Source organism: Phocoena phocoena, chromosome 6, assembly GCF_963924675.1.
Source record: "Phocoena phocoena chromosome 6, mPhoPho1.1, whole genome shotgun sequence".
In the NCBI taxonomy this organism is placed as follows: Eukaryota; Metazoa; Chordata; class Mammalia; order Artiodactyla; family Phocoenidae; genus Phocoena; species Phocoena phocoena.
Window position 1 is genome coordinate 23,689,548 of NC_089224.1, and position 144,179 is coordinate 23,833,726.

Genomic DNA, 144,179 nt, shown 5'->3' on the forward strand with positions numbered 1-144,179 from the left:
TTGTTTTTATAAGCTTCATTCTCCCATTCTTCCCTCATCTCATAATTTGTGGGAGAGGTTCTAGCTGTCCTCTATCATTCCATTCTGCATTAGTGATATAGAACCCCTGATCCAGGTGAACACATCCAGCCCTGAAGGAAGACTACATTTTCCAGATGCCCTTGCAGCTGCGTGGGGGTCACGTGATCTCATTCTACACAATAGGCTATGTGTATGAACAATTAGTTCCTCCCCAAGGGCAGGGTGTGCCCTTCACTTCCTCTTCATCCTCCTGTTACCTGGAACATAGGTGAGATTGTGAACCACATTTGACCATGCAGTTGGGGCAAGACCCTGAGGATGGCAATCTCATGATCTGCAGGTTTTAGAGGGGGAGGGAGGGAAGAAGCAAGGGATGATCACATACATTTTCTGCTTGAGGAAATCACCTTATCTGTCATTGTATTAATCAGACCCTTTTATTTTTTGTATTTCTGATGTTTTGACATCTGAGGTCTTGCCGATCCTGGAGACACTGCTCCTCCCAGGGCTAGCCAATTCCTAAATAGCTAAGAAGTCACAAGGAGCATGCTTTTCATACACAAACCAACCCAGCAGAGCTCACACCTCAACCACCTCCTCTACTGGGTTTCACACTCTGAGTCACTATCCCCCTGGCCTGATCAGCCCAGGGCCAGATACCAGACAACCAAGGACAGCCCCTGTGCCTCAGAGCCTGCTGAAATTATTAACTAGTTAATTCTAAACCTACTTATCCTGTATTGCTTGTTCCTTCCTGCAGAAACCACAAAAAAAGGCTTTTGTCCACATTTCCTCCTTTTCTTCTGCCTCCTGGCTGATCCTGGTGCTTCCCTGAGTGGCCCTGCATGGCATGCTCCCACCTCTTGGAAACTGTGGGTAACAAACTGTCTTTTCAATGACAACCATCTGATCTGTTGTCCTCACCATACCTGGATAATAATAAAATCTACATTTTTCAACAGTCCTGAGTTGGTTGCACTTGTATCATCACATGAGAGAAATGAACTTCTATGTTTTTTAAGACCCTGTTGCTTTCAGAGTAAACTGCTATTTTATTTTTATAACTATATAAATAAAATATTTACAAATATTATTCCCCTTTTAAATCTGTATAGATTGTTGCTATCTTATAACTATTTTTCAGATTTCAAAAATAATACCTATTTTTTATAAAAATTCAAATTAACAGTAGTCCTTCATGTTACACATTTGGTTTTTCTTTTGATTACAATATTTCCTGATCTCACGCCCATGCTTAGAAAATGGCTCTTCTGGTGCTCAGCTCAGATCCCTGTGCCTTATTCCTGAAAGCATGAAAAGAACAAGATGAAACACACACTCATTGTTAGGCTCCTCCTGTGTGCTGTTCTGTAGGAGTTAGAATACAGGTCAGGTGCCACAGGAAAAATTCCTTCCTGTGAACTGGCTAATTTGTCTTACTTGTCATTGGCACTGGGGCTCAGAATGCTGCCCATGCCAAGGACTGGAGCCTCCAGCAATCTGAAATCCCATGAGTAGCTCTAATTAGAATGACGACCAGTCTGCAGAGGACAGAGGCACTCAGCTCACCTGACTGCTCGCATATCTGGAAAATGAAACACGATCTTCATCCTTCCCTGTACATCCAAAACACAGCTGGGGATGAGGCAATCCTTGGCTGAGAATTAATCAACTCCTAACACACAATCATTTTAAAGATTTCACTAGAGTTTGTGTCACCATCAGAGGTGGCCCTGGCAAAATAATGTTTACTATATATTTTCTTTCTTTTTAAAAAATTTTTATTGGAGTATAGTTGATTTACAACGTTGTGTTAGTTTCAGCTGTACCGCAAAGTGAATCAGTTATACATATAGCCACTCTTTTTTTAGATTCTTTTCCCATATAGGCCATTACAGAGTATTGAGTAGAGTTCCCTGTGCTATACAGTAGGTCCTTGTTAGTTATCTATTTTATATAGAGTAGTGCATATATGTCAATCCAAATCTCTATATTTTTCCCCTTAAGAATTAACATTTGTCTTTAGTATGTATGTGGCTGTGTAAATGTGTGTGTGCACTACTTAAACGTGGCCCACTGGACAATCAAGTGAATAAAGCGAGTATGTGGCAACTAAACCGAGTTTGGAGATTCTAAAGGGCCCATGCCTCCTGGGAGGGTTCTGTGAGGTGGAGTGCCCCAGGCCAGCTCCTTCCTGCACCTCCACCTGGGGGAGCGAGGGGGTCCAGGGAGTAGAAACTCCTATGGGTGGAGGTGGGTTTTTTTGAAATGTGAGTGGAGGGGTGGAAGCAGGAAGTTCTTTTGTGGATATGCACAGACTGAGGGCATGTGTGTAATTCCTTGGGTGTTTTTCACTAAACTAAGGGGGAGATCATGTTTGGCCCATCGTTTAAACATTTCGCTCTTCCATGTTAAACTTTCCTTTAGAGAACTTGCCAAGGGCACCCGCTAGATTTATTAGCTTTTTACTGCAAGGGGAGGAAACGCCCCAGAGGAGCGAGAGAGAGGCTCAGCAAGGGGGAGACTTGGAAGCGCAGAGTTCTAACCACTGGACTTCCAGGGAAGTCCCTTGGGTGGGCTTTTATGGGGCTGAGCCTGCGCTGGGTGACAAGGGAGGTTACCACCAGCTCTGGGCTGGACGTTGCCCACCAGGAAGCAGGATCCTCCAATGGAGCTCTCAAACGCATTGTGGAGGAGTGAGGTGAACGGCCTTGGGAGGTCATTGATAAGCACAGAGTTGTCACTGGGTAATGGGCTGCTGGTCATTTTGGCAGCTACCTTGTTTGTGCTCTATTAGAAAAATTGTCTACATTCTGTTGGTATTATCTATATTCCTCTGTAAACATGGTGTTTCTTGTGCTGGGAAAATTTCAGGCTGGTTGTCAGCAGAACAGAGAATCACTTTCTAAAACCCATGCAGCCTGTCAGTGTGGTCAGGCTGTGCAGCCTTGGGTTCTATGGGATGTGCAGAATGAATGCAGGGCATGGGCTGTTGCAGGGCTGATGTGAGCGGGTGGGCTGAAATGCAGCCTGCTCGGCTTGCCATGCTGTGGGCCCTGGGATGGGAGCCAGGGCAAGCAAAGGCTTCTTCAGTTTGCCTTCCTAGTTCACGCAAAGATCCTGTGTGAACTAGCTGAGGCCCTGGGGACACAGGGTCAGGAGCAGAGGAGGGAAGCGTGGCCAGCCCTGCTCTGGGTCTCCGCCACATGGACGGCCAACAGTACTGTGCTTGGGACTGTGGTGCAAAAAAAAAATATCTGGTCTTTGTCCCTGGTTCCTGGCACAGAGCTCCTAAAATCCTTGGGGTTTCCTGAGGATAGAAGGGTCTTGCTCTTCATAAGGAGCCCCTTTCCACCAGATATGAGTTCGCGCTAATGAAGTGACTCAGGGTGGGGCCCCTCAGTAGCCTCAGGATGGGGCTGGTATGTATGGCCGTTGGGACTGGCACTTGAGGTGGGGGGTGGTCTCCTGGGACTGAGCCTTTCAACTTGTGGGATTTAACTCCATCTCTGAATAGATGGTGGAATTGAATTGAATTGGACACCAGCTGGTGTTGGAGAATCAGAGGGCCATACCCAGGGGTGGGGAGGGGTCAGCATCATGAAGGCACCTGCCAGGGAATAACTCAAGAGTAAACGAAGGCATAGGATCCTCTTACCCAACATACACAGGTGCAAGATCCCTTCACTGAGACCTGTAGGGGTTAGAAACATCTCACTGACGGAGAGCTTTCAGATTTTAGAAAAGTGATAGGGAGCATGTTCTCTAATATAAAACACCTCTGTCAGGGCTGGGCAGCAGCCCCAAATCAAACATATTAATATTTTGTGCAATGAATCGTATGATTATTCATACTAAGTGAAATAAATGAAGAATATAAGAAACCTCAGGTTGGGCTTTGGTGCCTTGAACTCAGGCAAAGATTTGACTTTGAAAATGTCTGGATTTTGGAATTGCTGGTGAGGACTGTGGACCTTTGTCAGCTGAGAAAGCCCCTCCTAGGCAGGTGGAGGCTTGAATCTTGCTCAGGAAAGGGTGATCAGCTGAGGTGGGATGCAGAGGTTGCCTGGGGAGCAAAGTGGAACGCTTGATGAAAAAGGGCATGCCCAGCAGAGGCTGAACAGCTAAATACGTTAACAACCTGTATATTTTTGTGAATTGCATAGACAGCGTCATCAAGCAATTCTACTTCCCATCATTGAAATGTTTTTTTGGTTCATTTTGTTTTATTCTTACAACTCTCCACAAAATAAACATGCTTCGAAACCAAAGAGAAATCATGCTTGACCCACAGATCTTCAGCAAAAAGTTTCTCTGTTGTATAATATTTCAGAGTGTTTATTAACGACACTTTTCCTTGTTCATGATGGTCACTGTTTTTCAGGCATTTTATTTACCACTGTAGATATTCATAATGTAGAGCAGCAGTCCACAAGCTTCTTGGCACCAGCAACCAGTTTTGTGGAAGACAATTTTTCTATGGGCCAACGGCCGGGATGCGGGAGGAGTGGGGGGAATGGTTTAGGCGGTGATGCGAGCGATGGGGAGAGGTAGATGAAGTTCTGCTCGCTTGCTGCTTGCCTCCTGCTGTGCAACTCAGTTCCTAACACACCGAGGACCAGTACCGGTCCACGGCCTGGGGGTTGGAGACCCCTGATGTACAGCACAAGTCAGAAAGTGTAGATTTGTATAATCTGAATACACTGTATTAGAGTGACGTGATCCACTTTGGTTAGGAAAAGCTAAAATTCTATACTTCTGGTTAGAATGTTTACACAGTTTTATTTTATGAATGTGAAGTCTGAAAAAAAATTATTTGTCTGGCAAGACAGGACTGAGTAATTTGTCACAGCTGCTATATTACTGTAACTATTCAGGTTTGGGGAATTTAGTTCACCAAGTGATATTCTATTAATCACATAAGTACATGAGAAACAAACTGAGAAATGTCAGGGAGAAACAAAGGGCAAATCGGAGTTTCTAGGCCACTTTTGTAGAGTCTTAGCTTAGAAATTACTGCTATAGTGATAACCTCTGGATACACCTACTGCAAAATCTAATGGCAGTTAATATTTTAAGTGAAAAGACTCTCGAATAAAGCAGTGAATCTGTCTTCAAACTAATTATGAAAATATGTCATAACCGTGAAGCCTGGAAGGTGTGCAGGTGGACGAGAATTTTTCAGAACTTGAATGAAGGCAGGAAGGAGGCTGACACTTACTAAGAGTCTCCAATGCTAGGCTCTGTGAGGTTGGAATTAATTAGCCCAGGATCTGGAAATGCTGAAATGTAGTTTAGGTCTTCTAGATGCCCACTGATTTCTCTTCCTTAAAATTGCACATTTCCTTTTCCATCTGTACAGCACCTTCTTCCTATAATAAATACTTAGGTTAGTCCCCAGGCTGAATCATTTCAGAGGGGGCACTCTGGCCTTGTACATGACCCAACCCTTTCTCACATCAGCCCCAGATGGGATATGAAAATTGGGCAGAGACTTGGGGAACTGAAGACCTAAGGCAATTGGAGCTCCAGGATCCCTAGAGTGTGGTCCCACCGCCCTTCCAGACTTCTCTGGTTCCCTGCCCATGCGCACACCACCAACTTGGCCTGGGATGTTTTCTTCACTTTACTTTTGAATTTGACAGCCTAACCATCAAGGGTTTAATTGACAAAAAAGAAAAAAGAACTTTCCTTAGGGCTTCTCAAATTGATACTCAAATCATTCTCATTGACAGCACTGATCTTTATTTTCTTCTCTTTAACCATTACATAATCCTTTTTAGGGGGACAAATCTTTTCGCAGCAGATTTAACCTGATCTGAGCAGTGTTTCCCTAAGATTTTCATCAACCTCATGAAGCTCTGCATTATTTTCAAGATTTCAAATTTTAACTTAGTTAATGCACATTATATTTACCTTGTGTTCTTGGACGCCTAACACCCTGTGGACCAGTGAGAGATGGGTTGACTAGATGGGTGTGGCCTGGGGTAAAACAACAGGTTTCAGAAGGAAGGATGCTGAATGGACTGGGTTTGAATGTGGCCAATAACAAATATTTATGATGCTAAAATATTAAAACCTCATTTGTGACCTGTAGAGTTACCAGGAATTATAAATATTTGATACTTAGAGAAGGAATAAACTCTATGTTTCTTTCTGGTTGTTTATATATCTTTCTGTTTCTTTTTAGTACATTTCTATGTATGCCTACATGAATGTATCCTCTCATATCATTCCTTTTTTCCTTTACATTATGTCACAGGAATTTTCTCAAGCCATTACACAGGTTTTGTAAACATTTTAGTGGCCTTATTATAGTTTTTCACATGAATGAGCTACATTTTACTTAACTTTTACTCAAATAATAATATCCTAAATTGTTTCAAAGATACATTTTTAATTAAGTAACATAAAATTTTGTGCATAAATCTTTTCTGCCTTTTCTGGTTATTTCTTTAAGGATAATTTCAGAGAAGTGGGATTACTGGGTTAGTGTTCATAAAATCATTTTAAGGCATTTTTTAAAAATCACAAAATTATACCAAATTATTTTCCCATCAGCTGTTTCATTACAGTTTTGCCATTGAAACCTTTTGCTAATTTGAGAGGCAAAAGTGGATATCTTATTGTTTTAATTTGCATTTTTGATTTCTAGTAAGGTGGAATATACTTTCTCTTCTTTTAATCCTCTTTAATAAATAGTTTACTATTTATTAAACACAGAGAATAGTGTTCTCTGTCCTCACTAAACTCTAGGGGTCATGTTTTCTCTAATCACTATGTACAAATCAGGAATAAGAGTACTAAGCTCATCATGTTTGTTACACACTCCTTCTCTCTTTGTGGTATGTAATTTTAAATGTAAAAATTGTTTTACATTTTTTACATTTTCAATGCAATCCATGACATCAAATTTTTACTTTGTAATTTCTTCCATTTATATTAAGTGTACACATATCTTCCCATACAGAAAATGGATAAATGTTTACCTTTACTTTCTTCTGCTCTTTGGAAATTTATATTCAAATATTTTATTTTTTAATTCATATATCCTGAACTGATGGTTAACAGAGCCCTGTTCCAGGACATGTGATTTACTCATTTATTTGTACATGCGGTCATCTATTATTATACAGAAATGATTATTGTGTGTGTATTATTGTAAGGCTCTGTGCTTGGGATTGGAAAAATAGCATTTACTCTCATGAAAGCATACAGTGTTGAGAAGCAACATGCCAGGTTCAAGAAGTTCTGCCACAGCAGAGAGAGGAAAGTTGTCAAGTTGAAGGAGATATTTGCAGGAAGAAATAAAACAATTAGCACTCAGGTAAACAGGATAATTCAAGTTTTCATACCTGCTTGTAGTTTTAAGGATGGTCGGGAAGGCCTTGTGGAGGAGGGGGCATGGAAGCTGGGTTTTAAGGATGCTAAGATCAGAGGAGAAGGAAGCTGCCCAGGCAAATGCCTCCAGGTAGGATCGCAGAATGTGATGAAGTGACAGATTGTCCACAGTCTGACTGGAACTCAGAGAAAGAGAAAAGTGGAAGAGGCAAGCAGACTCCTGAAATCAAGGATGGATTTTATTCCAGTGGGCAGAGCTGTAAGCAGGGGAGAGAGATGAGTCTTCGTATTACAAATGCTTGTTCAGCTTCCTGGTCTGAACACTGCCAAGGGGCAAAAGTGTAGAGAAGGACACATGTGGCCATCAGATGAGAAGTGATGGTGGCTGGACGGGCAGTGGGCACTATATGGAAAGGAGGATTCAGCGGCTACTTGGAGATACCTTGAAGGGCATATACAAATTGGATGTGGCACATGAATGGAAGGAGGAGTTAAGGATAAATTCTAGGGTTTTGGCTTGAAACTGGGTAAATGTGCTGTTTAATTGGGATGGAGGGAAAGGACAAGTGAAGAATTCTGTTTTCTAAAAAAAATTTTAGTGGAATATATTTGATTTACAATGTGTTAGTTTCAGGTGTACAGCAAAGGGAATCAGTTATACATATACATATATCCACTCTTTTTTAGATTCTTTTCCCATATAGACCATTACAGAATATTGAGTAGAGTTCCATTTGCTATACAGTAGGTCCTTATTAGTTATCTATTTTATATATAGTAGTGTGTATATGTTGATCCCAATCTCCTAATTTATACCTCTCCCCACTTTCCACACTGGTAACCATAAGTTTATTTACTACATCTGTGACTCTATTTCTGTTTTGTAAATAAGTTCATTTGTACCATTTTTTAAAATTCCACATATAAGTAATATATGATATTTGTCTTTCTCTGACTTACTTCACTCAAAATTTTTAGGTCCATCCATGTTGCTGCAAATGGCATTATTTCATTCTTTTTTATGGCTGAGTAGTATTCCATTGTATATATATACCACATCTTCTTTATCCACTCATCTGTCAATGAATATTTAGGTTCCTTCCATGTCCTGGCTATTGTAAATAGTGCTGCAATGAACATTGGGGTGCATGTATCTTTTCAAATTATAGTTTTCTCCAGATATATGCCCAGGAGTGGGATTGCTGGATCATATGGTAGCTCTATTTTTAGTTTTTTAAGGAACCTCCATACTGTTCTCCATAGTGGCTGTACCAATTTACATTCCCACTGACAGTGTAGGAGGGTTCCCTTTTCTCCACATCCTCTCCAGCGTTTATTGTTTGTAGACTGGTGTGAGGTGATACCTCATTGTAGTTTTGATTTGCATTTCTCTAATAATTACCAATGTTGAGCATCTTTTCATGTGCTTTTTGGCCATCTGTATATCTTTTTTGGAGGAATATCTTCTTAGATCTTCTGCCCATTTTTGGATTGGGTTGTTTGTTTTTTTGATATTGAGCTGCATGAGCTGTTTGTATATTTTGGAGATTAATCCCTTGTTGGTTGCTTCATTTGCAAATATTTTCTCCCATTCTGAGGGTTGTCTTTTCATTTTGTTTATGGTTTCCTTTGCTGTGCAAAAGCTTTTAAGTTTAATTAGGTCTGATTTGTTTATTTTTGTTTTCATTTTCATTACTTTAGGAGGTGGATCAAAAAAGATCTTGCTGCAATTTATGTCAGAGAGTGTTCTGCCTATGTTTTCCTCCAAGAGTTTTATAAGGTCTGGCCTTACATTTAGGGCTTTAATCCATTTTGAATTTATTTTTGTGTTTAGTGTTAGGGAGTGTTCTAATTTCATTCTTTTACATGTATCTGTACAGTTTTCACAGCACCACTTATTGAAGAGACTGTCTTTTCTCCATTGTATATTCTTGATTCCTTTGTCATAGATTAGGTGATCATAGGTGCATGGGTTTATCTCTGAACTTTCTGTCCTGTTCCACTGATCTATAGTTCTGTTTTTGTGCCATAGTCTGAAGTCAGGGTGCCTGATTCCTCCAGCTCTGTTTTTCTTTCTCAGGATTGCTTTAGCTCTTCAGGGTTTTTGTGTTTCCATACAAATTATAAGATTTTTTTGTTCTCATTCTGTGAAAAATGCCATTGGTAATTTGATAGGGATTGCAATAAATTTGTAGATTGCTTTGGATAGTATAGTTATTTTGACAGTATTCATTCTTCTAATTCAAGAACATGGTATACCTCTCCATCTGTGTCACCTTTGATTTCTTTCATCAGTACCTTATAGTTTTCTGAGTACAGGTCTTTTGCCCCCTTTACTAGATTTATTCCTAAGTATTTTATTCTTTTTAATGTGATGGTGAATGGAATTGTTTCCTTAATTTCTCTTTCTGATCTTTCGTTGTTAGTGTATAGGAATGCAAGAGATTTCTGTGTGTTTATTCTGTATCCTGCAACTTTGCCAAATTCATTGATTAGCTCTAGTAGTTTTTGGTGACATATTTAGGGTTTTCTATGTATAGTATCCTGACTTCTGCAAACAGTTACAGTTTTACTTCTTCTTTTCCAATTTGTATTCCTTTTATTTCTTTTTCTTCTCTGATTGCCTTGGCTAGGACTTCCAAATAATAGTGGAAGTTGAATAGTTGAATAGTAGTGGTGAGAGTGGACATCCTTGTCTTGTTCCTGATCTTAGAGGAAATGGTTTCAGTTTTTCACCAGTGAGAAGGATGTTTGCTATGTGTTTGTCATATATGGTCCTTATTATGTTGAAGTAGCCTCCCTCTATGCCCACTTTCTGGAGAGTTTTTTTCATAAATGGGTGTTGACTTTTGTCAAAAGCTTTTTCTGCATCTATTGAAATGGGTTTTATTCTTCAGTTCGTAAATGTAGTATATCACATTGATTGATTTGTGGATATTGAAGAATCCTTGCATCCCTGGGATAAATCCCACTTGATCATGATGTATGATGATTTTAATGTGTTGTTGTTGAAGAATTCTGTTTAAATTTAAACTTGGAGATATTGAAGTAGTAACTAAGGAGTAGAAATTTGAGTCTGGAGTTCAGGGGAGAGTTCTGGGCTCTCTATTATTTGGGCAGCATCTAGATGTTATTTAAAGCCATGGGACTGGATAACGTTAGCAAAGGTGTGAGTATAACTAGAAAAGAGGAGTCAGTGACTGTTCCTGCAAAACTGGAGAGACACCCTCGCCCCACATAATTTAGGTTCTGATGTCAAGACTGATAAAGCCACATACACAGCAAAATGATATGAAGAGGTTTATTACTTAACATCAGGGAGGAAAAACTTCTCCTCTATGCTCTTATATTCTGTAAAGAGGGGCTGTGAATTAAGCTAACAAATGGCAGATTAACAGGAGAAAATGCACACAATTTTTATTAATATTTATGTGCATGAGAGTTCACGGAAAAGAAAACTCAAAGAAGTGGTTAGACTCAGAGACTTATATACCATTTTAACAAAGGGAAGGGGAATTGGGCTTCAAGGGACAATAAATTGTGGGTAAGTGATGAGGAAATACATAGTAGAACTAACGGGAGATAAGGGTAATTTTAGTAAGGTCTGTTTATGTAAGTGCAAGTCTGTGTTGACTCCTTGTCTCAGGTGATAAGAGTGCTCTTCTCTCCCTGATATGAGGGAGGGATCACCTTTCTCAAGTGAAATTGGTGCCCTGCTTTCAGGTAGATAGGGAAGGGCATCTGTTGTATCTCAAATGCCTTTAGCTTAAAATAATCTCTATGCCAAAGGAGCATACTTGGGGTGGCATATCTTGATCCCCTTCACTTACATAAATGAGGTCTCTGGGAGAGCAGGGCAGCCTTCGCAAGCAGGTGCAAAAGGCTTGAGAGCACAATGAAGGGAGACTGGCTCGGGGTTTCATCATGGTTAGCGGGTGGGCCAAGCTGTAGGTTGCCACACAGGCAGGGGCTCATTCAGTTTGAGTCTCCTGATGGTGCCAAAGGAAGGAGCACCAAATTTCTTACCAGTGTGTCCAGATGTGCACCAGCAGGGAAGGGAGGCGAGGGGGCTTAAAGGCAGTCATCAAACATCGAAAAGTAGAGTCAGATCTTCATTCCACATGCCAACCCCAGGGTGCTGGAAGAGAGAAGTATAAGCCAGCAAAGTGGTGAAGCTGGGACCTCCAGGGCTATGGCAAAGCCAGGAGAGGGAATGAGAGGGAAGTTCAATTAGGAGGAGATTTCAAAATGGGGGACTGGCCTTCTGGGTTGAATGAGATGAACACACTGGGCGTTCACTGGATTTGCCAAGAGGCAGACCATTGGTGGCCAGGAGAAAAGTAATCTCAGTGGAGTGGCTGAGCTGGAAGTCTAATTGAAGAGGCTGGAGTTCATGGAAGGAGTGAAGACACAAGCAAGGTGTGCCGGAAGTAGGGTGGGTTCAGGGAAAGCTGTTAAGTAACAGGAGAGGCCAGAACATGTTAGGATGCCAAAGGGAATGGCTGCATGTTCTTGGCCGTAGTCAGATTGTGCCTGTTCCATGTCAGTGTAGATCGGAAGGAGGGAGGAGGCATTTCCTCTGGTGGATTCTGTTTTCCCACTGAGTGTGAGGTGGCTCATCAGCTGTGAGTGGAAGAGGAGGAAGTTTGCATCTCGTGTGTGTGTCTGTGTAATCCCTTTTCCACCCCACCTCTCTTGGCTACAGAGAGACCCCCGACCTCATGCTGAGTTGGGCATTCTATGGACTCCCTCCAGGGAAGCTACAGAAAGAAAATTCAACCAAGTTGAGGGCATACCTACCTTACAAAATTATTCCACCTCAGCAGGCTGCAGTCAGACCCAGCAGTCCTAGCCTTCTGTTGGTCTTAGATTCCTTTGAGATTCTGATGAAAGCTACAGACTCACTCCCCAGAAAAATTTGCATATCATTTTGGGGAAATTCAAAAGAACCCCTCAAAGCTCTAGATCTCCTGAACCTGATGTTGGAAGATACACTGAGGAGTGGAAGGAGCATGCTGTCAATGCAGCCCTGACCTCTTCTTGGAAGAGTGGAAGATGTCACATCCATAGAACTCAACCCTGCCCCATCCCTGAGCATCTGGTTCACATGGGAGACTTGTCTGTGGCTTTGTGAGATCCTGGATTCCTACCCTCAGTCCCTTCCCACCCCCACAACGATTATAATTTACAATCTCCTAATACAAACAGTGGCTCTCTTACTCATCACTGACTAAACCCTGGATGAAATTCAAATTCTCAGAACAATCCACTTGCTACTAACGGAATTGTGTCCCCCCAGGATTCACATGTTGAAGCCTCCACCCCCAGTGGGATGGTATTTGGAGGTGGGGTCTTTGGGAGGTGATTAGGCTTAGATGAGTTCATGAGGGTGGAGCCCCAAGATAGGATTAGTGCCTTTAAAAGAAGAGGAAGAGACACCAGAGCCCTCTCTCTGCCATGTTAGGACAGTGAGAATGCAGCCGGCTGTCTACAAACCAGAAAGAGAGCCCTCACCAGAACCAAGCCATGCTGGCACCCTGATCTCAGACTCCCAGGTTCCAGAAATGTGAGAAAGTATCTGTAGTTCAAGCCACCTGGTCTGTGGTATTTTGTTATGGTAGCTGGAGCTGACAAAGATACCACAATTTTTCCTTAGTGGTCCTTTTTGTGAGCAAATGTAATTCGTTTCCAAAGGGTGTAAAGCCTTCATTTGACTTACTTAGGAAATATGTTTAGAGGGCTGGAATGCCTCAGGCTCTGTCCCAGGAGTTGAGGAGACCTAGAAGCTCCAGATAAAAAGGTTGCCTTCATTGTGGGGAGGGGACAGAAAGAGATCAGTAAATACATTTTAAAATGATAACTTGAAACAGACATAACTGCTATGAATAAAATGAACCTAACATCAAAAAATAGTGGCTTTTAATAAGAATAAAAAGTAAGGGGGAGGGACAAAATAGGGGTAGGAGATTAAGAGGTACCAACCACTGTGTAAAAAATACAGGGATATATTATACAGCATAGGGAATATAGTCAATATTTTATAATAAATATAAGTGGAGTATAACCTTTTTTTTAAAGATTTTTTTGATATGGACCATTTTTAAAGTCTTTATTGAATTTGTTACAACATTGCTTCTGGTCTATGTTTTGGTGTTTTTAGCCACGAGGCATTTGGGATCTTAGCTCCCCGACCAGGGATCAAACCTTCACTCCCTGCATTGGAAGGTGAAGTCTTAACCACTGGACCACCAGGGAAGTCCCTGGAGTATAACCTTTAAAAATTGTGAATCCCTATACTGTACACCTGAAACATATATAATATTGTAAATCAACTATACCTCAATTTTTAAAAATGAAAAAAAATGTAATGTCAAAAAGATTTTCCTCTTCTCCACAGTGTGAAGCAGGACATTTAGGGCCTGTCAGGTCTTCCTTTGCTATGAAGGTGAGAACAACATTATTCTCCTGGTTTCTCATCTTTGGTTCAATTCTAAGCACATTTTTTCAACCACATTCCCAGCCAGTGGGGGTGGATTCCTCAGTTCTATCTGTTCCCAGTTGATACAGGTCTATTTTTTCCTGTATTTAAAAACAGTAGTTTCTTACCTAATGGTGGGATGAACCCTAGTTGGAAATCTGCTTTTCAAATAAACTGAGTGTAGAGAGAGAACCCCAAATACTTGTTTATCACAGCTACAGATGGGCAAAGAAAGAAACCATTCCTGCTATTCTAACCTGGGGCTTCTCAAACTCTAGTGAGCATCAGAGCTACCAGCAGGCTTGGGGAGACAGGCTTGGGGAGACAGGGCTGTGATTTCACAGGACTGGGGGTGGGTCTGAGAATTTTGCATCTCTAACTGGTTCACAAGGCTGCAGGGGCTTGTCTGGGGGCAGCACTCAGAACCCCCAGTGTATACTGAGCTTAGCCTGTCCATTGTGTTTGATGGTTTAGTTGCAGTTTCATGGCGAGTGAATTCACACTGAATTCAAACATTCAGAAACCTAGAGGATGAGAAAGGAATTATGTCTGCTAGAGACCATGAAAGGCAGTTTGGGGGCGTATCGACCCTCACTACTTTTAATATTAATAACAGTGGTGATAAAGACAAAACATCTTAGACAAATTGATCATATGTCATGGTTTATCAACCAGATTATCATCAGGGAACCAGCAAGGTAATGAAGAGGTGACCTGCAGCAGAGTGTGTTTGCAAATCTTGGGGGTTTGTACTCGGGAAATCAAGTTTGCAGATTTTAATCTGTGAGCAGCTAACTAGGTAATGATTTCAGTTTTGTTTCATGAAGTCGTGAACAGGTGTTCCCATCACTCTTTACAGAGGAAGCCCCACACTGAAACTGTACTCCTCAGATGGGACTCGAACCCACAGTCTCTGACTCAGGAGGGGACTCGAATCCACAGTCATTTGATTGAAGCTGCACACCTGGCCTCAGGACTTACTGAAGAAAGAATTCAGTGAGAGGCAAAGTGACAGGCAAAGAGTGAGTTTATTAGCATAGGACGCTTGTGAGAGATACACGCTGGCAGGCAAGGGAGTGCAGCCCTGAGAACAAAGAGGGCTGTGTTTTTATAATCAGAGAAAAATTAGAGCGGGAAGAAGACTACCTTCTTCTTCATTCTTGGGTAGACATAAAGGCTTACATCATCATTTCCTCCTTTGACCCTATACAGTCTAACTGGGACTGTCATGGCGCTTTTAAAATCATATGTATATTAACGAAAGGGTGGTAACATATACTAAAATATGGTAATTCATCTCAGGTTTCGCTATAATGTCCCCTTTCACCTAGTTTCTTTCCCCTTTCACCTATGTTTCTGCCTTGGCTACATGCAGGAATGCAGTTTTTTCAGGTTCCATTATCTTATTGACCTCCCAAGGCCAAATTCAGGTCTTGTATCCATTTTTCTATGGTAGTGGCCTAAGTCTGTTTAGTTTCAAAATGTTATGATTATTGCTTAGCTGCCAGATGTTCTGGGCATTTTCTGGTTGGTGTCTAGCTTATGGTGATCTCCTAAAGTCTCTCTCTATCTAGCTTCCCCTAGTGGGATTTCTAGCTGTGTAACTATCTTATTCTATCCCTATCAACTGGATGATGGGAGGCACCAAGCAAGGCAACTATTGATCAGAAATCACCGAATCTCAGAAGCAAGGGACTGATGATAGGGACCCTAAGGCCATAGGATGGATTCACACAGAAGCCTCAGGGATGTTAGACAGAGGCCAGGACCCCACCACACAGTCTGCTCTTAAATAGGTGCCACTCGTGAATATCTCAGGCCAGTGAGGAAGACCCAGAACATGGTTTGTCTGTTCTCAGTGTGGGACACTTTTTTTTCTTTGACAGTGTTTAAAATAATTATAATTTGTGTCTTGCTTTACAGTTTATAAAAAGTTCTCTGTGCTCTATTTCCTCACAATTGCTCTGAACGTGCTATGATCCTTTAGGACAAATGAGAAAACCAGACTCTAACAGTTTAAGTAAATTATTCAGGGCTCTGCAGCTGACCAGCACTAGAGCAGAGCTTGGAACGTGCTTCCTGATGTAGCTAGTGTTGCTGCTACATGAAGTTCAGATAACAGCTTTTTAAAAATTTTTATTTATTTATTTATTTATTTATTTTCGGCTGCGTTGGGTCTTTGTTGCTACGTGTGGGCTTTCTCTAACTGCAGCGAGTGGGGGTTACTCTTCATTGCGATGCACGAGCTTCTCATTGCAGTGGCTTCTCTTGCTGCAGAGCACGGGCTCTAGGTGTGCAGGCTTCAATAGTTGTTGCGCATGGGCTTAGTCGCTCCGTGGCATGTTAAGCCAGATAAGGTTAATACATAGCCAAGTAGACTATAAATCCCTTAAGGACAAGACTCACATTGTCCTCTCACACTGTAAAATATTCAGATAATTATATTTAAGTATAATTGGTTTCCTTTGCAATTTTATACATTTAAAAACTTTATTTGGAGACATCGAAAAGATACATGCTCACAGTCAACCTCCCGCCCCCAGGTGCCAGTGGTTTTTTTTTTTTTTTTTTTAACATCTTTATTGGGATATAATTGCTTTACAATGGTGTGTTAGTTTCTGCTTTATAACAAAGTGAATCAGTTATACATATACATATGTTCCCATATGTCCTCCCTCTTGCGTCTCCCTCCCTCCCACTCTCCCTATCCCACCCCTCCAGGCTGTCACAAAGCACCGAGCTAATATTCCTGTGCCATGCGGCTGCTTCCCACTAGCTACCTACCTTACTACGTTTGCTAGTGTGTATATGTCCATGACTCTCTCTCGCCCTGTCAAAGCTCACCCTTCCCCCTCCCCATATCCTCAAGTCCGTTCTCCAGTAGGTCTGCGTCTTTATTCCTGTCTTACCCCTAGGTTCTTCATGACATTTTTTTCCCTTAAATTCCATATATATGTGTTAGCATTCGGTATTTGTCTTTTTCTTTCTGACTTACTTCACTTTGTATGACAGACTCTAGGTCTATCCACCTCATTACAAATAGCTCAATTTCGTTTCTTTTTAAGGCTGAGTAATATTCCATGGTATATATGTGCCACATCTTCTTTATCCATTCCTCCGATGACGGGCACTTAGGTTGTTTCCATCTCCTGGCTATTGTAAATAGAGCTGCAATGAACATTTTGGTACATTAGTCTTTTTGAATTTTGGTTTTCTCGGGGTATATGCCCAGGAGTGGGATTGCTGGGTCATATGGTAATTCTATTTGTAGTTTTTTAAGGAACTTCCATACTGTTCTCCATAGTGGCTGAACCAATTCACATTCCCACCAGCAGTGCAAGAGTGTTCCCTTTTCTCCACACCCTCTCCAGCATTTATTGTTTCTAGATTTTTTGATGATGGCCATTCTGACTGGTGTGAGATGATATCTCATTGTAGTTTTGATTTGCATTTCTCTAATGATTAATGATGTTGAGCATTCTTTCATGTGTTTGTTGGCATTCTGTATATCTTCTTTGGAGAAATGTCTATTTAGGTCTTCTGCCCATTTTTGGATTGGGTTGTTTGTTTTTTTGTTATTGAGCTGCATGAGCTGCTTGTAAATTTTGGAGATTAATCCTTTGTCATTTGCTTCATTTGCAAATATTTTCTCCCATTCTGAGGGTTGTCTTTTGGTCTTGTTTATGGTTTCCTTTGCTGTGCAAAAGCTTTGAAGTTTCATTAGGTCCCATTTGTTTATTTTTGTTTTTATTTCCATTACTCTAGGAGATGGGTCAGAAAGGATCTTGCTGTGATTTATGTCATAGAGTGTTCTGCCTATGTTTTCCTCTAAGAGTTTGATAGTTTCTGGCCTTACACTTAGGTCTTTAATCCATTTTGAGCTTATTTTTGTGTATGGTGTTAGGGAGTGATCTAATCTCATACTTTTACATGTACCTGTCCAGTTTTACCAGCACCATTTATTGAAGAGGCTGTCCTTTCTCCACTGTACTTTCCTGCCACCTTTATCAAAGATAAGGTGTCCATATGTGCATGGGTTTATCTCTGGGCTTTCTATCCTGTTCCGTTAATCTATCTTTCTGTTTTTGTGCCAGTACCATAGTGTCTTGATTACTGTAGCTTTGTAGTATAGGCTGAAGTCATGGAGCCTGATTCCTCCAGCTCCTTTTTTCGTTCTCAAGATTGCTTTGGCTATTCGGGGTCTTTTGTGTTTCCATACAAATTGCGAAATTTTTTGTTCTAGTTCTGTGAAAAATGTCACTGGTAGTTTGATAGGGATTGCATTGAATCTGTAGATTGCTTTGGATAGTAGAGTCATTTTCACAATGTTGATTCTTCCAATCCAAGAACATGGTATATCTCTCCATCTATTTATATCATCTTTAATTTCTTCCATCAGTGTCTTATAATTTTCTGCGTACAGGTCTTTCATCTCCTTAGGTAGGTTTATTCCTAGATATTTTATTCTTTTTGTTGCAATGGTAAATGGGAGTGTTTTCTTGATTTCACTTTCAGATTTTTCATCATTAGTATATAGGAATGCCAGAGATTTCTGTGCATTAATTTTGTATCCTGCTACTTTACCAAATTCATTGATTAGCTCTAGTAGTTTTCTGGTAGCATCTTTAGGATTCTCTATGTATAGTATCATGTCATCTGCAAACAGTGACAGCTTTACTTCTTCTTTTCCAATTTGGATTCCTTTTATTTCCTTTTCTTCTCTGATTGCTGTGGCTAAAACTTCCAAAACTATGTTGAATAAGAGTGGTGAGAGTGGGCAACCTTGTCTTGTTCCTGATCTTAGTGGAAATGCTTTCAGTTTTTCACCATTCAGGATGATGTTTGCTGTGGGCTTGTCATATATGGCCTTTATTATGTTGAGGAAAGTTCCCTCTATGCCTACTTTCTGCAGGCTTTTTATCATAAATGGGTGTTGAATTTTGTCAAAAGCTTTCTCTGCATCTATTGAGATGATTATATGGTTATTCTCCTTCAGTTTGTTAATATGGTTTATCACATTGATAGATTTGCATATATTGAAGAATCCTTGCATTCCTGGAATAAACCCCACTTGATCATGGTGTATGATCCTTTTAATGTGCTGTTGGATTCTGTTAGCGAGTATTTTATTGAGGATTTTTGCATTTATGTTCATCAGTGATATTGGCCTGTAGTTTTCTTTCTTTGTGACATCCTTGTCTGGTTTTGGTATCAAGGTGGTGGTGGCCTCTTAGAAGGAATTTGGGAGTGTTCCTCCCTCTGCTATATTTTGGAAGAGTTTGAGAAGGTTAGGTGTTAGCTCTTCTCTAAACGTTTGACAGAATTCACCTGTGAAGCCATCTGGTCCTGGGCTTTTGTTTGTTGGAAGATTTCTAATCACAGTTTCAATTTCAGTGCTTGTGATTGGTCTGTTCATATTTTCTATTTCTTCCTGATTCAGTCTTGGCAGGTTGTGCATTTCTAAGAATTTGTCCATTTCTTCCAGATTGTCCATTTTATTGGCACAGAGTTGCTTGTAGTAATCTCTCATGATTTTTTTAATTTCTGCAGTGTCAGTTGTTACTTCTCCTTTTCCATTTCTAATTCTATTGATTTGAGTCTTCTCCCTTTTTTTCTTGATGAGTCTGGCTAGTGGTTTATCTATTTTGTTTATCTTCTCAAAGAACCAGCTTTTAGTTTTATTGATCTTTGCTATCGTTTCCTTCATTTCTTTTTCATTTATTTCTGATCTGATTTTTATGATTTCTTTCCTTCTGCTAGCTTTGGGGTTTTTTTGTTCTTCTTTCTCTAATTGCTTGAGGTGCAATGTTAGGTTGTTTATTCGAGATGTTTCCTGCTTCTGAAGGTGGGCTTGTATTGCTATAAACTTCCCCCTTAGAACTACTTTTGCTGCATCCCATCGGTTTTGGGTCGTTGTGTCTCCATTGTCATTTGTTTCTAGGTATTTTTTTATTTCCTCTTTGATTTCTTCAGTGATCACTTCATTATTAAGTAGTGTATTGTTTAGCCTCCATGTGTTTGTGTTTTTTACAGATCTTTTCCTGTAATTGATATCTAATCTCATGGCGTTGTGGTCAGAAAAGATACTTGATACAATTTCAATTTTCTTAAATTTACCAAGGCTTGATTTGTGACCCAAGATATGATCTATCCTGGAGAATGTTCCATGAGCACTTGAGAAAAATGTGTATTCTGTTGTTTTTGGATGGAGTGTCCTATAAATATCAATTAAGTCCATCTTGTTTAATGTATCATTTAAAGCTTGTGTTTCCTTATTTATTTTCATTTTGGATGATCTGTCCATGGGTGAAAGTGGGGTGTTAAAGTCCCCTACTATGAATGTGTTACTGTCGATTTCCCCTTTTATGGCTGTTAGTATTTGCCTTATGTATTGAGGTGGTCCTATGTTGGGTGCATAAATATTTACAATTGTTATATCTTCTTCTTGGATCGATCCCTTGATCATTATGTAGTGTCCTTCTTTGTCCCTTTTAATAGTCCTTATTTTAAAGTCTATTTTGTCTGATATGAGAATTGCTACTCCAGCTTTCTTTTGGTTTCCATTTGCATGGAATATCTTTTTCCATCCCCTTACTTTCAGTCTGTATGTGTCTCTAGGTCTGAAGTGGGTCTCTTGTAGACAGCATATATAAGGGTCTTGTTTTTGTATCCATTCAGCCAATCTGTGTCTTTTGGTGGGAGCATTTAGTCCATTTACATTTAAGGTAATTATCGATATGTATGTTCCTATTCCCATTTTCTATATGGTTTTGGGTTCGTTATTATAGGTCGTTTCCTTCTCTTGTGTTTCTTGTCTAGAGAAGTTCCTTTAGCATTTGTTGTAAAGCTGGTTTGGTGGTGCTGAACTCTCTCAGCTTTTGCTTGTCTGTAAAGGTTTTAATTTCTCCATCAAATCTGAATGAGATCCTTGCTGGGTATAGTAGTCTTGGTTGCAGGTTTTTCTCCTTCATCACTTTCAGTATGTCCTGCCACTCCCTTCTGGCTTGTAGGGTTTCTGCTGAGAGATCAGCTGTTAACCTTATGGGGATTCCCTTGTCTGTTATTTGTTGTTTTTCCCTTGCTGCTTTTAATATGTTTGCTTTGTATTTAATTTTTGACAGTTTGATTAATATGTGTATTGGCATATTTCTCCTTGTATTTATCCTGTGTGGGACTCTCTGTGCTTCCTGGACTTGATTAACTATTTCCTTTCCCATATTAGGGAAGTTTTCAACTATAATCTCTTCAAACATTTTCTGAGTCCCTTTCTTTTTCTCTTCTTCTTCTGGAACCCCTATAATTCGAATGTTTGTGTGTTTAATGTTGTCCCAGAGGTCTCTGAGACTGTCCTCAGTTCTTTTCATTCTTTTTTCTTTATTCTGCTCTGCAGTAGTTATTTCCACTATTTTATCTTCCAGGTCACTTATCCGTTCTTCTGCCTCAGTTATTCTGCTATTGATCCCATCTAGAGTACTTTTAATTTCATTTATTGCATTGTTCATCATTGCTTGTTTCATCTTTATTTCTTCTAGGTCCTTATTAAATGTTTCTTGCATTTTGTCCATTCTATTTCCAAGATTTTGGATCATCCTTACTATCATTATTCTGAATTCTTTTTCAGGTAGACTGCCTATTTCCCCTTCATTTGTTAGGTCTGGTGCATTTTTATCTTGCTCCTTCATCTGCTGTGTGTTTTTCTGTCTTCTCATTTTGCTTATCTTACTTTGTTTGGGGTCTCCTTTTTGCCGGCTGCACGTTCGTAGTTCCCGTTGTTTTTGATGTCTGTCTCCAGTGGCTAAGGTTGTTTCAGTGGGTTGTGTAGGCTTCCTGGTGGAGGGGACTAGTGCCTGTGTTGTGGTGGATGAGGCTGGATCTTGTCTCTCTAGTGGGCAGGGTCACATCTGATGGTGTGTTTTGGGGTGTCTGTGGCCTTATTATGATTTTAGGCAGCCTCTCTGCTAATGGGTGGGGTTGTGTTCCTGTTTTGCTAGTTGCTTGGCATAGGTTGTCCAGCACTGTGGCTTGCTGGTCGTTGAGTGAAGCTGGGTGCTGGTGTTAAGATGGAGGTCTCTGGGAGATTTCCGCCGTTTAATATTATGTGGAGCTGGGAGGTCTCTTGTTGACCAGTGTCCTGAAGTTGGCTTTCCTACCTCAGAGGCAGAGCCCTGACTCCTGGCTGGAGCACCAAGAGCCTTTCATCCACACGGCTCAGAATAAAAGGGAGAAAAAGTAGAGAGAATTAGTAGAAGCATGAGGAAAGAAAGAAGGAAAGGAGGAAAGGAAGGAAGGAAGAAAGAAGCAAAGAAGGAAAGAAAGGAGGGAGGGAGGGAGGGAGGAAGGAAGGAGGGAGGGAAAGAAGGAAAAAAGACAGAAAGAAAGAAGATATAGTAAAAATAAAATAAAGTATAATATAGTTATTGAATTAAAAATATTTAGAAAAAAGAAAAAGGGACGGATAGAACCTTAGGACAAATTTTGGAAGCAAAGCTATACAGAGAAAATCTTACACAGAAGCATACACATACACCCTCACAAAAAGAGGTAAAAGGGCAAAAATCATAAATCTTGCTCTCAGAGACCACCTCCTCAATTTGGGGTGATTTGTTGTCTAAAGGAGGGAAGGAAGGAAGGACAGAAAGAAAGAACGAAGGTAAAGTATAATAAAGTTATTACAATTAAAATTAATTATTAAGAAAAAAAATTAAAAAAAAAAAAACCATGGAGGGATAGAGCCCTAGGACAAATGGTGGAAGCAAGACTATAAAGACAAGATCTCACACAGAAGCATACACGTACACATTCACAAAAAGAGGAAAAGGGAAAAAAATCATAGATCTCGCTCCTAAAGTCCACCTCTTCAATTTGGGATCATTCCTTGTCTATTCAGGTATTCCACAGATGCTGGGTATATCGAGTTGATTGTGGAGCTGTAATCCGCTGCTTCTGAGGCTGCTGGGAGAGATTTCCCTTTCTCTTCTTTGTTCTCACAGCTCACAGGAGCTCAGCTTCGGATTTGGCCCTGCCTCTGCGTGTAGGTCGCTGGAGGGTGTCTGTTTTTTGCTCAGACAGGACAGGGTTAAAGGAGCCGCTGATTCGGGGGCTCCAGCTCACTCAGGCCGGGGGTGGTGGTGGGGGGGAGGGAGGGGCACTGCGTGCGGGGCAGGCCTGCGGCGGCAGAGGCCAGCGTGACGTTGCTCCAGCCTGAGGCCTGCTGTGCGTTGTCCCGGGGAAGTTGTCCCTGGATCCCGGGAACCTGGCAGTGGCGGGCTGCACAAGCTCCGCGGAAGAGGGGTGTGGAGAATGACCTGTGTTTGCACACAGGCCCCTTGGTGGCGGCAGCAGCAGCGTTAGCGTCTCCCGCCCGTCTCTGGGGTCCGCGGTTTTAGCCGCGGCTCGCGCCCGTCTCTGGGGTTCGCGCTTTTAGCCGCGGCTCGCGCCCGTCTCTAGGGTTCGCGCTTTTAGCCGCGGCTCGCGCCCGTCTCTGGAGTTCCTTTAAGCAGCGCTCTTAAACCCCTCTTCTCGCGCACCAGGAAACAAAGAGAGAAGAAAAAGTCTCTTGCCTCTTCGGCAAGTGCAGACTTTTCCCCGGACTCTCTCCCGGCTAGCCGTGGTGCACTAACCCCTTCAGGCTATGTTCAAGCCGCCAACCCCAGTCCTCTCCCTGAGCTCCGTCCGAAACCGAAACCCGAGCCTCAGCTCGCAGCCCCGCCCGCCCCGGCGGGTGAGCAGACAAGCCTCTCAGGGCTGGTGAGTGCCAGTCGGCACCTATCCTCTGTGCGGGAATCTCCCTGCTTTGCCCTCCGCACCCGTCGCTGTGCACTCCTCCGCGGTCCCGAAGCTCCCCCTCCGCCTCCCGCAGTTTCCGCCCACGGAGGGGCTTCCTAATGTGTGGAAACTTTTCCTCCTTCACAGCTCCCTCCCACTGGTGCAGGTGCCGTCCTTATTCTTTTGTCTCTGTTTTTTCTTTTTTTCTTTTGCCCTACCCAGGTACGTGGGGAGTTTCTTGCCTTTTGGGAGGTCTGAGGTCTTCTGCCAGCCTTCAGTAGGTGTTCTGTAAGAGTTGTTCCCCGTGTAGATGTATTTCTGGTGTATCCGTGGGGAGGAAGGCGATCTCCGCGTCTTCCTCTTCCGCCATCTTCAAGGTCCCCCCGCCAGTGGTTTTATAGCTAGTCTTTCTCTGTCTCTTCCTGTGATGTCACTTTTAAGCTTTTGGCTTGTCAGCCTCTATTGGTATCAATAGATACCAGCTATTTGCCTTTGTTAATTAGCTGACTGCTGTATTGTTTTGAATGACACCCGGGGCATAAATTGCTCCCCAGTCTGATCCAATTAAAGCTGAACTTCTTAATGGGCATAGACTTTGGGGCCAATCTTTAAAGCTTGTTCAGAACCTGGACAGTTCTTAATTGTCTCTTTGCTTGGTTCTCTTTGTTAAACTTCAGTTTGTGTATTATTTCACTCATTGCTATCATAGAAGTTTCCAAGATTGCTCACCAACAAAATGTCCTTGGAGTACCCTTATGCTTGAACTTCCCCATGTACTTTTCTAAATAAAATCTGTCCCATTAGGGACAGTTACGGAGTCCTTCATTCCCCTGGCATGGCTTTGCTCCAGAAAGACCCTCTGTGTCTTTGTTCTGGGACCTGTAGCTGGAACAGTAGCCCGCTTCTCTCAGACCAACACCCTGCTCTGGATCAGGCATAGGGTTGGAGCAGTAGCGCCTGCAATTCTTGGTTTTTTCCTCCTAGTATAGAACCTCTGCTTTATCAGGGTACTGGGTGGAGGTGATGGGGGTCTAGAATTCTCAGCCTGCCCTACTTGCAGTGAAGCTTCTGCCCTAGAGTAGGGACTGAGTAGAGGAAGGAAGACTCAGATTCTTGGCCATGCTTGCCTGGAATAGAGTTTCTGCAACACAGAGCTGAGGGATGCAAGTGCTGGTGGTCTCCCCTTCCAAGAAGGTATTGTAGCTCTTGACTGGGAGGTAGGGAAGAGGGAGTCCCATCTTCTTGGCCACATCTGGGCAGAGTACAGCTTCAGTCACCCTGAGGTAAGGATAGAAGTGTGTCAATGCTCAAAAGGCATAGACTTTCTGTTATTACTGAGACAGTAGCTTTCTTGAATAAATATTTCTCCATTTGCTCTATGCTCATAGGACAACTTATTGAGAGTTTAAATAATTGGGTTTTTAAAAAATATATAATTTTTACTAGTTTTGACTCATTTGCTGGGGAGAGGGTCCATGGAGCTCCACACAGACAGTCCAGAAGTGCTTCTCATCTCATTTATTTTAATTACTCAGATGTTAGTTAAAGGTTTCTATTGACCACCACTTTCCCTTGTCAGAAGTCAGCCTTTCAGGGGTTTCCCTGGTGGTCCAGTGGTTAAGACTTCACCTCCCAATGCCAGGGGTGCGGGTTTGATCCCTGGTCAGGGAGCTGAGATCCCACATGCCTCATGGCCAAAAATCCAAAACATAAACAGAAGCAATATTGTAACAAATTCAATAAAGACTTTAAAAATGGTCCACATTAAAAAAAATCTGAAAAAAAGGCTATTAGTAATGTTAAAAAAAAGTAAGTTTTTCATTTTTCAGTGAATAAACTTCCAAACCTCTGTTCTATGCATGTGCATAGCTCTATATGGACCTATAAACATTTCCAATTGTAAATAGTGTTTTATTTACTTATTTTATAAGTGGAATCACAATGTGTGTTGCTATTCAGGAGTAAAGCTTGTTAAGGCAGCAGTTCTATCCCATTCTTTTTCATTGCTGTGTGGTTTTACATAGTGTAGATTGACATTGTTTTGAATGTTCCTTATTGATGGGAAGTTAAATGGCTTCCAATTTTTCAGGAGTACACACAATGCTGCACTGGAAATTCTGCTATGTGCTTCTCTGTGTCCCTCTGGACTATAAATGTTTTCCAGCACACACACATGTAGGAGGAACTGCTGGGTAAGAGGGTATTTGTAGCATTCAGGTTTGCTACAGTAACAAACAAGCCCACACTGCCAGTGATGCACATTTTTTCTCACATAAGGGCTGCACAGCACCAGCTCCTCTGCTCCTGGATGAGGCTCAGGTCTGTATTCTTCTCATCCCAGGTCCCTGTTGCTGAAGGTGGGATCCCTACCCTGAGTAGTATGAAGTGGCCAAACACACAGTGCTGATGCTGGACAGATGAGATGGACAGCAGTTTATTAGTCACAAGTTCTTCCAGCCTCAAGAAGGAGGACTCCACACACTGTGCAGGGTCACACAGGGGTGCACTTGGGAGTAGAGTAAAACAGCAGGGCTGTGGGAGGCAGGCTTTGGCATAACAAGGGGTTCCCCCTCATTCCCATAGGAGGATATGATTGGCTTGTTTAAATACTTCCACAGGCTGACAGGGAGGTGAAGCCCATTAAGTTGAGGACTGGGTGGAAGGGGAGTATTTCCTGCTGGCTGGGGGTCACAACTGTTGAGAGCAGGGGAACTCATTTAGAACTTTGGAGCCCTGTGAAGCTCAAAGATGTCAAGGCAGCTCTTAAAAATTTAGGTCTTACAATACAGGATGTACTCTTGGCCTAGGGGTAGGCCCTGGGAGTCTCATGGCAGTGGACAGACATGGAAACTCTTCTTACAGCAAAGTGGGGGTGAATGCTGACAAGTGACACTCATTCTACTCCAAGTATGCACGTTAAAAATAGCAATACATTCTTGCCAAAATGCCCTTCAAAAAAGGCTGTACCAATTTATTCTCTTTTCTATAGTGTATTACCAAAGAGAGAATGTCATTCTGAGAAAGATAACATAATACATAATAGATTTTTAAACTAATTTCCACAATCATTATAAAGGTGAAAATATTTCTATATGTCTATAGGCCATTTGTATGACTGTCTATATCCTTTGTCTAACTACCTATTGGGTTGTTTGTCTATTTTTAAAAATTGATTTATAAAAGTTAAAATAAATGTATACTCTAAATATAAACCCTTTATAGACATATATTTGTTCTCTCATCTTTTTTTTAATTAATTAATTTAATTTAATTATTTTTTGGCTGTGTTGGGTCTTTGTTGCTGTGCGCAGTCTTTCTCTAATTGCCACAAACAGGGGCTACTCTTCATTGCTGTGCACGGTCTTCTCATTGCGGTGGCTTCTCTTGTTGTGGAGCACGGGCTCTAGGCACGTGGGCTTCAGTAGTTGTAGCTCGTGGACTCTACAGAGCAAGCTCAGTAGTTGTGGTGCACGGACTTAGTTGCTCCATGGCATGTGGGATCTTCCCAGGCGAGGGCTTGAACCTGTGTGCCCTGCATTGGCAGGCGGATTCTTAACCACTGTACCACCAGGGAAGCTGGGTTCTCTCATCTTTTTACTTTGTTTATAATCTTTTGTTGTATAGAAGTTTTAAATTTTTATGTAGTCAAGTTATCACACGCTTATCATTTCCATGCTGTGTGTCTTTCTTAAGAAGGTCTTTTCTATACGGTTTTGTAAATTATGCTTCTATACTTTTATTTTTTAATATTTTTATTATTTATTTATTTGGTTGCGCCCGGTCTTAGCTGTAGCAGGCGGGCTCCTTAGTTGAGGCACACGAGTTCCTTAGTTGCGACACACAGGATCCTTAGTTGTGTCATTCTAACTCTTAGTTGCAACATGCATGTGGGATCTACTTCCCTGACCAGGGATCAAACCCAGGCTCTCTGCATTGGGAGCATGGAGTCTTAACCACTGTGCCACCAGGGAAGTCCCTCTATATTTTTAAAGTATTTTCTGTATGTTTATGCCTTAATTATGAATTTATTTTTGTACGACATGAGAAAAGGATCTAACTTTCCATTGTAACTGCTCCAGGAATCTCTATTTCATCCCATTGTTTCATGTGTCCAACTCCTTGCCAGTATTTGAATTGCTAGAATGTGTGTAATGTATCATGTAATATACATACGGTATTCATGCTTTTATATCTGGCAGGAACGTTCTCTCTTTCATTTCTTCTTTTGAAAAATTTCTTGGCTTCTTCCATGTGTTTTCTTTTCCTAATGAAGTTTAGAATTATCTTGTTGGGTTTCATAAAATATTCTGTGAGGTTGTATTAAATTTATAGATTAAGTTACACAGATGTGAAGTTGTTCAAGAGCAGGATTTTTTATTGTAGTTTTAAAAATCAGGAGGGAGAAATATCTAGATGTACTCTTCCTAATTATTAAGATAGTACATAATGTTTGTATATTGACAGAGTTAATGTTTATAAGATCAGAGAGGTCAGAGTTGGTGGGTAGTTATGATAATGTAGGTGAACAAATTCGAAATTTTATGGCAAACATTCTTTCTAAATTTCAATGAATAAATATAATTTTCTGTAACAAACATTCTAACATTCCAACAAATGCAGTTTATAGATCATCCTTGAGTTTTTTGATTAGCAACCTTCATAGTTATAAATTGACTATGACAGGGGCATCCTACTCTTACTTTCTAAACATTTAAGAAGAAACGTAGTTATGTATAAGTTTAAAATGAAGAATCTTGTCTCATTGGTCCATAATTATTTGTCAGTCTTTTGAGATCACCAAATAAAAGCATTCCTTAATCTCCCTTATCTCAGTTACTCGCTAAATATTGCCCTTTAGCTAGATGCACAAGAATGACAACAATCTTTCTCTCAAGGTTTCTCACTAAATACCCCTCTTACTTATGACTTAATGGTTTCAATAATTTTAAACAAAACTGAGTCTAAATTAGGGGGATTCTATTTCTACAACTTTGAGTCTTACTATGTGGCATTATTTATTCATTTATATAGGCCTTTTGTATTTTCAGTAAAATGTAAATTTTTTCATAAGGATCTTGCACATTTCTTGTTAGGCTCCTAGGATTGTATAATTTTTGTCATTATTGTTAATGGATCACTTTTTAAATTCAGTACATTTAAAAATGTATATACAGATATTAACTTTTATACATATGCATTATTTTGATCATCTTGCTGAATTCTGTTGCTATTTCTAACACTTTTTCAGTGGATTCTCTTGGGCTTTCTAGTTAAATGATCACACATCAGTAAATAAGTGATTCTTTCCCTCTTTCTTCCTAACTCAGATCCTCTGATTTTCTTATTACACTGGCCAGGACCTGAAATATCTTGTGGAATGGAAGTAATGACAGTAAGTGTTCCTGTCTTCCAGAATTTAATAGGAATTCTGATATTTCAACTTAAGGGTGTAATTTGCCAGATACATTTTTATCAATAAATAAGGTTTTATCTAATCCAAGTTTATTGAGTCTTTTTCCCCCCAAATCTCAGATGTGTGTTGAATTTTATTTTATTGTCACTAAGAGGGTCACCCTTCCCCCACCTTTAGTCCTTTGGTTTATTACATTAATGGAGTTCCTAATGTTAAAATAGCCTTGCATTCTTAGGATACACTCTACTTGTTGGTGATATTTTATTTTAGTACAGGTTGGATTTGATTTGATAATATTGTGAGGGCTGCAGAGTTGAGCACTGACAGTTAAAGGCTTCACAAATGTCACTTCTCACATTTTATTGACCAGAACTATTCTCACGGCCACACCTAATGTCAAGAGAGCAGAAATAGAGAACTTGTTATTATTGAACAATATGAAAGTCTGCCATTGGGGACCTTACCATTTATCATCCAAACTGGAACACTTTTTATTTATTTATTTTTTGCTGCATCAGGTCTTAGTTGCGGCATGCAGGATCTTTCCTTGCAGCAGGCAGGCTCTTTGTTGCGGCGTGAGGGCTTCTCTCTAGTTGTGGCGTGCAAGTTTTCTCTCTCTAGTTGTGGCGCACGGGCTCCAGAGTGTGTGGGCTCTCTAATTGAGGCACGCAGGCTCAGCAGTTGTGGCACGTGGGCTTAGTTGCCCCGTGGCATGTGGGATCTTAGTTTTCTGACCAGGGATTGAACTTGCATCCCCTGAATTGAAAGACGGATTCTTTACTACTGGACCACCAGGGAAGTCCCTGGAACACTTTTGAGAGTGAAAGGGGGAGCTATTAATAATTATGCTGAGGTGAAAAGTATGTTGGGTTTTTAATATTCATCTTTGTTAATTTTCTCCTGAATATGTATGTACCGGGATGAATAGTTTCTCCCCCAAATTCATGTCCACGTGGGATGTGTGAATATGACCATATTTGGAAATAGAATGTTTGTTTGCAGATGTAATCATGTTAAGACAAGGTCATACTGGAGTAGGGTGGACCCTAATCCAATGACTGGCATCCTTGTAAGAAGAGGGAAATTTGGACTCAGACACACACAGCAGAAAGACTGCCCTGTGAAGACGGAGGTAGAAAATGGAATTATTCTGCCATAAACCAAGGATCACCATGAATTTCTGGCCACCACCAAAAGCTGGAAGCGGAGGGAGGATTTCCCCCTAGAGCCCTTGGAGGCAGCTTGGCTTCAATAACACCTCGATTTCAGACTTCTGGCCTTCAGAACTGTGAAAGAATACATTTCTGTTATTTAAATCACCCAGTTTGTTCAACCTTGTTATGGCAGTTATGGGAAACAAACAGCATCAGAGACCAAGTTCTTAATGAAACCTCACAGACCATACAAGATGTTCAAGTGTGCTGGCACCCCTTTGGTCCAGGTCTTTAACCCTGGAGAGACAGGAGGCAAGCTCGGGAGGAATGTTTCTGATACGGGTGGCAGGATGAAGTGAGGGTTTGAGAGAAAAGGATTCTTCCCTGCACATAAAGGGAAGGAGGCAGCTGTTCTTGCTCCTTCTGAAAGGGTCTCTTTGGAAATATAATGGGCCTGAGTCCTTAATTCAACCTTTTGATACATAAATAAAGTCTCCAGGGGCCAGAGAGTCCTGTGTTTGTGTGTGTGTGTCTTGGCTTTTTAGACTTAGAGAGTTTTCCAAGTTCTGAGGCTCACTCTTCCTTGAAATGTCTATAACTAGGGAGAGAGTTGCTTCCCTTTTTGCCACCTTGGGGAGGTTGGTCTGTATTGTTTGGCCTTCTTGGGGAGACAAGAGAAGTTTTATTATTCTTATGGATCTAAGAAATTAACTAGACAAAAGAATGAGAATTAGTAACTACTATTAGTAGTTAGTATTAATTAGTAACTACTATTAGTAGAAATAGTAACTACTATTCCATCCTCCAGATGGAATTCTCATGGCATGTGAGGAATATCAGGAAGCAGGTCTTTTACAGGAGCACTGAGAAAACTGGGGAAGTTTTACTTCCCCACACAATGTAAGCTGAGAGTGTCCTGGGAAAACTGGGACACATGGCCATCCTATCTGTCACAGGGTGCAAAGTAATAAAGCTAGAAATTAACTACACTTATGTGTGCACGTGCATACACACACACACACACACACACACACACACACACACACACTGAAGATATGGGAATTTTTTTTTAACATCTTTATTGGAGTATAATTGCTTTACAATGGTATGTTAGTTTCTGCTTTATAACAAAGTGAATCAACTATACATATACATATATCCCCATGTCTGAAGATATGGGAATTTATAAAACACTCCAGTGGAAAAAAATGTGTCAAAGAGGAAAGTAAATCACTTTAGAAAACCTCACAATGAGAACCTGCAGAACAGTACTAATAACCTTCAATTATTATATTATAAAACAATAATAGTAAACAAGAATAATCTAAGCAAAGTTTACTTTACAAAACACCATCAACAATAAGCAAATCACCCTTATGAATAGAAGAAAACAGAATAGCAACTACTAGAAGATATTAGTAAATACTAAATTGATACATAAATTCAAGAGCTGCTACTTTCAGGGTCTCCCAACCATATACAAATAATACACGGATAGCCTAGAAAAAATGTAGTGAAAAAGAACATGAAATCAACAAAGTTAGAAATGCAAAAGGGGTTATAACCAGATTAATAAGAGGACAGATTAATAAGAGAATATCATATACATGTCCATGAATAAATTTGAAAAATCTTAATAAAACAAATGATTTTCTGGAAATAAATAATGACCCAAACTGACTCAAGAAAGGAAATATCTGAGTATATTAAGAACAGTGGAAAAGATTGAAGGAATTAATAAAGAGTTCTTCTAAAAACAAAAGTTTTGATTCCTAAATGATTTTACAAGTGCTCCTTTGAAAGTTAAAAGGAATAAATAATTTCGTCATAGAAAAAGATTTTAAAAACTTACCCCAATTCATTAAATATCATAAGATAGTTTCCCAACTCCAAAACCTAAAGATAATTTTAGTTAAGATTATTGTATTAATTATCTATTGCTGCCTAAAAAATTATCCCAAAACTTGGTGGCTTAAAACAACATGTATTTTTTATCCCACTGTCTCTGTGGGTGAGGAGTCTGGCTCGGCTCAGCTGTGTCCTCTGCAGGGCTGCACTCACCTTGCTGGTTGGGGCTGGGGTCACCTCATGGCTCGACAGGGGTTCGGTCTGCTTCGTGCTCACTCACGTGGCTGTCAGCCTCAGGTCCTCTCTGGCAGACAAAAGAGACAGCAGCCATCGGCCTCTCCCAAGGGCAGCTCAAACATGGCTGTGGGCTTCCTGCAGAGAGGGAGGGAGAAAGTCAGGAGGACACCCAAGAGGGAAGCCAGAGTCTTTTTATATGCAACCAACAGAGACAATGCCATCGCTTCTGCCTATTTGTTCCTTAAGAGCATGAGCCCCAGATTCAGTCCGCTTGGTGTGGGAAGAATGACACAAGGGTGTGAATACAGAGTGTGATCATCGGGGCATCCTGAAGGCTGCTGTCCACAAACTGGCTAAATTCTGACTACAAGACCAGTAAATCAAATTTATGTTACGGTAAAAAATAGTCCGACATAACCAAACAGAATTTGTGCCGGGAATGGCGTAAAATGAAGAAATCTCTTCACATGGCACACTACTTCATTAAGTCAAACCAAATACATGTGATGAGATTCAACATTCATCATAACTGTCAAAAATCTCCCCTAAGTAGCTAAGGGCCATCTACTGTGCCAGGTGCCCCTTCAGGGCTGATGCCTGTCTGACAAGGGAGTTTGATAAACCCTGCATCATCATGGGGCTCTGTAGGGCCGAGGCTTGCTGTTGGAAGGGAAACACAGGCTGGTGATGCACAGGATCCCCTGGTCTCCACCATCTCATCAAGAGGTCACCCAGGCATCTGCTGAATGTAGATGGTTGTTCTAGAGCATAGCCTCCCCCTGTGGGGTTTCCTTCTTATAAGGTAAGTGCAAATGGGGTGACAGATGTTTACAGGAGTTGCTTGGAGATCTTGGGGTCAATGGTGATGAGAAAAATATACACTCTGACTCAAGGTGAATTCCTGGTTGGGCAGGAAACAAACTAATTGAGGGATTAGACACTGCAGGATGGGCTTCAGATGATCTGTCAGGGAATAACCAAGAAACACGTAGGTTAAAGCACTGAGGATTCACCAGTATGTGTGTATTAGTCAGCTTGGGATGCTGTTAACAAATACCACAGACTGGGCAGCTTAAACAACAGAAATGTACTGTCCCACAGTTCTGTAGACTAGAAATCTGAGATCCAGGTGTCGGCACGGTTGGTTTCTTCTGAGAACTCTACTTGGCTTGTAGATGGCTGTGCCTTCTTCCTGTGTCCTTCATGGTCTTCCCTCTGTGCATGTCTGTGTCTCAATCTTCTCTTATAAGGACACAGTCATACTGGATTAGGGCTCACCCTAGTGACTACATTTAACCTTAACTACTTCTGTAAAGACCTTATGTCTTAATATACTCACATTCTGAGGTACTGGGGGTTAGGACTCAAACATATGAATTTGTGTGTTTCCCTGGGTGGGGGGACTACAATTTAACCCCTAGCAGCATGGGAAGGCAGCCCTTGGTAAGACCTGCTTTTAGACCAATAAAACCCAAATAGAGGATACTTCCTTAACATAAAATGTTTATCTATTGTGGAAATGAACCAAGGCCATCCAAATGAGAAGAAGCAAAGGCTATTTATTCAGAGCTTACAAGGGAGTCAGCTACCATCATTGCATTTGGAAGATCCTCGAAGGTAAGGAAAAGGGTGGAATATCAGTGGGAAAAGAGCAGGTTCAGGTGAGCACTTGTGGAGGCTATGGGGGCCTAGCTAGAAGGGGGCATCTTGTGTGACTGGTTAGGGGAGCATATCTGGCTTTCTGTGGTTGGTCCTGAGTTGGAAGTGGGAACAAAAATTAGGGAAGCTGCCGGTTATTGATCGAATTCTGGCCATTTGGAGCTGATTGTTAGGGGGTTGTTGTTTGATGGCAGGCTGGCTTCTGACACTGAACAAGAAAGTGAGCTCAGTGTGACCTCTTTATTTAATATTGTCCTGGAGGCTCATCCAGTTAACCAGGATGAAATCAAAGGTATGAAACTTGGTTAGGAACAGGCTAAGTTACCGCTGTTAGTGGATAACATGACAGTACACATGGTAGGTGCAAGAAAACAAACTGCAAACAAGTTTATATAAGAAAATCAGTATATAGTTATTTTACATAGAAATAATACCTAGTTAGAAAATACATTGGAAGAAAAAATCTCATGTATAATAACCATACAAACAATATTTAGAAATACTATTAACAAGAAGTGTATAAAAATACATATGAAGAAACACATGATGATAAAACAAGGTTTAAATTTGAATACATGGGATGATATATTTTGTCCTGGAGTCAAAATATAGAAAATGAAAAATGTAATTCTCCTTAAATTAATCTATACTTATAGTATAATCCCAATAAAAATTTTACAGAGGAAAGAAAATTCAAATGTGAATATAAAGCCACAAGTCACTGGGCTTTGCTGGACCTCTGACTTCATCATCAATAGAAAGTCACAGATCTGTGCACATTACAATTGTGGTGGATTTCTCAAAATATCATTCAAACTCATCACAACCTTAAAACTGGTAATTAGTGGCAGTTAGACCCACCACTAAATCTTGTTTCCAATGTGTTAATAAAGAGGCACACATATTACTATTCCACAAATTATGTTTTTAACTTGTATTCCAATATAATTGGTTTCCTTTATAATTATAAATATTTTATTCATTAAAAACATTGTTTTGAGATGGGACTGTGGCAGATTGTATTTTCCAAAGTCGGCCACAGCAATATCTTCCACCCACCAGCTCTTCTGCAAGTGGTGTCAAGACCCCTGTCAACAAAAATAATCAATAAACAGTCTATAATAAGAAAAGAGTTTTATTTGAGCCAAACTAAGGACTAGCCCAGTAGCCAGGTTCCTGTATTACTCTGAGAAGCTGCTCCAGAGAAGCATGGTTTCCAGCACAGTTTTATATCTTGTCAGAACAAAGAACATTAAACAAGTCAGGGATACATTTCTTCAAGGCTTCAAAAAACAAAACAAAACAAAAAAACACCACCACCAACAAAAATCACACAGATAAGCATTTATATAGCAAGTCAGCATGGCCTTGGCATCTGGGAAGGGAGTCTTATCATCAAAGGAGGAGTACTAGCACTGGTGTCCTGGGAAGAGAGGAATTTAAACTTTATTTTTAACATGGACATTCTTTACTTTTGGTCAATGTGCCCTTTCCTTTAATAATTAAAGCAGATGTACAATGTATGTTTGATAGGCCATAAACAGGATATTTTAGTTAACATAAAATTCAAGTTAACTCATGCATAAGCCAGAATGGCTTCTCTGTATCTCAATATGTGAAAATTTCTTTTATCACCCCTCAGGGTGGCATTTAACTTCCCCGTGTGTGTCTAGTGATCTAGCTGTCTAGAGACAGCTCTAGTGACTTCTCATCACCAGTGGAATGTGGGAGCAGCAATGTGCCTGACGTGGGAGAGGAGCCCAGAAAAACCCATTCGGTATTCTCCTGGTTCTCTTGGAATGCTCAGTCTTTCCTGGGACCCAGCGGTGAGCTCTGAGAAGCCCAAGCCACATAGGCCACATGCCGGCCCTTTGGTTGACAGTACCAAACAAGCACACCTCGAGCACCACTCATGAGTGTAGAAGACTCCGGTCCAGGTTCTGGTATTCTGAGTCCTCCCAGCCGAGTGTCCTGTCCCAACTGCTGACCCACACCCCGTGAGCATAACTAAACAATGGTTGGTGTCCACAACCCTTTCTGTGATGCAGCATGGACACCTGAAACAGGGCCCATGAGCTTCATCAAAGTGGTCCAAGGCAAGAGCAGTTCTTAACTACAATATTTCTTGGCTGGGTCTGGAGATGCCAGTGCTGCTGTCTTGACCTTGCCACCCCTGGCTCCTTCAAGGCCGAGGTGCAGCTGCAGGTCCGGGCATGCACAGAGCTTGGGCTGCGGCAGGCAGTGGGAGTGCCCCAGCTGGGTCGATGGAGGGAACTCCAGGTTGTCCCACAGTTCCAGCTGAAGTAAAGTTCCACATTGTGGCACTTCTTGACACAGAGAGTTGGAATCTCTGGGCAGAAAGGGCCAGATGAATCCCTGCTGCAACTTGGTATCTAAGTAATTGCAGGTCTTTACCTCACCTTTGTTGTCTTCATGCTACAGAGGAAAAACAGGGCCTTAGACACTTGCCCAAGGTCACAGAGCCCAGCACTAGAGCCACAGGCTTAATTACTGCAGTTTCTGTAGCACGTCATTGGGAGATTTTTGTTTTTTAGAAATTGACAAGATAATTCCAATTTTTTCTTGAAGAATGAACAATTGAGAATCAAGCAGGGTTGCATCTTCTCAGAGCTGTGTCTAAAGTGAGTATGTATTGTAATTAGAACATATGTAGAATAAAATTACTACCAAAAACCCCTGGTAGCAGGCTCAAGTCACCAAGGCTATGATCCTTGCAGCATAGAAGCTAGGAATAATAAGGCAAGGTGTTCCCCTACCATTGACTTGATTTTTATTCTCAGCTCATGTCATCAGATTTTTGTAAGTAAAGTGTGTACATGATGCAATTCCTCTGTAGTCAGGAAAGTTGGACGAAGAGGCAGCATGGGGACATGCACCGACTGGGCAAGCCTCAGCCCAGCCCTGGCCACACAGCCAAGGGGATATGGCTCCAGCCTCAGTGGTCCCCCCAGGAATGGGGCTACACCACACTTCTAACTCCAACGTTCTGTAATTCCAAAGGACAATTTCCAGACCTCCCATGTTCTAGTTAGAGCTGTCTCCTCCCAAGTCTCAGTGCCCTTTACCACATAATCGATTGATCAATCACAGAAGCAGTTATTCTGTTATATAAAGGAGTGACATCACAGGATTTAAATACTGCTTTTGATAGAGTAAAAAGGTTTTAAAATATTTCCTTTTATGAGGAAGGAAGGAATAAGTAGGAAAAAACATTGGACAGGGATAGAAATAAAATTAGTAAAGTTTCCCAGAAAATATGGAAAAAAATTATAACTTCACTTGAAAACAAAATAATATAAATTTAAAACTACATAAAGAAAAATCAAATTAACTTTAAAATTTAGCAAGTACATAAAGATACTGTTCCATATTATTTCAATTCACTTATTATTTGCAAAAAATAATATCCTATGATGATATGTTGACATGGTACATTTGATAAAAATACATACTGTTGTTGTATAACAGCTTTTGACAAGCTTTTATGTATTCTCTATAATATAACATCTGGGTATAATAGCACATAATAATCATTGCGTCCTTCTCTAAGATAAGCGTTTTTACATGTATGTTTTTACCTAATTTTCACAATGATACTATGAGATGAGCACCCTTATCTCTCATTTTACATACAAAACTCAGAGAGGTTAAGTTATAAGCCCAGGACCACACAGCAAGAGAGGGTGGAGCAAAGATTGAACACAGGCAGGAAGAATTTGGAGACTGTCATCCTTTTACTCAACTAAGTATATTTAATCTGTATTCTGAACCACTAAATAGTACAACAGACAAAAGAAAAAAATTGTAGTGGTTTGACCATTTAGAGAACCAGTTTAGAGAACCAGCAAATATTGGTATAAAAGAGAAATAAAACATAAAGTGATGAAAAAGAAGAGAAGATTTCCTAGGGGTAGTTTAAAACAGTTTAGTTCCACTTGGAAGTACAGATGGGACAGGAAGACAATAATACAGAATAAATAAAGGACACATTTTATGAATCTCACAATTACAGAAACACTAAATATAATCAGTAATGCCTCCACTGGGCACTGTTGTTCACACTCTCTGGGAAAAATTTAAATTACCTTGTGTAATGGGCTGAATTGTGCCTCCCCACCCCACCAAAATTCATATGTTGAAGTCCTAACCTACAGTACTTCAGAATGTGACTGTCTTTGGAGATAAGGCCCTTTAGAAGGTGATTAATGTAAAATGAGGTTGTTAGAGTGGGTCCTAATCCAATCTGACTGTGTTCTCATAAAAAGAGGCTATTAGGACACAGACATGCACCCAGGGAAGGCCATGTGAGGACACAGGGAGAAGATGACCATCTACACTCCAAGGAGAGAGACCTCAAGAGAAACCAGCCCTGGTTGTACCTTGACCTTGGACTTCCAGACTCTGGAACTGTGAGAAATAAATTCCTATTGTTTAAGTCACCCAGTCAGTGGTGTTTGTTATGCAGTTCGAGCTGACTGATACACTTTGCATCCATGTACCCTGGTGATGTGCAGAGCCACCTGAGGGTAGTTTGTTTAGTCTCCTCATCCTCTTTACAGCTCTAACCTGCCTTTGTCCCACCTACCAGTTCTGGCCAGCACTGTTGAGACGGAACCTTCTGCCTCAGTTTTCTGTACTGCTGCACAAATTCTAAAGTTCCAGAATTTCAGGGGCAGCAAGGAGGAGTGACAGCTGTAATGCTCATTGTTTGTGCACTCCTAGATGGAGCGATTAATACCCATGCTGCAGGATGCTTCACCTCAGCCCTTGTTTTCCTATTATCTGGCATGCTTCATTTGTACAGGCAGGAAACTGGCTTATCATACCTGTCACCCACTCAGCTGCAGCATCTCTAAATTAATATCATTCTGCTTGGAAGTACATAAGCCTGCCAAGTCATCAATAAGATAATTCAAGATGTCGTCAAATGGGGTGTCTGTTTTCTTCTTACCAGTAAAAATAGTCCATTGCCAGTTAATGGACATTGCAGGGCTTCACACTGCAGAACCCAGCACCACCATGTGGAGTCCATTCTGATGAGCTGGTTGTTGATGGCTGAGTCATTTGAAGAGGTTGAGAAGAGAAACAGCAGACCCTGCCTCTGTCCCTCTCATCCTTTGAGCTGTGTAGCTGGAGAAAGCACTTGAGTATGGAGGATGCTGGTGACCATGGAACATTGTGAAAACCCAAAATAATAAATTTTTTTGTTTACATATCCCTGCTTTTGGAATCTGGATAAGACCAAGGACCCACTCAGGCACTGGGCACATGCTTTACGGGCTTTCTTCACCAGAACCGACTACACGGGAACACGTTCCCAGGGCCCCATGCTTCTGCATTGTCATCTTGGAATCCTTAATAATTTTGAGCAATCAGTCCTGCATTTTCACTTTGCACTGTGCCACACAAATTATATAGTTGGTCCTGCTCTTTAACCAGGAGCTAGAAAAATGTCCTCAAAAAAGCAATGAACCTATTACTAGGTGAAAGTAGCTGGTGTGAAAAGACTACATACTGTATGATTTCAACTAAACGACATTCTGGAAAAGGCAAAATTATGGAGACAGTAAAAATTTCAGTGGTTGCCATAGATTAGTGGGGAGAGAGGGATGAACAGGTGGAGCACACAGGATTTTTAGGGCAGTGAAACTACTATGTATGATATAGTAATGATGCATACATCTAAACCTATAGAATGTACAACACCAGAGTGACCCTAATGTAAGCTATGCACTCTGGCTGCTGCTGATGTGTCAATGTAGTTTCATTGATTGTAACAAATGTACCGTGCTGATAGGAGTGTTGATAACGGGGGAGGCTGTACATGTATTGGAAATCTCTGTACCTTCCTCTCAGTTTTTCTGTAAACCTAAAACTGCTCTAAAAAATAAGATCTATTAAAAAACAAACAATGTACCAGTGATGGTCTGGGAGGCTGAAGACATGCCTTCCATGTGCAGAATGCTGAACAGTTGTAGAGGTTTTTGTTTTTGTTTTTTAATGCATTTTTGCCAAAGATAAACATAAAATATTTTATTTACTTAATTTTTAAAAACTTTTTGTGGTAACTATTTCTGAGATTGAGTTTTCTTTCTCTTTCATGCTGGCATTTTAGGGTATTCTCATTTCACAAGCAAAACATGTTTTAAGCTTTAAAACAAATTTAGACAGGCTGCCGTTGGAATTCACCAGTTTCTAAAAATCCATGATGTATTTAATGTTGTTGATTAAAACCTGGCTTCCAAAATGTTTCCTTGTGAGACACATGCTTGGTCTTAGTTTCTGGAAGGCTGAGTTCTGCACCACTAACCCGTGTGCAATGACTTCACTCTTTCATCTGCCTGGGAAAGGAAGCCGGCTCCAGCATCTACAGCTTAACGCAGCCTCATCTGACACTCGTTTCCTGTCGCAGGGATCCACTGGCTGACTCTGGTTTCAGTCGGACTGCTCAAAGCTGAGAGCTCAATTTTGGCAGGAAATGAAGAATCAGCATTAAGAAAGCAAATGTTTCCCGAATCCCAACCTAGGAGTGAGTTTCAAAACTGTACAGTAATGCAGTAGCCTTTGGATAGAAAGCAAGCAGGCAGTTAGGCAGCAGAAAAGCCCATTCTCCAGTTGGTGTGGTTTGTGTTGCCAAAAGCTGAGCAGGTACAAGGTGATTCTGGTCACTTAAGCAACAAAAGTAAATGCGTGTGTGCCGAGGGTAACGTGGACAGAGCTCCTTTCTAGTGTGATCCTTACAACCAATCACTCCTTGATTGTGTTATGTGGACACCTCGGTTAAAAACATCTAACCTTGACGTCTCACGATCTTGAACTGTAATCTTTTACACGCTGAAGGGAGAACACAGGCACACAGAAACATTTGGGGGCACCAAAGCCTGTACAGCAGTAACCCACAGTGTCAGGGATGTGGGGCCGCCCCTCGCTGTCCACGGTCCTCTTCTTGCTCAGCTGGAGTCCCCCTGGGGAGACCTGGCTGCAGGTGATAGGCTGCCCCCTCCACCCCCACCCATATCCTCTCTCTGAGTCTCTGTCACCCACCAGCTTCGCTTCCTCCCCTGGCGGGTCCCAGGCAGTATCACGATGGGAAATGCTGGAGGGTTCTACTACTGCCAACTGACCAGGAGAAAGTGCCCGCCCTCTGGACTCACTTTCCCACCTGCCCAGTGAGGAGTGTCTTCCTAATTCTAAGACATTAAGATGCTTGGGAGCCTTTGGGTTAAAATCACAGTGGTTCCTGGAGAACCCACAGGCACCCCAAGAACTCCACCATATTGGAGGAGCTGAGTGAGGCACTCTGGTTGGAACCGGTCATCCAGGGCAGCTCCAGTGACCTCCGTGCACCGCATGGACAGCAGAATTTCCTCTTGTTTCTGTGTTTTCTCACCTTAGCAGCCCACGCTGCTCTGAGAAAATATAAATTGGACACTTGTTTAGTACTTTAAGTCATGAATGGCATTTCCATATCAATCACTGTACTCAAGTGACAGTGGTTTGAGACTGGCAAGTGCACAGATTCTCATTTAACAGAAAGAATGCGAAGCAGGTAATTCAGACGTGGAGTCAAGAGAAATTTATCTTCATAACCGCTAGGAGGTATCCTTTCTTTGCGCCTCATTTTCCTTTCCTGTAAAATAGGAACCCTGCATAGGTCTATTGCGAGGTGTCACAGGGCCTCTGACATACCCACAGCAGTGGGTAGGAGAAAGTCCCCTCACAGAGTGCAAGCCTACAGGAGATCATGGCATGGTCAGAGGGAAATGGATGGCCTGTCAACCTGTCTTTACTCTTTTTTAAGTTGTATAATGTACACACAGTAAAGTGCATGAATCTTAAATGTAGAGCTTGGTGAATGTCTACATATGTATATGCTGGTTTAACCACCACCCAGATCAAGATATAGGATCTTCATCCCTTCATCCCTGCAGAGGAGGAAAAAGTCACTTTTTCTTCTACCCTCTTACGTTCAGGGAATAAAGCATGCAAATTAAATTGACAAAAACAGATTAACAGGAGAGGAAAAAAACAGAATTTATTTATTTGTGCAGCATTCATACATGTGGGAGAACTCAAAGAATTGGTTAGAATTTGGGGCTGGATGAGAAATCATAGAGCAGTGACAAGACGAAAGAAAAGGGGTGTGGGCTCCTGGGGTGATAAGTTGTGGGAAGGTAAACATATGGGGAAACTAATGGAAGATGAGGGTTACTTAGTAAGGTTTGTTGTGCAGATCCAAGTCAGTGCTGACTTTCTGACTCCAATGATGACTGTTTTTTTCCTCCTGGTGCAGAAGCATGGTGGGGGTGGGGTGGGGGGAGCAGCTTCTTAAAGGGGAATTTATGCCCTGCTTTTAAGCAGATGCGGAGGGTAGAGAGCTCCTCCTGAATCTGCTGTTTCTCAACTGCTTTCCGCTCAAAATAATCCTTATGTCAAAATGGCATATTTTGGGGTGGCATGTTCTGGTCCCCTTTCACTCCCGAAGACGTGCCTGACCCAGTCAATCACCCCCGCCTCCCAAGGAAGCCTCTATTATTTTATTTATTTTCTGGGATAATTTTTTTGAGGTAGGTTTCCCCTACCACTGTTTCCTTCCAGCTCTCCCAGCCCAACATGGGGAAGTAGTAGGAGTTCTGTGTTTGGGGTACAGCTTGCCTATTGATCTGGCCACTTCGTGATGAGGGGTGGTAACTGAGGTCAAATTCAGAATTGGGGTGCACCAGCCTCAGCTCTCCCATTCTGACTTTTTCCTCAGGCTGTTTTATCCACTTTCTAAAGGGAGAATTCCCATTGTTTCCTGCAGGTAAAATGCTGGACCATGGTGGCAAGCAGCAGTGGAAGCAGTCATAAGACACACCTCCAAAGGCGCTCCTTGCTCCCTGCTCATTCCTGACCTGGGCTCTGCCTGCAGCTTCCTCTTCTAGCCACTGCCCCTTCCTTCCAGGCCCCTCTACATATTCTGGGAAGTGCCTTATCTGCTGACAGCTGGCTTCTATCTCCCAGAATTGTCCTGACATTTATGTCCCCTAAGATCCCCTTCTCATTCCTTTCACTTGAATGAGCTGATTCCTTCAATGCTGTAGTCCTGGGGGCAGAAAAGACAAAGGATGACACCCAGTCTGACCTGCTGAAGTGAAACCCTATCCAGGTTTTCAAAAAGAGTTGTGTTTTATTATTTGTTTGCTTATTTGCTTTTCATGGAAAAGTATCCTTGTCTGAATAGTATAAGTATTTGATTTCCTGCAGTCTGCTCTCAGAAAAACCCCCCTTGCTGCCCATGAAGCCATCAGGGACCCCTGGCTGCCCCCAGATAAGTTCAGATGCAGGGGTTCTTAGGAGGCAGAGGGGAAGGTGTGAGGTCCATGACTGGGAAGTGTGTCCAGTATTTTCACTGTAAGCATCTCTGCCACAAGCATTTTGTTGCAAACATATACACTGCATAACTAATTGGCTGTAAGGTAATTTTGCAGTAAAAGATAAAATAACTGTTTGATGGTTTTGAGTTAGACAGTTTGGTTTCAACTGGTTGAAATGAATTAGAATTTCATCCAGCTAGTGATGTTATTGATGGCTTTATTGAGCTGACAGATGACGATGATTTGTCCCAAGAGTGGTTTCTTATTTTGAAATGCACTACATTGGTGGAGAAAAAAGCTAAAGGCCTCGAAGGTGCAGAGTTGAACCCACATTTCCCATAGAACTTTGAACAAGTTCAAAGTTCACATCAATGAACATGTGACAAGATGCCAAGAATCGACGACAGTGTAGAGGCTTTCACTGCACAGTATGAAGCTCAGATATAAATATGCATCCTAGTGATTGGAAATTGATACCTCTTTTAATGAAGGAAGAAATTTTAGCACAAAAGAAAAAAAGTGTGATGTCAAATGAAGAGATGAATCAATAAACAAAACAATATATAATATTTTGAACGAAAGTCTTGGAAGACAATTGCTTAGGTGTAACTCAAAATAAAACCAGTTCTTTGTGCAGTATTGCCATGAATCTACACACATTTTAAATGAATTCACATATTTTGTATGTGATAAAGTCTTTTTAATTTTGTTATTCATTTCTCATGTTGCATTATTTCCTTTTTAATGTCCCTATTTTATTATCTGTTATTTTATCTTTTATGGCAAAGTTGCCTACAGCCAGTTAGGCACTGAAAATGTTTGTGGCAAAAATGCCTGCGCTGAAGATGCTATGGCAACGATGCTGAGGGTGAAGATACCTAGAACTCAGGATGCATGGCGGGCAGTGCAGAGAAGGAATGGGGATTCATTAAGGACCAAGACTTACCCTCCCAGCTGCAAGTATGTAAGCTCCCTTGTGAATCAGGAGCCATCCCCCTCAGAAGACTGCTGTGCAGGTTCACGCAGCTAAGACCAAAACAGCACCCAGGTCAGGGTCAGACTTGCAGGAAATGCACCAGCAAAGGCAATTTTAAAAATCCCTGCTAAGACGTCACACTGAATTGTCCACATTGGGCACTAATTACCAGTAGCTGGTTTATTCTGGTGTGTAACAGGCATTCCGGGGCCAACAGGGAAAGATATCCAAGAGGAAGGTGAAGATTAAAATGGAATAAAGAGAAAGCCAAGGAGAGGCAGGTTTCTGTATATTTCTACAGCCTCTATTATATTAACTTATAGTTTAATTCTTAAAATCATTGAAGATCCCAAAGAGCTTTTGTTTATGTGGGTTACATTATAGATGTTTACCATACTAGAATTAAGACCAAGTAATGTCAAACTATTTAATATTAATTCATTGAAAAATAGCAATAACAGGCTCATTTACTGTTTTTTCATTCAATGCTAATATAAAACACATATTTATTTAAAATAATATATTTTGTAAAAGAGAAAAGAATTTAGTTGAGAAGTGCTATTTTGAATTTTTGCAGTTCTTTTTAATGTCTGGCTTAATAGAAGACAACTGTATTGTTACGTATGTTTCCACATTCAGCCTGTTGTGGTATCACATATCATGTAGCTTCTGGAAAACTCCCCTATATATTTGTGAGAAAATGAGTGTGAAAAAGGCAATAATGTGTTAGAGCAGGTGTTGGCAAAATATGGCCCTGGGGCCTAATGTGGCCCACTGCCTGCTTTGTAAATAAAGTTGTATTGGAACACAGACGAGCCCATCATTATTTACCTGTTGTCTATGGTTACTCTCACCCTGTAAAAGTAAAGTTGAATGGTTATGACAGAAACCAGAGACCTGCCAAGCCTAAAATATTTATCTGGCCTTTTTCAGAAAAAGTTTGCTGGTCCCTGTTTTAGATTATTATGAAAAGAGTTTTGACTTCCTGGTTTCCTGAAAGGGGCTCAGAAACCTGCAAGCATCCCCAGACCGCACTCCATCAATGCCTGTTGCCCATGCTTTTTCTTGCATCCCTGTTTTTATTCACGCATTCATCAAATATCTCTGGACTCCTTGAGGACACATGGTGCTTGTCTCAAGGAGTCTCGTCTAGAGGGGGCAGGCAGGGAGCCAGCAGTGATAAGCACCATGATGGAGGAGAGCAGAGGACCATGAAGACAGAGCTGGGGAGGTGAGTTGACCAGGTAGAGGCGGGAAAGGAGAAGGTGACATTTTTGGCATAGGGAAAGCACAACTTTTAAGGACCTGCAATGTTCTGGTTTGTGTGGAGCACCAAAACCCATTCACACCCTGATGTCCTGTCCTCAAGGTACCATGGGAAGGGGTGATACCCAGGACTTGGCCGAAGACTTTCAACAAGGCCAGAGTCACCCCCTCCAGCAGGGCTGCTGCAGTTCCTTCCACCAGGTGCCCGCCTTTCCCCAGGGCAGTGGAAGGCCTCTTGCTTTTATCTACAGACACCCCAGCCCCCACCCACCAAAGAAACACTGTAAGGTGAATGCTGTGCTCCTCGGGTCAGCCCTCCAACAGAGAGAGGTGGGAGCCCACAAATGCCATGTGCACCTTGTAGGAAGCAGTGTATTAGGGCACTCACACTTGACCTTGGCATTTTGAAATCTGTAAGAATATAGTTTTGTCACAATGGAAACCTGAGAAGGTTTTTGTGTGTCCCTTGATAAGAAGCCCTTACTACAAAGGCTCCAGGTTTGTACACTGAGGAAGAGCTGAAAGACACCTGGGCCCTGGGGTTGGAAAAGGCAACAACAGTTTTGTGAGTACCAGTTTCAGCAGGCTCCCTTACCTCACTTAGGTGTTGCTTCCTAGAATGTAGAGATAAGATGAACTGTGTAGTGGAAGGCCCTGTAATATAGTAAAACCTGGCTTTCAGGGGTGTGCAGCTAACGAGGTAACTGCCATTCAGGACCATCAGTTGGATCTGTGTGTGGACAAAGTAAGGTGGATCTTGTTGGCAATCTCTGCTGTCACCCACACAGAGATCCAGAGATGATCTCTGATAACTGTGAGTCAGTTAGCACTGGTGCTGCCTTTACTATAGTAGGAAAAAGTATTGGGGTTTGATAAGCATCTAAGGAAAGACATAGTTCCTATGACAATCACTTAATTTTGTTGCACCATTACACACTTGTTTCAAAGATTTTACCTACCAAATCAAAGGCTGTTTCATCTACTGTTTCAGGAGCAGAAATAATCAGAAGGTATTAGAATAAACATAGCCTCAAACTGGAAACTACCCAAATGCCCATCAACAGTAGGATGGGTAAATGAATGGTGATATTTTCATGCAATGGAATATTACTTAGCAATAAAAAGGAACCACCTATAACAACACCAATAAAATGTGTAGGCTCCCTCCCTCTCCCCTTCCTTCCCTTCCTCCCTCCCTCCCTTTCTTCCTTTCTCCTTCTTCCTCCCTCCTTCCCTCCTTCCTTCCTCTGTTTTCTTCCTTGCCTTTCATGTCTTATTCATAAACTTAAATTTGTAATTTGATAAAAATTAAGATGTTCCTCTACATGTATTAAAAACCATTTCTTTATCCACCTTTATGATTTATTTTAATTTTCTTTTTGATAAATACAAATAGTTACTGAGATCTACTTTTCTGATGATTTCACAGCTCTCTAACTAACATGCTATCTTAAACCAAATAGGTCCAAACAATCCATACTCTAACACCCCCCATCCCTAGGAATATGTACCATCTCGTTCATTCACAGAGAATTTACTGAGCCACTGGCACAGCTAGGAGGTGGATCTGCCCTGGAGAAGTTTTAGGCATGGCTCAAGGAAAGAAGGAGCCAGAATTGAAGCAGCCAAGAGAGATGCAGATACTTAAATCCAAGTTATAGGGACATCCCAGGGGTGGACCAACTGCTTGGAGTCATCAGAACAGCTGGCCATGCTGAGCCCACTGCTGTCCCCACCCTGGATGCAGGGGTCAGGACTTTTCTGTTAAAGGGAAGCTAACAAATTGGCACTGGCTGTGTTCTGTCTCAAGGTTTGGGAAAGCAAGACAACCAGATTCCAAAGACAAATGAAGCAGCCCTGCAGAGAGAAGCAGAGGCTTCGGGGCTCCTAGATGAGGTTTCGGCCCTGCACTCCAATGGGTAGTCCACCTCTTCTGCATCTTTACAGTGACTTGGCCCTTTCTCTTTGCTATTTCCTCTTTTTCCCTCATGACCAAGAGTCTAAGCATGCCATATTTTAATAAGGCAAAATATCCCATTCATTGGATACATCTAACCCTGTAGTATCAGGGTGGAAGGTCTGGCTTTCAAGTTCATCTAATGTAGGGTGTTTCAAACTTTTATCTTTTAACAGAAGCCACAGAAAAGAAAAAAAATACACTGGGGCCCATTTTGTACACATACATGCCTCATGGACATATGAAACACTGTAATGAAAGTTTGATAAGACAATATTTATCTTTACTGTATGTGATACATGTCATCTCCCTTCCCTTCTCTTCAATTTACTCTCTATTAGATTCTGTTAGAAAAGGTGGTTGTTAACCTACTAAATTAATTTTAGGATCTATGAATGGTTGTTCCCTGTAGATTGGAAAATACTGCTTTGATCATCTCGTCTCTGCTTACTGTCCAATCCCCTGAGTAAAATATTGTGTCTCATAAGATTTTCTTACATAGCTAGGAAGAAAATGAACCAACAATCAGTGTGAGTATTTTTGCTTGTTTGGGATCTATTTCCCACCATAGAAGATCAAACTGGGCTCTGCCTGGCTGTGAGCTCATGGCCTCTGTCAGTTTAGTTGTACAAGGCTCCCCCAGGAGACTGGGCATTTACAGAACTGAATTTCTGACTCTGCAAAGCTGAGGGTCCAGCCCTAGAATTGGTGTCCTCTCTCATTCTGGGTACATGCAATCACCAATACTGTCAATACTTCATTTTAATATCACCTTCTCTGGGAACCTTCTGTTAGGAGTGGAATTATGTCTGCTGAAATCCATATGTTGAAGTCCTAAACCCCACCCCCAGTGCCCCAGAAAGTTACTGTATTTGGAGGTAAGGACTTTAAAGCCCTATGTCCTTCTGTCCTCACAGGCAAGTGGCCTTTCTTGGTTCCAAGGCAGGCTTGGAGGGTGAAGCTGGGACGGTGACGTCCAGGAATACAGGGTGGAGGCACACTGATGGTGGCCAGTTCAGGACCTGTCTCAGAATAATGATTAAAACAAACAGGATTATGAAAAAAATCCATTTTATTGAAAATCCTAGATAGAATGTAAGAAATAAATTTGTGATATAATAATATGGATGCTTCTTTATTAACAGTGTAATAAGCCCTAGAAGCGGGTCTAATGGTCACTGTAATTTTGAATAGTGATGAGCACAAACAGTAATTCAGGGTGAGATGAGATGACTGAGATTTCTATTATTGACAAAGGCACCAAGTTGTGCTGTTGCTGCTGTGGTTTGATACCTGCATTCATAGTAGAAGGAAATGCTAAGTTGTAGTTAGAAGCTAGTGAAAATGAGTAAGTTAGTTAGTTAGCTGGTCAGTTAGCTAGTAATTTTTTTCCATCCACATTCTTGGTCCCCTGAATTTTGTCCATGGGCCCCATGGTAGAGCTTCTGCCCACGCAGAAGTGAACATACAATGCAAGACACAGCTTACAAGTGACAGCTTCCCAACACATTTCCCTGGCTGGGGAAGGCCTCCCCAGGGCAGGTACACCCTTGATGTTTCCCCAAAAGACACAGTTTCTTCCTGAGGTCCTACTGGAGCCTTTCCATCAAACCCCTGGACCGGGGTCATCCCTGCATTTCCTGCAGGTCTCCAGCTTTGATCAAACACACAGATGCCTGGGTCTGCAGGGTCCAGGCTGCGTTACATACTGCAGGATAGAAGGAACAACTCACCTGGCTGAAACCCGGACAGATTGAAAACAGCTGGTTGGAACAGTGTGACAAGTACCAGGGTGCCATGGTTGGCCTCACATGCACAGATGCATGCATAATCAAGAATTTCAGAACTGTGGGAAACACCCCCTCTTCAGGAAGCAGCAGAAGCCCACATGGCCTGGGGGCAGAGGGCCTGCTGAGGGGCCTTCCCTGCACACAGCACAGTTGCACAGGCAGGGCCTGCAGGGCGGAGGAGGAGTGTGGGGAGAAGCGGTACCTAGGATCAATCCTGCAAAATGATGGGAAATTACTCAGTGAAATTCAGAAGAACACATTGACCCCCTGCTTGACTAGGGCTCAAGGCAGGACTCACATTTCTAGCAAAGTCTGCAAAAGCATGTGAAGTGAAATAATGGGGAACAGATTAAAAACCGGCCCAAGACGAGTGGGAGTGCCAGGGGTCAGAGTTCAGGCAGCATTTCTGGAAAGAGAATAAAGAGTGTGTTTCTTGGTTCCAATTTTCACATGCCTGAACTATGCAACCAGACAAATATTTGTGGATCTCCTCCAGCACTGTAGAGCCCGTCATGGGAGCCCGAGGAGGAATGTTCCTGCATACCAGTCTCCCTGCTGGCCCCAGATTGCCCTGCGGTTCACCCTAGCTCTCAGGAACCCCGAATTTCCCAAAGGAAGCTGCAGTGAAACCCAGACTGTCTGCTTCCCCGTGTTAGGCTGCTCACACCTCCCACCACCTCTGAGCCTCAGTCTGTGCTCAGAGCTGGGGCTTTGGGGGAGGGGACATGGGGTCTGGACACTCAGCTAAGGGCTCAGTGAGCTCAGGAGGAGGACGGGGGATGAGCACACATTTGTCCGTGGTGCATCTGACTGTCACAGGGTGCGGGTGAGCCTGAGAGAGTTGTCACAGCTGGGCAGACGGCTCACATCCCTGCCCTGCGATGTCTGCAGCTCTGTAAACCTGGGAACATGGAATTCCACGGGCCTGACTTTGGCCAAAAGGGCAGAAGCCCAATGTGAGATATCTGTCTATGACTTCGTTCACATAGCTGCTTAATAAAGACCTGGGAAAGGCTGCCCTGTTCAGTCAGCCTGTTCCTGATACATTCTCCTGGCTAACTACCGATTGGACCATACTGTCCACTCTAAGACAAATAATTTTTCACAATCTGACATTTCTGAAACCCAAATGCTACCACCAGCCAGGAGGTGAATTGTGGCATCACTGCAGGAGCAATAGCTCTGTCACTGGTGTTGGTGATGACACTAATAGCTAAAGTTTAAATTAAATTTGGGTGTCTCTGGTTTTTACTGAAGTCACATCACCATGAACTTTGAAAGCAAAGGTTGTTTTTAGCATATAAGTTTGCCTAAGGTGTACACCACGCAATAATGCAATTGAAGATACAGGACAGAGGCTCATCTCTTATGCCTGACTCTTATGCGCTACCTAAGGGTGGAAACTCCCTCTTAAGAAACCTCCAGGGACTTTCCTGGTGGCACAGTGATTAAGAATCCACCTGCCAATGCAAGGGACACGGGTTCGAGCCCTGGTCCGGGAGGATCCCACATGCCGCGGAGCAACTAAGCCCATGCGCCACAACTACTGAGTCTGTGCTCTAGAGCCCGCAAGCCACAACTACTGAGCCTGCATGCCACAACTACTGAAGCCCACGCACCTAGAGCCCGTGCTCTGCAACAAGAGAAGCCACCACAATGAGAAGCCCTCGCATGGCAATGAAGAGTAGCCCCTGCTCACTGCAACTAGAGAAAGCCCACGTGCAGCAACAAAGACCCAACGCATCCAAAAAACAAATAAATAAATAAATAGAATTAAAAAAAAGAAATCTCCAGATGATTTCCAGAAATAGGTAATTCAGATAAAAACATAGCAAGACTTTGGACTCAACTAATCAGAGTTGGTTTTCACGGCCCCCACCAAAAAAATCCTCAATGAAAAATACTAGATTACAAAATAATGTACATTTAATATGGAGTTTTCTTTTTCCCGAATAGCTGTTATTAAGTTGATGATGTTCTAACAAGTTGATGACTTGTTAGAAACAAGGAAATGTCACAGTTCTGGACTACACATTTTGAGATGCATTTCACAGCTTCCTGATGGTTCCTGCTCTGCTTTCTCTCCCAGAGATATGCCCTCCACTCTGCCACCTGGAATGTGACTCTGAAGTGAGCATCTGATCCTCTGACTCTGGCGTGAATTCCAGCAATGGGTCCGCAGGGTTCCACGTCAGGGGCTCTTTTCTTCACACCCCAGTGCCCTGTAGACCCTCTGAAATTATAGACACAATTGTATTTGTGAGCAGCATTTCAAGGAATATGGCCATAGCTTTGTTTGGATTCTCAAAGAGGTTTGTTCCCAGACCTCCAAATGAGGTGCACTGCCTACAGAAAAGCATCCACATTCCTTCACATGTACATTAGCCCATCCACAATTTGGACCTCCTGCTGCCTGAGTTTCTCCCTTGTATTCTATAAATCCAACAACCGTGAAGCACTTGTAATTCTTTGAATGTGCTGGGGTATTTAATGGTTTCATATTACTGTACCTGCGGCACCATCTGGAATGTTCTCCCCATACAGCCTGCTTGCTCTTGCCAGCTGGCACCCTCTCCTTCATCCTTCAATGTCCCCTCCAGGTATGACTCCCTCTGCACAGCTTTGATCAACCGCCTGAAGAGAACCAGCTTCTCCCTGATACGGCTTCAGCATCAACACAGTTCTGTTATTGTGCAGGTCACGGCACTGCAATCCTGCTCCTTTCCACTAGGACTGTATGTTTTCTCTTTGCATTCCAACACACTGCTGGCCACACAGCAGGCCTCAATAAACACATGTAGGGGAAATGAATCTTCCCAATAAATATTAATACTTTTCCCTCTGGAATTCCCAGATTATTTTATCTTGATTTCATCAGGCCTGTGTGATAGTTATTTGCATGCAATTTTTACCTGCCTCTGCAGAGTGGAGGTTATTTGAGGGCAGACGGTACCTGTGGTCCATCTTTGTAACCTGTACAGGGTCCTACATGGGATCTGATGCAGCCGGTCTGCTCAGTGCGGGATCAGGATCGGTTCTGAACGGGATTTCTCATGCATCCCTGCACAACAGTTCATTATGGTGCTGGAGATGTGCAGCCTACCTGGCTTGACTTTCAATTGCCTTCACTTGCTCACATCAGAATTTGTTAAGAAAACATGAGACTAGTACATCATTTGTTTTCTGCTAAAGTATTTGTTATAACATTGTCTCTCAGCCTTCAGCTGTTTCAGAATCAAGGATTTTCTGAAACCTCAAAAAGTTGAATATAAGTGCCCATCCTGTCATAGGAAATCCTTGTTTTAAATCTTCATTTTATAAAAGATCAACAGAAAAACCAATGACAAGGGAAAGGCAAATTTTAGGTTCAGAGACAACCTTCTGTGTTGTACAACTATCACTTTACTAATTGTCCCCCCAACAGACATGGCCACTGGACATTCCTTCTTTGAAAAAGGACCAGAAATCCTGGAGGCATAAGACCCTAAAATTGCTTTTAGGTGTCCTGTATTAATTAGCCCAAGACCTTCCTCTCCACCCCTCTTAACATGCCTGCAGAGCAAGACAGAAAAAGGTGAGATTCAAGCCAGACGACACCGGGCTTTGCTCTCAACAGTCATCGCCAAGCTAGTCTGAAGGCTCGCTCCTGTGGTCAGAACCCTGGTTTCCACGCTTGAGGGACCAGATGCCCTTTCCTGGAGATGACCGCTCATCAGCACTCACTGGGGTTGGTGTGGGGCAGCCAAAGCTTCGGGTGGGCTGACCAGAAGGCTCTGGAACCCTGAGGGATTCTCTGGATCGGGGAATGTGGGTATACTTCCATTATTTCTACACTGTTGGGAACACAGCTCTGGAAATAACTGGCAAATTCTCCAGGCTGGGCAGGCTGCAGGCCACCACCAGAGAGTTTGGGCTCTCTGAAGGAGCCACCAGGGTGAATTGTGACTGATGTCTGATTTGCAAAAGGGAACAAATTCTGATTTTCCTTTACCACTAGCCAGTATACTCTACCTATCTCTTCCAGCTGAGCATTTCTATGGTACTTGTGGTAGCCAGCTACTATGATGGCCCCCAGGGAACCCCACCTCCTGGCTTTCACGCCCTTGTGGAGTCCCCTCTAACAGCGTGCCAGGTAGGTCTGTGTGACCATTGCATACAGTGTAAGTAATGGCATGTCACTGACATGATGAGGTCAGAGGAGAAACCATGACTTTGTTCTTGGGGCTAGCCATCTTCTCTCATCACTTGCACTGGGGGAAGCCAGCGATCATTTTGTGAGCAACTCTATAGACTGGCCTGCATGGGGAGGAACTGAAGCTTCGGTCAATTAGTGAAGAGCTGAGGCATGGGGACAGCAGTTTAGACTCCAACTCTCCAGCTGCACTCACACCCTCAGAGGAGACTGAGGCCTGGCAGACAGCTGGGCTGCAGCCTGTGGGAGGGCCTGAGCCAGAAACACCCAAATAAGCCACTCCTGATTTCCCAACCTCAGAGACTGTGTGAGTCTTGGAGTAATTTGTTATTTAGCCATAGTTAACTAAAACAGTTCTTATGAAAATTTTCAGAACTTCAAATAATTATTTACATTCATGAAGTATCAAAGTACTGTGTGATTATTATGACACTTTTCAGAAAGTGAAAATTAGGTTCAAGGAGATTGACTTAACTAAGATCCCATTGATCTATGAGCCAGCTGCCATTAGAAATTAAAACTTCAAGTTTTAGCACCAGTGGAACCTCTTTGTGAATTTCTGTTCATTTTTGTTTGAAGTAAATGAGAAGAAAATGTCTTTCTTAAAGTCTCATGGCATTCCAGGTGTGTGTGCCTGGCTGATATTGCTCATTAAACTATATTTCAACACATTCTTAAAAGCCATAAATGGGGATGAGTGGAGAGAACTATGAAGCAGGAAATATCTGTGGTGTGGAGACCAGGGAGTGCTCTGGCTCCTGCGATTATGGGGGACTGACAAGGTGAACTACAAGGAATTCACATTAATGCTGCATTTTTCATGCAATGATAAGATATATAGCTACAATTGTACATGAAGTTCTCATCATTTCTATTATAATGCTCATACGGGTTCATAGTGAGATGGGAAACCTCATTCCAGCTGAAACTCTTAAAACACAGTCTTAGCTTGGAAATGAAATTTAAAACAAAACACAACAGCTAAAGGCCTTGTCTCCCTTCCTCATCCACCAGGGCTATATATTCTCAGAGATACTTGATCTCTGGCTTGAATTATGTGAAAGTACAAAAAAGGAAGAATTTTAGTGTACAGAAAATATGGACTATTGCCCCAAATGAGGGTTTCTCCTGCATTTTGTTCCCAGGATATTGAAGGTGGGATGACCCTGAAGGGTGAGGGTAGAAAGAGGTGACTCTGCCATTTGATGTTAAAAAGACAGTGTAATTGAAGTGCTTATTGTGTGGAATGCACTGTTCTGTATTTTCTGAATATCAACTCATTTATTCTTTCCTGTGTTCTTGTTTGGAACCCATGTGGAACACACTACAAGATATTAGTGAGGAAAGTAACAAAATATTCGTGAGAAAAGTTAGCATCTATTAAAAATGTGCCAGGCATTATTCTAACCACTGAGAAACATTTATTTGTTTAATTTTCACAACCATCTTATGAAGTGCTGCTCTTATTATCCACATTTTATATACATAAAATATGAGGCACAGAGAGGTTTAATATCTCACTGAGGGTCACACAGTAAGAAACTTTCTGAGCTGGGATTTGAACCCAGACCATGTAGGTGAAAACTTCATACTCTTAGCCATTATTTTTTTCACTGAAATGGAAATTCATGCCTTCTTTTTGGATGCGAAGCCTAACTATTGTTTCGTAGATTTAAAAATAAAAAAAAATTCAAATCAAAATTTCCTTAGGGGAAACTTGACAAAATGTTCTAAAGTTTATTCAGAAAAAAAATAGCTTGGAAATTCTAAAAGAGAAAACAATGAAGGTAACTTTCCTAGCAAATTTTTAATAGATATTGTAAAAATTATAATGATTAGTATGGTACTGCTATTAGGGCCAATTAATTAGTGGAAAAAATAAGGAAGTCCAGAATCACACAGAAACATACATAACTTTACTACACTTTCTTAAACAATCAAGGAGAATTTCACATCAGTGGGAAAGGAGTTACCAAATTGTAATTGTTACAATCAGCCAAACTTTAGGTGGAAAAAAGTTAGATTCCCCTCTCATGTGTTACATCAAAATGAATCCCAAATGGTTTAAATAATTAAATGGCAAAAATAAAAACTATGAGAATAGCATAAAAGTCAACATCCATTTGATCTTTTAGGATGCCGACAAACTTGCTGGGCCTGACAACAAAGGCAAAACGCACAAACAGAATCATTAGATTTGTCCCCATAAAGATGTCTGCCTGTGATAACATAGTAAACAAAGGTTGAAGACAAAGACACATTTGCAACATATGTGATAAACAAAGGATTAAAAACTTTAATATAAGTAGGTCTTGAAAAGTGAAACAACCCAAGGAAAAAGATAATGTAACCCAGGAATACTGAAGTCACAAAAGAAATGCAAAGTGATAATATCTGCAAAAAAGATCAGCCTCACTAGTAATCAGAGATATGCAAGTTCAGAGGAATTCTCCCTCGGTCTCTGTCTCCGTCTCTCTCTCTCTTCTCTCTCTCTCTGTCTTTGTCTCTCTCTACCTCTCTGTCTCTTTCTTCCTTGTTCTGTCTCTCTCTGTGTGTTCTCTCTATCGCTTGTCTCTCTTGGCCTATTGGATGAACAAACTTAAAAAGAACACTAATAATGAGTTTTTGGAGGACAAGTGGGAAAATATCCTTAAATGTTTTTTTTGAAAGTGATTCACTCACTGTGAAATACTTGAGAAAATATTGAAAACTCTAAGAAAACAAAAGTTCCTCACCATTCCCCACCTGAAGCTAATCTTGTCACCATGCATATTTTGTGCCCACTGGCTGTCCCAGGAGTCATCCTCAACAAGCCCCATCTTCCACACGGTGCAGAGTGTGATCATTGAATCTGGGCTTCCCCAGACAGATGGCTGCCCTCAGCAGCAGAAAGCATACTTGCCCTGCCATGATGTTCCTGTTGCTGTGTGGGACAATTAGTAGACACCCTGTGGATGTTTGTGGAGGGAGGCATGAAGTACACGGCTTTGTAAATCTCTCGGAAGTCCCTCAGAAAGCCCTGAGGGCTCCAGGGCTCATGCCGTGAGCACAAGCAGTGAGGTGAGCTCTGGGCCCAAAGCTGGCCCAACCAAAGTGCCTTGACAGAGGGATGAGGTGACAGCCATGCTCCAGGGATCACGGCCACTGATAGTGATTCCCATGAACAGGGGCCCCCTGCATCACTCCCTCAGCACCACTCATTCCAGGCAACTCAACAGATGTCAGGGAAGGGGGTGAGGGGCCAAGGGCTTCAGGGACAGTCTGGTGACCTGGACCCTAAACAATTGATGGCAGCTGAAGTCCCTGCCTACTGGGTCCGTCTCACCAAGTTTGAGTGGTTGGTGAAAACACCACAGAACAGCCTATTGTGGTTATAGCAAGCACTTAGTGATAATCCAATATATCACTGGATATAACTTCGACTTTTGTGAACCTGGGCAAGTGACACAGTCTCTGTGTATCCACTGTCTCCTCTTCTGATAAAAGCAGTGCCTGCTTCACGGTGCCAGGGCGGGAAGGAAAGTCCTGGAAGGTAACAGAGCATGGCAAGTACTGGCTTTAGCTGTTAATGGTTATTGTTACTGTGAATTTCCCTTCTCAAGAAACTCATGAGGATGTTGTTGGGAGGGTTACAGTGATGGGTCCATTGGCTCACACCTGTTCTCAGGGGACTGAACCATCAAGCAGTGAAGAATGTCAGGCTCAAGTATTGTATACACCTTATATGTGCAAAGCCTGACTCTTTCTAGCTGTGCGAACTGGGCCAAGTCCTTATCCTTTGAGCCTTAATTTCCTCACCTGTAAAATACAATGAATGACGGTTGTATGGATCAAATCGCATAATAACTATCAGCCGTTAGTCTACCCTTCTACTGAACATATGTATGAGCTAAGACAGTGTGTTAGGGCTCTGCAGTGAAGCAGAACCAATAAGATACCTATACCTCTGTCTATATATCTATACCTATCTATATCCTATCCTATCCTGTCCTATCCTAATCTGTCTGCCTATCTATCTATCTATCCACCTATCTATCAATCTATCATCTATCTATCAAAAGGGGAAGAGAGACATAAAGAGATTTATTTAAGGAATTGGTCCATGCAATTGCGGGGGCTGGCAAGTCTGACATCTGTAGGACAGGATGGCAGGCTGGAAACTCAGGGAAGAGTGGAGCTTGCAGTCTTCAGTCCAAATTCATTAGGGCAGCAGGCAGGAAACTCAAGCAGGGTTTCTATTTTACAGTCTGAGGCATAATTTCTTCTTTTGGGGGAAATCCTCAGTCTTCGCTCTTAAGATTTTCTACTGATTGGATGGGGCCCACCCGTAACGTGGAAAGTCATCTGCTTTACTCAACGTCTACTGATTTTAATGTTAATCGCACCATTAAGATACCGTCACAGTGACATCTTGACTGGTGTTTGACCAAAAAACTGGGCACCGTAGCCTTGTCAAGTTGACACACAGACGGGTTGGAAGATGGCGGAAGAGTAAGACGCGGAGATCGCCTTCCTCCCCACGGATACACCAGAAATACATCTACACGTGGAACAACTCCTACAGAACACCTACTGAAGGCTGGCAGAAGACCTCAGAGCTCCCAAAAGGCAAGAAACTCCCCACGTACCTGGGTAGGGCAAAAGAAAAAAAGAAAAAACAGAGACAAAAGAATAAGGACGGCACCTGCACCAGTGGGAGGGAGCTGTGAAGGAGGAAAAGTTTCCACACACTAGGAAGCCCCTCCGCGGGCGGAGACTGCGGGAGGCGGAAGGGGGAGCTTCGGCACCGCGGAGTAGTGCACAGCGACGGGTGCAGAGGGCAAAGCGGGGAGATTCCTGCACAGACGATCGGTGCCGACCGGCACTCACCAGCCCGAGAGGCTTGTCTGCTCACCCACCGGGGCGGGCGGGGCTGCGAGCTGAGGCTCGGGTTTCGGTTTCGGCCGGAGCGCAGGGAGAGGACTGGGGTTGGCGGCTTGAACATAGCCTGAAGGGGTTGGTGCGCCACGACTAGCCGGGAGGGAGTTCGGGGAAAAGCCTGCACCTGCCGAGGAGGCAAGAGACTTTTTCTTCCCTCTTTGTTTCCTGGTGCGCGAGGAGAGGGGTTTAAGAGCGCTGCTTAAAGGAACTCCAGAGACGGGCGCGAGCCGCGGCTAAAAGTGCGAACCCCAGAGACGGGCGCGAGCCGCGGCTAAAACCGCGGACCCCAGAGGCGGGCGGGAGACGCTAAGGCTGCTGCTGCCGCCACCAAGGAGCCTGTGTGCGAGCACAGGTCACGCTCCACACCCCTCTTTCGCGAAGCCTGTGCAGCCCGCCACTGCCAGGTTCCCGGGATCCAGGGACAACTTCCCCGGGAGTACGCACGGCGGGTCTCAGGCTGGTGCAACGTCACGCCGGCCTCTGCCGCAACGTCACGCCGCCTCTGCCGCCGCAGCCCCGCCCCGCACGCAGTGCCCCTCCTTCCCCCATCCCCCAACCCCCGGCCTGAGTGAGCCGGAGGCCCCGAATCAGCGGCTCCTTTAACCCCGTCCTGTCTGAGCGAAAAACAGACGCCCTCCAGCGACCTACACGCAGAGGCAGGGCCAAATCCAAAGCTGAGCTCCTGTGAGCTGTAAGAACAAAGAAGAGAAAGGGAAATCTCTCCCAGTAGCCACAGAAGCAGCGGATTAAAGCTCCACAATCAACTTGATATACCCTGCATCTGTGGAATACCTGAATAGACAAGGAACGATCCCAAATTGAAGAGGTGGAATTTAGGAGCGAGATCTATGATTTTTTTCCCTTTTCCTCTTTTTGTGAATGTGTACGTGTATGCTTCTGTGTGAGATCTTGTCTGTATAGTCTTGCTTCCACCATTTGTCCTAGGGCTCTATCCGTCCATGGTTTTAAAAAAAATTTTTTTTTCTTAATAAATAATTTTAATTGTAATAACTTTATTATACTTTACCTTCGTTATTTCTTTCTTTCTTTCCTTCCTTCCTTCCCTCCTTTAGACAACGAATCACCCCAAAATGAGGAGGTGGTCTCTGAGAGCAAGATTTATGACTTTTCCCCCTTTACCTCTTTTTGTGAACGTGTATGTGTATGCTTCTGTGTAAGATTTTCTCTGTATAGCTTTGCTTCCAACATTTGTCCTAAGGTTCTATCCGTCCCTTTTTAAAATTTTTTTTCTAAATATTTTTTAATTCAATAACTATATTATACTTTATTTTATTTTTACTGTATCTTCTTTCTTTCTATCTTTTTTCCTTCTTTCCCTCCTTCCTTCCTTCCTTCCTTCCTTCCTCCCTCCCTCCCTCCCTCCTTTCTTTCCTTCTTTGCTTCTTTCTTCCTTCCTTCCTTTCCTCCTTTCCTTCTTTCTCTCCTCATACTTCTACTAATTCTCTCTACATTTTCTCCTTCTTTCCCTCCTTCCTTCCTTCCTCCCTCCCTCCCTCCCTCCCTCCTTTCTTTCCTTCTTTGCTTCTTTCTTCCTTCCTTCCTTTGCTCCTTTCCTTCTTTCTTTCCTCATACTTCTACTAATTCTCTCTACATTTTCTCCTTCTTTCCCTCCCTCCTTCCTTCCTTCCTTCCTCCCTCCCTCCCTCCTTTCTTTCCTTCTTTGCTTCCTTCTTCCTTCCTTCCTTTCCTCCTTTCCTTCTTTCTTTCCTCATACTTCTACTAATTCTCTCTACTTTTTCTCCCTTTTATTCTGAGCTGTGTGGATGAAAGGCTCTTGGTGCTCCAGCCCAGGAGTCAGGGCTCTGCCTCTGAGGTAGGAGAGCCAACTTCAGGACACTGGTCAACAAGAGACCTTCCAGCTCCACATAATATTAAATGGTGGAAATCTGCCAGAGACCTCCATCTTAACACCAGCACCCAGCTTCACTCAACGACCAGCAAGCCACAGTGCTGGACAACCTATGCCAAACAACTAGCAAAACAGGAACACAACCCCACCTATTAGCAGAGAGGCTGCCTAAAATCATAATAAGGCCACAGACACCCCAAAACACACCACCAGACGTGAACCTGCCCACTAGAGAGACAAGATCCAGCCTCATCCAGCACAACACAGGCACTAGTCCCCTCCACAAGGAAGCCTACACAACCCACTGAAACAACCTTAGCCACTGGAGACAGACATCAAAAACAACGGGAACTACGAAAGTGCAGCCTGCAAAAAGGAGACCCCAAACACAGTAAGATAAGCAAAATGAGAAGACAGAAAAACACACAGCAGATGAAGGAGCAAGATAAAAACCCACCAGACCTAACAAATGAAGAGGAAATAGGCAATCTACCTGAAAAAGAATTCAGAATAATGATAGTAAGGATGATCCGAAATCTTGGAAGTAGAATGGACAAAATGCAAGAAACAGTTAACAAGGACCTAGAAGACATAAAGATGAAACAAGCAATGATGAACAACGCAATAAATGAAATTAAAAGTACTCCAGATAGGATCAATAGCAGAATAACTGAGGCAGAAGAACGGATAAGTGACCTGGAAGATAAAGTAGTGGAAATAACTACAGCAGAGCAGAATAAAGAAAAAAGAATGAAAAGAACTGAGGACAGTCTCAGAGACCTCTGGGACAACATTAAATACACCAACATTCGAATTATAGGGGTCGCAGAAGAAGAAGAGGAAAAGAAAGGGACTGAGAAAAGATTTGAAGAGATTATAGTTGAAAACTTCCCTAATATGGGAAAGGAAATAGTTAATCAAGTCCAGGAAGCACAGAGAGTACCATACAGGATAAATACAAGGAGAAATACGCCAAGACACATATTAATCAAACTGTCAAAAATTAAATACAAAGAAAGCATATTAAAAGCAGCAAGGGAAAAACAACAAATAGCACACAAGGGAATCCCCATAAGGTTAACAGCTGATCTCTCAGCAGAAACCCTACAAGCCAGAAGGGAGTGGCAGGACATACTGAAAGTGATGAAGGAGAAAAACCTGCAACCAAGACTACTCTACCCAGCAAGGATCTCATTCAGATTTGATGGAGAAATTAAAACCTTTACAGACAAACAAAAGCTGAGAGAGTTCAGCACCACCAAACCAGCTTTACAACAAATGCTAAAGGAACTTCTCTAGACAAGAAACACAAGAGAAGGAAACGACCTATAATAACGAACCCAAAACCATATAGAAAATGGGAATAGGAACAAACATATCGATAATTACCTTAAATGTAAATGGACTAAATGCTCCCACCAAAAGACACAGATTGGCTGAATGGATACAAAAACAAGACCCTTATATATGCTGTCTACAAGAGACCCACTTCAGACCTAGAGACACATACAGACTGAAAGTAAGGGGATGGAAAAAGATATTCCATGCAAATGGAAACCAAAAGAAAGCTGGAGTAGCAATTCTCATATCAGACAAAATAGACTTTAAAATAAGGACTATTAAAAGGGACAAAGAAGGACACTACATAATGATCAAGGGATCGATCCAAGAAGAAGATATAACAATTGTAAATATTTATGCACCCAACATAGGAGCACCTCAATACATAAGGCAAGTACTAACAGCCATAAAAGGGGAGATCGACAGTAACACATTCATAGTAGGGGACTTTAAAACCCCATTTTCACCCATGGACAGATCATCCAAAACGAAAATAAATAAGGAAACACAAGCTTTAAATGATACATTAAACAAGATGGACTTAATTGATATTTATAGGACACTCCATCCAAAAACAACAGAATACACATTTTTCTCAAGTGCTCATGGAACATTCTCCAGGATAGATCATATCTTGGGTCACAAATCAAGCCTTGGTAAATTTAAGAAAACTGAAATTGTATCAAGTATCTTTTCTGACCACAACGCCATACGACTAGATATCAATTACAGGAAAAGATCTGTAAAAAATACAAACACATGGAGGCTAAACAATACACTACTTAATAATGAAGTGATCACTGAAGAAATCAAAGAGGAAATAAAAAAATACCTAGAAACAAATGCCAACGGAGACACAACAACCCAAAACCTATGGGATGCAGCAAAAGCAGTTCTAAGGGGGAAGTTTATAGCAATACAAGCCCACCTTCAGAAGCAGGAAACATCTCGAATAAACAACCTAACCTAGCACCTCAAGCAATTAGAGAAAGAAGAACAAAAAAACCCCAAAACTAGCAGAAGGAAAGAAATCATAAAAATCAGATCAGAAATAAATGAAAAAGAAATGAAGGAAACAATAGCAAAGATCAATAAAACTAAAAGCTGGTTCTTTGAGAAGATAAACAAAATAGATAAACCACTAGCCAGACTCATCAAGAAAAAACGGGAGAAGACTCAAATCAATAGAATTAGAAATGAAAAAGGAGAAGTAACAACTGACACTGCAGAAATAAAAAAAATCATGAGAGATTACTACAAGCAACTCTATGCCAATAAAATGGACAATCTGGAAGAAATGGACAAATTCTTAGAAATGCACAACCTGCCAAGACTGAATCAGGAAGAAATAGAAAATATGAACAGACCAATCACAAGCACTGAAATTGAAACTGTGATTAAAAAGCTTCCAACAAACAAAAGCCCAGGACCAGATGGCTTCACAGGTGAATTCTATCAAACGTTTAGAGAAGAGCTAACATCTATCCTTCTCGAACTCTTCCAAAATGTAGCAGAGGGAGGAACACTCCCAAATTCCTTCTACGAGGCCACCACCACCTTGATACCAAAACCAGACAAGGATGTCAGAAAGAAAGAAAACTACAGGCCAATATCACTGATGAACATAGATGCAAAAATCCTCAACAAAATACTAGCAAACAGAATCCAACAGCACATTAAAAGGATCATACACCATGATCAAGTGGGGTTTATTCCAGGAATGCAAGGATTCTTCAATAATACGCAAATCTGTCAATGTGGTAAACCATATTAACAAATTGAAGGAGAAAAACCATATGATCATCTCAATAGATGCAGAGAAAGCTTTCGACAAAATTCAACACCCATTTATGATAAAAACCCTGCAGAAAGTAGGCATAGAGGGAACTTTCCTCAACATGATAAAGGCCATGTATGACAAGCCCACAGCAAACATCATCCTGAATGGTGAAAAACTGAAAGCATTTCCACTAAGATCAGGAACAAGACAAGGTTGCCCACTCTCACCACTCTTATTCAACATAGTTTTGGAAGTTTTAGCCACAGCAATCAGAGAAGAAAAGGAAATAAAAGGAATCCAAATCGGAAAAGAAGAAGTAAAGCTGTCACTGTTTGCAGATGACATGATACTATACATAGAGAATCCTAAAGATGCTACCAGAAAACTACTAGAGCTAATCAATGAATTTGGTAAAGTAGCAGGATACAAAATTAATGCACAGAAATCTCTGGCATTCCTATATACTAATGATGAAAAATCTGAAAGTGAAATCAGGAAAACACTCCCATTTACCATTGCAACAAAAAGAATAAAATATCTAGGAATAAACCTACCTAAGGAGACAAAAGACCTGTATACAGAAAATTATAAGACACTGATGAAAGAAATTAAAGATGATACAAATAGATGGAGAGATATACCATGTTCTTGGGTGGGAAGAATCAATATTGTGAAAATGACTCTACTACCCAAAGCAATCTACAGATTCAATGCAATCCCTATCAAACTACCACTGGCATTTTCCACAGAACTAGAACAAAAAATTTCACAATTTGTATGGAAGCACAAAAGACCCCGAATAGCCAAAGCCCTCTTGAGAACGAAAAACGGAGCTGGAGGAATCAGGCTCCCTGACTTCAGACTATACTACAAAGCTACAGTAATCAAGAGAGTATGCTACTGGCACAAAAACAGAAAGATAGATCAATGGAACAGAATAGAAAGCCCAGAGATAAACTCTCGCACATATGGTCACCTTATCTTTGATAAAGGAGGCAGGAATGTACAGTGGAGAAAGGACAGTCTCTTCAATAAGTGGTGCTGGGAAAACTGGACAGGTACATGTAAAAGTATGAGATTAGATCACTCCCTAACACATACACAAAAATAAGCTGAAAATGGATTAAAGACCTAAATGTAAGGCCAGAAACTATCAAACTCTTAGAGGAAAACATAGGCAGAACACTCTGTGACATAAATCACAGCAAGATCCTTTTTGACCCACCTCCTAGAAAAATGGAAATAAAAACAAAAATAAACAAGTGGGACCTAATGAAACTTAAAAGCTTTTGCACAGCAAAGGAAACCTTAAACAGGACGAAAAGACATCCCTCAGAATGGGAGACAATAGTTGCAAATGAAGCAACTGACAAAGGATTAATCTCCAAAATTTATAAGCAGTTCATGCAGCTCAATAACAAAAAAACAAATAATCCAATCCAAAAATGGGCAGAAGACCTAAATAGACATTTCTCTCAAGAAGATATACAGATTGCCAACAAACACATGAAAGAATGCTCAACATCATTAATCATTAGAGAAATGCAAATCAAAACTACAATGAGATATCATCTCACATCAGTCAGAATGGCCATCATCAAAAAATCTAGAAACAATAAATGCTGGAGAGGATGTGGAGATAAGGGGACACTCTTGCACTGCTGGTGGGAATGTGAATTGGTTCAGCCACTATGGAGAACAGTATGGAGGTTCCTTAAAAAACTACAAATAGAATTACCATATGACCCAGCAATCCCACTACTGGGCATATACCCTGAGCAAGCCAAAATTCAAAAGGAGTCATGTACCAAAATGTTCATTGCAGCTCTATTTACAATAGCCCGGAGATGGAAACAACCTAAGCGCCCATCATCGGATGAATGGATAAAGAAGATGTGGCACATATACACAATGGAATATTACTCAGCCTTAAAAAGAAATGAAATTGAGCTATTTGTAATGAGATGGATAGACCTAGAGTCTGTCATACAGAGTGAAGTAAGTCAGAAAGTAAAAGACAAATACCGTATGCTAACACATATATATGGAATTTAAGGGAAAAAAAATGTCATGAAGAACCTAGGGGTAAGACAGGAATAAAGACGCAGACCTACTGGAGAATGGACTTGAGGATATGGGGAGGGGGAAGGGTGAGCTTTGACAGGGCGAGAAAGAGTCATGGACATATACACACTAACAAACGTAGTAAGGTAGATAGCTAGGGGGAAGCAGCCGCAAGGCACAGGGATATTAGCTCGGTGCTTTGGGACAGCCTGGAGGGGTGGGATGAGGAGAGTGGGAGGGAGGGAGACGCAAGAGGGAAGACATATGGGAACATATGTATATGTATAGCTGATTCATTTTGTTATAAAGCAGAAAATAACACACCATTGTAAAGCAATTATACCCCAATAAAGATGTTTAAAAAAAAAATTGACACACAAAATTAATCATCACAGTTTTGTAACTTCTCCAAGCCTGTTTCTCAAGCATCAAATGATATTGATAATACCTAAGTTATAACATTTTTTAAACAAATATTTTTCCCATATATTTTGTGTTCCAGGAAGTTCTACATGCTTGAGATATAGCAATGAGCAGAACAGATTCTCCATCTTGACTGAGCTCACATTTCGAGGTGATGAGGAGAGGACATTATTTAATTGCTGTATAGACGGTCAATATCGATAAGTGCTAGGAAGGAAAACAAAGCAGAAGCTGCTGTTGAGAAGGTTAAATGGGATAATGTAGACAAGGAGCATAGCTAAGGATTGAGCAGAATTTAGGTGCTCAGTTGATGTGGGCTTCCTTCCTTTCCCGTATCACAGTGTAATGTGATAAACAGTTTTCTTTACCTTACCAGAAATTATATGTTTCCCCTTCTTGGCATAGCCCATCTTTCAGCAAATCTTGATCATGCCGGTGGCCTTCAGACAAACACTGGGAAAATGGTGAAAAATATACTTTTGCTTCCCTAGGTGCCTAAGCAAAGTTATTTTATCCCTGGGCACAGAAATCTGGAATTTTAGAAGGGGTAAAAAAAATTGTTTTTTTTATTTTTTATTGAAGTATAGTTGATTTACAGTTTATAGTTGTTAGTTTCTGATGTACAGAAAAGTGATTCATATATATATATATGTATGTATGTATGTATGTGTGTATTCTTTTTCATATTCTTTTCCGTTATGATTTATTACAGGATATTGAATATAGTTCCCTGTGCTATACAGTAGGATCTTGTTGTTTATCCATTTTTTATATAATAGTCTGTTTCTGCTAATCCCAAACTCGCAATCCATCCCTCTCCCACTCCTCCTCCCCCTTGGCAACCACAAGTCTGTTCTCTATGTCTGTGAGTTTGTTTCTGTTTTGTAGTAAGTTCATTGGTGTTATATTTTAGATTTCACATATAAGTGATATCATATGGTATTTGTCTTCCTCTTTTTGAAGTACTTCATTTAGTATGGTAATCTCTAGGCCCATCCATGTTGCTGCAAATGGCATTATTTCATTCTTTTTTATGGCTGAGGACTGTCCCATTGTATATATGTACCACATCTTCTTTATCCATTCCTCTGTTGATGGGCATTTAGGTTGTTTCCTTGTCTTGGCTATTGTAAATAGTGCTGCTATATAGAACATAGGGGTGTATGTATCTTTTTGAATTATAGTTTTGTCCAGATAAATGACCAGAAGTGGAATTGCTGGATGATATGGCAACTCTATTTTTAGTTTTTTGAGGACCTCACTCCAATGAGCATGGTACATTACATGGCAAAGGTGAAGGGATTTTGTATATGTAATTAAGGTCTCTAATCTGTTGATTTTGAACTAATCAAAGGAGTTTCGTATGGGTGGGACTGAGCTAATCAGGTAAGCCCTTTAAAAGAATTGAGCCCTACCTGATATCAGAGAGTTTCTCTTGCTGCCATGCTGTGAAGAAGCCTCTTGAAGGGTCCACAGGGCCAGAACTGGAGCTGAGAATGCTGAGAATGGTCCCCAGTCAACAGCCAGCAAGGAAATGGGAACCTTGGTCCTACAACTCCAAGGAGCTGAATTCTGGCAACAACCAGTGAGCTTGGAAAAGGACACCAAACTTCAGAAAGGCATGTAGCCCGGTTATTCCTAGATTGCAGACCTAAGAGTAAGAGGGCCAGGCCACACTGACCAGACTCCTGACCCAGGGAAGCTGTGAGGTAATGAATGTATGTTGTTTTAAGCTGCTAAGTTTATGGTGATTTGTTACACAGCAACAGAAAACTAATATACCAACCGGACCAAAATGCAAGGAGATTGTAGATGAACTCCTGATGAGCAGAGCAAGATGGGGAAAGGTGGGGAGACCCCTGGAAAACACCCAGTACAGCACCTCAGGGGAGCTGGCTACCGCAAAGACAGCACTGCCTACCCCCTTTTCCAAAGATTCTGAGCTGGGAAATCTAGTAGGTTTTATACAGGTTTCCTCCTGACCAAGGCCCAGTGGCAGGGCAGGGCATCTGCTAAGGCTGCCAGGGTCAATGCCCTCCTGATATTCTGGCATGTTCCATCTAGCCCTGTGGATAAAGCCTCAGGAGATAAGTGGTTCAATACCAGAGCACTGTAAGGCTCTGCAGCATCTTGCCCCATAAAGGACTGGTGTCTTATGGGGCACCCCTGCCCTTTCCCACATGGATCCAGGCCTTCTTTATCTTAGGGTCAGTCTTGAGCCTCAGCCAACTACAGGTACCAAACACTGTGTGAGTTATAACACTTACTTGTGAGTGTCCCCAGCTCAAAGCAGCTTACACAAACAAGGGTTTCATTTGCTCATACAGCTGGGAACATCCAAGGGTGGGTGGGGAGGCCCAGGGACAGAAGAGGTCTTGAGATGCTTTCTCCCATCTCTGCTAGGCTCTTCTTGGTTTGATTTCCTGACTTCACACAGTGGTAGGGATGAGGCTACAAGCAGATCCAGCATCACATCCTTCCAACTTTGATCTGAGATGCAAGGCAAAGGCCTTTTTGTAGGTCACCACATTGAAAAATCCCAGTGCTTTGGGTCACATACTGCTGAACCAGGCATTGTGGTCAGGGAAGTGGGGTATACAGCCTGGTTATGTAACAACATATGGCCAGAGGTTGAGGATATGTAATTGGCTATTATCTAAACTCACCCATCAGCATGGTGGAGACGAGCTGTTCCCATAGAAAGACAGATAACTAATACTCATTTCTTTGATATTTCAAGCTATTGATCTCAGTTTGTCAGCATGTGTTTATCAGGCATATATGCTATCGATTGGAAGAAGAGCTTCTCTTTTTTTTTAACATCTTTATAGGAGTATAATTGCTTTACAGTGTTGTGTTAGTTTCTGCTTTATAACAAAGTGAATCAACTATACATATACATATATCCCCATATCCCCTCCCTCTTGCGTATCCCTCCCACCTGCCCTATCCCACCCTTGTAGTTCGTCACAAAGCACTGAGCTGGTCTCCCTCTGCCATGAGGCTGCTTCCCACTAGCTATCTATTTTACGTTTGGTAGTGTATATATGTCCATGCCACTCTTTCACTTCGTCCCAGCTTACCCTTCCCCCTCCCCGCATCCTCAAGACCATTCTCTATGTCTTTATCCCTGTCCTGCCCTTGGTTCTTCAGAACCACTTTTTTTTTTAGATTCCATATATATGTGTTAGCATACGATATTTGTTTTGCTCTTTCTGACTTACTTCACTCTGTATGACAGACTCTAGGTCCATCCACCTCACTGCAAGTAACTCAATTTCGTTTCTTTTAATGGCAGAGTAATAGTCCATTGTACATATGTGCCACATCTTCTTTATCTATTCATCTGTCGACGGACACTTAGGCTGTTTCCATATCCTGCTTATTGTAAATAGTACTGAAATGAACATTGTGGTACATGACTCTTTTTGAATTATGGTTTACTCAGGGTATATGTCCAGTAGTGGGATTGCTGGGTTGTATGGTAGTTCTATTTTTAGTTTTTTTGGAACCTCCATACTGTTCTCCATAGTGGCTGTATCAATTTACATTCCCACCAACAGGGCAAGAGGGTTTCCTTTTCTCCACACCCTCTCCAGCATTTATTTTTTCTAGATTTTTTTGATGATGGCAATTCTGACTGGTGTGAGATGACACCTCATTGTAGTTTTGATTTCTATTTCTCTAATGATTAGTGATGTTGAGCATCCTTTCATGTGTTTGTTGACAATCTGTATATCTTCTTTGGAGAAATGTCTATTTAGGTCTTCTGTCCATTTTTGGATTGGGTTGTTTGTTTTTTTGATATTGAGCTGCATGAGCTGATTGTATGTTTTGGAGATTAATCCTTTGTCAGTTGCTTCATTTGCAAATATTTTCTGCCATTCTAAGAGTTGTCTTTTCATCTTGTTTAGGGTTTCCTTCACTGTGCAAAAGCTTTTAGGTTTCATTAGGTCCCATTTGTTTATTTTTGTTTTTATTTCCTTTTCTCTAGGAGGTGGGTCAAAAAGGATCTTGCTGTGATTTATGTCATACAGTGCTCTACCTATATTTTCCTCTAAGAGTTTTATAGTGTCTGGTCTTACATTTAGGTCTTTAATCCATTTTGAGTTTATTTTTGTGTATGGTGTCAGAGAGTATTCTAATATTATTCTTTTACATGTAGCTCTCTAGTTTTCCCAGCACCACTTATTGAAGAGGCTGTCTACTTCTCATTGTATATTCTTGCCTCCTTTATCAAAAATTAGGTGACCAAATGTGTGTGGGTTTATCTCTGGGCTTTCTATCCTGTTCCATTAATCTATGTTTCCATTTTTGTGCCAGTACCATATTGTCTTCATTACTGTAGCTTTATAGTATAGTCTGAAGTCCAGGAGCCTGATTCCTCCATCTCCGTTTTACTTTCTCAAGATTGCTTTGGCTATTCAGGGCCTTTTGTGTTTTCATGCAAATTGTGAAATTTTTTGTTCTAGTTCTGTGAAAAATGCCATTGGTAGTTTGATAGGGATTGCATTGAATCTGTAGATTGCTTTGGGTAGTATAGTCATTTTCACAATATTGATTCCTCTAATCCAAGAACATGGTATATCTCTCCATCTATTTGTATCACCTTTAATATCTTTCATCAGTGTCTTATAGTTTCCTGTATACAGGTCTTTTGTCTCCTTAGGTAGGTTTATTCCTAGGTATTTTTTTCTTTTTGTTGCAATAGTAAATGGGAGTGTTTCCTTAATTTCTCTTTCAGATTTTTCATCATTAGTATATAGAAATGCAATAGATTTCTGTGCATTAATTTTGTATCCTGCTACTTTACCAAATTCATTGATTAGCTCTAGTAGTTTTCTGGTAGCATCTTTAGGATTCTCTATGTATAGTATCATATCATCTGCAAACAGGGACAGTTTTACTTCTTCTTTTCAGATTTGGATTTCTTTTATTTCTTTTTCTTCTCTGATTACTGTGGCTAAAACTTCCAAAACTATGTTGAATAATAGTGGTGAGAGTGGACAGCCTTGTCTTATGCCTGATCTTAGTGGAAATGGTTTCAGTTTTCACCACTGAGAATGATGTTGTCTGTGGGTTTGTCATATCTGGCCTTTATTATGTTGAAGTAAGTTCCCTCTATGTCTACGTTCTGGAGGGTTTTCATCATAAATTGGTGTTGTATTTTGTGAAAGCTTTTTCTGCATCTATTGAGATAATCATATGGTTTTTATCCTCCAATTTGTTATTATGGTGTGTCACATTGATTGATTTACGTATATTGAAGAATCCTTGCATTCCTGGGATAAACCCCACTTGATCATGGTGTATGATCCTTTTAATGTGCTGTTGGATTCTGTTTGCTAGTATTTTGTTGAGGATTTTTGCATCTATGTTCATCAGTGATACTGGCCAGTAGTTTTCTTTTTTTGTGACATCTTTGTCTGGTTTTGGTATCAGGGTGATGGTACCTCATAGAATGAGGTACCTCATAGAATGAATTTGGGAGTGTTCCTCTCCCTGCTATATTTTGGCAGAGTTTGAGAAGGATAGGTGTTAGCTCTTCTCTAAATGTTTGGTAGAATTCACCTGTGAAGCCATCTGGTCCTGGGCTTTTGTTTGTTGGAAGATTTTTAATCACAGTTTCAATTTCAGCTCTTGTGCTTGATCTGTTCATATTTTTTATTTCTTCCTGGATCAATCTCAGAAGGTTGTGCTTTTCTAAGAATTTGTCCATTTCTTCCAGGTTGTCCATTTTATTGCCATATAGTTGCTTGTATTTATCTCTCATGTTCCTTTGTATTTCTGCAGTGTCAGCTGTTACTTCTCCTTTTTCATTTCTTTTGTTTTTGTTTTTTTTTTTTTTTTTTTTGCTGTATGTGGACCTCTCCCGTTGCGGAGCACAGGCTCCAGACATGCAGTCTCAGTGACCATGGCTCACAGGCCTAGCTGCTCTGCAGCATGTGGGGTCTTCCCAGACTGGGGCACGAACCCGTGTCCCCCTCATTGGCAGGCAGACTCTCAACCACTGCACCACCAGGGAAGCCCTTCATTTCTAATTCTGTTGATTTGAGTCTTTTTCCTTTTTTTCTTGATGAGTCAGGCTAATGGTTTATCAATTTTGTTTATCTTCTCAAAAAACCAGCTTTTAGTGTTATTGATCTTTGTTACTGTGTCCTTCATTTCTTTTTCATTTATTTCTAATCTGATCTTTATGATTTCTTTCCTTCTGTTAACTTTGGGTTTTTTTTTTTGTTGTTCTTCTTTCTCTAATTGCTTTAGGTATAAGGTTAGGTTGTTTAGTTGAGATGTTTCTTGTTTCTTGAGGGAGGATTATATTGCTATGAACTTCCTTCTTAGAACTGCTTTTGCTGCATCCCATAGATTTTCTGTCATCATATTTTTATTGTCATTTGTTTCTAGGTATTTTTGTTCCCTCTTTGATTTCTTCAGTGATCTCTTGATTATTTAGTAGTATATTGTTTATTCTCCATGTGTTTGTATATTTTACAGTTTTTTTTTCTGTAATTGATATCTAGTCTCATAGCATTGTGGTCAGAAAATATACTTGATACAATTTTAATGTTCTTAAATTTACCAAGGTTTGATTTGTGACCCAAGATATGATCTATCCTGGAGAATGTTCCATGGGCACTTGAGAAGAAAGTGTATTCTGTTGTTTTGGATAGAATGCCCTATAAACATCAATTAAGTCCATCTTGTATAATATGTCATTTAAAGCTTGTGTTTCCTTATTTATTTTCATTTTGGTTGTTCTCTCCATTGGTGAAAATGGGGTGTTAAAGTCCCCTACTATGATTGTGTTACTGTCGCTTTCCCATTTTATGGCTGTTAGCATTTGCCTTATGTATTGAGGTGCTCCTATGTTGGGTGCATAAATATTTACAACTTGTATATCTTCCTCTTGGATTGATCCCTTGATCATTATGTAGTGTCCTTCTTTGTTTCTTGTAATAGTCTTTATTTTAAAGTCTATTTTGTCTGATATGAGAATTGCTACTCCAGCTTTCTTTTGGTTTCCATTTGCATGGAATATCTTTTTCCATCTCCTCATTTTCAGTGTGTATGTGTCCCTAGGTCTGAAGTGGGTCTCTTGTAGACAGCATATATATGGGTCTTGTTCTTGTATCCATTTAGCCAGTCTATGTCTTTTGGTTGCAGCATTTAATCCATTTACATTTAAGGTAATTATCCATATGTATATGGTTTTTACCATTTTCTTAGTTGTTTTGGGTTTGTTATTGTAGGTCTTTTCCTTCTCTTGTGTGTACTACCTGGAGAAGTTCCTTTAGCATATGTTGTAAAACTGGTTTGTTGGTGCTTAATTCTCTTAGCTTTTGCTTGTCTGTAAAGGTTTTAATTTCTCCATCAAATCTGAGTGAGATCCTTGCTGGGTAGAGTAATCTTGATTGTAGGTTTTTCCCTTTCATCACTTTAAATATTTCCTGCCACTCCCTTCTAGCTTGCAGAGTTTCTGCTGAAAAATTAGCTGTTAACCTTATGGCAATTCCCTTGTATGCTATTTGTTGTTTTTCCCTTGTTGCTTTTAATATGTTTTCTTTGTATTTAATTTTTGATAGTTTGATTAATATGTGTCTTGGCATGTTTCTCCTTGGATTTATCCTGTATGGGACTCTCTGCACTTCCTGGACTTGATTAACTATTTCCTTTCCATATTATGGAAGTTTTCATCTATAATCTCTTCAAGTATTTTTTCAGTCCCTTTTTTCCTCTTCTTCTTCTGGAACCCCTATAATTCAAATGTTGGTGCATTTAATGTTGATCCAGACGTCTCTGAGACTATCCTCAATTCTTTTTATTCTTTATTCTGCTTCTCAGTAGTTATTTCCACTCTTTTATCTTCCAGGTCACTTATCTGTTCTTCTGCCTCAGTTATTCTACTATTGATTCTCTCTAGAGAATTTTTAATTTCATTTATTGTATTGTTCATCATTGTTTGTTTGCTCTTTAGTTCTCCTGGTTTCTTGTTAAACGTTTCTTGTATTTTTTCCATTCTGTTCCCAAAATTTTGGATCATCTTTAGTATCATTGCTCTGAGTTCTTTTTCAGGTAGACTGCCTATTTCTTCATTTGTTTGGTCTGGTGGGACTTTACTTGCTCCTTCATCTGACGCATATTTCTCTGTCTTCATATTTGCTTAACTTACTGTGTTTGGGGTCTCCTTTTCACAGGCTGCAAGTTCTTCATTCCCATTGTTTTTGGTGTCTTCCGCCAGTGGGTAAAGTTGGTTCAATGGGTTGTGTAGGCTTCCCTGTGGAGCAGACTGGTGCCTGTTTTCTGGTGGCCGAGTGTGGATCTTGTCTTTCTGGTTGGCAGGACCGCATCTGGTGGTGTGTTTTGGGGTGTCTGTGAACTTACTATGATTTTAAGCAGGCTTTCTGCTAATGGGTGGGGTTGTGTTCCTGCCTTACTAGTTGTTTGGCATGGGGTGTCCAGCACTGGAGCTTGCTGGTCATTGAGTGGAGCTGGCTCTTAGTGTTGAGATGGAGATCTCTGGGAGAGCTCTTTTTTATTACATGGGGCCTGGATGTCTTTGGTGGTCCAATGTCCCGAACTCGGCTCTCCCACCTCAGAGACTCAGGCCTGACACCTGGCCAGAGCACCAAGACCCTGTCAGCCACACAGCGTCAGTTTCCAGCAGTGCAGCAGCCTCTCTGGTTCAACAATGTGAACTTCAGGTGTTTTCAGACAGCCCAGTACTCTGTAACAGGTGGTGAGACCCTCTTGCTTCTACTGTGGGATCCTTTGACACAGCAGTGCAGTCAGGCTGCCTTCCAGCCAGGTAGAGCTTCTCGTTATCAGAGTGCTTGTTGATACCAACACCGTGTAAAGCACTCCATCTCTGCTGTCCTTCACTGGGGTTTTGGGTGGAGTGTGCTTCAGGGCCTCAAGGAGTTAAGGGTACATCTCGGTGCCATCCCTTCCTCATTCCTTCATGTTATCAGGATTACTGCCATCTTTCAACTCGCCTGCCTCTGGGCAGTCCTCGACCACACCTCATGGGTTCACCAATGCCAGATGCTTGTACACTCAGCAGTCCCACTGGTGCTGCCCTTCTGTCTCTGTCATGGCTTCTATGTGGTCTTCTCCCAACTGAAGCTTTTGCAATTCCTATGGTTCATTCCACCAGTTTCTTGGCACTGATTATGTGCCAACTGGCCAGGGGTGACATAGATTCACTTAAATTGTTTTAGTGCCAAGCTGAGGGACTTAAAAAAAACCTCCCAATTTCCCAATCCAACTCACCCTGCCTTTCCCCCCTTGGTGTCCATACATTTGTTCTCTACATCTGTCTCTATTTCTGCTTTGCAAATAGGTTCATCTGTACCATTTTTCTAGATACCACATATATGCGTTAATATACGATATTTGTTTTTCTCTTTCTGACTTACTTCACTCTGTATGATGGTCTCTAGGTCCATCCGTGTCTCTACAAATGACCCTATTTCATTCCTTTTTATGGCTGAGTAAATAGTCCATTGTATATATGTACCACAGCTTCTTTATTCATTGGGATTGACATGTATACACTACTATGTATAAAATAGATAACTAATGAGAACCTGCTGTATAGCACAGGGAACTCTACTCAGTGCTCTGTGGTGACCTAAATGGGAAGGAAATCCAAAGAAAAGGAAGTATATGTATACATATAGCTGATTTACTTCTCTGTACAGCAGAAACTAACACAACATTGTAAAGCAACTATACCCCAATTAAAAAAAAAAGAAAGAACACTTGCAGAGCTCAACATCCACTTGTGGATCTGTGTAGCTAAGGTTAGTGGGAATCTGAGAAACAACCCATAACAAGATCCCCTAAAGAGCAGAAGTCCTGCAAAGCTGCTAATTCAGAACATTGTTTATTTCAAGGTTAAAATAATGAACTGTATCCATCTATATACAATCTACTTTGCCTTATCAGTAATAGGTGTTTTCAAGTATTATTTATGCAAAAGGTTTATACCTATAATACAAGCAAAGACAAGCACTGGTTAGCTGGGGCTTTGCCCACCTATTAAGTAACTGTCATCAGGAAGGCTGATCTCCCTATCAGAGGCTTAAATGTCTCAGGGTTGAGGCCCCAACCCCAAAGTTCTGAAGGCTCTGTAAAATACACTTGAGTAGAGTGGTGTGTCAGTTTGCTAGGGTTGCCCACATTATGGGTGGCTCAAACAACAGAGGTTCATTTTCTCACAGTTCTGAAGCTGGAAGTCAGAGATCAAGGTGCCGGTCTGGTTGGTTCCTTCTGAGGCCTCTTTCCTTGGTTCTTTGTCCATCATGGTGCGATGTTTGGGAACCACTGTCCTACACACCACACCTAGATCTTGTTACTGAAATGATTCAGAGCATAGCAATGCTTGAAAAAATGATGTTGTAAGAAAAAAAGTCCACTGAAAGAGAAGAGAATGGGAGAGAATGTTAACAGTAGATCCAGAAATTTATATTTATTCTTTGAAGCTGGAGTATAAATCACAGGTTTTGTTGGAGGAGAAGCAGCTGACAGCTATAGGCCAAAATGCAAGTCCAGGGGCTGCATGGGGAGAATCCACCCAGTAGAACCCTGAGACTGCAGTGTGGAGGGAGATGGCAGGAAAGGCAGGGAGGGTAGTTAACATCTGGTGGGTGGCTGCAGCAGCTACACTCCCCCATGTCACCCCAAAGCTCTGTACCTGTGTGTACATGAGACCTGCAGGGGACCCCAAAAATGGCTAGTAAAAGGAAAGCTGTCTATGGTAGAAACAGAAACTAGGATATGATTCCATTTTTGAAAAATGAAATATGTGTGTGCACATGCATAGAGATCTACACCCAGAGAGGGAAACCAACACGTCATGTGATTATTTCAGTTTGGTAGGGTTTCAGGGTCTTTTCTTATGCTTTTAAAAGTTGTTTGGAAATGCTTAATGTGCATATATCAGTTGTATAATCAGAAAAAAATAAAGATAAAAATGTGACACCTTATGAATACACTGTAACATGTCTGCAAGTAGCCTCCTGGCTGTCTGGTCCATCTACTTGGCACGTCATTGTCCGAGTAACATCCCTAAAATCTTGCAACCAGCACTGCGAGGACTCCATGTGCATCTCCCGCTGTGCTCCCACCAGAGGCAGAAGTGCATGAAAGCCCTGGGCTGACTGGGGGCATGGTGAGCACGAGCCCCTGAGACACTGAATCTACGCAGTGGCAAGCTCTTAAAACATTGCTTCTCTTCTAAAACAAACATCTTTATTGGTTTTTAAAAAAATATTAATTAATTAATTTTGGTTGCACCGGATCTTAGCTGCTGCACACAGGATCTTCATTGCCATGTGCGGGATCTTCGTTGCAGCATGTGGGATCTTTTTAGTTGTGGCATGCGGGGATCTAGTTCCCTGACCAGGGATCGAATCCGGGCCCCCTGCATTGGGAGTGTGGAGTCTTACCCACTGGACCACCAGGGAAGTCCCCAAACATCTTAATTGTTGTGGGAAACAATTACCATGTGAATTTTCAAGTGCATTTCTCACTTATGGCTTCTGGTTTATTCCCATCTACAGGTGGGCTTGCTGTCAGTAGGAGTATCTTGGTAGGAGTGTTCAAGAAGTCCGCAGTAGAATAAACTCACTTGGCCATTTAGGGACTTCCTATTAGTGTCTGCCCAACCTTGACTATTTAATGATACCCTCCATATGGCGAACTCATGGTGGCAGTATCCCATGGAGAGGTGGATTTGTTTCCTAGAACCTGGGCCGGCTTGTGAGTGCTTTGGCCAATAAAGGGTGAGTAAATTAAAGCTGTGGCAGGTGAGAGGGTTGGCAGGGCCACCTTGGGCTCCAGGAGTCCTGAACTGCACTGTGGGGAGCTACACCACCCTGCTGGGGACCACGTGACCTCAGGGAGAAGGATCTGCTGAACCCCACCTTCTAGCATGAGGCATGTGAGGGAGGCTGTTTCACACCCTCTGGACCAGCCCATCCAGCAATTGGACTCCACTGCACAGAGTCTGTCAAGGCTGCAAGGCAAATGGCTCCACTGAGACGCACCCCAAAGCCTGACCCACAAAATTACACTTTAATGAACTGATGATTTTTTTTAAACCTCTAAGTTTTAGGGTGGTTTGTTGCACAGCAGTAGGTGACCAGAGCACCTCTGTAAGGTGAACATCCATGCTGGCCAGCTCCCTGCCCTCCCCTGGTGGCTGTGGACCCATTCCCTACACTGGTCACAGGGCCAGCAATTGGCCCCACCCTCAGGCGGACCCCATTCACAGCTCTGCTTTTGTGTTCTTGACCCTGCCAGCGCACCTTGACTCCAAAGGTCATAATGTATTCCAGTGGGTTTAGCGAAGCCTACAGGCGCTCCTGCAGATTGAAAAGGCAAACACTAATCCTGCGGTTGTTGCCCACAGTAAAAATACACAGTGATTCAAGAGGAAACAGCATGCCTTAAATTTGGTGCTGTTTGTTTATTTTTTTAATGTTTTGTAGAAGCCAAGAAAAGAATTTCATTAGACACAGTGACCTTTCGGTGATCCAGTGGGTCATGGTGCAGTTACCTTGAAGCCGAGAAGAAGCCAAATTCATTATCTGATAGCTGAGAGCAGCTACGTATTTACCAATGCCATCCTGGAGTAGTGAATCGAGTCAGCCAGCAGGTATTTTCTGAACCTCCACATGTCCTATTTTGCCAGGAGTGGAATTGAGAAGATGAGTAGGACCTCACTCTGGCCGCAGCGGGCCTTGTTCCAGTTGCAGAGATATACCAAGCAACAAAGAATAAATCCCTTCTTGGGTAGGGACGAAAGGCCTAACCAACAAAGAAGGGGACTTACTGGCTCATGGAGCCAAAACTTCCAGGTGGATCGCAGCAGACGCAGCTTGACTCAGAGCCCACGTGAACATCTGTGTTCACTTCTTTGTTCATCTATGTGACTTTTTCCCTCCAGGATAGATAGCAAGATGTGGGTGGCTGGCTAGCGAGGGCTCCCCTTTCATTCTGATCACCACCACACACTCTCCATCTAAAGCATGGTGCCCCTTCAGTTGATTAGTCGTCATATGTCCTCTACTGTGAATTTCCTTATTCCCATGTTTTGCCCATTTATCTTAGTCTGTCTTTTACTTTTTGATTTGTAGAAGTTATTTTTATACTCACTGTTATTAACCCTTTGTTTTTCATTGTGGTTGAAAACACTTTTTTCCAAGCTGTTGCATGTCTTTAAATTTTTTTTCACTTTTTACTGTGAAATAATTATAGATTCACAGGAAGTTGCAAAATTAGTAGAGAGACCCCATTATACATTTACCCAGTTTTCTCCAAGGTGACGTTTTACAAAACTGTAATACAATTATCAAAATCAGGAAACTGACATTTCTAGGGTTTGTGTGCGCAGTTCTGTGTTGCTCTATCACGTATGCCGATTCCTATAACCACCATCACAACCAAGATACAGAATTGTGGCATCACAACAAAGATCTCCCTCCTGCTGCCTTTTTGTACTCCCACCTACACCCTTTACCCCATGAACCTTGACCCTGGCACACTAATGTATTCTCTAGCTCTATAATTTCTCATTTTGAGAATGTTCTATAGTAGGGTCATACAGTGTCTGACCTTTTGAGATTAGCTTTTTTACTCAGCATAATGCTCTTGAGATCCATCCAAGTGGATATGTGCATTGATAGTTCCTGCCTTTTTATTGCTGGGTAGTAGTCCATGGTACAGATGGACCACAGTTTGTTTAATCATTTACCCTTTCAGGGACATTTTGGTTGTTTCTAATTTTAAGCTATTACAAGTGAAGCTGCTGTGGCATCCATGGACAGGTTTTGAGTAGACATAAGTTTTCATTTCTCTAGGCTACATGCTTGGGACTACAAGTGCTGGGTCATATGGTAAGTGTATGTTTAGTTTTTTAGGAAACTGCTGTACTATTTTCCAAAGTGGTGATAACCCTGTACATTCCACCAGCTGTGTGTGAGAGATCCATCCTCATTCTCACCAGCCTGTGGTCTTTCATTACTTATTATGTTAGCTGTTCTGATAGGTGTCTTGTGATAGCTCCTTGTGGTTTTAATTTTCCTGATGGCTAGTGATGTTGAACGTCTTTTCATATACTTAATTTGTCACCTCTATATCCTCTTCAGTGACTGTTTCTTCGTGTCTTTTGATCATTTTCTAATTGGATTATTTATACTTTTAATGTTGAGTTTTGAGAGTTCTTTATATATTCTAGATATGAATCCTTTGTCACATATGTGTTTTGCAAATACAGTTGATCTTCACTATTCATGTGTTCTATATTTGCAAATTTACCTACTCACTAAAATTTATTTTTAAGCCCCAAAACAATACACATGGTGCTTTTGTGGTCATTTGTGAACACTCACAAGACAGTGAAAAATGTCAGCTCCGTGGTGCACACATTCCCAGCTGAGGTTGAACAACGCGATGCTCTGCCTTCTTATAAACAAGTGTCCTTTTCATGGTCTGTGTAGTGCCACATTTTTCACATCTTTGTGCTTTCTGTTGGCTGTTTCGCTGTTTAAAATAGCCTCAAATATAGTGCTGAAATGCTATCTAGTGTTCCTAAGCACAAGAATGCTGTGATGTGCATTAGAAGAAAACATGTGCATAAGATAAGCTTCATCCAGGTGTGAGTTATGGTGCTGTTGGCCATGAGTTCAATGTCAATGAATGAACAATATGGTACATACAGAAAAAGGAAGAAGAAATTTGCCAAACTGTAGGTGAGGCTGCTGTGGAAAGTGCTAAAGTAACATCTCTAGTGCATGAAGAAACTATGGAAAAGCACTTAAATTTGTGGATTCATGAGATGACAACTGACAAAGGAATGCATAGTGACAGACTGTTTGTGAGGAAAGACGAAGCCAACTGATGGTCACATTGCCCCATGTCAGGAAAACATAAACCCTTCTCAGATGCACTGGCCAGCTCACACATATGAAAAAGTGAGACAGTGTGAAAATGTTAAACTTGCAGGTGAGGCAGCTTCTGAGGATAAATTCTTCTGGGAAAGAATTTTAAAAATACCTGTTAATTATACAGGAAAAAGGTTATGTGGAAGAACATGTTTTCAATGCTGATGAGACAGGCTTGATTTACAAGGACAATGGCAAACAAACCTATATAATGAAAATGGTGTTTGGGTTAATGAAAATGGAGTGACCAGAGGCTCACAGGAACCTAACCCTGTATTTCCCCGAGGAGCTATGTACCAGTATTTGCTAACTCAGTGCTCATGGCAACTTTATAGAACATAACTCCTGCAAAATGAGACTTGTCTGTAACTGTATGCCATTTATTTCCTCTTCTTGCCTTTTGCTCTGGCTAGAACTCCCAGCACTATGTGGGATAGTAGTGGTGAGAGTGGGCACCCTTGTCTTATTCCCAGTGGTAGGGGAAAAACATTCTGTCTTCACCATTATGTAGATATTAGCTGTAAGCTTTTGGCAGGTGTTCTTTATCACGTTGAGGAAGTTCCTCTCAGTTCCTAGTTTTCTGAGAATTTAAAAAATCATGAATGGATGCTGTTTTTCTGCATCAATTGATACAATCATGTGAAATTTATTCTTCATTATGTTAATATGGTGGATGATACTGATGGATTTTTGCATATTGAACTAGCTTTTAGTCCCTAGAATAAACCCCATTTGGTCATGGTGTGTAATTCCTTTCCTATATTGCTGAATTCTATTTGCTAATATTGTTAGAGGATTTTTATGTCTCTGTTCATGAGGGCTATTGGTCTCTAGTTTCCCTTTTTTTTAATTTTGTCTGGTTTTGGTGTCACTGTAATGCTGGTCTCATAAAGTGAGATGGGAAAATATTCTCCCTCCTTATGTTTTCAGGAAGAGATTGTGTATTGTTGGTGTTGATTCTTCTTTAAACAGTTGATAGCATTCTTCAGTGAAAGAGACTGGAGATTTCTTTTTGAAGAAAAACTTAGTTTTAATTTTTAAAATCAAAACACATATTTTTAAAAATTAAAAATATTATATATATATATACACACACACACATCATATCTCCTTTATCCATTCATCCATTGATGGACATTTAGGCTATTTCCATATCTTAGCTATTGTGAATAATGCTGCAGTGGACACAGGGGTGCATATATCTTTTAAATGAGTGTTTTTGTATTCTTTGGATAAACACCCAGAAGTGGAACAACTGGGTTATATGGTAGTACTACTCTTAATTTTTTTTTTTAAGAATTTGTAATTTATTTATTTATTGGCTGTTTTGGGTCTTTGTTGCTGCACGTGGGCTTTCTCTAGTTGAAGCGAGCAGGGGCTACTCTTTGTTGCAGTGTGTGGGCTTCTCATTGCGGTGGCTTCTCTTGTTGTGGAGCATGGGCTGTAGGCGCAGGGGCTTCAGTAGTTGTGGCTCATGGGCTCTAGAGCGCAGGCTCAGTAGTTGTGGCGCATGGGCTTAGTTGTTCCACGGCATGTGGGATCTTCCTGGACCAGGGCTCAAACCCATGTCCCCTGCATTGGCAGGTGGATTCTTAACCACTGCACCACCAGGGAAGCCCCTACTCTTAATTTTTTGAGGAATCTCCATACTGCACCAATTTACATTCCCACAAACAAGGTATGAGCATTTCTTCTCCACATCCTTTACAACACTTGTTATTTCTCATCTTTTTGATAACAGCCATTCTAACAATTGTGAGGTGATATCTCACTGTGGTTTTGATTTTCATTTCCCTAATAATTAGTGATGCTGAACATCTTTCAAGTGTCTATTGGCCATTTGTTTGTCTTCTTGGGAAAATGTCTATTCAGATCCTCTGTCCATTTTTTTAATTGGGTTCTGTGTTTTTGTGTTGTTGAGTTGTATGACTTCTTTATATATTTTAGATGTTAACCCTTTATCAGATATATGGTTTGCAAATATCTTCTCTCATTTAGTATCTTGCTTTTTAAATTTTGATTATGGTTTCCTTCACTGTGCAGAAACTTTTTTGTTTGATGTAGTCCCATTTGTTTATTTTTGCTTTTGTTTCCCTTGCCTTTGGAGTCAGATCCACAAAAACGTTACCAAGACCAATTTCAAGGAGGTTATGTACTGCCTATGCTTTTTCTAGGATTTTTATAGTTTCAGGTCTTGCATTCAAGTACCTAAGCCATTTTGAGTTAAGGTTGAGGTATATATCCTCTATACCCACTTTGTTGAGAGTTTTTTCCTTATCATAAATAGGTGTTGAATTTTATCAAATGCTTTTTCTGCATTTGTTGAGATAATCATATGGTTTTTATCCTTCATTTTATTAATGTGGTGTATCACATTGATCAGTTTGTGGATTTTGAACCATCCTTGCATCTCTGGGATAAATCTCACTTGATCATGATGTATGATCCTGTTAACGTATCGCTGGATTTGGTTTACTAACATTTGTTTAGGATTTTTGCATCTATGTTCATCAAGGATATAGACCTGTAATTTTCGTTTTTGTGGTGTCCTTGTCTGGTTTGGTATCAGGGTAATGCTGGCTTCATAAAATGAATTTGGAAGCATTCTCTCTTCATTTTCTGGGAAGAGTTTGAGAAGAAGAGGTATTAAATATATTTTTTTAATGTTTGGTAAAAGTTACCAGTGAAGTCTGGTTCTGATTTTTGTTTATTGAGAGGTTTTTGGTTATTGATTCAACTTCCTTACTAATAATTGGTCTTTTCAAGTTTTCTATTTCTTCATGATTCAGTCTTGGAAACTTGTATGTTTCTAGGAATTTGTCCATTTCTTCTAGGTTGTCCAATTTGTTGACATATAATTGTTTTTAGTATTGTCTTATGATTCTTTGTATTCTTGTGGTATCAGTTGAAACTTCTCCTCTTTCATTTCTGATTTTGTTTGCTCCTTTCCATTTTTTCCTTTGCTAGTCTAACTGAAGATTTGTCAATTGTTTATCTTTTCAAAGAACTAGTTCTTTTTTTAAATAATTTTATTTATTTATTTTTGGCTGCTTTGGGTCTTCGTTGCTGCATGTGAGCTTTCTCTAGCTGCAGTGCGTGGGCTTCTCATTGTGGTGGCTTCTCTTGCTGCGGAGCATGGGCTCTAGGTGTGTGGGCTTCAGTAGTTGTGGGATGCAGGCTCAGTAGTTGTGGTGCATGGGCTTAGTTGCTCCGCGGCATGTGGGATCTTCCCGGACCAGGGATCGAACCCGTGTCCCCTGCATTGGCAGGTGGATTTTTTTTTTTTTTTTTTTTGCGGTACACGGGCCTCTCATTGTTGTGGCCTCTCCCGTTGCGGAGCACAGGTTCCGGACGCACAGGCTCAGCGGCCATGGCTCATGGGCCCAGCTGCTTCACGGCATGTGGGATCTTCCCAGACCGGACCACGAACCCGGGTCCCTTGCATCGGCAGGCAGACTCTCAACCACTGCACCACCAGGGAAGCCCCGGCAGGTGGATTCTTAACCACTGTGCCACCAGGGAAGTCCTCAAAGAGCCAGTTCTTAGTCACTATTTCATTTATTTCCGCTCTGAACTTTATTATTTCCTTCTTTCTACTAACTTTGGGTTCTGTTTGTTCTTTTTCGAGCTCCTTTAGGTGTAAAGTTGGACTGTTTGTTAGAGTCCAGTATTATTAACTATAAATACCATGCTGTACATTACAGCCCCAGGGCTTCCCTATTTTATAATTGAAAATTTGTACCTTTTGACCTTCTTCACCCATTTCACCCAACTTCTAGTCTCCAGCTCTGGCAACAACCAATATGTTTTCTGTATCTGTGAGTTCAGTTTGAGGGTTTGTTTGTTTGCTTTTTAGATTCAACATATAAGTGACATCATACACTATTTGTATTTGTCTGACTTATTTCATTTGGCATAATACCTTTGAGGTCCATCTATGTTATCGCAAATGGCAAGATTTCATTCTTTTTTATAGCTGAATAATATTCCAGAGTGTGGGTGTGTGTTTGTGTCTCCATTCATCAGCTGGTGGACAGTTAGGTTGTTTCATATCTTGATGACTGTAAATAATGCTGCAATGAACCTGGAGGTGCATATATCTTTTTGAGTTAGTGTTTTTTGTTTGTTTGTTTTTCGATAAACACCCATAAATGGAATTGCTGGATCATATGGTAGTTCTATTGTTAATTTTTTGAGGAAACTTCATACTGTTTTTCATAGTGGCTGCATTGATTTACATTCCTACCAACAGTGCACAGGAGTTCCTCTTTCTCCACATTCTCACCAACACTTGTTGTTTCTTGCCTTTTTTGTAATAATTTTTCTCCCTGTTTTTAATTTATGGTTATTGTGTTTTACTTTCTGAGAGAGTGCTTTATCTTCATCTTACAAACTTTCCAGTAAGTTTTATAAAGTAACTTTTTATTGAAGTATTTTATCCCAATAGAAGAGTGCAAATATCAAAAGTATCCAACTCTATAACTTTTCACCAAGTGGAAACACTTGTGTAGCCAGCGCTTAGCTCTGGAAATAACATTACGATCACTGCAGATGCCGCCCTTGTGCCTTGCTCACTCACTCCCCTTCCTAAGGGAAATGACTATCCTTTACTTCAAACATTACAGATTAGTTTTGCCTGTTATGTACTTCACATAAATGAAAGCACACAGGATCATATCATTTTGTGTCTGGCTTCTTTCACTCACCACTATGTTTATGCAATTCATTTATCTTGTGTACATTCTCATTTCTGCATGGTATTCCACTGTAAGAATGTGCTACAATTTATTTGCCTATTTTACACTGCTGATAGACAATTGTTTCCAGTTTTTATGGATAGTGCTGCTGTAATCATTCTCGTACATATCTTTTGGTGAACATATGCATGTATTTCTGTTGGATATATGCCTAGGAGTAGAATTATCGGGTCATAGGGCATTCATATTTTCAGCATTAGTAGATGTTGCTAACCAGTTTTCCAAAGGGGTTTTACCAATTGACATTCCCTTCAGCAGCATCTGAGAGCTCCAGTTGCTTTACATTGTCACTGATACTTGGAATGTGTGTAATTCATTTTAGCCATTCTGGTGGATGGCACATCATTGTGGTTTTAATTTGTTTTATTTTTTTCCCTTAAGTTATTCATCTTTTCATACCCATTTGAGTACTCTCTTTTGCAAAGTGATTGTTCAGACCCTTTGCCCAATTTTCTATTGGTTTTCTAACTTTTTTCTTATTTATTTGTAGAGGTTCTCTATATATTCTGGATACAGGTGTTTTGTTTTTGATAAAATTGCGAAGATTTTCTGTTATTCTGTGGCTTGCCTTTTCACACCTGTGATGGTGTGCTTTGATAAACAGAAATTCATAATTTTAATGTTTTCAAATACATCAATCCAGTGTGATTTTTCTGATATCCCATTTTAAATTTATGGTTCTCTAGCTGTTTCTTTGTTATTGCTTGTTACCACGATAGAATATTTTCTCTCAACTATCTGAGAATATTGATGCTTTTTAAAAGCTTTCTGTTTCCTGGACAGCCTCTGAATGCTCCCAAATTGTCTGCTTCCATCCCTGTCATTTACCGGGTGGGTTTCTTCAAGTGTCTGTGACTCTTGGCTGTTTGCTGATGTGTGAGTCCCTTGTGTTCAGTGGGCTTCACTGTGGGGTGAGCTGTCTTGTGGGGGGAGTCCCTGTTTCTAATGAAGTTAGGTCACTCCTATTGGGTTGGCTCAAACTCACCAAAAAATATACCTTCAGTCTTCTTCCTGGAGGATTAAACCCTGGCTCCAGAATCCTGAGGCTACACTGGCGAAGAATGGCAAGAGTCTCCAGTCAAAGCAGCTGGAGTCTACCAAAGTGGATACATTTTGCTTTACCCTCTCCAGAGAACAAACCTCCAGCATTCTATTAGAGAGGGGGAGAAGTTTCCATGTGTGAGGAGCAGTGGATTGGATCTGAGTGACCAACAGCTTATTAAACAGGTTTGAAAGCAGTCATCTAATTTATAGCTCACTCCTCTCCTTTCCTCGTTAGATCCAGGATGCTTCCAGTTTCTCAGCCTTTGGGGATTTTGTACTGTAAATCAGGATTTTCCTACTGCTGGCTTATAATTCAGCTTTCCAAGTTCTGCTAAGCCCATTTCTAGTCATCACTCTGCTTTCTAGGTTCCATACATTTGTCATTGCCTCTTTTCCTGTTCCCTTTGTAGGTTTATGTCTTCAAAAATCCCTTCCCATGATTTTATTAAGATTGGGGGAAGGAGCAAATGTAAATGGAGGTTCTCAGTTTACTATCTTTAACTGGAACTCACTACATTTAGTTCCTTAATCCAGTCGGACTTTATTTTTGTGTGTGTATTTTGTGTGCACTAGAAATTTAAGGTTATGTATATATTCCAAAGAGATATGCATTTGTTCCAAAACCACTTACTGAATAATTCATTCTCTCTCCCATGTCCTGGAATGCTCTGCTCCCAAACACCTGCTCAGTGTACTCTCTCTCCTCCTTCTTGTTTTTGTATAACATCTTCTGACCAGGGAAGGCCATGCATACCACCCTATTAAAAATGCGCACCCACCCCTGTTGTTTCCTTTCTCCTCCCAATTTTTTATAGTACTTCCCACCCTCTTATATATTATGTTTAGCCTTGTCTTTTATTTTTTGTATTCTGTTGCCCTGACATCTGGAACCTTGCTGACGCTCTTAAGGTTAACCAAATACTAGAGATAGTAAACAATTCACCCATGACCATGCTTTTCAAATACACCAGCCAATGCAGAGACCTCACCCCGCCCACCTCCTCTATCCAACTCTCATATTCCAGGCTGCTGTCTACCTGCCCTAATCACCACAGGGCCAGGTGCCAGACAACTAGGGACAGCCCCTCTGTCCCAGAACCCACTGAAATTATTCAGACTAGCCATCCTAAACCTGCCTGCCCTGCCTTTCCCATTCCCTCTGTGCAAACTGCAATAAAGGCTCTTGCCCACAGTTCTGGACCCTCACTCCTGCCTGCTGACCAACCCTGGTGCTTTCCCATGTAGCCCTGCATAGTGTGGCATGCCCCCTCCTTTTGGGATCTGTGAGTAACAAATAATCTTTTCAATGGCAGTCATCTCCTGATCTGTTGCCCTGACTGTGCCTCACTAAATTTTGAAACATTTACTTTTCTATTTTGGCTAATTTTCTCTCTCTGTAGACTACAACCTCTGTGAACTCAAGGATTTTGAATGTTTTGGTTGTTATCTTATGCAAGATAGCTATCATTCAACAAACATATGCAGAATGAATTAATAAATATACTACATTTTCAAACAAACATGGCTCTGTTTCTGTACTCTCTATTTTGTTCCATTTATTGATTTATTTATTCCAACACCAGTTCTACTCCATGTTATTTTCAATAGTTTTGTAGTTCAGTTTAATACTAACAGAGCAAATTGCCATTCATTGCCTCTTTTTCAAAATATCTGTGCCTATTATTATTCTTACCTATTATTGAACATTTTTTCAATCAGCTAATATTTTTGTAGAATTTTTATATCATGATACATTTCAGTTAATTATTTATTAACTCAATTTAAAAAGTACCAAAGGGTAAAAAAAAAGTAATTGTCCCCATTACTCTAGTCCGCCTTTCCAGTGGCAACCACTTTGTAAAAATCTTTGTTTCCTAGAAATATTCCAAGTGTGTGCGCTTGTGTGTGTGTGTGTGTGTGTGTGTGTATATATATATATATATTTCTAATCTATTTATACATCTAGCACACACACACATATAAAATATAGATATATAGTCACATAATTGGGCATATACTATGAATAGTGTTTTATACCTTGTTTTTTCCAATTTAACATATTTTGAAGAATATTCTTTATCTGCCCACCCAGATCTATGTTACCTTTCCTCCATATGTGTTCCACTTTATGGATATAACACAATTTATTTACCTCATTCACATATTAATGTATGTTTAGGATGTTTCAAATTTTTTGTTATAATTATGCCATGATCATCCTAACACATGTAATAAATAACATTAAAATCACAATGAGGTCATTTATACTTTATTAGAATTAGCAAAGAGTTTTTTTTTTTTTAAGTTGATAGTAAATGTAAACAGAGGAGACCTGGAAAAACAGATATTCTCCATAACTGTTATGCCCTTAGAAAGCATTTAACAATGTCTATCAAAATTAATACTGCAGGGGACAAGGGGAAGATGGCGGAAGAGTAAGACACGGAGATCACCTTCCTCCCCACAGATACACCAGAAATGCATCTACATGTGGAACAACTGCTACAGAACACCTACTGAACGCTGGCAGAAGACCTCAGACCTCCCACCTCAGACCTTCCAAAAGGCAAGAAACTCCCCATGTACCTGGGTAGGGCAAAAGAAAAAACAGATACAAAAGAATAGGGACGGGACCTGCATCAGTGGGAGGGAGCTGTGAAGGAGGAAAGGTTTCCACACACTAGGAAGCACCTTCTCGGGAGGAGACTGCGGGTGGCAGAGGTGGGGGTGCTTCGGAGCCGCGGAGGAGAGCACAGCAACAGGGGTGCGGAGGGCAAAGCGGGGAAATTCCCGCACAGAGGATCGGTGCCGACCGGCACTCACCAGCCCGAGAGGCTTGTCTGCTCACCCGCCGGGGCAGGCGGAACTGCAAGCTGAGGCTCGGGCTTTGGTCGGAGCGCAGGGAGAGGACTGGGGTTGGCGGCGTGAACACAGCCTGAAGGGGTTAGTGCACCACGGCTAGCCGGGAGGGAGTCCGGGAAAAGGTCTGGAGCTGCCGAAGAGGCAAGAGACTTTTTCTTCCCTCTTTGTTATCTGGTGAGTGAGGAGAGGTGATTAAGAACGCTGCTTAGAGGAGCTCCAGAAACGGGCGTGAGCCGCGGCTAAAAGTGCGGACCCCAGAGATGGGCAGGAGACGCTAAAGCTGCTGCTGCCACCGCCAAGAAGCCTGTGTGCGAGCGCAGGTCACTATCCACACCTCCTTTCCGGGGAGCCTGTGCAGCCCGACACTGCCTGGTTCCCGGGATCCAGGGACAACTTCCCCGGGAGAACGCACGGCGAGCCTCAGGCTGGTACAACGTCACGCTGGCCTCTGCCACCGCAGGTCCGCCCCGCACTCCGTGCCTCTCCCTCCCCCAAGCCTGAGTGAGCCAGAGCCCCCAAATCAGCGGCTACTTTAACCCCGTCCTGTATGAGTGAAAAACAGATGCCCTCTGGCGACCTAAATGCAGAGGTGGGGCCAAATCAAAAGCTGAGCCCCTGGGAGCTGGAGAACAAAGAAGAGAAAGGGAAATCTCCCCCAGCAACCTCAGAAGAAGCGGATTAAAGCTCCACAATCAACTTGATGTACCCTGCATCTGTGGAATACATGAATAGACAACAAATCATCCCAAATTGAGGAGGTGGACTTTGAGAGCAAGATTTATAATTTTTTCCCCTTTTCCTCTTTTTGTGAGTGTGTATGTGTATGCTTCTGTGTGAGATTTTCTCTGTATAACTTTGCTTCCACCATTTGTCCTAAGGTCCTATCCGTCCGTTTTTTTTCTCTTAATAATTATTTTTTAATTTAATAACTTTATTTATTTTACTTTATCTTTCTTTCTTTTTTCCTTCCTTCCCTCCTCCTTTTCTTCCTTCCTCCCACTGTCCTTCCCTCCCTCCCTCCATCTTTCCTTTCCTTCGTTCTTTCCTTCTTTTCTTCTTTCTTCCTTCTTTCCTTCTTTATTTCTTTCTTTCTTCCTACTTCTACTAATTCTTTCTCTCTACTTTTTCTCCCTTTTATTCTGAGCCATGTGGATGAAAGGCTCTTGGTGCTCCAGCCAGGAGTCAGTTCTGTGCCTCTGAGGTGGGAGAGCCAATTTCAGGACACTGGTCAACAACAGACCTCCCAGCTGCACATAATATCAAATGGCGAAGAACTCCCAGAGATCTCCATCTCAACACCAGCACCCAACTTCACTCAACGACCAGCAAGCTACAGTGCTGGATACCCTATGCCAAGCAACTAGCAAAAGAGGAACACAACCCCACCCATTAGCAGAGAGGCTGTCTAAAATCATAATAAGTCCACAGACACCCCAAAACACACCAAAAGACGTGGACCTGCCCACCAGAGAGACAAGATCCATCCTCATCCATCACAACACAGGCACTAGTCCCCTCCACCAGGAAGCCTACACAACCCACTGAAACAACCTTAGCCACTGGGGACAGACACCAAAAACAACGGGAAGTACGAACCTGCAGCCTGCAAAAAGGAGACCTGAAACACAGTAAGATAAGCAAGATGAGAAGACAGGAAAACACACCGTAGATGAAGGAGCAAGATAAAAACCCACCAAGACCTAACAAATGAAGAGGAAATAGGCAGTCTACCTGAAAAAGAATTTGGAATAATGACAGTAAAGATGATCCAAAATCTTGAAAATAGAATAGACAAAATGCAAGAAACATTTAATAAGGACCTAGAAGAACAAAAGATGAAACAAACAACAATGAACAACACAATAAATGAAATGAAACATACTCTAGATGGGATCAATAGCAGAATATATGAGGCAGAAGAAAGGATAAGTGACCTGAAAGATAAAATAGTGGAAATAACTATTGCAGAGCAGAAGAAAAAAGAATGAAAAGAACTGAGGACAGTCTCAGTGACCTCTGGGACAACATTAAATGCACAACATTCGTATTATAGGGTTCCAGAAGAAGAGCAAAATAAAGGGACTGAGAAAATATTTGAAGAGATTATAGTTGAAAACTTCCCTAATATGGGAAAGGAAATAGTTAATCAAGTCCAGGAAGTGCAGAGAGTCCCATTCAGGATAAATCCAAGGAGAAATACGCCAAGACACATATTAATCAAACTGTCAAAAATGAAATACAAAGAAAGTAGATTAAAAGCAGCAAGGGAAAAACAACAAATAACACACAAGGAATCCCCATAAGGTTAACAGATGATCTTTCAGCAGAAACTCTGCAAGCCAGAAGGGAGTGACAGGACATATTTAAAGTGATGAAGGAGAAAAACCTGCAACCAAGATTACTCTACCCAGCAAGGATCTCATTCAGATTTGATGGAGAAATTAAAACCTTTACAGACAAGCAAAAGTTGAGAGAGTTCAGCACCACCAAACCACCTTTAAAACAAATGCTAAAGTAACTCCTCTAGGAAAGAAACACAAGAGAAGGTAAAGACCTACAATAACGAACCCAAAACAATTTAGAAAATGGGAATAGGAACATACATATCAATAATTACCTTAAATGTAAATGGACTAAATGCTCCCACCAAAAGACACAGATTGGCTGAATGGATACCAAAACAAGACCCATATATATGCTGTCTAAAAGAGACCCACGTCGCACCTAGACACACATACAGACTGAAAGTAAGGGGATGGAAAAAGATATTCCATGCATATGGTAACCAAAAGGAAGCTGGAGTAGCAATTTTCATATCAGACAAAATAGAATTTAAAATAAAGGCTATTACAAGAACCAAAGAAGGACACTACATAATGATCAAGGGATCAATCCAAGAAGAAGATATAACAATTGTAAATATTTATGCACCCAACATAGGAGCACCACAATACATAGGGCAAATACTAACAGCCATAAAAGGGGAAATCAACAGTAACACATTCATAATAGGGGACTTTAACACCCCACTTTCACCAATGGACAGATCATCCAAAATGAAGATAAATAAGGAAACACAAGCTTTAAATGATACATTAAACAAGATGGACTTAATTGATATTTATAGGACACTCCATCCAAAAACAACAGAAAACACATTCTTATCAAGTGCTCGTGGAACATTCACCAGAATAGATCATATCTTGGGTCACAAATCAAGTCTTGGTAAATTTAAGAAAATTGAAATCATATCAAGTATCTTTTCCAACCACAACGTTATGAAACTAGATATCAATTACAGGAAAAGATCTGTAAAAAATACAAACACATGGAGGATAAACAATACACTACTTAATAACGAAGTGATCACTGAAGAAATCAAAGAGGAAATAAAAAAATACCTAGAAACAAATGACAATAGAGACACGACGACCCAAAACCTATGGAATGCAGCAAAAGCAGTTCTAAGGGGGAAGGTTATAGCAATACAAGCCCACCTTAAAAAACAGGAAACATCTCGAATAAACAACCTAACCTTGCACCTAAAGCAATTAGAGAAAGAAGAACAAAAAAAACCCAAAGTTGGCAGAAGGGAAGAAATCATAAAAATCAGATCAGAAATAAATGAAAAAGAAATGAAGGAAACAATAGCAAAGATCAATAAAACTAAAAGCTGGTTCTTTGAGAAGATAAACAAAATAGATAAACCATTAGCCAGACAAATCAAGAAAAAAAAGGGAGAAGACTCAAATGAATAGAATTAAAAATGAAAAAGTAGAAGTAACAACAGACACTGCAGAAATATAAAAGATCATGAGAGATTACTACAAGCAACTCTATGCCAATAAAATGGACAACCGGAAGAAATGGACAAATTCTTAGAAATGCACAACCTGCCAAGACAGAATCAGGAAGAAATAGAAACTATGAACAGACCAAACACAAGCACTGAAATTGAAACTGTGATTAAAAATCTTCCAACAAACAAAAGCCCAGGACCAGATGGCTTCACAGGCGAATTCTATCAAACATTTAGAGAAAAGCTAACACCTATCCTTCTCAAACACTTCCAAAATATAGCAGAGGGAGGAACACTCTCAAATTCATTCTACGAGGCCACCATCACCTTGATACCAAAACCAGACAAGGATGTCACAAAGAAAGAAAATTACAGGCCAATATCATTGATGAACATAGATGCAAAAATCCTCAACAAAATACTAGCAAACAGAATCCAACAGCACATTAAAAGGATCATAGACCATGATCAAGTGGGGTTTATTCCAAGAATGAAAGGATTCTTCAATATATGCAAATCTATCAGTGTGATAAACCATATTAACAAATTGAAGAATAAAAACGATATGATCATTTCAATAGATGCAGAGAAAGCATTTGACAACATTCAACACCCATTTATGATAAAAACCCTGAAGAAAGTAGTCATAGAGGGAACTTTCCTCAACATAATAAAGGCCATATATGACAAACTCACAGCCAACATCATGCTCAATGGTGAAAAACTGAAAGCATTTCCACTAAGATCAGGAACAAGACAAGGTTGCCCACTCTCACCACTCTTATTCAACATAGTTTTGGAAGTTTTAGCCACAGCAATCAGAGGAGAAAAGGAAATAAAAGGAATTCTAATCGGAAAAGAAGAAGTAAAGCTGGCACTGTTTGCAGATGACATGATACTATACATAGAGAATCCTAAAGATGCTACCAGAAAACTACTAGAGATAATCAATGAATTTGGTAAAGTTGCAGGATATAAAATTAATGCACAGAAATCTCTGGCATTCCTTTACACCAATGATGAAAAATCTGAAAGTGAAATCAGGAAAACACTCCCATTTACCATTGCAACAAAAAGAATAAAATATCTAGGAATAAACCTACCTAAGGAGACAAAAGACCTGTATGCAGAAAATTATAAGACAGTGATGAAAGAACTTAAAGATGATACAAATAGATGGAGAGATATACCATGTTCTTGGATGGGAATAATCAACATTGTGAAAATGACTCTACTACCCAAAGCAATCTACAGATTCAATTCAATCCCTATCAAACTACCACTGGCATTTTCCACAGAACTAGAACAAAAAATTTCGCAATTTGTATGGAAACACAAAAGACCCCAAAGCAATCTTGAGAACGAAAAAAAGAGCTGGAGGAATCAGGCTCCCTGATTTCAGACTATACTACAAATCTACAGTAATCAAGACAGTATGGTAATGGCACAAAAACAGAAAGATAGATCAATGGAACAGGATAGAAAGCCCAGAGATAAACCCATGCACATATGGACACCTTATTTTTGATAAAGGTGGCAGGAATGTACAGTGGAGAATGGACAGCCTCTTCAATAAGTGGTGCTGGGAAAACTGGACAGGTACATGTAAAAGTATGAGATTAGATCACTCCCTAACACCATACACAAAAATAAGCTCAAAATGGATTAAAGACCTAAATGTAAAGCCAGAAACTATCAAACCCTTAGAGGAAAACATAGGCAAGACACTCTATGACATAAATCACAGCAAGATCCTTTCTGACCCACCTCCTAGAGTAATGGAAATAAAAACAAAAATAAACAAATGAGACCTAATGAAACTTCAAAGCTTTTGCACAGCAAAGGAAACCATAAACAAGACCAAAAGACAACCCTCAGAATGGGAGAAAATATTTGCAAATGAAGCAAATGACAAAGGATTAATCTCCAAAATTTACAAGCAGCTCATGCAGCTCAATAACAAAAAAACAAACAACCCAATCCAAAAATGGGCAGAAGACCTAAATAGACATTTCTCCAAAGAAGATATACAGAATGCCAACAAACACATGAAAGAATGCTCAACATCATTAATCATTAGAAAAATGCAAATCAAAACTACAATGAGATATCATCTCACACCAGTCAGAATGGCCATCATCAAAAAATCTAGAAATAAATGCTGGAGAGGGTGTGGAGAAAAGGGAACACCCTTGCACTGCTGGTGGGAATGTGAATTGGTTAAGCCACTCTGGAGAACAGTTTGGAGATTCCTTAAATAACTACAAATAGAATTACCATATGACCCAACAATCCCACTACTGGGCATATACCCTGAGAAAACCAAAATTCCAAAAGAGTCATGTACCAAAATGTTCATTGCAGCTCTGTTTACAATAGCCCGGAGATGGTAACAACCTAAGTGCCCATCATTGGATGAATGGATAAAGAAGATGTGGCACATATATACAATGGAATGTTACTCAGCCTTAAAAAGAAACGAAATTGAGTTATTTGTAATGAGATGGATAGACCTAGAGTCTGTCATACAGAGTGAAGTAAGTCAGAAAGAAAAAGACAAAAACCGTATGCTAACACATATATATGGAATTTAAGAAAAAAAAGGATGTCATGAAGAACCTAAGGGTGGGACGGGGATAGAGACGCAGACCTACTGGAGAACGGACTTGAGGATATGGGGAGGGGGAAGGGTGAGCTTTGACAGGGCGAGAGAGAGTCATGGACATACACACACTAACAAACGTAGTAAGGTAGATAGCTAGTGGGAAGCAGCCACATGGCACAGGAATATTAGCTCGGTGCTTTGTGAGAGCCTGGAGGGGTGGGATAGGGAGAGTGGGAGGGAGGGAGACACAAGAGGGAGGACATATGGGAACATATGTATATGTATAACTGATTCACTTTGTTATAGAGCAGAAACTAACACACCATTATAAAGCAATTGTACCCCAATAAAGATGTTAAAAAAAAAGAATAATAGGAAAACAAGATAATTAATATCATTTAATAAAAAGCTACTCACATTGAAAAAAAAAGACACTGATGAAACAAATTAAAGATGATAAAAAAGGATAGAGAGATATACCATGTTCTTGGATTTGAAGAATCAACATTGTGAAAATGACTCTACTACCCAAAGCAATCTACAGATTCAATGCAATCCCTATCAAACTACCACTGGCATTTTTCACAGAACTAGAACAAAAAATTTCGCAATTTGTATGGAAACACAAAAGGCCCCGAATAGCCAAAGCAATCTTGAGAACGAAAAACGGAGCTGGAGGAATCAGGCTCCCTGACTTCAGACTATACTACAAAGCTACAGTAATCAAGGCAGTATGGTACTGGCACAAAAACAGGAAGATAGATCAATAGAACAGGATAGAAAGCCCAGAGATAAACCCATGCACATATGGTCACCTTATCTTTGATAAAGGAGGCAGGAATGTACAGAGGAGAAAGGACAGCCTCTTCAATAAGTGGTGCTGAGAAAACTGGACAGGTACATGTAAAAGTATGAGATTAGATCACTCCCTAACACCACACACAAAAATAAGCTCAAAATGGATTAAAGACCTAAATGTAAAGCCAGAAACAATCAAACTCTTAGAGGAAAACTTAGGCAGAACACCCTATGACATAAATCACAGCAAGATCCTTTTTGACCCACCTCCTAGAGAAAAGGAAATAAAAACAAAAATAAACAAATGGGACCTAATGAAACTTCAATGCTTTTGCACAGCAAAGGAAACCATAAACAAGACCAAAAGACAACCCTCAGAATGGGAGAAAATATTTGCTAATGAAGCAAATGACAAAGGATTAATCTCCAGAACTTACAAGCAGCTCATGCAGCTCAATCACAAAAAAACAAACAACCCAATCCAAAAATGGGCAGAAGACCTAAATAGACATTTCTCCAAAGAAGATATATAGACTTCCAACAAACACATGTAAGAATGCTCAACATCATTAATCATTAGAGAAATGCAAATCAAAACTACAATGAGATATCATCTCACACCAGTCAGAATGGCCATCATCAAAAAATCTAGAAACAATAAATGCTGGAAAGTGTGTGGAGAAAAGGGAACACTCTTGCACTGCTGGTGGGAATGTGAATTGGTTCAGCCACTATGGAGAACAGTATGGAGGTTCCTTAAAAACTACAAATAGAACTACCATATGACCCAGCAATCCCACTACTGGGCATATACCCTGAGAAAACCATAATTCAAAAAAAGTCATGTACAGCTCTATTTACAATAGAGCTCTATTTACAATAGCCCAGAGATGGAAACAACCTAAGTGCCCATCATCGGATGAATGGATAAAGAAGATGTGACACATATATACAATGGAATATTACTCAGCCATAAAAAGAAACGAAATTGAGCTATTTGTAATGAGGTGGATAGACCTAGAGTCTGTCATACAGAGTGACGTAAGTCAGAAAGCTAAAGACAAATACTGTATGCGAACACATATATATGGAATTTAAGGGAAAAAATGTTATGAAGAATCTAGGGGTAAGACAGGAAAAAAGACACAGACCTACTAGAGAATGGACTTGACGATATCGGGAGGGGAAAGGGTAAGCTGTGACAAAGCGAGAGAGAGGCATGGACATATATACACTACCAAACGTAAGGTATATAGCTAGTGGGAAGCAGCCGCATAGCACAGGGTTATCAGCTCGGTGCTTTGTGACCACCTTGAGGGGTGGGATAGGGAGGGTGGGAGGGAGGGAGATGCAAGAAAGAAGAGATATGGGAACATAGGTATATGTATAACTGATTCACTTTGTTATAAAGCAGAAACTAACACACCATTGTAAAGCAATTATACTCCAATAAAGATGTAGAAAAAAAAAACTACTGCATTTGTTGCATCCCCCCCCCCCAAAAAAAGAAAAGAAAAGAATGAATGATTGTTCCCTCCTCAATTTGTAAACCTCTTAGAGAGGTAATAATTTAACTTAATTTTGGTCACTTATATTCTAAGATGAAGAAATTAGTGATAATAGACTAAGTATTTCAGCATAAGCAATCTACAAAATGGAAATTTGGCCAAGTACACAGGCTCCTGCAAAAGCATCAACCTCAGATATAATCAGCAAAACTTAAAGACTAGATAATTGTTCCCTGGGCAATGTGGGGAATTTCTCTTAAAAAGGCAAAATACAGATGTCCTCATATGTAGTCTTCCAAGCCAATTTCAGATGTTGAAGTTTGAAGAAAACCATAGTGGCCACATGAGAGGTAAATTCCAGACTACGGGGCAGGATGGCAGGCCTGAGTTGAGAGGTGCTTGGTCATGGTCTCGGTTTCTCTAAAGGAAAAACATGTGTCTGCCTTTCAGATAACATGGCTTATTATCATTTCCAAGCTGAAAGAAACTCACATTTGCTCCAGGGGATCTTAGACTTCCTCCCTAAATTGGCTTTCAGTTTTCTATCTTCAAATAAAGAATTTGATTCTTTAAAGTAACAATAAAACTCTAGGTTTTAAACTTTTTATTCTTATTACAACCAGATGGGAGTTATAGATCTCTCTGACGTATCAGAGACTAAAGAGGGGATGTCTGGTTAATCTCTTAGGTAGATTTCTTAAATATCCTGGCTTTTCCAATAAGCAAAAAAAAAAAAGTAATAAAATAGATTAGATCCAGTTACATGTTGTTGTGTTAGATTTTCCTTTTTACCTTAAGTTTTAAAATTTATGGGTGTTTTAAACAGGCAAAATGAACATTTTGAGAAATTGAAGCTTCAGTATCAGAAAACTACTAGAGACAAGAAAGAAAGTAAATGATTTTATCTTGATTGGTTATCTGAGAAATGATTGTAGTCACAAAGGTGAACTATGTTCAGCCTTCACTGATTCCAGCAGCAATGGGCATCCTGTTATGTTGCTGCCATATTGGGCAAACTCACTTTCTTTGGTATTGATCAGAATTAATTGATCTAGTTCAAGTACCATAAAATTACTTTGTTAAAAGTTCATTATTGGACTTCCCTGGTGGCACAGTTGTTGAGAATCCGCCTGCCAATGGGTTCGAGCCCTGGTGTGGGGAGATCCCACATGCTGTGGAGCAGCTGACCCCATGCCCCACAACTACTGAGCCTGTGCTCTAGAGCCTGTGAGCTACAACTACTGAGCCCGCATGCTGCAACTACTGAAGCCCGCGTGCCTAGAGCCCTTGCTCCACAACGACAGAAGCCACTGCAATGAGAAGCCCGCGCACTGCAAAAAAGAGTAGCCCCTGCTTGCTGCAACTAGAGAAAGCCTGCGCTCGAAGCAAGGAAGACCCAACACAGCCAAAAATAAATAAATAAAATAAATAAATACATATTTTAAAAATTTCATTATGCAGGAGTGGAAACATTTCAAAATAAAACGAATTTTTTTTTTTTTTTTTTTTTTTGTGGTACGCGGGCCTCTCACTGCTGTGGCTTTTCCTGTTGCGGAGCACAGGCTCCGGATGCGCAGGCTCAGCGGCCATGGCTCACGGGCCCAGCCGCTCCACGGCATGTGGGATCTTCCCGGACTGGGGCACGAACCCGTATCCCCTGCATTGGCAGGCGGACTCTCAACTACTGCACCACCAGGGAAGCCCAAAACCAATTATTTTTAATAGCGGCTGGGGTTTATGAAGGACTATAACATGATTCATTAAAAAAAAATTGTTTTTACATTCCTTGTATTGAAATGACCTTATAAGCACCCTCTGAGTAGATCCTGATGGAATGAAGATTTCCACATAGCTTGCCTGGATTTCTAAGAAAAACACCAAATTTGCCACTATTTCTCCAAAGTTGATTGATAATATCAGGTTGGAGTTCTGGTTATGTGGAAGTAAACATTTCTCAAAGAAATTGTTAGCATCCAGACTATCTCTGAAATAGCCATGTCAAAATACTAGAATACTTTTTAGGAGCTGCCTGAATGGCAGAAACACTGGGCTGAGAAGCAAGCCCACAGACTGGAGCCCGTGCATCAGGAGACTGAGAGGGTGTCTGGAGGGACCTCTAGTTTCCATCCTCTGGCCGTGCGTGTGTGGGTGACCTCAGGGCTGCTGACCCTTCTCATGACCAGTGCTAGCATGTTCTCCACAAGTGCTTGAGGCCATCTCTTATTTTCTCAAGTACCTTAAGAATGTCAGACCTAATTTTAGATAAGAAATTATTAAATATTTATATAACAGAGCAGCAAAATTAATGTGTACCATCATCAACTTTAGTTCCCTCTTTTTGTTTAGTTCCCTATTTTTTCCCCCACCAGAGGAGGAAACTAAGGCCCAGAGGTCTGCAGAGGTTTTCTGCCCAAGGGTCCTTCCCAAGATGTTCCCTGTCTTGTCTCCTTGAGGGGATCAGTGAAGACTTCTTCCATTGATTGTAGGATAACTGGTACTTTCTCCTTCTCCCTGAATCAAAGGAATCTCTTCTTAGTGCCCCATCACCGGTTGATGAGTTTATCACACCCTTCTTTTCCTACATTTTTAACTCCCTAAAACATCATTGAAAATCATTACTCAACTGTATGTGCTGTTGTTTCTCAGTCTTTTGATCAAATATAGTATCTGCTGTTCTTATCAGTTTAAATCTGATTTCTTTTTCTACTGCTTTTTAGGGTATGGTGATGCATGCAGATGGTGCTAAGAAGAAACTTAAAATTGGACTTACTTTGAATTTTTTTAAAAAAATCTTTGTTATAATGTTTTGTTTCCGTGTAATAAAGACTGCTGATTGTTTCATAGTTAAAAGATGATAGTATCTTTCAAATTTGCATGAGTCTATCAAGGCTTCATGATGACGTGATTCCAGTAAACTAAAAGATGTTTCTGGATATTTAGCCATAAAGACTATATTAGAAATTAAAACAACCACTATCATGCTCACGTTTGGGATGTGCCAATCCTATTGCTAAAAAGAATCTAACTCTTCACACCTATCAGAATGGCCAAAATCCAGAACACTGACGATACCAAATACTTATGAGGATGTCGAGCAACAGGAACCCTCATTCATTGCTGGTAGGAATGCAAAGTGCTACACCCACTTTAGAAGACCGTTTTTGACAGTTTCTTATTAAACTAAACATACTCTTAGCATAGGTCTCAGCAATCATGATCCTTAGTGTTTACCCAAAGGAGTTAAAAACTGTGTCCACACAAACACCTGCATGTAGATGTTTATAGCAGCTTTATTCATAAATGCCAAAAGCTGGAAGCCACCTAGATGTCCTTCAGCAGGTGAATGGATAAACAAACTGTAGCATATCCAGATAATGTAATATTACTCAATGCCAAAAAGAATGAGCTATCAAGCCATGAAAAGACATGGAAGAGGCTTAAATGCATATTATAAGTGAAAGAAACCAATCTGAGAAGGATACATACTATATGATTCCAATCCTATGACTTTCTGGAAGAAACGAAACTATGGAGACAGTAAAGATCAGAGGTTTCCAGGGGCTTGAGAGGGGAGATAGGAATAAATAGAGCACAGAGGATTTTTAGGGCAGTGAAGTACTCTGTATGAAACTACGATGTTGGGTATATGTCATTATACATTTGTCCAGACCCATAGAATGTACAACACCAAGTGTGAACACATGAACCCATGAACTGTGAGCCTGAATGTAAACTATGGACTTGGATGATTATGATGTGTCAATGTAGATTCATCAGTTGTAACTAATGTACCTCTCTTGTTGGGAATGTTGATTATGAAGGAAGCTGTGGAAATCTCTGTATCTTCCCCTCAATTTTGCTGTGAACCTAAACCTAAAACTCTGAAAACTAAGATCTATTTTCAAAAAAAACAATAATCAGTTATTTACCCCAATTGTTGTTAATATTTTAGCATTACAATACATAGAAATTCCCCCTTTTTCTTAAAAAAATTATTCCTCCCTCTGATTTTCTTTCTCATTTTTCCTCAGTTCTCATGTTTTCCTTCTAATAAGAGTACATTTATTTGTTTACTAAACTTAAAAAATTTGTGGTTAAGTTCTTAGTGGGCACAGTTTTACTTGGCTGCATATTTAATTTAGGTCTTAATAAAACTTGCAAAAGAAAGGAGGAATATTAAATGTAAATATGATAAGGAATAAGCAAACAAATTCTCAAACTTCTGTTGAAAACAGTTGAAGAGACACCAGCCTGTGTAAATGGCTCTCAAGGCACCCCAAGTCCCAGGATGCTCAGCGTGGACATCCTTTTAGTGTCTGTCCCCTCGAGGGTAGTCCCTGAGTCCTCACCAGCCTGCACACCCTCACCCACCCTGTCATAAATCTCATTGCCTCTCCTTCAGGGTTCCTCTGGACTCAGATCTTCCCTCTCATGTCTGGCTACCACTCCAGTCCCAGTTGCCTCATCTCTCCCAGGAGGCCATGAGCTTCCCCACTAGGGTCCCCACAGTCTGGTCTACAGTGGTCCTTCCAATGCCTGAGTCAGAGTGTTTCATTCTTCCTGGGTCCCACACTTCTACTGCCTCAGTGGTCTCTACAACCCGGTCACCACCTCGCTGGGTGGCAATCCAAGAAGAGCTTGGACCAGAAATACCTAAGGACTTCTCCAGCTCTGAGACTGGGATGAATCTGAGCACTCAATAACCTTTCTCTGTACCCATCCAGCCCAGCAAACTGAGGAAGGGCTGGAAAGTGGAGAGAGCGTGGTTGCTGGTACAGATGTCCCCTGAGGAACCGGCATCACCATCGACTACCATGTTAAAATGGTGCGGTGGACAGTTTTGCTTTTGCTTTGCCTGCACAGTAAGTCTCTCTCCTTCCCTATCGGCATCCTTCTTTCCATTTGGGGAATTCTTTTTCTCCTCTGGATAAGTCTTGGTGGGACTGGAAATCAAAGTGCTCTGCTCTCCCTCTGCAGAAGCCAATGGACTCTTATGGCCAAACAGTCAAATGGAAGCATGTGCCTTATGGTGGCCCATCAGATCTTCCTCTGGGATTCTGGCTTCAGTGGACTAATTCTGAATACAGGAATAGGGGTTGGGGTCCAAGCATTCCAAAAGGGAGTCACTCTTGGTGCCCTGGTTCTTTCTGATCCTGGTTTTCCAGCCTTCTCTGGAGGGTCTGAAATGCTCCAAATTGGTCCCTTATTCCTAACTCAGTGGGCAGTGATTCCTGTGCTTGTAAAGGAAGCACATGCACTGTGCCCACAGGTATGTGGGATGCTGGGCACAGCCTGTGTGCTCCCGGGCACCTGACCATCTACCAGGTAGACATTCTCCCCCTTATTGATCCAGGAAGCCCATTCAGCACAGCACAGCCCAGTACTCCACCTCGTGTCAACTCTCTAGAAACAGAGGAAAGGCCAAAGAGAAGTCAAATGTCCTTTTTAACGGGTCATGTTTAATGAAATCTGGTGAACCTTCCCAGAGACCTTTGTTACAAAGAGCAGATGTGCGGGAGGTGTGGGCTCAGAACCCATGCCAGGAACAAGTCTCTAGCACATTCCTTTCCAGTAAAAATCTTCTTTAAGCAGACCTGTGGCTATCACCACACAGAGGGAGAAAGCAGGCCACGTGTGGTTCCTGACAAGCCTTTGCAGTGTCCTCCAATCTGAACCTGCCACTGAAGAGACTTGAGAGGCACTGGTGGTATCTCTGCCTCTTGAGTCCTACTTCATGCCAACTGCTTGATGCTTTCTGTCTAAACAGCCAGCCCAACGCAAGGATCTCACAAAGTTGCTGGCTTTGATGGGCAGGGACTGTACCTTAGACACATCCTGGCTCAGGCACTGGGGATGTGACAGGAGACAGATTGGGGAAACACTTCCCTGGAGAAAATGATACAGAGGAATTGTGACTTTTTTCTTGATTTGGTCTTCCTAGGAGCTACTCTGACGAAGTGGTCAGTGACTGCTTCTGGTCGCTAACAGTCAGAGAGCCACTATTGCAGTTGGTAGAAAGTTTGGGTTGCACAGCTAAAACCATGTAACTCAGATTGGGACTTGAACCCGTGCTCTTTTAACTGAGATCACACACCTGGTCTCAGGACTTAACGAAGCTCAGGTTCTTGATGTCTCATTGCAGAAAGAATTCAGTGAGAGACAAAGTGATAGGTAAGAAGTGGATTTATTTAGAGAGAAACACACTCCACAGACTGAGTGTGGGCCATCTCAGAAGGCGAGAGCAACCCCAGGGTTTGAAGTTGTCAGTTTTTATAGGAGTGGTTCATTTCATAGGCTAATGAGTGGGAGGAGTATTCCAGCTGCTGTGGGGATTTCCAGAAATTTGGCCACCGCCCACTTTTTGGTCTTTGATGGCTAGCTTTGGAACTGTCATGGCACCTGTGGGTGTGTTACAATGTGTTGTAACACGTTGCTAATGTGTTACAATGAGTGTATACTGAGGCTCAAGGTCTAGTGGAAATCCACTCGTCCAGTCGACTTGTCCACCATCTTGGACCTATTTGATTGTAATCAGTTTATGTCATGTCCTCAGGCTATGTCATTCTTTTAAAGGTTGTGCCCTGCCCCCTTCCCTCCTGTTTCACGCTGTGTCTGGGACAGAGAAAGCCCTGTTCCATCCCCCTCCCCCAACCCCCACCTGGCACCGTTCCCAGCTGAGCGCATCTGACACACCTCTGTTCCTTCCCAGCTCTGGTCTCCCTCTGCAGGCTTCAGTACTTGCAGCTCATGTGTAAATGGGAACAGACCCATCTTGATTTCAACCCTGGGAAGGATCCAGTGCAAGCCAACAGGGGCCCAGAGGGTGACCACTGAGCTAGCACCCCCACAGCTGCCCTGAGACACCCACCTGTGCCCACTCTTGGGTCAGCATGGTCAACCCTGTGTCTGGAACCCAAGTGCAGGTCACGGCTCTGCTCCCACCAGCTCTTTGACTTGGTAAATTGGGTCACCTCTCCAGTCCTGAGCTGCTCACCTGTAACTGAGGAAACTGACTTCTCTTTCTTCTGAGGAGAGGTTTGCTAGGGTGGAACCGCCACCGGCTATGCCAGTTATTTTCCATTTGTTTTTTTGGTATGAGTCACCCACCCTCACCCCCAACCCACCTTGGCAATTGTATTAGCTGAATGAGTCAATTGGCTCACTGCAGACAATTTCTTCTCAAGCAGCTTTCTCCTCCCAGACTCTGTAGTGTCTCTTCAGCAGGTAAAGTGAGAGCAGTGTGGCCACTGCTTATGCCCTGGGTCTGAACGTCGCTTCTTGGGCAGCTCTCCTGGAATTGAGTTAAATGTTGCAGGACAGCATGTGATAGACAGGAACAAACTGTCTCCTATAAAGAAACGGACTTCATTTTCTAAACCTAACAGACACAGCAATTCAGTGATTTTGTGTAATAAACATATTGATCCCAAACAGAAAGAAACCTGTGATTATTCAGTTACAGGCCCAGGAGCTTTGGTTCCAAACCAGCCAGCCCCATCTATCCCAGGACATGAAGCCTGGGAGGAAAAGGCAGCACCGACCTTGATTTTATTAGGCCCTGGACCCCAATCTGCTTGTAGAGGGGGCTGGGTGACAAATGCCTTCAGCTAGGCCTTTGCTGGTGAAAAACAGACAAATAAAAGATATCATCTTATAAACATCTGTTAGTTTAACAAAATTTTGTTAACCTTTTCCAAATCGAATCTGTAATAATAATGCCATGAACTATGGCAAACTCAGTTTGCCCTGAAATATTATACAAATTTTGTTTTCCCGCAGATGCAATTTCAGGCACAAAGTATATCTTTCAAACCCTTGTTTTTCATGTTTAAAGGTATTTCCATAGCTTTAAATATGCTTCCATATATTTTCATTTCACTTAATTGAAACTTCCTTGATAATATCATTTTAAGAACGTTGCTGGGAATGTTGTCATTTCCTTGTTATCATTTAATAATAACTTTTAATTTAAAAAGTTACCTTTTTTTCAGACTGGGGCACGAACCCACATCCCCTGCCTCAGCAGGCAGACTCAACCACTGCACCACATCTGCTTGAGAGCTTTAGAGGACACAAAAAAGTATTTCTATCTATACCATGTACTTCGTGTGGAGAATATTTAAGAAAATACAGTTTTCAGAAAACAATGCTTTGGAATTGGTCTGAGACCAATCAGTTGGTCTGTGACCTCTAGGTCATTAAGGAAAAGACAATCAATTACTGATTTTAAGTCTCATTATCCAATACTGTCCTTTCATTGCATCAATTTTTTTAATTAATTAAATTTTGAATTTACTTAGTGATCTGTTTTTGGGTCTATTGTTCTGTGAATTTTAACTCATGCGTAGACTTGTATAAGCACCACCACAATCAGGATATAGAATAGTTCCATCATCTAAGGAATAAACTCCCAAGTGTTGATCCTTTGAAGTCACACCCTCCCCTTCCTGGGACCCTAGGAACTCTGCTCCCTTCTCCACTCCTTGTGATTGCGCCTTCCCAGAATGTCACATAAAATTGATCATGTAGAATGTAACCTTTTGAGACTGGCTTCTTTCACTTGGCAAAATGCCTTTAGAGATTCATTGGTGTTATTAACTGTATTGATAGTTCATTCTTATTTATTTCTGAGTGTTTTTCCATCTTATGGATATAAAACAGTTTATGTGCTTCCCTGTTGAAGAGCATTTGGGTTGTTTCCAGTTCTTGATGGTTATAAATAAAGCTCCTATTATCATTTCGGTAAAAGTTTTTGTGTGAACACACATTTTCTTTTCTCGTGGGTAATTACCAAGAACTGGGATTGATGGTAACTGTATGTTTACCTTCACAAGAAACTGCCAAACTTGTTTTCAGCATGGCTGTACCATTTTCCGTTCTGTCACTGTATTTGGCATTTTCCCTCCCTCCCTTTCCCTAGGTAACAAATGATCTGCTTTTTTTTAATTTATGCGTGAATTTTTCCCCCTCTGGTTATCTTTCAGGATTTTTCTTTATCTTTAAAGCTCTGGAGTTTTATTATGATGGGTCTGGTTATGAATTTACTATTACTATTTATTCAACACTACGTAGAATTTTCAATGTAAGTACTCATGTCTTTCAATTTTGGAAAATCTCAGCTTTCATCTCTTCAATTATCACCTCTCCAACTTTCACTTTTGTGATGGTTAATTATGTGTTAGCTTGGCTGGCAATGCGGTGCCCAGATTAAACAGTATTTCTAGGTGTGTCTGTGAGGGTGTTCCTGGGGGAGATTAACATTTGGCTTCGTAGACTGCCCTCTCCAGCATGGGCGGGCACTTTCCAATCCACTGGCAGCCTGAATGGAACAAAAAGTGGTGGAAGGAGGAATTTGCCCTTTTTCTTGCCTCACTGTTGAGCTGGAACACCTCATCTCATCTTTTCCTGCCCTCCTACTGGGATTTACACCATCAGCTCCCCGGTTCTCAAGCCCTCAGACTCTGACTGAATTACACCACTGTCTTTCCTGAGTCTCCAGTTTGTAGACAGCAGATCTTGGGACTTCACAGCCTACATAATCGGGGGAGCCAATTCCTCATAATAAATCTCCTTTATATCTATATCTATCTATCATCTGTCTCCTACTGTTTATATTTCTCTGGAGAACCGTGACTAATACAGCTTTATTCTTTCATTCAGATACTTCTTTATATATATATATATATATATATATATATATATATATATATATACCATAACTTTATTTTTTCTAATTTCCATTTCTTCATCTCTTCTCTGATCTGGGGGATTACTTTTCCTTTTCTTTTTTAATTTTTAAAAGAAAGCTTTAATATGGAAATCTTCAAACATATACAAAAGTAGAGAAAATTGCATAATGAAACTCCCATATACCCATCACCCAACTCCAACAATTATCAACTGACAAATCTCGTTTTATTTTCACTCTCATTAACTTTCCAACCCCAACTGGGCTGTTTGGAAATAAATTCCAAATATCATATTATTTCATTTATTTATTCTTCAGTATGTATCTCTGAATTAGGATAGGTAATAGGTATCATTTCTAAAACATATCCTGCCTAAAATAGTAAGAATAATTCCTTAATTTAATCAAATACAAAATCCATTTTTAATTTCTGCCACTGTGTCATAATTATGTGGGGTTTTTTGTTTTTGTTTTTTGCGGTATGCGGGCCTCTCACTGTTGTGGCCTCTCCCGTCGCAGAGCACAGGCTCCGGACGCGCAGGCTTAGCAGCCATGGCTCACGGGCCTACCTGCTTCGTGGCATGTGGGATCTTCCTGGACCGGGGCACGAACCCGTGTCCCCTGCATCGGCAGGCGGACTCAACCACTGCGCCACCAGGGAAGCCCCTATGTGGTTTTATTTTGGTGTTTTTGTTTTTTTTTTCTAATTTTCTTTATCTTTTCATACAGCAGGTTCTTATTAGTCATCCATTTTATACACATCAGTGTATACATGTCAATCCCAATCGCCCAATTCATCACACCACCACCACCAGCCCCCCGCCACTTTCCCCGTTTGCTGTCCATACGTTTGTTCTGTATATCTGTGTCTCAATTTCTGTCCTGCGAACCAGTTCATCTGTACCATTTTTCTAGGTTCCACGTATATGTGTTAATATACGATACTTGTTCTCTTTCTGATTTACTTCACTCTGTATGACAGTCTCTAGATCCATCCACATCTCTACAAATGACCCAATTTCGTTCTTTTTTATGGCTGAGTAATATTCCATTGTATATATGTACCACATCTTCTCTATCCATTCGTCTCTCGATGGGCATTTAGGTTACTTCCATGACCTGGCTATTGTAAATAGTGCTGCAGTGAACACTGGAGTACATGTGTCTTTTAGAATTATGGTTTTCTCTGGGTATATGCCCAGGAGTGGGATTGCTGGGTCATATGGTAATTCTATTTTTAGTTTTTTAAGGAACCTCCATACTATTCTCCATAGTTGCTGTATCAATTTACATTCCCACCAACAGTGCAAGAGGTTTCCCTTTTCTCCACACCCTCTCCAGCATTTGCTGTTTGTTGATTTTCTGATGATGCCCATTCTAACTAGTATGAGGTGGTACCTCATTATAGTTTTGATTTGCATTTCTCTAATAATTAGTGATGTTGACCAACTTTTCATGTGCTTCTTGGCCATCTGTATGTCTTCTTTGGAGAAATGTCTATTTAGGTCTTCTGCCCGTTTTTGGATTGGGCTGTTTCTTTCTTAATATTGAGGTGCATTAGCTGTTTATATATTTTGGAGATTAATCCTTTGTCTGTTGATTCGTTAGCAAATATTTTCTCCCATTTTGAGGGTTGTCTTTTCATCTTGTTTATGGTTTCCTTTGCTGTGCAAAAGCTTTTAAGTTTCATTAGGTCCCATTTGTTTATTTCTGTTTTTATTTCCATTACTCTAAGAGGAGGATCAAAAAAGATCTTGCTGTGATTTATGTCAGAGAGTGTTCTTCCTATGTTTTCCTCTAAGAGTTTTATAGTGTCCAGTCTTACATTTAGGTCTCTAATACATTTTGAGTTTATTTCTGTGTATGGTATTACGGACTGTTCTAATTTCATTCTTTTACATGTAGCTGTCCAGTTTTCCCAGCACCACTTATTGAAGAGGCTGTCTTTTCTCCATTGTATATCCTTGCCTCCTTTGTCATAGATTAGTTGACCATAGGTACATTGGTTTATCTCTGGGCTTTCTATCTTGCTCCATTGATCTATGTTGCTGTTTTTGTGCCAGTACCATATTGTCTTGATTACTGCAGTTTTGTAGTATAGCCTGAAGTCAGGGGGTCTCATTCCTCCAGCTCCGTTTTTTTCCCTCAAGTCTGCTTTGGCTATTCGGGGTCTCTTGTGTCTCCATACAAATTTTATGAGTTTTTGTTCTACCTCCATAAAAACTTCCATTGGTAATTTGACAGGGATTGCATTGAATCTGTAGATTGCCTTGGGTAGTATAGTCATTTTCACAATATTGATTCTTCCAATCCAAGGCCATGATATATCTCTCCATCTGTTAGTATCATCTTTAATTTCTTTCATCAGTGTCTTATAATTTTCTGCATACAGGTCTTTTGTCTCCCTAAGTAGGTTGATTCCTAGGTATTTTATTCTTTTTGTTACAATGGTAAATGGCAGTGTTTCCTTAATTTCTCTTTCAGATTTTTCATCATTAGTGTACAGGAATGCAAGAGATTTCTGTGCATTAATTTTGTATGCTGCAACTTTACCAAATTCATTGATTAGCTCTAATAATTTTCTGGTGGCATCTTTAGGATTCTCTATGTATAGTATCATGTCATCCGCAAACAGTGACAGTTTTACTTCTTCTTTTCCAATTTGTATTCCTTTTATTTCTTTTTCTTCTCTGATTGCTGTGACTAAAACTTCCAAAACTATGTTGAATAATAGTGGTGAGAGTGGACAACCTTGTCTTGTTCCTGATTTTAGAGGAAATTCTTTCAGTTTTACACCATTGAGAATGATGTTTGCTGTGGGTTTGTCATATATGGCCTTTATTATGTTGAGGTAGTTTCCCTCTATGCCCACTTTTTGGAGAGTTTTTATCATAAATGGGTGTGGAATTCTGTAAAAAGATTTTCTGCATCTATTGAGATGATCATATGGTTTTTATTCTTCAACTTGTTAATACTGTGTGTCACATTGATTGATTTACATATATTGAAGAATCCTTGCATCCCTGGGATAAATCCCACTTGATCATGGTGTATGACCCTTTTAATGTGTTGTTGGATTCTGTTTGCTAGTATTTTGTCGAGGATTTTTGCATCTATATTCATCAGTGATATTGGTTTGTAATTGTCTTTTTTTGTAATATCTTTGTCTGGTTTTGGTATCAGGGTGATAGTGGCCTCATAGAATGAGTTTGGGAGTGTTCCTTCCTCTGCAATTTTTTCGAGGGGTTTGAGAAGGATGGGTGTTAGCTCTTCTCTAAATGTTTGATAGAATTCACCTGTGAAGCTGTGAAGCCATCTGGTACTGGATTTTGTGTGTTGGAAGATTTTAAATCACAGTTTCAATTTCATTGCTTGTGATTGGTCTGCTCATATTTTCTATATCTTCCTGTTTCAGTCTTGGAAGTTTATACCTTTCTAAGAATTTGTCCATTTCTTCCAGGTTGGGCATTTTATTGGCATAGAGTTGCTTGTAGTAGTCTCTTAGGATGCTTCATATTTCTGCTGTGTCTGTTGTAACTTCTCCTTTTTCATTTCTAATTTTATTGATCTGAGTCCTCTCCCTCTCTTTCTTGATGAGTCCGGCTAATAGTTTATCAATTTTGTTTATCTTCTCAAAGAACCAGCTTTTAATTTTATTGATCTTTGCTATTGTTTTTTTTTCTCTTTCATTTATTTCTGCTGTGATATTTATGATTTCTTTCCTTCTGCTAACTTTGGGTTTTGTTTGTTCTTCTTTCTCTAGTTCCTTCAGGTATAATGTTAGATTGTTTATTTGAGATTTTTCTGTTTTCTTGAGGTAGGCTTGTATAGCTATAAACTTCCCCCTTAGAACTGCTTTTGCTGCATCCCATAGGTTTTGGATCATCGTGTTTTCATTGTCATTTGTCTCTAGGTATTTCTTGATTTCCTTTTTGATTTCTTCAATGATCACTTGGCTATTTAGTAACATATTGTTTAGCCTCCATGTGTTTGTGTTTTTTTACGTTTTTCCCCCTGTAATTGGTTTCTAATCTCATAGCATGATATGATGATGCTTGATATGATTTCAATTTTCTTAAATTTACTGAGGCTTGATTTGTGACCCAATATGTGATCTATCCTGGAGAATGTTCTGTGTGCACTTGAGAAGAAAGTGTAATCTCCTGTTTGGGGATGGAATGTCCTATAAATATCAATTAAATCTATTGGGTCCTTTGTGTCATTTAAAGCTTGTGTTTCTTTATTAATTTTCTGTTGGGATGGTCTGTCCATTGTTGTAAGTGAGGTGTTAAAGTCCCCCACTATTATTGTGTCACTGTCGAGATCCTCTTTTATAGCTGTTAGCAGTTGCCTTATGTATTGATGTGCTCCTATGTTGGGTGCATATATATTTAAAATTGTTATATCTTCTTCTTGGGTTGATCCCTTGATCATTATGTAGTGTCCTTCCTGTCTCTTGTAACATTCTTTATTTTAAAGTGTATTTTATCTGATATGAGTATTGCTACTTCAGATCTATTTTGATTTCCATTTGCATGGAATGTCTTTTTCCATTCCTTCACTTTCAGTCTGTATGTGTCCCTAGGTCTGAATGGGTCTCTTGTAGACAGCATATATATGGGTCTTGTTATTGTATCCATTCAGCAAGTCTGTGTCTTTTGGTTGGAGTATTTAATCCATTCACGTTTAAGGTAATTATTGATAATGTATGTTCAATTCAATGTATGTTCCTATTACCATTTTCCTACCATTTTGAGTTTGTTTTTGAAGGTCCTTTTCTTCTCTTGTGTTTCCCACTTAGAGAAGTTCCTTTAGCATTTGTTGTAAAGCTGGTTTGGTGGTGCTGAATTCTCTTAGCTTTTGCTTGTCTGTAAAGCTTTTGATTTCTCCATCGAATCTGAATGAGATCCTTGCTGGATAGAGGAATCTTGGTTGTAGTTTTTTTCCCTTTCATCACTTTAAATATATCATGCCACTCCCTTCTAGCTTGCAGAGCTTCTGCTGAGTAATCAGCTGTTCACCTTATGGGAGTTTCTTGGATGTTATTTGTCGTTTTTACCTTGCTGCTTTCACTAATTTTTCTTTGTCTTTAATTTTTGCCAGTTTGATTACTATGTGTCTCGGCATGTTTCTCCTTGGGTTTATCCTGTGTGGGACTCTGTGCTTCCTGGACTTTGGTGGCTATTTCCATTCCCATGTTAGGTAATTTTTCAGCTATAATCTCTTCAAAAATTTTCTCATGTCCTTTCTCTCTCTCTTCTCTTTCTGGGACCACTCTAATGCAAATGTTGTTGTGTTTAATGTCCCAGAGGTCTCTTAGGCTGTCTTCATTTCTTTTCATTCTTTTTTCTTTATTCTGTTCTGCAGCAGTGAATTCCGCCATTCCGTCTTCCAGGTCACTTATTCGTTCTTCTGTCTCAGTTATTCTGCTATTGATTCCTTCTAGTGTATTTTTCATTTCAATTATTGTATTGTTCATATCTGTTTGTTTGTTTTTTAATTTTTCTAGGTCTTTGTTAAACATTTCTTGCAGCTTCTCGACCTTTACTTCCATTCTTTTACCAAGGCCCTGGATCATCTTCACTATCATTTTTCTGAATTCTTTTTCTGGAAGGTTGCCTATCTCCACATCATTTAGTTGTTTTTCTGGGGTTTTATCTTGTTCCTTCATCTGGTACATAGCCCTCTGCCTTTTCATCTTGTCTATTTTTCTATGAATGTGGTTTTTGTTCCACAGGCTGCAGGATTGTAGTTCTTCTTGCTTCTGCTGTCTGCCCTCTGCTGGATAAGGCTATCTAAGAGGCTTGTGCAAGTTTCCTGATAGGAGGGACTGGTGGTGGGTACAGCTGGCTGTTGCTCTGGTGGGGAGAGCTCAGTAAAACTTTAATCCACTTGCCTGCTGATGGGTGAGGCATGGGGCCCTCACTGTTGGTTGTTTGGCCTGAGGGGACCCAACACTGGTGCCTACCTGAGCTCTTTGGTAGGATAATGGCAGACTCTGGCAGGGCTCATGCCAAGGAGTACTTCCCAGAACTTCTGCTGTCAGTGTCCTTGTCCTCACGGTGACACACAGCCAACCCCCCTCCCCGGCCTCTTCAGGAGACCTCCCAATACTAGCAGGTAGGTCTGGTTCAGTCTCTATGGGGTCACTGCTCCTTCCCCTGCGTCCCGATGCACACACTGCTTTGTGTGTGCCCTCCAAGTGTGGAGTCTCTGTTTCCCTCAGTCCTGTCAAAGTCCTGCAATCAAATCCTGCTAGCCTTAAAAATGTGATTCTCTAGGAATTCCTCCTCCCGGTGCTGGACCCCCAGGTTCAGAAGCCTGACGTGGGGCTCAGAACCTTCACTCCAGTGGGTGGGCTTCTGTGGTATAAGTGTTCTCCAGTTTGTGGGTCACCCACCAGCAGTTATGGTTTTTTGATTTGATTTTATTGTGATTGTGCCCCTCCTACCCTCTCACTGTGGCTTCTTGTTTGTCTTTGGATGTTGGGTATCTTTTTTGGTGAGTTCAAGTGTCTTTCTGTCGATGGTTGTTCAGCAGTTAGTTGTGATTCCAATGTTCTCACAAGAGGGAGTGAGAGCACGTCCTTCCACTCTGCCATCTTGTACCAATCTCCATAATTATGTTTTATAGTTGGGTTATTCTAATCAGGACCCATTCGTTGATAAATCTCTTAAATTGCTTTTAATTATAGATTCTTTCTTCTATCTTTTTGTTTTTGCAATTTATTTTTGTTGAACAGACTAGGTCTTTTTCCTGTATAGTTTCCTGTATTTTGGATTCTGCTGGTAGCATCCCAGCAGTATTATTTATCATATTTCCCTGTCCCCAATATTTCTTATAAACTGCTAGTTAGATCTAGAAGTTTGATCAGATTCAGGTTTGCATTTTTTTCAAGAAAACTTCATAGTTGTTATTTTTCTTTCCTATTGCATCATATCAAGAGGTACATATGTCTGTTTGTTCTTTTGTTTTTAATGTTGAAACTGAACTGTGGCATTTGGAAGTTGCCAGCCTGATTACAAATTTCTCATAACCTTTTCACCTGGTGGTTTTAGAAACCATTCATGATTATTGCTTAGGTCTATTGTTTCATAACAAATTACAAAATGGTGATATCTTAATTCTACAAATCCTTCTTTATTTAAATTTTTCCATCAAGCAAAGTTTTTCCTCACCAACTGTATTGTTACTCTGAAGTACAGTTATTTCCCTTTATTTTGTTTTTCAGGACAATGAATTGGTTACCTAGTGACAAACGAGGTTATGTGTATAGGAGGGTGTTGGTACCATTTTGAACACATGAATTATTTAAAAACACAATTTATATGCTGTGATTCACTATAATTATTATTTTGATGATGCTCAAAATGCTTCATCTTTGTTTCGTATTTTATTTTCCTATGGTTTCTGTACCAAATTATCACAAACTTGGTGGCTTAAACAATTAAAATTTATTGTTTCATTGTTTGGGAGGCCAGAAGTGCAAAGTCAGTTTCACTAGATCAAAATCAAGGTGTTGGCAGGGCCATGCTCCCTCTGGATTAGTTTTCCTTTTCAATTTACTAAATCTCTTGCTTTCTGGATATATCCTCTATTAAATCTATAGTCTGAGACTTTTAATTATCAAGATATCTGATTTTTTCTCATAATCACCTGTTCTTTTGCCATAATGGCATGCTTTTATTTTGAATGTTCTTGTTCCATGGATGCAATGACCTCTTTTACCAGTCTGAGGATTTAATATCTTTCTCAGATTGCCCTAGAATACTTATTCTAAGGTTTTACATCATGTGTGTGTTTGTGTGTGATTGTGGTCAATGTAAATGACACTCCTATAATTGTGTGGTGCACTATCTATAATTGTGTAAGCTGTATGCAGCAGATCTGGGTCTTCTGGCTATTCTTCATAGCACTTGACTTTCTCATATGATTTGTAATTCTTGTGTGTGAGCTTATCTTCTGTGGGAATTTTACTTCTTGGGTGTCCCAAGACAAAAAAGCTGTCTCCCTGTGAAAAAATTTCACATTGATCCACAGGTACATGGCTCCCAACCAGACCATGGGTTAATGACCTGGCTCTGGGCACCCACTGGTGAAGCTCACATGCATGCTGATGATTTCCATCCAGGACTCTGGTGCAGAGGGATTCCAGCTCCTTCTAACAGGCAGCCATGAACCTATTTGGGACCCTGAATACATGAATCTTTTCTCACCTGCTGTTTCTGTGTGATGCTGCTTCAACTTCGAAAGGGGAATTTTTTTAAGTTATAGGAAAAATAAAGGGGGAAATGAACCCATAGATTTCAATCCCTGGTTTGCTAAAGAGATCTTCTTAAAAAAATATGTATCCCACTTAAAAATATTGTATACATGACTAAATTAAAAAGAATGTGCTACTCTCCCAGACATACTAACTTCCCAGCAAATAAATCTCTGGCAGTTGGTAAGTTTTGAGAGTGAACAGAGAGCATTTGTCACAGAAAATGACAAGCACAGACACTGAAGATGTCAGTTTCCAAATAAGTGTCTACATTGTTTGAGTAAACTACTAACTTCTTCATATATGTAGTTTAAAATTCTCACAGTTTAAGAAACGTTAAGATCTTTAAAAAAATTTTTTCTTGCTCTAATTTCTGTTTATGAGAAAAAGATGAGCTAGGTTGAGCTGATCAAAATTGGCAAAGGTCATAAGATAAAACTTTTACAACATACAGTTTGTATTAATAAAATCTGGGGCCTCTCAGTTGAGAATAATAGATTTGTATCTGAAGTCCTGAGAATCTGGCTTTCATCAGCTGCTTTGATTCAATAAGCACGTTTTGAGCCTGACTCTGAGTGAGATGCTGTGTTGGCAATGGGGGACATAAACGCCTGCCATGCATCCCCTGATCTCACGCAACCACTCCTTAACTGGCGCCTCTTACTTTAAGGTCCAACTCAGATCGGTTTCTACTGCCAGTTTTAAGGAAAGGCAGCTGGGGTTCATGTGCAAGATAAAAGCAGGATTAAAACTCGCTTGTCACCTATTAGCTGTGACCTCGAACAAATCATTTCACTTTTTTCAATTCCCCACTTTAGGATACAATTTTACCCCGGGACTGTGGTGTTGTGGGAAATTAAATGAAAGAAGGGTGTGGGCAGGCATATTAGTAAATCTGAAAAATGAACTTACCTTGCTTGGTTTTCTCCATGTTTCCCCAAAACAAGTAGCATAGACCCAAACAAACACTGAGAACTGAGGCCACTTCAAGTGAGCTGCAAACAGGTGACTGCACCATCATCCTTGGGAAAATTCAGGATTAATGCCATAGTCAATACTCCAAAACAGCTTTTTAAAATAATGAATTAATATTTTCTAAGAGTAGTTGGCAATGCTTATAATTAAGCGCTAAATCATTCTATTTATTAAGTAACAGACTTAGTAAAATATATCATTATCAACTTAATTATTAAACAAGTCAAGGGTTATTCACTTTAAATATAACTAGGTATGCCAGCATAAATTCCCTTTTCCTGGACATGAGACCCTGGGCATATTGTGAACAACATCAGCATAAGATGAAACATAGCTGTCAGGAAGAATAATAGAGCCTTTCTGGGGAAGGTCTTAAAAAGCAAGAGTATAAGTTGGCTTGACTTTTTACCATGATTATTAGGATGATAATCTCTAAAGATGATTCATGTTGAGTTTGACAGAAGTGAAGAAGCTTAGAGAAAAGTGAGGGAAATTGGAAAAGTTACAATCATCTTTTCACTTTTATTTCTTTTGTGCCACCCCTAGGTCCAAGTCAAAAAGAAGGACTTATGGACCTACAAGTAGGAGTTAAAATCAAGACAGCCAACATATTCTCTGTAAATCCTCCTAGAAGCATAAAGTAGATGAAAAGATCTTTCCATCACTTCTTACCCAAGACCCTGGATGCCAATAACTATCTATTGTTAAACATCCTTAGTGATGAGACTCCTCTAAGAGCATGGTTTCAGAGTTTTAGTTTCAGAGCAATCTCACAGTCAGGTAAGTACATACACCTAAACCCTCTTTAAACTAATTCTTCTTGATTTTGTCATTGTCATTGTCATTGAAACTCCTCCTGAAAGCTCTTCATGCACTTAAGGTGAGATATCACTATGGCTTCTTGCCATTCAGTTCACAAACTTTTCTTTCATCATAGATTCTTACCTTTAATGGTAACATTGACATTACTATTTGACCTATCCACATAGACAAATATATATATATATATATATATATATATATATATATATATAAATGTATATATGCACATGTGCACACACACACACATACTTAGAGATCGAGATTGAGCAAATAATTACATAAAATTCCTTAGAAACTAAGATTTTCAATGTAAGAAAAGGAATACATCCTTATAATCAGACTTAAGTAAAACCCTATAAACTTACTTTGATTTGGAAAGGTGAATATAAGCTCATAATGTGATCTTAAAAACAACAACACAGAAGAGGCCTAGATTCAAGGACAAGACAGTTTCAATGAGCACACACACACACTCCCCACTCCAAGTTCCCAGACTATGGTCTCCAAATGCTATTTTTCACTAAAGGGAACCAGGGCTCCTGGAGAAATGGCTGTTCTGGGGCAGATACAGTACAAGATGATCCTGAGACATCGTATTGTGGCCAAAAATAGGGAAGTTGCCAAGGGAGCTGTGTCCAGGAGCCAACCTGGAGGAACCCCTACAGGAAAAAGATAGGACAATTGATGCACCAATGACAATAAATGACTAAAATGTATTGAAATAAAATGGACACATAAAGTTCTATGCTATTATAATAATAATAAAAAAGAAAGTCTCATTGGTTTCCTTGTAGGTTCCCAATTATTCTGAAAATTCATAAAGAGAAAGCATCAAGTATTTATTCCACCTTTCTTTTACAGACTGTATCTCAGGTTAACCAAATAGTTACAGAAAAATTCTAGCTAATAAATGCAGAAGAAAAAAATCAAAATAGAAAACCACCATTATGCAACTACTAATGAAAAAACAGATCTGGGCAATAAATGAATGTTAGTAACATGAGGCTGATAAGAAACATTTGATAAGTGGATCAGGATGACAACACCCTAATATGCTACTGATTAATCTCAAATCCACTAAACCTGGGATGAGACATTAGGTGTACAAAAGGAACTACCAGCACCACTTATGGAATATTCATGCTAAGAATTTCAAATCCCAGTCTAAACAAGCTTCTAAATCCAAACACTAGCTTACAGGAACTATGGGAGGAAAGGAATGTGTTAGTTACATTGTGCTCAAATCAAACACAGAGACCAGACTTGAAAATTCCATGAGCAGACAAAACCAGTTTAATCATATAAGCAAAGCTTAATTTAGCATATTTTGCAGGACAAGTAAAGCTAACTTGACCTGGGTCACTTGTTGCTTATGCCTCTGAAAATCATAAACAAAACTTAAATTTTTCCCACAAATTGATATGAGGTAACCACTAACCAATAGCTTTTCATTCAAGAAAATTAAAATTCTAATCAATTACTCTGAAAAATAAAGAGAGCTGCCTTCACACTATACTGCTTTACAACAATTTACCTCTGAGCCTCATTCATGCTTTGATCTGAATGCTCCCAGTTTGCAAACTGTCTTTTTGGTCTTTGCACAATAAACTTTTACTAATTACTACTTCAGTGAGTCATTGTTTTTACTTCTTCTTTTTTTTTTTTTCCTGAACTTTTGACAACTTTTGTGAGGATGCAATGCAGCAAAACCTAAACTGTGGGAAATTGAGCAGGCCTCACATGAGTCATGAAAACAGAAAGAAGGGAAGTATTACACGATGAAAGAGCTTGAGAAAGTTCTCAGCTAAATGCACCATGTAGACTTTGATTGGAGCCTATTTGAACAAAATGACTGTAAAAATATTTTTTGCGAAATTTAAAAACAAACTGAGTATTAGATGATGTCAAGGAGTTACTGCTAATTTTGAAAAGTATGATAATGTATTTTGGTTAGGTTTTTAAAAAATTCTTTTAGAGAGACATAATGACATATTTAAGAGTGACATTTTGGGATTTGCTTTAAAATGCTGCAGGAAAACACTGGGTGGCAGGGGGAGTTGGGGTGGAGAGCTGGGAGAGTAAGGCTGGCACATTGTTGATATATCTGAAGCAGGTGATAGCTACCTGGGGGTTCATTATGTGCTTCTTGTTACTTTTGTGTATGTTTGGAAATCTCTATAAAAGAAAGTCTGAAGAAAGAACACATGATTGAATTTGACCTGCTCAGTGGAAAGAAGGAAGGAAGGAAGGAGGGAAGGAAGAGATAAAGGGAGGAAGGAAAGAAGGATAGAGCATGTGCCTGAGCATGAAGAAGAAAGGATGGTACAGGGAGTTTCTAGAGCTTCTTGTGAGGGCAGGCTGCCTTCTCCATGCCAGAGTGGGTGGAAATAATGCTGCCAGATGTGAAAAGTAGCAGGAAGGCTAGAAGTCTGACACATGATCTTTTCCCTTTCTGATGCCTTTGTCCAATCTTTGCATCAATAATTTGGGACTGGCTCCTTGCCTTTAGTTGTGTTATTGAGGTGTGTTTCTCACTGTAGAAGTCCAGCTGGATAAACACCATCTCTGAGTGATTTTTGCACTTTATGAGTCCCTTACTTGTTAAGTTCCTCCCTCTATTGCTATAAGAAGCAAAGGCAAAACTTACAGAAAATTCCAGGGCTCTCAGTGGAAACATTAGCATGCTATAAGAGGAAGAACACTGCTGAGAGATTGCCTGTGTGTTGGTTGGGTTTCCGTTGATTATTCTGTTTATATACACTAGCCACCACCCTAAAACTTCAGATATAAGATGTAGACTCTCTCCTGGGTTCCAGTGAAGATCATTACCATGAAATTACTTCCATTCCACAGCAATCTATCCACATCATGACTAAAAAAGCTGATGAAGACATGAGTTTTGCCTTGCCTGTTCTCACTCTCTCTCCTTTCCTGGAGACTCAGGATATTTGGGAGAAATGGAAGAGAGGGGCTGGGAATACACAGATATGAACACTAGACAACCTGGGGTGTCCAGAACTTTCTTTCTATACAATACACTGCCTGTGGCTTTTATATCCCCTAGAACTGTTTGGAGAATCACAGAATTTTTTGAAAGACTTTTATTCCCAGTAGTGATGTGAGCATTTATCACTCCTATTCTAAATTTGTGATCAGTGTGATCACTGAAGGCATAGACTAACCTGAGAAAATGTGATCACTGAAGGCATAGACTAACCTGAGAAGATTCCATACTAGTTTATTTTTTTACTATTATTTTTTAATGAGAACTTTGGAAATCTACTGTCTTAGCAACTTTCAAATATACAATTGAGTATTATTAACTATAGTCATGATGCTGTACATTACATCCCCAGGACTTATTTATTTTATAACTGGAAGTTTTGAACCTTTTGACTCCATCACCATTTCACCCACCCCCATTTCTCTGTTTCTAAGAATTTGGTTTTTGTTTTGTTTTGTTGCTGTTGTTTTAGATTCTATATAAAGGTGAGATCTTACAGTATTCTTCTTTCTCTGTCTGACTTATTTCACTTAGCATAACGCCCTCAATGCCAATTTGTGTTGTTGCAAATGGCAGGATTTCCTTGCTTTTTATGGCTGTATAATATTCCATTGTATCTAGATACCACATTTTCTTTATTCATTTATCCATTGAGGTCACTTAGGTTGTTTCCATATCTTGGCTATTGTGAATGATGTTACAATGAACATGGGGGTACAGATATCTCTTTGAGATCCTATTTTCATTTTCTTTGGATACATACCCAGAAGTGGAATTGATGGATCATATGGTAGTTCTATTTTTAATTATTTGAGGAATCTCTATACAGTTTTCCATAGTGGCTGCACCAATTTACATTGCTCTACTAGTGCATATGGGCCCTCAACTCCAGTCAGCTACTCTTCCCACTGCATGCATCTGTCCACATGGCTAACTTTTAATATGCATATTTTTACATTATGTAAATTCTTAATTAGCCTGTCTTGTTTAGATTGTATACATCATTATATCTGACATTCTTATAAATACTGTGTGGTCAATAAGATTCCTATAAGAAACTCTGCTTTTTAAAGACAAAAATACCATGCTGAGAGGGGTGACTTACTTACATCCCAGATTAGTGGGTGATCACTCCATAGGATCTTTAAAACAAGTACATTTTTAAAGAACTAAGGTGAATAAAGGTACAACAAAAAACTGTCAAAAAAAAAATACAGTGGAATTTCCAGAGGAAAAACTGAGTTGAGGCCAAGAGAAATTTTGGAAAGGTTTCCTGGATTTGGTATTGTGACAGGCTTTCTAAGGAAGGGCAAGATGAGTGGTGCACATTGGGGAGGGGGCAGAAGCTCATCTAGGAGAAGCAGAGAACACAGAGGTGGGGGCCGTCAAGTGTAGCTGTGAGGGGTTCTTGGAATTCTCCACTTGGGTGGGTCAGAGAGCGTGAGATAGTCAGTAGAGGCTCAGTCATGGAAATCCTTAAATGTACCTTATTAATGCAAAAACCCAAACTTTACCAAAAAGACGAAGGATATACCATTTCTATAGTGGAGGAGAACAATGGAATATGTCTATACAATTCAAATAATGGGAAATGTTGTTATATTGGTTTGGTCTTCAAGAATCCTGGAGAACAATATACATACATTTTTTGATATGTTATTGTGCAAATTTTAAAAATACTAGAGTACTCATTACTGCACTTTTTGAAAACACTAACATGGAAAATTCAGTCACAATATTGATAACAACACTTTTGTTTTATAAAGAAGTATGAGAGTGATACTCTCTTACTAAAACAAAGCCATAGTCCTAGTTCTCGGCCCTTGCTAGGTAGTTCCATGATTCACCTTTAAGAGTAGCTTCATAACACATTTTGAGAAAAACTGAAATATGAATAAGTTTAAGGTAGAAAATATTGTTATTAAAAAGAAAGCTTGGGCTTCCCTGGTGGCGCAGTGGTTGAGAGTCTGCCTGCCGATGCAGGGGACACGGGTTCGTGCCCCGGTCCAGGAAGATCCCACATGCCATGGAGCGGCTGTGCCCGTGAGCCATGGCCACTGAGCCTGCACGCCCAGAGCCTGTGCTCCACAACGGGAGAGGCCACAACAGTGAGAGGCCTGCGTAACGCAAAAAAAAAAAAAAAAAAAAAAAAAAAAAGAAAGCTTGATATTGACATATGAAAATGAGTTTCTACTATAATAACTCTAAAGTAATCTTCCAGGTATTTAAAGATAGGTAGGTCTTACTTAGATCTGTTTGAAATGGAATAACAGTGGCCAGATTTACTCTATGGACTGAATAAAAAAATGGACAAAATACATGAAACAAAAGCATTTAAGACATTGAACATCAGACAACAAAAGACAATGATCCCCAAGAAACAGGAAAGAATGAGGCGAGCCCCATGATTACTCAGTTTTTGGCCCTTAGAAAGGTTCTAAGCCATGGTGCCAGTAGGGGCAATGGGGATGCTGGTGGTCTCTCTGAATTCGAGCTGAGAACCTGGGAAAATCAACATAACAAGAGTTTTGGAGAAGAGATAGATGCACAGGAAGAACCTCGGAGACTTGCAGAGGGTCCCTTGAATATTCAGCAAAGTACTGCCTAAGATATAAGTGTGAGGAAACTATCCAAGGACTGGGAAAGAGTGACTCAAAATATTAAAGAGAACAGTGCCTCACAGAGCACACAGCCCCCAAACAGTGCCCGTTCCCCAAAGTCAGAGGGAAAAACCTAATAATTCAAAGGACATTTGTTAGTGTACTAAGAAGGACCTTGCTTCTGTAGGAAGGAATTAATCCTAGACTAAACTCAGATCTGCTTCTGCTGAACAAATCTTAAAATGAAGCCCAGAAATGATCAGACTGTTTGCAGGTAGATTAACCACATCACAGAACAAAGCTCAAAAATATTTATAGGAATACAAAAATATTCAATAACCTATGAGGTAAATTCACAAACCTAGCATCCAGTAAAAAATTACCAGATAAGCATAGAAGCAGGAAAATGCAACCCATAATGATGAGACAAATCAATGTATCAAAACTGATGCCAAAATGACACAGATGATAGAATGAATAACAAGGACTTTAAAACAGTTATTTTGACTATAGTCCGTATGTTCAAGAAGCTACAGAACAGATTGAAAATGCTAAGTAGAGACATAGAAGACCCAAATCAAATTTCTAGAGACAAAAATTACAATAACTGTGTTGAAAAATATACCAGATGACCATTGCAGCAGATTAGACATTTCAGAAGAAAATATTAGTGAGCTGAAAGACATAGCATTAGAAGCTGCCCAAAATAAAACACAAGAAAAACAAAGATTAAAAAAAATTAACAGAGTGACCAGACATAGGTAATTGGAGTCCCCAAAGAAGAGGAGAGGTGAAAAACTGAAAAATATTTGAAAAAATAATGGCAATGTCAAGAGTGAACTATGGTCTTAGGTGACAATGATGTGTCAATGTAGGGTCTTCAATTGTAACAGATGTACCACTCTGCTAGGGGATGTTTGTAATGGGGGAGACTGTGTATGTAGGGGCAGGGGATATCTAGGAAATATCTGTACTTGCCCCACCATTTTGCTGTGAATCTAAAACTGCTTCAAAAACAATAGTCTTTTTAAAACAGCATCTAGCCAAGAAAATCTTCAAATAAACTTACAAATAAAAATTTTCTGTAAATTAAAAAATATATAAATGGCTAAAATTTTTCCTGATTTGATGAAAATTATAAATACCTAGATCCAAGAATCTCACTGAACCCCAAGAGCAAGAAATATGAAACCCACATGAAAGCATATTATAATCAAATAATGAGGGGAAAATGTGGGCAAGAGCATTTATGTGGTTTCCATGGGAATGAATGAGGGACAGCAGGTTTAAGACTGACTAGTCTGAATAATTTCAGCAGGCTCTGAAGTATAGGGGTTGTCTTGGTTTTCTGGCACCTGACCCTGGGGTGGTTAGGGCAAGGTAATAATGGATCTGATTGTGAAAGCTGATCAAGTAGGTGGTTGGGGTGTGGACTCTGGATTGTTTGGCTTGCATATGAAATGAGTGCTTGGAGAGGAGACCTATAATATCTCCAGGAGTTGACTAGCTCTGGGAAGGCATCCCACCAGGGTCAGCAAGGCCTTAAGATATCAGAGGATCAAATACAGAAATTAGAAAATGTGGTTATTAAAGTAAGTGGTGTCTAGAAGCTTTTCCAAGCAAGGAAACAGAATTTTTCTCTAGAGTTTCCAGGAGAAATGCAGCCTTGTGGATGTATTTTGGACCTCTAGCTCCAGAAGTATAAGATAATACATTTGCATTGTTTTAATCCACTGTTTGTGCTGATTGATTATAGCAGAACTTAATTCCAGATTCCAAAATTTATGTTAGTTTCCTAATGCTGCTACAATAAATTACCTTAAGAAATTAAAAAAGAAGAGGAAATGAAGTCCAAGTAAGCAGAAGAAAAAAATAATAAAGATTATTTTTGAAGTAGAAAATTTAAAAAAGAAGAGTAAAAATAATATATTCAAAAGTTTGTTCTTTAAGAAAATCAGTAAAACTTCTAAACTGCTGGGAGACTGAATGGAAAAAAAAAGAGAGAAAACAAAAATTACTAATATCAGGAATGAGAGAGGTGACATCATACCAGATTCTACAAATGATAATTGGAGAACATTTTGATCACTTTTTGCCAATAATTTTGACAATTTAGATGAAATGAACAAAATCTTGGAAAGACACAAACTATCAAAGCTCACTTAAGAAGAAACAGATGATCCGAGTAGGCCTATGTCTATAAAAGACTATAAAAGAATTTAAATTTCATGTTAATAATTTTTCCACAACGAAAACTTGAGGCACAGATGGCTTCACTCATGAATTCTACAGAACATTTATGGAGAAAGTAATATCACTTCTACACAATCTCTTTCAGAAAATACAAGAGGTGGTAATCTTCTAACTCATCCTATGAGGCCAGCTTTCCTCTATTACAAAAAACAGACAAAGATATTACAAACAAAAGAAAACTACAGCCCAATATCCCTCATGAACACAGATGCAAAAATTCTTAATAAAACGGTAACAGATAGATTCCAACATATATAAGAAGGATAATGCAATGTGACCGAGTAGGGTTTATCCTAGGAATGCCAGGTTGGTTAACATTCAAAAATCAATTTATTTAACACACTGTTTTAATACTAAAATGATACATCATATGATTATGTCAACAGATGCAGAAAAAGTGTTCAAAAGAATGCAAATCCATTGCTGATAAAAAAAATAAAATAAAAACAAAAAAAAGAAAACCTCAAACTAGGAATAGAAGGAAAACTGAACCTGATAATGAGCATCTATAAATACCTACTGCTAACCTCTCAGCACTGAAAGACTGAATGCTCTCCCCTGAGATCAGGGACAAGATAAGGACGTCTGTTCTCATCCTTCTACTTACCATTACTCTGATGTTTCCAGTCAGTGCAGGAAGATAAGAGTAGCAAGGAAGAAACTGTCTTTATTTCCAGATGACATGTCCATCTATGTAGAAAATAGTATGGAATCTACAAGAATAGTGAAGTGTATCCATGACTCCGCTCTCTTATCACTCCTTCATGTTCTCTTCCAACGACGACTCTCTCATCAATCAACTAAAATAATAAAGAGGGAGAAGATGATGACTGCTCTTTGTTGCCTACACAAACAGAGAAACAGAGGCACTATGGGCAATCTTCCATATTCTGCCTGAAATGTAAGGCAAAGAAAGTGACGACTGAGTAAAGAAGCATTGTTTGGAATTAGCTAGCTGGAATTAAAGGCAAAGTTTGTTTAACTCAAAAACAAACATCTAAGGCACAGAACATCAATCCCTACAAGTTGCTTCACGCTCAGTGACTTTCATGGGACCAGGTCCTTCTCATCTTCTCATCCTTTCCATCCTTGTCTTCCTGCTCTTTTGCCATACTCTATGGCCTCAACTCATAAAAGATGACTCCTTCTATTCTTTCTACCACTGATCAACAAACCAAAGTGGATATAGAGCCAGTCAACTGCATTTTTTAAACTCTTTGCACTCGTCTCTACACAGTGCCCTAACAATGTGTTCACTAGGCCATGTGTCTTTATAAAATTCACAATATGATATTTTAATCTCCACCTGTTCAAGAAGCTATCACACTTCCCCTCGTGTTGTGTGGGGTTGGAGAGTCCATGGGCATTTTGGGGATCCACTTAGGGAGGTATTGAGTTGAAGATGTTACTTTAGGGATATAATAATATACTTATGTTGTTCACTGTCATTTCTGTGTATGTTGAAATTGCTGCTTGTCATTCTGGGTATACAAATGACTTGAAAAATAATTCTACTTCTCACTATAATGAGCCACCAGTCCCTTTTAATGTGAAGGTTCAGGGCCAGAGGTCATATTGTAAGATGAGTTTGTCCTGCAGACCAGGTTCAGTGAAACTAGAGGAGAAACACGCTAGAGGAAAGCACTCTCTCTATAGAAAATCATTGTCCAGTAAAGACGTGAACAAAGAGTGTGTAGCCAAATTTGAAGGAAAAATAATATTGTAAATTTAACATATTATAATTATAGCATTGCATGTCAGAAAACTAATTAATAAAACTATTGACTTTCTTTGGATTTTTTTGATGTTTGTGTTATTTGTTGTTATGTGTAATTTGTTTTCTAATTCTAAATTAATTGTCACTTTCATACCTACTTTTATATATGGTAATTCTGCAACCTTTTTTTCAGCTAGTGAGTGGCAGTGTTGGGAATCCATACCCAGTAGGTCAGGGGCCAGAGACCCTTCTCTTCCTCACTGGCCTTGCCCCATAGAAATTATGACTGAAGGACACTGTCAGGGAAGCAGTTGTTATGAGGGGACAAGCTTTCACCTAAGATGACTCCACCTTCTCTGCACTGCTCTGTTGATAGCAATTTAGGGACATTAACTGCTCCATGTACATAATGAAGTCAAGTTATTTATCAAAGAAGAAGAGTACCATGAAAGTATGTGTTTACTATAAAGTAATGATTTTTAAACGGCAGGAAAGCAGTAAAATGCAATTTTTGAAAATAATGCAGCCTGTCATAGTGGGAGGAGAGGAACTTGACATGAGCATTTGTCCAATAACATCATCATAGTCAAGTTCCTGCTCTGACTAGAGGCAGGACATCATCTATATCTAAGAAGGAAGCTTAAAAAACTCCCTCTAAGAAAGTTTGAATATCCAAGTCATTTTTTAGTGGAAAAAACATTCAAATATACCACTGCTGAAAGGTCTTAATCTTTGGTCACAGACTTGCTGAGAATCTGATGAAGGCTATGGACATTCTCTTTGGAAAAATTCACACACACACACACTCACACACACACACACACAATGTTGCATTCACTTTCAGTGTATAAATGAATGTCCTGATTCTCTATGTACTTTATTTTAAGAAACTCCAGAATGAAACTTCCATAAAAAAGAATCCAAGCATTCCAATGACAGATTTTGTTAACAAAAATTGTCACAGGTAAAAATAGTTTGACTATGGGCTTCCCTGGTGGCACAGTGGTTGAGAGTCCGCCTGCCGATGCAGGGGACACAGGTTCGTGTCCCGGTCCAGGAAGGTCCCACATGCGGCAGAGCAGCTGGGTCCGTGAGCCATGGCCGCTGAGCCTGTGCATCCAGAGCCTGCGCGTCCAAAGGCTGTGCTCCACAATGGGAGAGGCCACAGCAGTGAGAGGCCCACGTACTGCAAAAAAAAAAAAAAAAAAAAAAAAAAATAGTTTGACTACTAGTTGATTAAATATAAAATTTTATTCCTATTTATACATACACTAACATATATACATGAATACATTTCTTCATTATCACCAATAATCCAGACATTGCACTGGATGCTTTATGTCCATCACCGTATTTAATGCTTACAACTACTCTGCAAGATAACTACTATTATAACAACTTGGTGCTTGTAAAAACTGAGACTGACAGCACTTCCAAAATGGCAGAGTAAAGACCTTGAAAACTCTGTTCCTCTATGAAAGCAATGAGAACATTGGCAAAACTGGTCAAAATAAACATTTTCCATAACTCTTGTAATTAACCAAGGACATTCAACAATTTGAGGACCTTTTATTCAAGAAAAAAATGACTGAATCACAGTAAGAATAGTGAGCTTTGGGGCATTTTAACTTCTCCCATCCCCATCATCCTCTCTGCAACTCTGCAGTAGCTGTAAAAACCAACAGCCCTTCCCTGACTTCAGACTACACTACAAAGCTACAGTAATCAAGACAGTATGGTACTGGCACAAAAACAGATATATAGATCAATGGAACAGGAGAGAAAGCCCAGAGATAAACCCATGCATATATGGTCACCTTATCTTTGATAAAGGAGGCAAGAATATACAGTGGAGAAAAGACAGCCTCTTCAATAAGTGGTGCTGGGAAAACTAGACAGCTACATGTAAAAGAATGAAATTAGAACACTCCCTAACACCATACACAAAAATAAACACAAAATGGATTAAATACCTAAATGTAAGGTCAGACACTATAGAACTCTTAGAGGAAAACATAGGCAGAACACTTTTTGACATAAATCACAGTAAGATCCTTTTTGACCCACCTCCTAGATAAATGGAAATAAAAACAAAAATAAACAAATGGGACCTAATGAAACTTCAAAGCTTTTGCACAGCAAAGAAAACCATAAATAAGATGAAAAGGCAACCCTCAGAATGGGAGAAAATATTTGCAAATGAAGCAACTGACAAAGGATTAATCTCCAAAACATACAAGCAACTCATGCAGCTCAATATCAAAAAAACAAACAACCCAATCCAAAAATGGGCAGAAGACCTAAATAGACAATCCTCCAAAGAAGACATACAGATGGTCAACAAACACATGAAAGAATGCTCAACATCATTAATCATTAGAGAAATGAAAATCGAAACTACAATGAGGTATCATCTCACACTGGTCAGAATGGCCATCATCAAAAAATCTACAAACAATAAATGCTGGAAAGGGTGTGGAGAAAAGGGAACACTCTTGCACTGCTGGTGGGAATGTAAATTGATACAGCCACTATGGAGAACAGTATGGAGGTTCCTTAAAAAACTAAAAATAGAACTACCATATGACGCAGCTATCCCACTACTGGGCATATACCCTGAGAAAACCATAATTCAAAAAGAGTCATATACCACAATGTTCACTGCAGCTCTATTTACAATAGCCAGGACATCGAAGCAACCAAAGTGTCCCTCAACAGATGAATGGATAAAGAAGATGTGACACATATATACAATGGAATATTACTCAGCCATGAAAAGGAACGAAACTGAGTTATTTGTAGTGAGGTGGATGGACCTAGAGACTGTCATACAGAGTAAAGTAAGTCAGAAAGAGAAAAACAAATACGTATGTTAACACATATATATGGAATCTAAAAAAAAAAGAAAGAAAGAAAATGGTCAGAAGAACCTAGGGGCAAGACGGGAATAAAGATGCAGACCTACTAGAGAATGGACTTGAGGATATGGGGAGGGGGAAGGGTAAGCTGGGACAAAGTGAGAGAGTGGCATGGACATATATACATTAACAAACATAAAATAGATAGCTAGTGAGAAGCAGCCGCATAGCACAGGGAGATCAGCTCGGTGCTTTGTGACCACCTAGAAGGGTGGGATAGGGAGGGGCGGAGGGAGGGAGATGCAAGAGGGAAGAGATATGGTGACATATGTATATGTATAACTGATTCACTTTGTTATAAAGCAGAAACTAGCACACCATTGTAAAGCAATTATACTCTAATAAAGATTTAAAAAAAAAATAAAACACCAGCCTTGCAAAAACTGTAAAACTGTTATAGCCTTGTAGCTGTGAAAACCAGCACACTAACAGACATCGGAAGAGGTAGAACTGGTTTGGCATTCCTCCAAATGCCCCATCCCCAGATAACTGACATTATTTGGTCTGTCAATTCCATGGAAACCCCCACTCATAGGATTTGACTTATTTGATCTGAAACAGAACTTGCTCACTGCAAACACCTTTCTTTTCTGGGAAATTTGTCGGAAACAATCAACAACAAATATTTAACATTGTCGCTTCCTGAAGTGGCAATAAAAGTTGAAGCAAACAAGAAGCTGGCCAAAAAACTTAAAAGGAAAAGCTGATTAATGAGATGTCCATAGGGAGATTTGAGAAACTCCAACACATTCCAGGAATTATAGAAGGTCACATACATGTCCAGGGTCATTCACAAGCCCAGGAAAGACCTGGAAAGGCCTTAATCTCTCACCTCTGACTGACTTCAAGACACTGTGTAAACAAGAAGTGAAAGCCAAAGCAGAGTTTTAAACTCCCAGCTGGGGCATTTAAGGGATGCCCCAATGCACACGGGGCCTCTCAGAAAAGGCTGGGAGATTAATTGGTTCAAGACATTTAAGAAACTCTTTGTCCAGTTGTTAGCTGACCATTAGGCTAACTGAGCAGAGAATTCTATGACCACACATGCCAAAGAATACACACTTTAGAGAATTATTTCAAGTAAGTCACTAAAGAAATAGCAACAATAATAAAGTCTGACGAAAACAACAAAAACAAAGGGAAGGGAGTCTGATTACCAGACTTACCATGTTATATTATTAAAATGTCAAGTTTTCAACAAATATTAGGTGACATGCAAAGAACTAGGTGAATATAGCCCATACATTGGAAATAAAACAGCCAGTAGGACCTGTCCATGAGAAATTCCAGATGTTGGGCTTACTGGAGAAAAACTTTGTCACCTATTATAAACATGTTCAAAGACTAAAGGAAACCATATCTGAAGAACTAAAGGAGATTGAGAACAATCTGTCACCAAATATAGAACATAAATTTTTAAAAATTTAATGCTAAGGAAAAGAACAAATAAAATGTCTGGAGCTGAAATTATAATAACTGAAATGAAAAATTATTTATAGGATCCCAACAAATAATTTGAACAGCCAGAAGAAAGAATCAGCAAACTTGGAGACAGGTCAATTGAGATTATCCTGTCTGAGAAATAGGAAAAAAAATGAATAGAACCTCAGAAACCTGTGGAACAGCATTAGATGTATCAACATGCACATAATGGGAGTTCCAGAAGAAGAAGAGGGGGGAGAAGAAAGGAGAAGAAAGAATATTTGAAGAAAAATAACCAAAGCTTCTCAAATTGGGTAGAAAATGTAATAATCAACATATCCAGGAAACTAAAAAACTTCAAGTAAGATAAACTTAAAGAGATCCACATCTAGAAACATCATAATCAAACTGTCAAAAGACAAAGAGAGAATCTTCAAAGCATCTAGAGAGAAGCAACTCATCATGTATAAGTGATCTTCAAAAAGATGAACTGATTTCTCAACAGAAACCATGGATATTTGAAGGTAGCAGGATGGCATATTCACAATGCTTAAAGAAAGATTGCCAACCAAAAATTATATATCCAACAAAACTATCCTTAAAAAAAAAGAAAGATCAAATAGAACAAACACATTAAACAAACAGAGAATTCATTGCTAGCAGATCTGCTCCACAAGAAATGCTCAAGTAAGTCCATCAGACTGAAATGAAAGACACTAGACAGTAACTCACATCCATATAAAGAAATAAACAGTACTAGTAAAGATTATGACATATGTGAATATAAAAGAGAGTGTAAATGTATTTGAGGGGGTTGTAATTATTTTTTTCTCCTATATTATTTAAGAGACACCTACATAAAGCAACAATTACACTGTGTTTGAAGGCATATAATGTATAAATATGTAATTTGTATGACAGTAACAGCACACACACAAAAAAACTAAGCCAGGAAATAGACATATAGGAGCAAAGTTTTTGTGCACTATTTAGATTAAGTTGGTATTAACAAACACTAGATTGTCATAAGTTAAAATGCTAACTGTAATCCCCAGAAAAAACACTTTAAAAACAACTCAAAAAATATAATAAAGGAAACAACATAGGAAGTAAAATGGCACACTAGAAAACATCTATTTAACACAAAAGAAGGCAGTAATGGAGGAATACAGGAACAAAAGAAGACATAAGATATATAGAAAACTAACAGTAAAATGGCAGATGTAAATCCTACCTTATCTGTTATTACATTAAATGTAAATGGATTAAAAAGCCAACAGAGGACAGAGATGAGCAGAATGAATTTTTTAAAAATGATTCAACTATATGCAATCTACAAGAGACACAATTTAGATTCAAAGACACAAATAGGTTGAAAGCAAAAGGATGAAAAAACTCATCTTTTCATGCAAATAATAACCAAAGGAGAGTTAATGTGATTATACTGCAATATGGGATAAAATAAACTTTAAGGCAAAAATTGTTACTAAAGATGAAGAAGGACATATAATAATAAAGGGGTTAGTCCATGAAAAATATATAACAATTATAAGTATATATGCACCTGGTAACAGAGCCCTAAACTACACAAACAAAAGCTTACAGAATTGAAGGGAGAAACAGTTCAATAAAAACAGTTGGAGAATTCAATACCCTAAAATGGATAGAACAACTACACAGATGGTCAACCAGGAAATGGAAGACTTAACACTATAAATCAACAAGACCTAACAGATTTCTATAGAATACTCCTCCCAATAATGAAAGAATACATATGCTTTCTTATGTAACATGGAAAATTTTCCAGGATATGTTAGGCCATAAAACAAGTCTAAAGAAATTTAAAAGGATGAAAATCACATAAAGTATCGTCTCTGAGCACAATAAAATGAAATTAGAAATCAATAATAGAAGGAAATTTGAATTGTTTACAACAGGTACAAATTAAACAATATACTCTTAAGTAACCAATTAGTTGAAGAAGAAATCACACTTAAAATTAGAAAATACTTTGAGATGAATTTAAATATTGCAACATACAAAAATTTATGACAGGCCACTAAAGCTGTTCTGAGAATTAAACTTATAGCCATAAAAGCATATACTGAAAAAGAAGAAAGATTTCAAATCAGTAACATAAAATTTCACCTTAAGATACTACCAAAAGAACAACAAACTAAACCCAAAGCAAGCACAAAGAAGGAAATAATAAAGACTAGAGCAGAAATAAATGAAAGAATAGAAAAACAATAGAAAAAATTAGAAAACTAAAATTGGCTCTTTTGAAAATTTTAATAAAATGGACAAACCTTTAGCTAGATATACAAAGGAAAAAAGAGAGTAGAATTAAAATTACTAAAATCAGGAAAGAATGAGGTGACATTACTGATAATACAGAAATAAAAAGGATTATAAAGGAATTCTATGAACAATTGTATGCCAGTTATGTCAGGCAGAATAATGACTCCCTTTCTCCCCAAAGATGTTTTTCCTTAATCACAGGAATCCATAAATATGTAATATTACATGGCAAAATGGATATTTTAAATGTGACTAAGGTTAAGAACTTTAAGATGGGGAGATTATCCTGGATGATGCATGTGGGCCAATCTAATCACATAAGTCTTTAACTGTGGTGGACCTTTCCAAGGCTGGAAACAGAACCAGAGATATGGCAAAATGAGAAGGAAATGGCTAACCGTTAGAGGCTTTGAAGATGAAGGATGAGGGATTTGAGTCAAGAAGTGCAGGAGTCCATAGCAAGCTATAAGAAAAAGTTATTAGATTCTCCCCTCCAGTCTCCAGAAAGAAATATAGCACTGTCAACACATTGATTACAGCCCAATGAGACCTATGTCAGACTTCTAATCTACAGCACTGTAAAATAATAAATTTAATATATTTCTGTTGTTTTAAGTCATAAATTGGCATTAATTTGTTTTGGCAAAAATGGAAAACTAATACAGTAATAAATTAGATAACCTAGATGAAATGGACAAATGCTTCGAAAGACACCAACTACCAAAACTGACTCAATAAGAAATAGAAAATCTGAATTGATCCATAAAATGTAAAGAGATTAATCTAGTACTAAAAACTTTCCCACAAAAGAAAAGCCCAGGCCTAGAGGGCTTTACTGGTGAATTCTATCAGAGGTCTAAAGAATTAATACTACTCCTTCACAAACTTTTCCAAAAAAATGGAACAGTGCAGAATACTTCCTAATTCACCCTATGACCCAGTACCAAGGTGATCGCAAAGATAGATAAGGACATCACAAGGAAAGAGAGCTGTATTTTAATATCCCTCAAGAATATAGATGCAGGGGGGACCTTGAAGATGGCGGAAGAGTAAGACGCGGAGATCGCCTTCCTCCCCACGGATACACCAGAAATACATCCACACGTGGAACAACTCCTACAGAACACCTACTGAAGGCTGGCAGAAGACCTCAGACCTCCCGAAAGGCAAGAAACTCCCCACGTACCTGGGTAGGGCAAAAGAAAAAAAGAAAAAACAGAGACAAAAGAATAAGGACGGCACCTGCACCAGTGGGAGGGAGCTGTGAAGGAGGAAAAGTTTCCACACACTAGGAAGCCCCTCCGCGGGCGGAGACTGCGGGAGGCGGAGGGGGGAGTTTCGGGACCGCGGAGTAGTGCACAGCGACGGGTGCGGAGGGCAAAGCGGGGAGATTCCTGCACAGACGATCGGTGCCGACCGGCACTCACCAACCCGAGAGGCTTGTCTGCTCACCCGCCGGGGCGGGCGGGGCTGCGAGCTGAGGCTCGGGTTTCGGTTTCGGACGGAGCTCAGGGAGAGGACTGGGGTTGGCGGCTTGAACATAGCCTGAAGGGGTTAGTGCACCACGACTAGCCGGGAGGGAGTTCGGGGAAAAGCCTGCACCTGCCGAAGAGGCAAGAGACATTTTCTTCCCTCTTTGTTTCCTGGTGCGCGAGGAGAGGGGTTTAAGAGCGCTGCTTAACGGATCTCCAGAGACGGGCGCGAGCCGCGGCTGAAAGCGCAAACCCCAGAGACGGGCGCGAGCCGCGGCTAAAACCGCGGACCCCAGAGACGGGCAGGAGACACTAAGGCTGCTGCTGCCGCCACCAACGGGCCTGTGTGCGAGCACAGGTCACTCTCCACACCGCTCTTCCGCGGAGCCTGTGCACCCCGCAACTGCCAGGTTCCCGGGATCCAGGGACAACTTCCCCGGGAGAACGCACGGCGGGCCTCAGGCTGGTGCAACGTCACGCCAGCCTCTGCCGCAACGTCACGCCGCCTCTGCCGCCGCAGGCCCGCCCCGCACGCAGTGCCTCTCCTTCCCCCATCCCCCAACCCCCGGCCTGAGTGAGCCAGAGACCCCGAATCAGCGGCTCCTTTAACCCCGTCCTGTCTGAGCAAAAAACAGACGCCCTCCAGCGACCTACACACAGAGGCAGGGCCAAATCCAAAGCTGAGCTCCTGTGAGCTGTGAGAACAAAGAAGAGAAAGGGAAATCTCTCCCAGCAGCCACAGAAGCAGCGGATTAAAGCTCCACAATCAACTTGATATACCCTGCATCTGTGGAATACCTGAATAGACAAGGAATGATCCCAAATTGAAGAGGGGGAATTTAGGAGCAAGATCTATGATTTTTTTCCCTTTTCCTCTTTTTGTGAATGTGTACGTGTATGCTTCTGTGTGAGATCTTGTCTGTATACTCTTGCTTCCACCATTTGTCCTAGGGCTCTATCCGTCCATGGTTTAAAAAAAATTTTTTTTTCTTAATAAATTTTAATTGTAATAAATTTATTATACTTTACCTTCGTTCTTTCTTTCTTTCTTTCCTTCCTTCCTTCCCTCCTTTAGACAACGAATCACCCCAAATTGAGGAGGTGGACTCTGAGAGCAAGATTTATGATTTTTCCCCCTTTACCTCTTTTTGTGAAGGTGTATGTGTATGCTTCTGTGTAAGATTTTCTCTGTATAGCTTTGCTTCCAACAGTTGTCCTAAGGTTCTATCCGTCCCTTTTTCTTTTTCTAAATATTTTTTAATTCAATAACTATATTATACTTTATTTTATTTTTACTGTATCTTCTTTCTTTCTGTCTTTTTTCCTTCTTTCCCTCCTTCCTTCCTTCCTCCCTCCCTCCTTCCCTCCTTTCTTTCCTTCTTTGCTTCTTTCTTCCTTCCTTCCTTTCCTCCTTTCCCTCTTTCTTTCCTCATACTTCTACCAATTCTCTCTACTTTTTCTCCCTTTTATTCTGAGCCGTGTGAATGAAAGGCTCTTGGTGCTCCAGCCCAGGAGTCAGGGCTCTGCCTCTGAGGTAGGAGAGCCAACTTCAGGACACTGGTCAACAAGAGACCTCCCAGCTCCACATAATATTAAACGGTGGAAATCTCCCAGAGACCTCCATCTTAACACCAGCACCCAGCTTCACTCAACGACCAGCAAGCCACAGAGCTGGAAAACCTATGCCAAACAACTAGCAAGACAGGAACACAACCCCACCCATTAGCAGAGAGGCTGCCTAAAATCATAATAAGGCCACAGACACCCCAAAACACACCACCAGACGTGAACCTGCCCACTAGATAGACAAGATCCAGCCTCATCCAGCACAACACAGGCACTAGTCCCCTCCACCAGGAAGCCTACACAACCCACTGAAACAACCTTAGCCACTGGAGACAGACATCAAAAACAACGGGAACTATGAACGTGCAGCCTGCAAAAAGGAGACCCCAAACACAGTAAGATAAGCAAAATGAGAAGACAGAAAAACACACAGCAGATGAAGGAGCAAGATAAAAACCCACCAGACCTAACAAATGAAGAGGAAATAGGCAATCTACCTGAAAAAGAATTCAGAATAATGATAGTAAGGATGATCTGAAATCTTGGAAGTAGAATGGACAAAATGCAAGAAACGGTTAACAAGGACCTAGAAGACATAAAGATGAAACAAGCAACAATGAACAACGCAATAAATGAAATTAAAAGTACTCTAGATAGGATCAATAGCAGAATAACTGAGGCAGAAGAATGGATAAGTGACCTGGAAGATAAAGTAGTGGAAATAACTACAGCAGAGCAGAATAAAGAAAAAAGAATGAAAAGAACTGAGGAGAGTCTCAGAGACCTCTGGGACAACATTAAACGCACCAACATTCGAATTATAGGGGTTCCAGAAGACGAAGAAAGAAAGAAAGGGACTGAGAAAATATTTGAAGAGATTATAGTTGAAAACTTCCCTAATATAGGAAAGGAAATAGTTAATCAAGTCCAGGAAGCACAGAGAGTCCCATACAGGATAAATACAAGGAGAAATACGCCAAGACACATATTAATCAAACTGTCAAAAATGAAATACAAAGGAAGTAGATTAAAAGCAGCAAGGGAAAAACAACAAATATCACACAAGGGAATCCCCATAAGGTTAACAGCTGATCTCTCAGCAGAAACCCTACAAGCCAGAAGGGAGTGGCAGGACATACTGAAAGTGATGAAGGAGAAAAACCTGCAACCAAGACTACTCTACCCAGCAAGGATCTCATTCAGATTTGATGGAGAAATTAAAATCTTTACAGACAAGCAAAAGCTGAGAGAGTTCAGCACCATCAAACCAGCTTTACAACAAATGCTAAAGGAACTTCTCTAGACAAGAAACACAAGAGAAGGAAACGACCTATAATAACAAACCCAAAACAATTTAGAAAATGGGAATAGGAACATACATATCGATAATTACCTTAAATGTAAATGGACTAAATGCTCCCACCAAAAGACACAGATTGGCTGAATGGATACAAAAACAAGACCCTTATATATGCTGTCTACAAGAGACCCACTTCAGACCTAGAGACACATACAGACTGAACGTAAGGGGATGGAAAAAGATATTCCATGCAAATGGAAACCAAAAGAAAGCTGGAGTAGCAATTCTCATATCAGACAAAATAGACTTTAAAATAAGGACTATTAAAAGGGACAAAGAAGGACACTACATAATGATCAAGGGATCGAACCAAGAAGAAGATATAACAATTGTAAATATTTATGCACCCAACATAGGAGCACCTCAATACATAAGGCAAATACTAACAGCCATAAAAGGGGAGATTGACAGTAACACATTCATAGTAGGGGACTTTAACACCCCACTTTCACCAATGGACAGATCATCCAAAATGAAAATAAATAAGGAAACACAAGCTTTAAATGATACATTAAACAAGATGGACTTAATTGATATTTATAGGACACTCCATCCAAAAACAACAGAATACACATTTTTCTCAAGTGCTCATGGAACATTCTCCAGGATAGATCATATCTTGGGTCACAAATCAGGCCTTGGTAAATTTAAGAAAACTGAAATTGTATCAAGTATCTTTTCTGACCACAACGCCATGAGACTAGATATCAATTACAGGAAAAGATCTGTAAAAAATACAAACACATGGAGGCTAAACAATACACTACTTAATAATGAAGTGATCACTGAAGAAATCAAAGAGGAAATAAAAAAATACCTAGAAACAAATGCCAATGGAGACACAACGACCCAAAACCGATGGGATGCAGCAAAAGTAGTTCTAAGGGGGAAGTTTATAGCAATACAAGCCCACCTTAAGAAGCAGGAAACATCTCGAATAAACAACCTAACCTTGCACCTCAAGCAATTAGAGAAAGAAAAATAAAAAAATCCCAAAACTAGCAGAAGGAAAGAAATCATAAAAATCAGATCAGAAATAAATGAAAAAGAAATGAAGGAAACAATAGCAAAGATCAATAAAACTAAAAGCTGGTTCTTTGAGAAGATAAACAAAATAGATAAACCACTAGCCAGACTCATCAAGAAAAAAAGGGAGAAGACTCAAATCAATAGAATTAGAAATGAAAAAGGAGAAGTAACAACTGACACTGCAGAAATAAAAAAAATCATGAGAGATTACTACAAGCAACTCTATGCCAATAAAATGGACAATCTGGAAGAAATGGACAAATTCTTAGAAATGCACAACCTGCCAAGACTGAATCAGGAAGAAATAGAATATATGAACAGACCAATCACAAGCACTGAAATTGAAACTGTGATTAAAAATCTTCCAACAAACAAAAGCCCAGGACCAGATGGCTTCACAGGTGAATTCTATCAAACGTTTAGAGAAGAGCTAACACCTATCCTTCTCGAACTCTTCCAAAATGTAGCAGAGGGAGGAACACTCCCAAATTCCTTCTACGAGGCCACCATCACCTTGATACCAAAACCAGACAAGGATGTCAGAAAGAAAGAAAACTACAGGCCAATATCACTGATGAACATAGATGCAAAAATCCTCAACAAAATACTAGCAAACAGAATCCAACAGCACATTAAAAGGATCATACACCATGATCAAGTGGGGTTTATTCCAGGAATGCAAGGATTCTTCAATATACGCAAATCTATCAATGTGATAAACCATATTAACAAATAGAAGGAGAAAAACCATATGATCATCTCAATAGATGCAGAGAAAGCTTTCGACAAAATTCAACACCCATTTATGATAAAAACTCTCCAGAAAGTAGGCAGAGAGGGAACTTTCCTCAACATAATAAAGGCCATATATGACAAGCCCACAGCAAACATCATCCTCAATGGTGAAAAACTGAAAGCATTTCCACTAAGATCAGGAACAAGACAAGGTTGCCCACTCTCACCACTCTTATTCAACATAGTTTTGGAAGTTTTAGCCACAGCAATCAGAGAAGAAAAGGAAATAAAAGGAATCCAAATCGGAAAAGAAGAAGTAAAGCTGTCACTGTTTGCAGATGACATGATACTATACATAGAGAATCCTAAAGATGCTACCAGAAAACTACTAGAGCTAATCAATGAATTTGGTAAAGTAGCAGGATATAAAATTAATGCACAGAAATCTCTGGCATTCCTATATGCTAATGATGAAAAATCTGAAAGTGAAATCAGGAAAACACTCCCATTTACCATTGCAACAAAAAGAATAAAATATCTAGGAATAAACCTACCTAAGGAGACGAAAGAACTGTATGCAGAAAATTATAAGACACTGATGAAAGAAATTAAAGATGATACAAATAGATGGAGAGAAATACCATGTTCTTGGATGGGAAGAATCAACATTGTGAAAATGACTCTACTACCCAAAGCAATCTACAGATTCAATGCAATCCCTATCAAACTACCACTGGCATTTTTCACAGAACTAGAACAAAAAATTTCGCAATTTGTATGGAAACACAAAAGACCCCGAATAGCCAAAACAATCTTGAGAACGAAAAAAGGAGCTGGAGGAATCAGGCTCGCTGACTTCAGACTATATTACAAAGCAACAGTAATCAAGACAGTATGGTACTGGCACAAAAACAGAAAGATAGATCAGTGGAACAGGATAGAAAGCCCAGAGATAAACCCACGCACATATGGACACCTTGTCTTTGATAAAGGAGGCAGGAATGTACAGTGGAGAAAGGACAGCCTCTTCAATAAATGGTGCTGGAAAAACTGGACAGGTACATGTAAAAGTATGAGATTAGATCACTCCCTAACACCATACACAAAAATAAGCTCAAAATGGATTAAAGACCTAAATGTAAGGCCAGAAACTATCAAACTCTTAGAGGAAAACATAGGAAGAACACTCTATGACATAAATCACAGCAAGATCCTTTCTGACCCACCTCCTAGAGTAATGGAAATAAAAACAAAAATAAACAAATGGGACCTAATGAAACTTCAAAGCTTTTGCACAGCAAAGGAAACCATAACCAAGACCAAAAGACAACCCTCAGAATGGGAGAAAACATTTGCAAATGAAGCAACTGACAAAGGATTAATCTCCAAAATTTACAAGCAGCTCATGCAGCTCAATAACAAAAAAACAAACAACCCCATCCAAAAATGGGCAGAAGACCTAAATAGACATTTCTCCAAAGAAGATATACAGAATGCCAACAAACACATGAAAGAATGCTCAACATCATTAATCATTAGAGAAATGCAAATCAAAACTACAATGAGATATCATCTCACACCAGTCAGAATGGCCATCATCAAAAAATCTAGAAACAATAAATGCTGGAGAGGGTGTGGAGAAAAGGGGACACTCTTGCACTGCTGGTGGGAATGTGAATTGGTTCAGCCACTATGGAGAACAGTATGGAGGTTCCTTAAAAAACTACAAATAGAATTACCATATGACCCAGCAATCCCACTACTGGGCATATACCCTGAGAAAGCCAAAATTCAAAAAGAGTCATGTACCAAAATGTTCATTGCAGCTCTGTTTACAATAGCCCAGAGATGGAAACAACCTAAGCACCCATCATCGGATGAATGGATAAAGAAGATGTGGCACATATACACAATGGAATATTACTCAGCCTTAAAAATAAATGAAATTGAGCTATTTGTAATGAGATGGATAGACCTAGAGTCTGTCATACAGAGTGAAGTAAGTCAGAAAGAAAAAGACAAATACCGTATGCTAACACATATATATGGAATTTAAGGGGAGAAAAATGTCATGAAGAACCTAGGGGTAAGACAGGAATAAAGACGCAGACCTACTGAAGAACGGACTTGAGGATATGGGGAGGGGGAAGGGTGAGTTTTGACAGGGCGAGAGAGAGTCATGGACATATACACACTAACAAAAGTAGTAAGGTAGATAGCTGGGGGGAAGCAGCCGCAAGGCACAGGGATATTAGCTCGGTTCTTTGTGACAGCCTGGAGGGGTGGGATGGGGCGAGTGGGAGGGAGGGAAACGCAAGAGGGAAGACATATGGTAACATATGTATATGTATAGCTGATTTACTTTGTTATAAAGCAGAAACTACACACCATTGTAAAGCAATTATACCCCAATAAAGATGTTTAAAAAAAAAAAAAAGAATATAGATGCAGCAATCCTCAATGAAATACTAGCAACCTGAATCTAGCAATACATAAGGATTATGTGCCATGATCAAATCGGATTTATCCCAGGAAAGTAAGAGTGGCTCAACATACACAAGTAAATTATATGGGAAGGAAAAGACCCAGGATAGCCAACAGTATATGTCAACCTTTCATATCCATAGTTGGATCTAATTTGATCTGCAGTTGGTTGAATCCTCTGATGCAAAACCCCTGGATAGGGAAGCCCAGTGTACTATGCCATTGTATATAAGGGACTTGAGCGTCCTCAGATTTTGGTATCCACAGGAGTCCTGGAATCAATTCCCTACAGATACCAAGGGTTGATTGTACGAAAGAAAAAGTCAAAGGATTAACACTCTCTAACTTCACCCATCAATTCCACTCTTAGGTAAACACCCAAAAGACCTAAAACCATATGTCCATACAAAAACTTGTACACAAATGTTTATAACACATTATCTCTAATTGCCATGAAAGTGATAACAATTCAAATGTTCATGAAATGATCACTGGATAAACAAAATGTGCCATATTCATATAAGAGAATATTATTGAGCCTTAAAAAGCAATGAAGTACTGGTACATACTACTACATGGATGAATCTTGAAAATAATATGCTAAAAAGCCAACAAAAGATGCATATTGTATGATTCTATTCACATAAAATGACCAGAAAAGGAAAATCTGTAAAGACAAAGTTGATTAGTGGATTCCAGGGGCTAGGGTGTGGGTGTATGAGGAGTAACTAGTATGAAGAGATACCTCATTGTACTTTTGATTTGCATTTCTCTAATGATTAGTGATGTTCACCATCGTTTCATGTGTTTGTTGGCACTCTGTATATCTTCTTTGGAGAAATGTCTATTTAGGTCTTCTGCTCATTTTTGGATTGGGTTGCTTGGTTTTTTGATATTGAGCTGTATAGGCTGCTTGTAAATTTTGGAGGTCAATCCTTTGTAAATTGCTTCATTTGCAAATATTTTCTCCCATTCTGAGGGTTGTCTTTTTGTCTTGTTTATGGTTTCCTTTGTTGTGCGAAAGCCTTTAAGTTTCATTAGGTCCCATTCGTTTATTTTTGTTTTTATTTCCATTACTCTAGGAGGTGGGTGAAAAAAGGATCTTGCTGTGATTTATGTCATAGAGTGTTCTGCCTATGTTTTCCTCTGTGAAATATGCCATTGGTAGTTTGATAAGGATTGCATTGAATCTGCAGATTGCGTTGGGTAGTATAGTCATTTTTACAATGTTGATTCTTCCAATCCAAGAACATGGCATATCTCTCCATCTGTTTGTATCATCTTTAATTTATTTCATCAGTGTCTTACAATTTTCTGCATAAAGGTCTTTTGTCTCCTTAGATAGGTTTATTCCTAGGTATTCTATTCTTTTTGTTG